This window comes from Stegostoma tigrinum, chromosome 7 (assembly GCF_030684315.1).
Source record: "Stegostoma tigrinum isolate sSteTig4 chromosome 7, sSteTig4.hap1, whole genome shotgun sequence".
In the NCBI taxonomy this organism is placed as follows: Eukaryota; Metazoa; Chordata; class Chondrichthyes; order Orectolobiformes; family Stegostomatidae; genus Stegostoma; species Stegostoma tigrinum.
This window is the reverse complement of record NC_081360.1, coordinates 41,180,149-41,324,327: the sequence shown is the minus strand read 5'-3', so window position 1 is coordinate 41,324,327 and position 144,179 is coordinate 41,180,149. Positions and strand designations below refer to the sequence as shown.

Here is a 144,179-nt window from a genome sequence, read left to right as displayed (position 1 = left end):
GCAAATCATTGAATTCCTACAGGGTAGAAGCAACTCATTCAACCCAAGTCCACACTGACTCTTCAAAGAGCATCCCACCAAAACTCACCGCCCTACCCTATCCCCTTAAACCTGCATCTCCTAAAGCTAATCCACCCAACCTACATATACCTGAACCCTACAGGCAATTTTGCATGGCCAATCCACCTGGCCTGCTTAGTTTTGGACAGTGGGAGGAAACCAGATCACCCAAAGGGAGGCCACACATCATGGGGAGAATGTGAAAACTCCACACAGTTAGTTGCCCAAGGGTGTAATCGAACCTGGGTTCCTGGCACTGTGAGGCAACAGTGCTAACCACGGAGCCACCGTCCCATTCAACACATGGAACAGATATTTTGGTCGTATTTTAAAACAGCTAGATAATTTTACAATGGTCATTTCCCAGTGTAGATGGGAGTTGTGGATGGAGGCGCTGTAGAGTCGCCACCACAGCAGACTCCAAAGGAATTGTCCGGGAAGTTGAAGATTCTGTTGGACAATCCCCCTCCCCTATATTTAACCCTCCAAGTCTCCAAACCCTTTTACTTCAGAGAACTTTCTGCTTAAATCAGAGAATTGAAAGGGTTCCACTGAAGTAAACAGTTACTCAGAAAAATGAAACTTAAATACTGAGGCTAACTACTAACCTTCAAATCCAGCTCTCATCCTCAGTTACCAAGCCTATTACCATCCCAAAACTCTGACATGACACTCACTGCTCCTATCCCACACAGGGCTTTCCAACTCCTATCCAGGACCTGACCACCTCCTTTCCATTCCGCTTTTGGCCCCACCCTATCCGATTCAGATTTGACACATGGTTTCTTTGCTGCTGGACCCGACATTCCCTCCCAGCTCAGGACCTGACACCAGTGTTCCCTCATTTCAGACCAAGTACTCACCTATTTCCCTACTGCCAGATCTGATAGCTGCCCAATCCGATACACCACTCCACATTCTGGGCCCAACACACCCATTCACTCAAGGCCTGACAGCTACCCTGGCGCCACAGTCCTGACACTTCCCACTTCAGCCTGGGCTGGAGCCAGTATGTGACACCCACGTCAACCTACCCTATACCTTCCCTCACTGGTCTGGATTTTTACCACCTTGTGCCCTGGCACTATACTTACAGGCACCCTATACGCCTGGTCCCTAACCTCACATGTGTTTTATGTACTGACCCTTTTACAGGAAGTGTCAAAGTGTCTGTGTGTTATGCTGCACCTTTTAATGTCATTTTATGGCAAACGAATGTTGTGACAGTTTGCCTTCATTGTGGAAGGCACAAATAACATCCCAGGAATAATTATAAATCAAGTGGTGAAAGGGAGAGAGAGGAAATACATTCAAATGCAAACAGCAGGGAAGGGTGCTAAGAAAATTAGCACTAATTAAAGTCTTGGTAAACTTTATCTTGTACTGTCTTTTATCTCCCTTTAAGTTTTTAGACTAGAAAATGGCAGTTGGGCTGCAATGTAGCTAAAAGCACCAGGACAATTTGAAACTTGAAGACCTAGTGGGATTCTGCTTTAAAACAAGATTATGTTACTTTTGGGATCAGTACAGTGAATACTTTATGAGACACAGTGACACAAGGGTCTTTATGTTAAGGAGAAACTGCCTAATGATGTCATTAAGATTAATCTAATTGCAGTTTGTTATAGACCTACAAATGCAGAAACACACTGAATGCCTACATGCCACATCATCACTTAGTGAAAATTTGAAGACCCTGTAAAGAAAGAATTCCAATCTAAGGCCTGGGTCCACTGATCAGCTAATAAATCACAGGTCAACCCTTGCTCTTAGAGAAGATTGTGTTACCATTGCTAAAAAAATTCTTTAGAACTGAAAGAAACACCTCATCCCACATCAGAATCTAGTTCTAGACTCAAAGTGTAGAATGTTTGTCCTATCTATATTTTTCCACCGTAATATTTCCATCAAACCATCAGTTTGTGCATCTTATTTGTGAATGAATGTGTGTTTGGTACTTTAAAGAGGTATAGTTCAAGTTGCATAAGGGGTCATGAGCTATCCATTTTTGTTTGCCATTTGTTAAAAAGGAGGGTGGCACAATGACTGTGTGGTTAGCACTGCTGCCTCACAGAACCAGGGACTTGGGTTTGATTCCACCCTCGGGTGACTGCGTGGAGTTTGCATGTTCTCCCTGTGTCTGCGTGGGTTTCCTCCGGGTGCTCTGCTTTTCTCTCACAGTCCAAAGATATGCATGTTAGGTGGGGTAGTCATGCTAATTTGGGTATAGTATCCAGAGATGTTCAGGCTAAGTGGATTAGTCATTGAAAATGCAGAGTTGTGGGGGTGGAGGGAAGGGGAGGTTGAGTCTTGGTGGAATGCTCTTTGAAGGGTCCATGTGGGCTCAATGGGCTGAATGGCCTGCTTTTGCACTGTAGACGTTCTACGATATGTTTTGAAAAATATACATAAAAAGTAATTTGCCGGGTATGGAAGGTTTGTGTTATAAAAACTGGCTGTTTAGGCTGGAACTTTTTCACTGGGGCATAGAAGATTGAGAGGCAACCTGACAGAAGCTTATAGAATAATGAAAGATATAGGTAGAGTTCATGATCATTGTCTTTTGTGCAGGAAGGGTGATTTCAAGACAAGCCCGCTCATTTTTAAGGTGAGAGGAGAGAGATTTAAAAAAGACATAAGAGGCAAAATTGTTACACAGAGGCCAGGTGCATTAGGAATGACCTTCCTGAGGAAGTGGTGGATACGGGAATAATTACAATGTTTCAAAGACATATGGACAGAAACATGAATAGGTAAGGTATGGAGGAATATGTACCGGGAGCAGGCAGGTGGGACTAGATTAGTTTGGGATTACGTTCAGCGTGGACTGGTTGGAGCAAAGGGTCTGTTTCTGCACTGTATGAGTATATAACTGGATGAAGATTGAAACCTGGTGTGAATAGCAGACCATCAAGTTATGTGCTTGGTTGTTACACACTTGTAATAAGCCTTACTATTTCACACTATTGCACTCTTCCCAATTGAGTCATGATAGCCTTAAAAGCAATGTATTCACGTTAATTTTTCAAAATTCCCTACATTTTGGAAAGGTCCCATCAGATGGGAAAACAGTGCATATAATTCCTCTATTCAAGAAAGGAAATAGAAAGTAGGCAACCACGGGTTAGCTAGCTTATCATCCCTCATAGGGAATGTTCGCAAAATCATTAAAGATAATCAAAGCATCATACTGAAAAACATGCAAGGAACACAGAATACAAGACCAGGGAGGATACAATGATCTTAAACAAGACTGTGAATAGAAGTTAGCATGAATATTGTTGATAACAAAGTGTGAAGCTGGATGAACACAGCAGGCCAAGCAGCATCTCAGGAGCTCAAAAGCTAACGTTTCTAGGCCCAAAACGTCAGCTTTTGTGCTCCTGAGATGCTGCTTGGCCTGCTGTGTTCATCCAGCTCCACACTTTGTTATCTTGGATTCTCCAGCATCTGCAGTTCCCATTATCTCTGATACAGCATGAATACTGTGTACAGTTCTGGGCACCATACTATAGGAAATGTGTGAATGCATTGCAGTGTGCAGAAGTTTATACAAGTATTTCCAAGGATAAGAAACTTCAGTTAAGAGGAAAGATTGGAGAAGTTGTGCCTATTTTGCCTTGGAGAGAATGTGCCTAAGAGGAGATATGACAGAAGTTTCCAAAATCATGAGGGGTCAAGACAGAGTGGAAATGGAGAAATCATTCTCACTCAAACAGATTGAGAACCAAAATGCATAGTTTTAAAGTATTTTGCAAAAGAAACAAACAGAAGGTAAGAAAAAACTTTGTCACGGAACAACGAGTAAGGTAGGGAATCTATTGCCTGGAAATGTATTGGAAATTGGTTCAATTCAAGACAACATTGGATGATTATTTAAGTACAAACAATTTGCTCGGTTGCAGACAAGATCAGGTGATTTGCACCTAGTCAAAATGCTGAAAGGGTCAGTACAGACATGGTAGGCTGAATGGCCTTTGTTTGCACTTTAACAATTCATTGATTATGTGACGATCAGGAAGATGGTTTTGTCTATTTGACTAATTGAGCTCTCCGAGGAATGACAACCAATGTGAGTAAAGATCAAACTTTAGAAATGGTGTACTTTAGTCTCTAGTTTGAATTCCTGATTCTCAAGTACTCTTTTCCTCAGTCAGCTGAAGGCTGATCCATTGAAGAGGATGATGAATTTCATCAGTTATGTCTACCAACATTTTTTAGGATCTTGTAACTGCTCTTAATTGACAGGGAAGTATTTTGCTGTGCAAGCTTTTTAGAAGAAATGTAGATTAGAAGTACTTTACAGATTGATTTGGTATATTGTCAAAAGCAAAGGTTACTAACCGAATTAAGAGCCCAAGGTATAATTGATAATATATTACCAGAATAGAGGATCAGTTAGATAACAGGAAAAAGGCAGTGAAGATAAAATGATCATTTTTTTATTCGGCAAGTTGTAATGAATGGAGGGGCACGGGAATGAGTGCTCAGACCTCAACCATTTACAAATATTCGTGGCTTAAATGGAGAGACTGAGTCAACAGTAGCTGTATTTACTGATATCATGAAGATAGGTAGTACAGCAAATTATGAAAAGGACGTGTGGAGTTTGCAAAGGGATATAAGTAAGTGAAGTGAGTGGCAAAAAATCAGGCAGATAGAATATAATGTTGGAAGATGTGAACTTGCGTACTTTGACAGGAAAGTAAAAACCATCATGTTACTTAAATGGAACAAGGTTGAAGAACTGTTAGAGGGATCTGTGTGAGGGATATATGAATCATAAAAGATTAGTGTGCAAGCACAGATTAGGAAGACAAATAAGATATTGTTGTTAATTGTAAGATGCATGGAATATAAAAGTAGGGATATTTCACTGCAATTGTACAGGGTGTTGGATTGAAGATGGAGGAGATGAACAGTTTCGCAGGAAACTAACATCTCTTCTAAAAAGCTTGCACAGCAAAATACTTCCCTGTCAATTAAGAGCAGTTACAAGATCCTAAAAAATGTTGGTAGACATAACTGATGAAATTCATCATCCTCTTCAATGGATCAGCCTTCAGCTGACTGAGGAAAAGAGTACTTGAGAATCAGGAATTCAAACTAGAGACTAAAGTCATTTGTTTCTTGGCAGTAGTAATCCTCACACTCCTTCAAGCTTCACAAACACCTCAAAGCACTGGAGAGGTGCCACCAGTGCCTTTGCTAGATCCTTCAAACCCTGTGGCATGAGCAGTGGTTCAACAGTGGCATCCTCTCCCATTGAACTTGTCAGCATTAATCACTCAAAACCAGCCCTGCTGGGCAGGATATGTCATTTGTACACCTGACAACGTTCCTCGAAGTGCAGCCCCACCATGTCTGAGCTTAAGAAACACTGTTGTTTGAATTTATAGCTTTATTTCTTTATTTTCTCCTTAAAACTATGAAAGTCTGCAGCGTGTACCTTTTAAACTTACGTCATATGTTTGACACTACAATTACTCAAGGTTTATCCTTTAGCTTTGTTCTTGCTTTCTGCCTTGTTTATAAGATTCCGTTCCTGGGTATTTAACTGAGATAGCACCTCGTGTGGCAACATTATGCAATTTTTACTGTACTCGTGTACTCAAGTATATGTTACACTAAAATCAAATCAAAACTAAATCATCTGCTCTACTCGCACTCGGTCACGGCGGACTCTCCCAGGCAGACTTTTGTAAGTTTACATATGTCCTTAAAACATCCTTGAAAGGTTTAAACATTCCTGCCAACCCACAGATGGCACTAACTTGTGACCCAGCAAAATGGCTTTTTCAGGAAGACACAAAGTACAAGCAGAGACTCCATGAGGAATGAGGAGAGGTGAGGGTGACCTGTGGGACTGATCCAACCGCACATGTCGCCAGCCCTTGTTGGCAGGGTCTGCTGATCGTACCAGCCATCTGAGAATTTATGGGCCAAGGGGTGGAAGTGATTCTATTCCCCATTCTGAAGGGGTGCCTCAGGACAAGACACTTTGACTATTCATCCAATTAGTCGAAACAAAATTGAATCCACTGAATTCAAAGTTTTGTTCCGATATTTTCCAGGCGATGCACCTCTTTTTAGAAATTAGACTTCCTTCACTTTGTCCAGAATGAATTTTGAGTGCCAAACGAAACTGCTTCGCGAGTAAAACTAAACCATGAAACAAAAGCCTAAATGTCGAATGAATCAATAAAGTTAAATAGTGACAAAGGGGTGATAAGAAGCGGTGGGAAGGGGACATCAGGTTTGTGCAGATCCACTAACCCTGAACAGGGGATTGCAAACACAACACACCGTTTAGCTGAGAACCAACCCAAACTTCTCTCTCTCTCTGTCTGGGGGCTCTGCGTGTTTCTGTCATCTCTGCATCAGATGCAACAACAGCGGTGAGGGGAGCTGTGCTGATGTCCTTACCTAGGGACTGCCTGCCTGCAGCTGGACGGCTCGGATCCGATTCCCGACAACTGGAACCTCTTCCCCTCCAGGCGTCCCCTCGGCTGTACCGACCCCGGCAACCTTTCACCTTCTGCGGCCTCTGGCGTTTCGAGGAGCCGCTTTCTCCACCTGGATCCGGTCTGAAGCGAATGGACGAGACGGTGCCCATGAGGAGGAGATAGACAGTGCCACCGTTTCAGTAATACACAGTCCGGGCATTTCCCACGTACTGTACAGCCAGCCTGCTCCTCTGGGAACTGAAACCGCAGTCAATTTTCTCCCATCATGGAACTAACCCTCCTTGGACTCGCACAAATGGTCCTCGTTCCATTCTCCGGCTGCACATTAGTGCTGAATTACAAAGAGAGAGAGAATGGATGAAAAGATTCTGTGACTTCCAGTGTTGTCATCGCTTGCAACTTCATTCCGGTCTAATGCAGACCGCGCTACGTAAGCTGCTTTTCTTCACTCACTGTTCAAACTTGCGAAAAGAACAGAGCCAGCTGAATAGATACTGCCAGGTAACCTGTTGATAAATGTCTCTCCGCGGTGTCCTACAGATCCAGGTAGCAACAATTGCATCATAAATCCACGGTAACATGGATCAGAGCAGGGAGACGTCTACATAATTTTGTTTCACGGCGCCCCACAGCTACTGAAGTATTTTTGTCGTGTAGTCACAGGGTTGTCTGTCTTTTCAACATTGGCCAGGACATTGAGGAAATAGTCCCCTGCACTGAAATAGATTTCTTTACATTCCAACGAAGAGGCAGTTGCAGTCGTACGCCAATGCATTGCTTATCTTTCTACTGTACCAAATGATCAAGTGACTGATATCTGCCATGAATGTAGCCCAGTTGTGGTGGAATGGAACATGTAGAGTTGACTTATGATGTTGGAGTGGAGCCACAAAGATGGCACCCTGACTGGAGAACTACATTGTGGGTATGTGAAAAAGAAGGCACCATGGGAACGAGATCAATACACAAACATGCTAACTTGAAGATTTAAGTCTGTGCTAGTGCCATGAAATAGAGAGGGTCCTCTTGTATGATTGTTTATGCTCTAAAAATCTCCTCCAGCATTGGAGACTAATGTGGGTGTTATCCAGAATGTGTAGCTCAGGAGAGAACTGCCCGGAGCATGGCCTTCTATGGGGCAGAGAGAGAGAGTACATCAGGCAGAGCTTCACACAGGAGAGTGATGCAATTAAATGAGGCAAACTACACATTACCATATATGGCACATCCCCATAGCAAGAAACAGAAATCAAGAAAGGCTTTGAAACAGACTTGTCACTGCCGTGGGTAGGGCAGTGTGGTTAGCTACCCTGCCGACATGCTCTCAGACCTGTGGATGGATTGACCTCCTGAGATGAATGCTAGCTTGCAGGACAACTAAACAAATCAAATTCACTGAGAGATAATGGGAACTGCAGATGCTGGAGGAACACAGCAGGCCAAGCAGCATCTCAGGAGCACAAAAGCTGACGTTTCGGGCCTAGACCCTTCATCAGAGAGTGTGTACTACTATTGAGAGTCATAGAGATATACAGCATGGAAACAGATCCTTCGGTCCAACTCATCCATGCCAACCAGATATCCTACATAAATCTAGTCCCATTTGCCAGCATTTGGCCCATATTCCTCTAAACCCTTCCTATTCATATACCCATCCAGATGCCTTTCAAATGTTGTAATCATACTAGCCTCCTCCAGTTCCTCTGGCAGCTCATTCCATACACACACCACCCTCTGAGTGTAAAGGGTGTCCCTTTGGTCCCATATTTATCTTTCCCTTCTCACCTTAAACCTATGCCCTCTTGTTTTGGACTCCCCCAACCCAGGAAAAAGACCTTGCTAAATCAGCCTATTCGTGCCCCTCATGATTTTATAAACTTCTATAAGGTCACTCAGTTTTCAACGCTCCAGGGAAAATAGCCCCAGCCTATTCAGCCTGTCCCAATCGTTCAAACTCTCCAACCCTGGCAACATCCGTGTGAATCTTTTCTGAAGCCTTTCAAGTTTCACAACATACTTCCTATAGGAGAGAGACCAGAATTGCACACAATACTCCAAAAGTGGTGGAAACAATGTACTGTACAACCGCAACATGACCTCCCAACTCCTCTACTCAATGCACTGATCTATAAAGGCAAGCATACCAAATGTCTTCTTCACTACACTCTCTGTCTGCAACTCTACTTTCAAGGAACTGCGAATCTGCACTCCAAGGTCTCTTGGTTTAACATCACTCCCCAGGACCTGACATTTCGCGGTTCAATAATAGTATACCATATTTAGTGGAACAGTATCCAAGTTGTTGTGTATCACTAATATGTTTCATAAATGATTGGGGTATATGCATAAGAATTAACATAGATACTTACAGAATTAAATGTTTACAATATACTCTATTATTATAATAGAGCAATTTGACATGGAGCAGGTACAAAATTGTTCTGTCAGAGTCAGTGATTCTGTTCAGTGATATGTATGAACTTAGTATGCAGTCAAAAACTCAGTTACAGTTTATTCTGTGGTACGACTAAAAGTATGAGAATGCACGTGTTTATTATTTCAGTGATTTATAACAAATACAATTAGGGAAATAAGTGCATTTCCTCTGAACTATAGAATTATTGACGAGAATATAAATTAATATGTTTAACTACACATAAATAGGAATCTGCAATTAAGAGTCTAATGATGACCATGAATCCATTGCTAATTGTTGGAAAAACTCACCTGATGCACTAATGTTAAGCAAAAATTTAAATTAAAAGTCTAATGTGACCCCAGACCCGAAGCAATGTGGTTGAGTCTTAATTGTCTTCTGAGTTAGTATTAATGGGCAATAAATGCTAACTTAGCCGGCATTGCCCTCATCCTGTGAATGAATGAAAAACAATGTATGCAGACTTCAAAAGTTTCTGTCTGGTCCAGAGGAATAATGACTGCAAATGCTGACAGGTCTGTCAGGTTTAGCCCTAGTTGTTTGAAAGGGGAAAACAGTAATATCGTTTTATTTCTCTATAAATTTATTGTTTAAAGATATTGTATGCATAGAGATTTGGTCTCATAGAAGAACAAATGACAGTTGCATCTATATTTGGTGTCAGAATTCCAACTTACAGTTGTTACTGTTGTGATGCAGGGTTACAACTTGTACATCATAAATCTCCACAAACAGTATTTAGATAACAATGAGATAGCAAGAACTGCAGACCCTGGAGTCAAGTCAACACAGTGTGGAGCTGGAGGAACACAAGAAGGGTCCGGACCCAAAACATCGACTTGCCTAAGTTTTGATGAAGGGTTGCACCCCAAAATGTCGACTTTCCCACTCCTCTGATGCTGTCTGACCTGCTGTGTTTCTCCAACTGTGTTGACTTTAGATAACAATAATTTTATTTTTACTGGTTCTTGTGAGTGAATAATGCTGAATAGAACCACGATGTTCTTTTTCAAATCATACATACAAGGCTAGCCATACCTCACACAGACAGCACCCTAGCTTAGTGTCTCATCCAGAAGATGGCCCTTCTAATAGCGCAAACTGTCAGTCAAATTTACACATTCAAGTCTCTAGAAGGGAGCTTGAATTCATAACTCTCTGACTAAGAGGTACAAGTGTTACCATTTAGTCAATGCCGATACCTTAGGAAGGTCTTCTATGCTGGTTTAATTATCTTCAGGATGTCCTGTGCATTCTAATTTGACAAACTGCACAATTTTAAAATGGGTGAAGGAACAGAAAGAACTGTGTGTACAAGTGCACAAATTGTTGAATGTGGCTAGGCAAGTTAACAAAGTGGTTAAAAAGACATATGGGATCCTGAGAGAGAGGCCTAGAAAAGCACAGTAAGGAAATTAATGAATCTTCAAAATACATCAATTTGACCTCAGCTAAACTACTGCTTCAAATTCTGGGCATCACACTTTGAGAAAGATGTGAAGACTTTAGAAAGGGTGCTGGGAAAAGAAAATACACAAATCAGTTCAAGGAATAATGGTTATAAAGATAGTAGGAACTGCCGATGCTGGAGAATCTGAGATAACACAGTGTGAAGCTGGATGAACACAGCAGGCCAAGCAGCATCAGAGGAGCAGGAAGTTTGACATTTTGGGTCGAGATCCTTCTTCAGAGGAATAATGGTTTCTGTTTATGTGCAGAGATTGATAAAGCTTGGTTATTCTTCATGAATAATTGAAGATTGAGAGGAGATTTGATGCAGGAGTTCAATGTCATATTAGGACTGAAAAGCATACAGGGAGAAACTGGTTTCTAGGTGGAAGAGTTGCAAACTAAACAACACCAGGGTAAAATCATTGGCAATGGGAATAAAGATGATATGAGCAAATGGTTTTAATGTTGTTAGATTAGATTAGGTTAGATTCCCTACAATGTGGAAACAAGCCCTTCGGCCCAACAAGTCCACACTGCCCCTTGGAGCATCCCACCCACGCCCATCCACCTATAACCCACACACCCCTGAACACTACAGGCAATTTAACATGGCCGATCCACCTAGCCTGCACATCTTTGGACTGTGGGAGGAAACTGGAGCACCCAGAGGAACCCCATGCAGAATGTGCAAACTCCACACAGACAGTTACCCAAGGCTGGAATCGAACCCAAGTCCCTGGCGCTGTGAGGCTGCAGTGCTAACCACTGAGCCACCATGCCGCCGTGTTGTGAGTGGTAATGACTTGGAATAGTCTGCCAGAACTGGTGGAGGCAGCAGATTCAATTAAGACTTTCAAAAGGGCATTGTATATATACCGAAAGGGAAAACAAAATGTCAGGCTTAGGTAAGAGTGAGGAATAAGGCTAGATAAATAGCTCCTGCAAAGAGCTGTCATGCCATGATAGACTAAATGGCTTCTTTCTTTACCATAACTGTTCTCTGATTCTGTGATTCTATATAAAGAGGTTTAAACATTGGAACTTTGAACATTTGTACAGTGCAGTGAAGAAGACATTTGGTATCTGAAGGTTAGCACTGAGTATGAAATATCCTCTGAAGCCTTACAGACATGTATAGCATGTAACGTAATATTTGCAAATTTTTAATTGAATTAAGTATTTTAAAACATTGTTGAGGAGTCTGAGCTACTGATAAATCTTCTATGTGCTGTATTATTAAAAATAGATTATTTGTTTAAGAAGAACTTAATGTACTCACAGTCCTGATACAGTTTCTTCTGTTTTATGAAATATCAGTTTGTATCCTTAGAGGGAAAAGAATAGAATTAATGTTAAAGAGAAAAGTTAAACTAATATGAAAGGGAAGATCAAATAAGAAACATTTTAAATGTTAAATTTGCTTTTGTAATTATTACTATTGATTTAACTTTGGTATTACAGCATTGAAGATATTCACTTCATTGGCTTATTTGGAGTTTGCTTCAGTATCAAATCTTGCAAAATCAAGGCCTTCATGTAAAAAAAGGCAGAAACTGTAACAGCGACTCCTGAAAACATACAAGTCCTATTAATCAAGAGCAAGGAATGGGTTGTTTAAACCCTCAAACCTGTTTCACCGTTTAGTAAGATCATGGCCAATCTAATTGTAACTTCAAATCCCTATCTTTGCCCAGCTCTGATAACCTTTCAAAATCCTGCTCAACAAGAATTTATCCACATCTGTCTTAAAAGTATTCAAATAAACATTCTGCTATAACGACCTTGCCAAAAACCAAGTCCTAAAGACTCAAGTCCCTCTGAGAATAATTTTGCCTCACCTTTTTAAATGGATGACACATGATTTTTAAATGGTGACTCCTATTTCTAGATTCTCCCGTGGAGAACCCCATCTGCCTTTATAAAAGAGGAGGATGCTCTCCAGGCAAGGAGACAGAAGAAAAAACTCTGTCACTAGAAAGATCGAAAATTAATAAGAAGTCTTGGATAGACTGTTGGCACTTAAAGTTGACAAGGCATTTGAATTGAAGTGTGGGGCTGGATGAACACAGCAGGCGAAGCAGCATCTTAGGAGCACAAAAGCTGACGTTTCGGGCCTAGACCCTTCATCAGAAAAAAAGTCAGCTTTTGTGCTCCTGAGATGCTGCTTGGCCTGCTGTGGTCATCCAGCCCCACACTTTGTTATCTTGGATTCTCCGGCATCTGCAGTTCCCATTATTTCTGAAGGCATTTGAATTGGTTTGGAAGAATACAAGGGTCTTTGAAGGAAATGGGGGTAGAAATTATAGGGGCATCTTTCTGTTTTCACTGGAATTGGAAGAGGTGCTAGATGACAGGAAAAATGCAAACGTTATAGTCCTTTTCAAGAAAGGATGTAAGGATAACCCAGCAATTGCAGACCCATCCGTTTAACTACAAGTGATGGGGAAGCTCTGGAGACAATTATTCATGATAGGATTATAGTCACATGGAAAATGTTGGGTTGATTAGGTAGAGTCAGTATTGATTTCTAAAGGGGAAGTAACATTCAAGGAATTTTCAGGAGCTTTTTTGAAGTGGTAATAATAAGACTCGATGAGGGTTAAGCTGATGTGGTGTACATGGATTTCCAGAAGGTGTTTGATACAGTGCCATAAAAAAATTTGAGTAAAGTTATAGTTCATGGTATTAAAGGGACAGTAGCATGTGGATGCAAAATTGGATGAGTGATAGTAAATAGTGAGGAATTTTCAATGAGTTATTTTGGGACTGGAGAAAAGTTTCCAGAGGAGTTCCCCAAGGTGCAATATTGGGACCCTTACTTCTCTTGATACTTATTGAGGATCTAGATTTTAGTATGCAGGAGGCAATTTCAAAATTTGCACAAAACTTAGATGAATTGTAAACTGAGGACAGGGTAGAACATCAGAGGGACCCAGACAAGTCGGTGGAGTGGGCAGAGAGGTAGTAGATGATGATCAATGCAGAAAAATGTGAGGTGATATGCTTTGAAATGAAAAGCATTAAAAAACAACATAATATAATGGGTACAATTCTAAACGGTGAGCAGAAGCAGAGAAATGTGAGTTTATATGTACACAGGTAATTGACCATGGCAGGACAGTTGGAGGGAGCAGTTAATAAAGCAGAGCATCCTCAACTCTATTAAGAGTGATGAGTACAAGAGCAAGAAGGTTATATTGAACTTGTTCAATCTCAACTGGAGTGTTGTGTATAACTTTGAATTCCACATAATAGGAAGCATGTGAATGCATTGGAGAAAGCACAGAAATGATTTATGACAATGGTTTCAGGAATGAGAAACTTCAGTTGTGATCATAAAGTGAAGAAGTTGGAACTGTTCTCCTTGGCCAGAAGGTGCTGAGAGAAGACTTGACAGAGGCTTTCAAAACCATTAGTAGTCTGGATACAGTAGATGGAAAGGAGCTGCTCCAGCTTGTAAATGGAACAAGAATGAGAGAGCAAAGTTTAAAGCGAATGTGCAAAAGAAGCAAGGGTGATATAATTTTTAGTTACAGGACTGTACCCCAAACACAAGGTGCCAGTTCTTAGTTCTGCAAACATACAAGGCAAATATCGTAACTAGGTAGAAAATTAACAAAAGGTGTTTTGAATTTTTCTTCATTCTTAGAGTGAATGTTCATTCAATTTATTTGTTCCACAGGTCAAATATTTCCTGAAGAGGTGCATGGCCACCTTCTCAAAAATGGTCAAGGTATATAGAATCCTCCTACAGTATCAGACATTGCATTCCAAATTATTGCAAAACTTTTCTGTCCTGCTCTGTGTTTTGCAACACTGTCCTGCCATCTTGGCAGTGGGAAATTTAGCAGTTAGTAAAAATTCTGCCTCTCCCTGGCTAACATGAGTAGTAATTCTAAGTGACTTAGTGGCACCCATAGTGATACTGTGTGTTCATCTCCCTTCAGTAGCCTCCAGAAGAACTTGGAGGTTTGAATTATTTTATTCTTCTTTTTTCACTGAATTCCATACCTTAGTGCTCCCACAATCATTGCATAATTCTTTACAGGTCTAGTCCAAAATAATATTTAATGAACACACTAGACAGTCAAAGTAGAGTTAAGAACCCATTTCATTTTACCTGCTTGTCCATTAGTCTGCTGCTAAATAGCAATGACTAAACTGTTGGTTAAAAACAATGCAACAGCTTCCTTCTAATTCAATTGCTTTTACATTGGCTTCACCTGAGTTTCTTGTTAATACCAATGCTGTACCAAAAGATATGAGAGTAAGCAGATCAAGAAAACACTTGTGCTCATCTCCCTCTGGAGGCCACTGGTGAACAAAACAGTCTTTTAAAGGGATTGTAAGAAATGCCAATGCTGGAGTCAGAGACAACACACTGCAGAGCTCGAGGAACACAGCAGGCCAGGCAGCATCAGAAGAGTAGGAAAGTTGATGTTTCGGGTCAGGAGCCTTCTAAATCCAATCAGACATTTTGAGCCTTTTGTACAATTGACATTTTAAAAGTATTCCAAAATTTAAAGGTGATAGAGGATTAAGAGCAAAAGCTGACAAACGTCATAGTTAGCAAGGTGTAGGGCTGGATGAACACAGCAGGCCAAGCAGCAATGGGGGACCCCATTTCTGAAGAAGGGTCCAGACCCGAAACGTCAGCTTTCCTGCTCCTCCGATGCTGCTTGGCCTGCTGTGTTCATCCAGCACCTTGTTATCTCGAATTCTCCAGCATCTGCAGTTCCTACTATTTCTGAAGCATCATTGTTCAATTAGATTCTTCTGTCAAAAGTGACAAGTAGTGTCCCAGGTGTATTGCTTCTGCTAAACTTTTTTATGAACTACACAGAAGGGATCTCGTGGACCAATGATAGCATTTAAGCCAGAAGCCCGGTTTCCAATACTATCTAGTTCAGAAGTGTGTAATAACATCCTTCTATAAGTCGATTAGAAAGTATTTATGACCGAAGTAGAAAATCACTTCAGGGTAGTTATAGGGATAATTATATAAATTAGATTGCAAGTGCTACATACCGAAAAGCAAATAGATAAATTTAATTAAATGTACATTTTTATGTAGTATGTGCCAGAGGCATATACATTTATTTTTCTTTAATTAACATACAATTGAATTGGAACAGGTTTGTCTACTGACTTGAAAAACTCCAACAGGTTCTTACAAAACAAGAAATATTTATTGCTAAGCTGGTTTTACAACCAGCCCTCAGGCATGTTTCCAATTAATAATGGCTCCAGACAGGACACCCCAAACTGTGAAGCTCCCAGGGTGAGGTGCAATGAACTGGGTCCCTTTCTTTATTCACATATCCTCTTGATTGGTCACAACAATATTGATTTAAAAAGGATCCCTTCCCTTATGCATGCCCTCCTCTCAGACCCAATCAACATATGTTTTAAACAAGGCAACTTAACCAGGCTTCAAGGCATTGAATTGAATTGAGATAACAAAGTGTGGAGCTGGATGAACACAGCAGGCCAAGCAGCATCTAAGGAGCACAAAAGCTGACGTTTTGGGCCAAGACCCTTGGGTCTAAACCCGAAACATCAGCTTTTGATGCTGCTTGGCCTGCTGTGTTCATCCAGCTCCACAGTTTGGTATCTCGGATTCTCCAGCGTCTGCAGTTCCCATTACCCTTGAATTGAATTGAATTAGCTTTATTGTCACGTACTCAAATGCGTACAAAGTCACCACTTACAACACCACCTCAGGTAGAAAGGTACCTAGGTACAGATACTTAGGATCAAATTCTGAGGAAACAAAAAATGTTAGAAAAGTAAAGGAATAAATGGTTAAGAAATAAATAAGTTAGGAATAGAATGTGATCAGAGATAATCCATCCCCTATTCCCAATTCCTTCGCCCACCGCCACTCTGCTCCCAGGATGAGGCATTACATTCCCGTACAACCCAGATGTCCACGTTCTTCAAGGACCACAACTCCCTCCCCCCCCCCACAGTGGTCGAGAACACCCTCAACCGTGTCTCCCACATTTCCCGCAACACATTCCTCACACCCGCCCCTGCAATAACCGCCCAAAGAGAATCCCCTAGTCCTCACATACCACCCCACCAACCTCTGGATACAATGCATCATCCTCTGACACTTCCGCCATCTACAATCCGAACCCACCACCCAAGACGTTTTTTCATCCCCACCCTTGTCTGCCTTCCGGAGAGACCACTCTCTCTGGGACTCACTTGTGCTCTCCACACTCCCCTCCAACCCCACCACACCCGGCACCTTCCCCTGAAACCACAGGAAGTGCTACACTTGCCCCCACACCTCCTCCCTCACCCCCATCCCAGGCCCCAAGAAGACTTTCCATATTAAGCATTTGTTCACCTGCACATCTGCCAATGTGATGTACTGTATCCACTGTACCCATTGTGGCTTCCTCTACATTGCGAAAACCAAGCAGAGGTTTGGGGACCGCTTTGCAGAACACCTCCACTCGGTTCGTAATAAACAACTGCACCTCCCAGTCGCGAACCATTTTAACACCCCTTCCCATTCATTAGACGACATGTCCATCATAGGCCTCCTGCAGTGCCACAATGATGCCACCCAAATATTGCAGGAACAGCAACTCATATTCCGCTTGGGAACCCTGCAGCCCAGTGGTATCAATGTGGACTTCACAAGCTTCAAAATCTCCACTTCCCCCACTGCATCCAAAACCAGACCAGCTCGTCCCCGCCTCCCTAACCTGTTCTTCCTCTCACCTATCCCCTCCTCCCACCTCAAGCTGCACCTCCATTTCACATCTGCTAACCTCATCCCACCTCCTTGACCTGTCCATCCTTCCTGGACTGACCTATCCCCTCCCTACCTCCCCACCTATAGTCTCCTCTCCACCTATCTTCTCCTCTATCCATCTTCGGTCCGCCTCCCCCTCTCCCTATTTATTCCAGTACCCTCACCCCATCCCCCTCTCTGATGACGTGTCTAGGCCCGGAATGTCAGCTTTTGTGCTCCTAAGATGCTGCTTGGCCTGCTGTGTTCATCCAGCTTCACACTTTGTTATCTAGGAATAGAATGTGTTTGCTCATGACAAAACAGAAGAGATAACAATGCAAGGTATGTACCTACTGAATAGAAATGAGATGTGAGCATAGAAATACAATCAAAGTAAAAGATCAGTCTCTGTGCTCTGTGGAGAGTGAACTGTGGGACCTAACAGCCATTATCTAGCTCGCTGAAATACCTGTTGTATTGACGTTGGTAGTAAAGCAATTGATTTTGGGATGCTTGGTGTTCCAGGTCAGCTGACACGCCTCTGTCTTGCTTCCTTTTCATTGCATCCCTACAGGTGTGGAAATAGGCCATTCAGCCCGAAGAGCATACCACCCATTATCCTATCCTTATAACCTTGCATTTCTCACGGCTAATCCAACTGGCCTGCACATCCCTAGACACTATGGGCAATTTAGCATGGCCAATCCACCGAACCTGCACATCGTTGGATAATGGGAGAAAACTGGAGCACCCCGAAAGAACCCATGCAGGCACGGGGAGAATATGCACAGTCCACACAGACAGTCAACCAGGGGATCGAACGCAGGTTCCTGGTGCTGTGAGGCAGCAGGCTAACTACTGAGCCATCATGCTGCCTTATGCAGTTTCACTTATTTTCTGGTTTACAGCAAAACATAAAAGACTTTCTTCCTTTAAAACTTCAGTGCAAAGCTGACACAAGGGTTTATTGATCAGTGACTCTCATAGCAGACACCATTCCCCATCAGATCACACAGACCAATGCTGAAACTACTTCTAACCAATGTTCTTGAATATTCTTGACAGGGAACCCACAAGCATATCTCTTGGCCAGACTGCTCTCTTTTTTTCCATTATGCCCACAGTTTAAGATAACTTTAAAAAATTCAGTTACTTCTCCCTTTTGAATTTCTTTCCCTTGAAATTTCCTTGCCACTTATCAGGTGTGACATTCTATGACCACCTTCAAGGCTGGGAAAATCCACACTGACATTACAGACATCCACTGAGATACAAATCAGAATCAAAAATCACGGGTTTTTTTTTAGCTGTAAGACCTCTTTCTTATATGTGACAGTAAGTTAAATTTGTTTGCAAGTAATCCAGGGTATATCATTCTGACACAAGCAATCCATGGAAAACATTCCAATCAAAATACGCAATTAGATTAAAAAGTACAGCTACTTAGATAAAAACATAATAAGATAGTATCTTTTTTCAATATATAAATACCTGAAATTGAAACATGTAATTTCCATTGCAAGAAGTGATGGCCTAATGTATTATCACAAAACTATTAATCCAGGTGATATTTTTACTTGAATAAAAGTCTGGAATTAAGAGTCTAATATTAACCATTATCAGGAAAAGTATGGCAGGTGGTGAGGCGCCAACAAGAGGGAAAAACATAGTTGATGTCATTATTAGCAATATGTTGGCTGCAGATGCGTCCATCCGTGACAGTGTCAATAAGAGTGACCACTGCACCGTCCTTTTGGAGACAAAGTCCCACCTTCACATTAAAAATAGTGTCCGTCATATTGTGTGGCACTATCACCGTGCTAAATGGGAAGACTTCAAACAGATCTAGCAGATCTCTCAAACAGATTGAGACTGGGCATCCATGAGGTGCTGTGGGCCATCAACAGCAGCAGAATTGCACTCCAGCACAATTTGTAACCTCAAGGCCCAGCATATCCCCCAGTGAACCATTACCATCAAACTAGGGATCGGCCCTGGTTCAGTTGAGAGTGCATGAGGGCATGCCAGGAGTAGGACCAGGCATACCTGAAAATGAGATGTCAATCTAATGCAACTCCCAAACAGGACTACTTGCACACCAGGTGATATCTTGAGATAAGCAATCCCACAAACAATGAATCAGAATTAAGCTCTGCAGTCAAGCTACGTCCAGTTGTGAATTGTGGTGGACAATTAAGCAACTCACTGGAAAAGGAGACTCCACAAATGTCCCCATTCTCTAGGAAGGAAAAGCCCAGCACATCATTACGAAAGATAAAGCTGAAACATTCAAAGGAATCTTCAGTCAGTGATGGTGAGTGGATGGTCTATCTCAGCCTCGTCCAGCAGTCCCTAGCATCACACATATCAGTCTTCAGCCAATTCAATTCACTCCAGGTGATGTCAAGAAAAGACTGGAGTCGCTGAATATTGCAAAGGCGACGGGCTCTGACATCATTCCGGCCATAGTACTGAAGACTTGTGCTCCAGAACTTGCCACACCTCCAGCCAAGCTCATTCAGTACAGTAACAATTCTGGAATCTACCTGACAATGTGGAAAGTTGCCCAGGTATGTCCTGTACATAAAAAAAAGGACACATCTGACACAGCCAATTACTGCCCCATCAGTCTCCTCTCGATCATCAGTAAAATGATGGAAGGTGTCATCAACAGTGCTATTAAGCAGCACCTGCTCAGCAATAACCTGCTCAGTGACGCTCAGTTTGCATTCTGCCAGGGCCACTCAGCTCCTGACCGCATTACAGCCTTGGTCCAAACACGGACAAAAGAGCTGAATTCCAGAGGTGAAGTGAGAGTGACAGCCCTTGACATCAAGGCTGCATTCAACAGAGTGTGGCATCAAGGAGCCCCAGGAAAAGTGGCTGTACAGGAAGTCAGTGGGGGAGGTGTGGAATGCGCTAATGTGTGCCATTATTTAAGAAAGGATGTAAGGAGAAGCCTGGAAAGTATAGACCTGTGAGTCTGCCATCGGTATTGGGAAATAGGACATTTGGAGAGGCAAGTACTGATTGGAGATCGTCAGCAGGGTTTTGTGCAAGGGAAATTGTGTCTCACTAACTGAATTGAGTTTTTTCAGGAAGTAACCAAAAAGATTGATGAGAGCAGAGCTGTGATGTTGTTCACTTGTACTTCAGTGAAGCCTTTAGTAAGTTTCCGCATGGTGGACCCCTTAGTAGAACCATAATACATAAGATTCAAGGTGAGTTTGCCAATTGGATACAAAATTGACTTAATGAGATGTTACAGAGGGTGGTGTTGGAAGGTTGTTTCTCAGACTGGAGGCCTGTGACCAGGGGTGTTCCACTTGGATCACTATTGGGTCCACTTCTGTTTGTCATTGTATAATTGATATGAATGGAAATATAGAAAGCATAGTTAGTAAGCTTGTGGATGACATCAAAATTGATGGCATGGTGGACAGTGAAGAAGGTTGTCTGAGGCTACAAAGAGATCTTGATCAATTGGCTCAAAGGGCTGAGGAATGACAATTGGTGTTTAATTTTGATAAATATGAGCTACTGCATTTTGATAAAACAAACAAGGGCAGCACTTACACAATTAATGGTAAGGCCCCGGTAGTGTTGTAGAACAGAGACACCTAGGGATTCAGGTACATAATTCTTTGAAATTTGCATCACAGTAGACAGGGTGGTTAAAAAGGTGTTTAGCACACATGCCTTCATTGCTCAGACCTTTTTAGATAGGGGTTGGGACACATGTTGAGGTTATACAAGAGTCGGTGAGGCCTCTTCAGGAATACTATGTGCAGTTCTGGTCGCCCTGTTATAGGAAGGATATTATTAAACTGGAGAGGATTCAGAAAAGATTTACCTGGAACTTTTCTCACTGGAGTGTAGGAGAATGAGGGGTGACCTTAGAAGGTTTATAAAATCATGAGAGGCATAGATAAGGTCAATAACAAGGGTCTTTTCCCTAGAGTGGGGGAGTTCAAAACTAAGCAGCATATTTTTAAGGTGAGAGGAGGAAGATTTAAAAAGGACATGAGGTGCAACATTTTTACACAGGGTGTGGTTAGTGTGTGGAATGAACTGCTGTGGAAGTGGTGGATGCAAGTACAGTTATAACGTTTGAAAGACACTTGGATAAGTACGTGAATAAGAAAAATTTGGAGGGATAGGGGCCAATGTGAGGAGGTGGGACTAGTTTAGTTTGAGAACATGGTTGGCGTTGACTAGTTGAACCAAAGTGTCTGTTTCCATATGTATGACTCTCTGGAATCAATGGGTAGCAGGAAACAAACTCTCAACTTCATTGTGTCATACCTGGCACGTGTGAAGATGGCTGTGGTCGTTGAAGGTCAGTCAACTCAGCTCCAGGATATCTCTGCAGGAGCTCCTCAGGGAACCATCCTCACCTGCTTCATTCATCTGAAGTGGGGATGTTCGCTGATGATTGCACAATGTTCAGCACCATTTGCGACTCTTCAGATACTGAAGCAGTCCAGGCTCAGGTGCCACATGACCTGGGCGATATCCAGAATTGAAAAATGGCTGGCAATATTTACACCACACAAATACCAAGCAATGACCACCTTCAGGACAGAATCTAACCATCACCCCTTTACATTCAATGGCATCAAAATTAGTGAATCACCTACTATCAACAACCTGCAGGTTACAATTGACCTGAAACTGAATTGGACAAACCTTTAAAGATGATTAAACCATAACTGCAAAAGTAGGTCAGAGTTTTGGAATCTTGGAGCAAGTGACTCACCTCCTGATTCCTCAAAGCATGTCCACCATCTACAAGGCACAAGTCAGGAGTGTGATGGAATACTCCCCACTTTCCTGGATGAGCACAGCTCTAACAACACTCAAGAAGCTTGACACTATCCAGGTCAAAGCAGTCCCCTTGATTGGCACCACAAACACCCACTCCTTCTACCATCAACCTGCAGTAGCAGCAGTGCATACCATCCACCAGATACGCTGCAGAGATTCACCAACGTTCTAAACCCACAACCATTCCATCTCGAACAAGGACACCTGGTAAATGGGAACATCACCATGTGTAAATTCTTGTCCAGGTCACTCACCATCCTGACCTGGAAATAAATCACCGTTACTTCAGTGTCACTGAGTCAAAACTGGAACTCCCTCCTGAATGGTATTTTGAGTCTACCTACAGCACATGAATTGCAGTGGCCGAAGTAGATAGCTCACCACCCTGTCTCAAGGGTAAATAGGGATGGGCAATAAGTGCTTGCCCAGCCAGCATTGCCCCACATCTTATGAATAAATAAAAAAGAACAAATTGTGAGTAGCCTGTATAGAATAGATGGAGAGGACTTAATTCTCTGAGCAGAGGTCAGGGATTAGAGGAGAGATTGATTGAAAGATTAAATGAGGAAAGACTGTTTGCTCAGATGGTGGAGGCATCTGGTACTTGCTGCCTGACAGTGTTGTAGAAGCAGAGACCTACAATCAGTGATAATAGGAACTGCAGATGCTGGAGAATCCGAGATAACAAGGTGTAGAGCTGGATGAACACAGCAGGCCCAGCAGCATCATAGGGTCAAGAGGCTGCCATTTCAGGCCTAGACCCTTCATCAGAAATGGGGGAGGAGAAGGGGGTTCTGAAATAAATCGGGAGACAGGGGGAGGCAGATAGATGATTAATAGAGGAGAAGATAGGTGGAGAGGAGACAGACAAGTCAAACAGGTGGGGATGGAGTCAGTAAAGGTGAATGTAGGTGGGGAGGTGGGGAGGAGATAGGTCAGTCCAGGGAGGACGGACAGGTCAAGGGGGCGGGATGAGATTAGTAGGTAGGAAATGGGGGTGCCGTTTGAGGTGAGAGGAGGGGATAGGAGAGGAAGTAAGGGTTAGGGAGGCGGGGACGAGCTGGGCTGGTTTTGGGATGCGGTGGGGGTGGGGAGATTTTGAAGCTTGTGAAATGGGTAGCGATGGTAAATGTGGGTTTACAGGGAAAGGGGAGGGATAAGTCTGGGTGGAATACTCCTTGGAAGGTCAGTGCAGACTCAAAGGTCCAAATGGCATCTTTCTACAGTGTAGGCATTCTATAATTCACTGAGCTACACATTTATTTAAAATGTACATTTATCTGTGTCTCAAGTGCATAACCTGCAGTGCCTTGGACCAAATACTGTTTGCGTAATTAGGCTGGATGGGACTTTTTTTTGACTGGTGCATAAGAAATAAATAATATAAAAGTGGCCTCTTTCTGCGCCATAAACTTTCTGTGATTCAGTTGGGGGCCCAGACTATTATTCCGTTACTGGACCTAGCAAAATCGCATGCAACAATCTTGTTAGTTTTCTGCACTGTGTAGGAATTCGGTGATGTCGTTAGATTTCACCTTAAAAAAAAACTTTCAGGTACTGCATGCAACGATTTACACCTTCGTTTTAGTGATGCACTAACGTTGCCTGACACGGACGCCTTTAATCTAAGATTGAGATGGATCATGAACTTTCCACACATCTTTCTGCAGCAAAGTGTGGCTTAGAGTCATTTGCCATCGATGGGAGCAATCTCTAGGTGCAAAATCAGAGATGTTAAATACACAGCGCCGGAGGATGTGGGTCTTGAAACCTGGCCTCCTAACCCAGTGGTGGGGACATTATCACTGTCCTACAACAATTCTTCTGTGAATTTAAAGCCTAAGGGTTTTAAGCTTCTTGGGCTCACTAAGTGTAACATTTCCTAATCACCCAGAGGGCTTCGCCCATTGTCTGAAAGTAACAAGCCTGGCCCTCTCCCATTGGCCACAGTCCCCCAGCCGGCCTCCACGTGGCGTGTACTGGGCACCTGACGTCATCGGCCCATTGTCTGCGCATCCTGGAAATGGGTCCGGCCGGGGGCGGGGCTATCTGGGGGTGTGCGGATTCTCCGGATCTAGGTGCGTCCGGCAGAGGAGTCCGGGGCGGGCGAGTGCCGGTTCAAACAGGATCCGAGGTGGAAGCGCACTGGCCGGTTGGTGAGTGAACTGGAACACGGCACGGCCGGCGAAAGAGCCGACCTCGCTGTCTTTCTTCCCGTGTCCCGTCGATCGCCGCCTGGCCGCTCTTTGCGGTTTCCGCCGGCATCGTACATTCGGGGGCGGGTGAAGGGGGCAGGCAGCCGCTTTTCGTGGGGGGGAGCTAACTGTCAAAACTGGAGAGTCAGTCACTGTGGCTGGAGGGAGAACGAGGGAACAAAAACAAGGGAATGGAGACTTCTAGAAAGTATAGCGTGTGAGGAATTACGATGGGGATTTCACTACTCGGCAACAGTTTGAGATTAGGAGGTATCAGGTGAACTTACAGAGAAATACCTTTGCCAGGCAGCGAGGAGGAAATTAACAATAGACGAAATTGGCGAAACGCAGCGTTTAAGAAGTTGTAATTTAAAAGTAGAGAAGTGAAATGATCGTTAGAAGTTTGCTGCCGCTGAATTCACTGTTTGGATCTGAAGTGCGACAGAGGAGCTCGTTCGACAATTCAATTCCGATTTCCTTGTTGCTATGGTTCCCAGCTGATCTGTTTACAAGTATTAATTCATTGGGTTTTGTTTTGAAAACCTCCCATACGTCTCATTTGAATCCCATGAAAGAGGTTGCCTTTCTTCCAAATTCATTTAAACATTGAATCTGTACGTGGAAGATTAACCCTTTGAGGCAAGATGTTTCATTTAAAAAAACTTGCTGCATTTTCATCAAAATTCATTTCTGATATAACAAACCTGTATAACACTAAGTGACTATATGCTCATTTCTGAAATGTCAGATAGTTAAGAAGAGTTAAACACATTTTGTTATTTATGTAATTTTACAGGGCGAGTCTTGATTTTTGAATTACTCATACTTTGAAGTTTCTTTTTGTTATAGTTGACTCAGAAAGCCAAAGGAAGAATAATCAGTTTCTTTCAGTTTAGAATCCTAAATCTTAAGTAATTTATCTCTAGACTTGTTTCAGGACTAATTTACAAATTCAACAAAATACATTTACAGCTGCCACACAAATTACCCACTCCAGCACTTTTGTGTCAACTATTTGCAAAGAGCAAAAATGTGCAATGTGTATGCTTGATTATGATTTATCTAAATCTGGGAGTTCTGGAAAATTTAGTTCAGATTATTTGTTTACTTTTTTTAAACCCTGTATAAAACTACCATAAAGCAGTTCTGTGCTGAAAGTGTACTATTTACCAGAGAATCCATAATCAGAAAGAAATCAATTTGATAACAACTTTTGATGCTGTTTTGGGCAAAGCCACCTGCTTTCAGCTTTCTTGCTTTCAAAGTCACATTCTTCAGCTGTAGTTCAAAAATCAATGAACAGTGAAGTCAAAACTGCTGTCACCAGATGTGGTAAATTAAGCATGGGATCTCCAAGTCTACAGAATGGCAGTTCTAATGTAAAATGCATGTAATCACAGAATATTATTCCAAAAATATTTGGATTGTTGTGTTGTTATCTTGTTTGTGTCTATGTTATGCACAGTTGTTTTCACAATGCCACCTTACTCACAACTGCATGACAGTCTAATGCTGAGTAACACATGGCATGATTTGTGAAATGACTTGGAATAAAATTCAAACTGAAAGACCTGTGGATGCTGTAAATCAGGAACAAAACAGAAATTGCTGGAAAAGCTCATCAGGTCTGGCAGCATCTGTGAAGAAAAATCAGTGTTAACATTTCGCGTCCGGTGATCCTTCCTCAGAAGTCAGAGTAGAATCATTTCGAACATCTATGCTGCGTAAGAAACTCTTGTGATCTGTGTACTAAAAAAGAATGGTGCCTTCGATGGAGATGTTGTCAACTAAAATGCTAGCATTCAAATAACACCTGGGAAACAACGTTTGATTGACGTAGTAAAATAAGAGCAAAATATTACATATCACATGGGAAGAATGGTTTACAAAAGCTGTGGAAGAATACAAGTTCACAGATACAAGTCAATGTCCTGTGTATAAATAAAAATGCAGAGTTTGTGGTGAGTCCAAAGATGGCTAGCCAATTGCTTGGAGAGCAACAGAGCAAATAAAAAGGAAGCGAAGCCAGGCTATCCATATCTGGGGAAAGGATGATGTGTTTGAAGATACAGTAGACCAAGGAACCATACACCTGCAAATTTTAAGAGAAGACATGAATAGAACTTTCCAGTTTGAAAGAAAATGAAAAATAAGCACCAATTGTGAAGCTGAAACTTTATCCTAGAAGCAGAGCTGAACCATCCTGCTCAGCCTCTATAAGAAGATTTTTCATGTAAACTCGAAAGAAGAATAACCAGAAACAGAGCAATGTTATGTCAACAACATGTTGGAAGAAATTTGATAACTGCTAACAACCCAAATCAGAGGGGCATGCAAAGGAAGTATGTTAGTGGCATGTTGTCTGTCTCGGAAACAGATGGCCCTGCATTCTCTGGGTGAGTAGTTGCAAAGTACTACAGCTGATTTTGGTAAACTATGAAATGGAGGAGCCGTGACTAAAGGTTGAAGGTAGTAAAACTGCTATCAGAAAAAGTCTGTGATCAAAAACCTGGTATCTGCCATAAATATACCTAGAATGTTTATGATGAGAATGTTGCATGCTTTAAGATTTTTCATAGCACGTCACTTGATCCAGAGGAGAAAACAGTGATTCGTCCACACACGCTTGACCCCACCCCCATGTAAATACCTGTACAAAAGGACAGTTTTAAAGAGGAATGGAAGAGACTGATACCCGAAAAAGAGAATTTGTAGATTTGTGTAATTCCATCATGGTGAGTGAGAAGCCATAATAGACCATTACCTTTTGGTCTGGATCCTAAAGATCTCATTTTTTTTTAAAAAAAGCAGTTACTACCATATTTTAAAAGGCTTTTGGAACTCGAAGTTTGACACAGAATCTTTGCTGTTGACAATATTTGACATACCTTTTTGGATGGCACCAAATCCCGCAGATTACCTTTCTTAACCTCAAAACTGAGCTACAATGTATTCCTGTAGAAAGTAGATGAAACAACGAGGAAGTGAAGATGCAGTTGTCGCAGCTGGTGATATCTATATGGAAAAAGATCATCGTGGCCATCTAAATGAAGTCATAGAGAGAATCAAGAAAGTTAGGATCAAGCTGCATACCAACAAATACATTGTGGAGGTGTCAGAATGCCTGGTGCAAACACCTGACTGAGGCAAGTCAAGTCCTGAAAATGTCCTATCTATCTTTGGGACATTTGCTCCAAGAGACAGCAAAGATCTGAGAAGTATGCTTTAGCTTGATCAAATGGGAGTTTCATAAGTCAGATTCAGAATATACACACAACAAACCTGCAAGAGTTGTTGAGAATCAATAGTCAGACAACATCAACTGAGCCTATGTGTATGAACATACAGATCTTATGACAATTTTGCACGGATGTAGGAAATGTTATGATCTTTCTCCCATAAGTGTATACAAAGTAGGGAGTGATCATTGTCCACTGGAATAGATCTACATGTAAAATCCATGTTGACACCAACAAGACTGTAGAGGTTACTCCTGAGGCTTCAGAGTTACAATTTACCTCGAAAATAAAACACAAGATGTGCTAGCAGGTTGTGTTGTCAGTGCAAGAGAATAAAGAGTATAAATAACATAAAGGTCCACCTTATATTGAAGCTTCACCAGGATATAGGCTTTTCCAGTTACAAATGTGTAAGCTCAGAGACAAATCAGTTGTGTGGTGGGTAGGCGTCAGCAAAAACGTCAATAGAACGTTATCTATGTTCAACATTTACCAGAAGTACAGAAATACACAGTAGAAAGAGGAAGTGATAGCGACCACAAAGTACCACCCAGACGATAGTGTACTGAGAGAGCATTCACCTGCAATCCAGGATGGCATCTCTTTAGCTTTTAATAGTATGTCTAATGTTAATGATTTGAACAATCCTTTTGTTATACACAGGCATTATCTTCTTAAAGAGGGATATTATTTAACCTATTGAAGAGTTAGGAACTATATTGTTATGCACACTTGTATCCAGAATCTTACTCACTACTGCTGTATAGTCAGGTGCTGAGCAATACTGTATTAGACTGTGGCACATGGTGTGACCTGTGAAATATATTTGAAGGATGCTGCAAAATTATGCACCCAGAAATGTGATTATTTGAAACTACTGGGAACCGCAGATTCGTAACAGGAATACTTTATAAAATAAACTGTACCTCCATGACATAGAATCCCTACAGTGTGGAAACAGGCCCTTTGGCCCAACAAGTCCACACCGAACCTCAGAGCATGCCACCTTGACCCATCCCCCTATAACCGACCTAATCTACACCTCCCTAAACAATGTGGGCAATTTAGCATGGCCAATCCACCTACCCTGCACATCTTTGGACTGTGGGAGGAAACCGGAGCACCTGGAGGAAACCCACGCAGACACGAGGAGAATGTGCAAACTCCACACAGATAGTTGCCCAAGGCTAGAATCAATCCCAGGCCCCTGGCACTGTGAGGCTGCAGTGTTAACCACTGTGCTACCGTGCCGCCCTGTACTTGCATAGTTACAAGAAGTAGCAGAGTTAGATATAAACTTTACTAGTTGAACTGCCTTGCAATTTGCATTGGGACCAAAACTAAAGGAAGAAACCCATACTGACAGTCTATAAGTTTGAATTCATGTAGAAGAGATCAAATGATACGTTAAACGGTGGTTTTTAATTGTAAAGCAGACTTTTTTTTTCAAAATTTATGTGATAGTTCAGACTCAGATCCTATCTACTGTTTTGTTAAAGTCTTGGATTCAAGCTTGAACCCCATGGTCATGGCAGGAGCACTGTACTAGAGTCAGTGCTTCAGTTCCTGTGCAAAATTTTAGGGAACATATTTGCAGGCACCTGAAAGCTAAACAGTCTAATGGTGCCAGATAGCGTAAAACCTTTCAATGGCAAGTCAATTCTTTATTGTACGCATATAGTACTTGATCTGCAGGCATCCAGAAAATGGTCAAAGCTACTGTTAACCTAGTGGGATTACCTCATTAAAATAGCATAATGTTTTCATTTTCTATTCATATTATGTAAATTCGTTCAGAGTGAACCTAAAGTTTAAATATTGCTGTACTCTCAGGATGTCGATCATTTGGTTGGGTGTGTCACGGTTGTTGCTGTAGTTAGGTAACTCAGCAAACAGGTGTTTTGAAATTCAATCCAACAACGTGGCAGCTTATCTAATGGTATTTGCAAGTGGGTAAAATTTTAGAATATATAACAAGAAACATATGCAGAGCAATGCATTAAGCACTGTATAAAGGCACATTAAATGGACTCTAGATTAACATTGATCACACACCTGAAGAAATTTGTTTCTAGTTTTCTACCAGATATCCAGTGGTGCCAGAAGATTTATTGAGCATCTGTCCAAATATTCAGAAAAGTAATTTAGCAATATGATTTAATATTATGCTAAATGTCATCAAATACTCAGTTCATTTCTTCAATTTAGTTCTATTAATAGTACTATTCCATAGGATCCTCAAAAGTAATTTCCCTGGATATAGCTTACATTTGAAAGGACAAAATCAAGCTCAGTAATTCCTTTGGATTCAGTGCACATATTGTGATTTGAAAATGATGAAACACTTGGCCTTGATTAACACAATTTGTCAAATTTGAGGCACACATGCAGACTGTAGGCAAGCAACTCATACTGCACTTGCATCAATGGTATGTGGAGAAAGGAACTTGAGTTTTGTGACAAATGATGAGCCCATGAAAGCTATCACCTTCAGACTACCCTGAAATGTTATGTTTTTCCTCTCCCCAAATAATCTTCACTTTATGGTACCTTTTTAACTTTTATTTCAAATTTCTAGCATCTACATCTTTAGCACTTTTTCTGGATATCCAGTACCATATGTGGTAGCATATGAACAGAGCTGATTTGCAATTGAAAAGTGTTATGCTACCTGGCATTCTTAAAACAATGTGAACCCATACTTCTGTGTGGGTTCAAGCATCATTGAAGGGTTAAAGCACATGATCTTGTCTGATAGTTCACTGTCATGTTGAGAGAGTGTTATAGAGTCAGACGTTTCACCTTCATTAAAAAAGATCCAGTTCCCTTGCTTAGGTGCTGTGAAAGACGCTGTGACACTTCGGAGAAGTGTACGTAAGTTGTTCCTGTGTCCTAATCAACCTTTTATTCCTTGGCCAGTGATACCAAAGCACGTCATCTGGTCAGTTCCGTGATTGTTATTTGTAGGCTTTTTCTGTGTGACAGTTGTTTGTACAAATTGCCTAAACTCAACAATTAATGTGTTTCAAAAGAAAGGCATTTTATGGGTATATGTTCTGTCTTTTATTTCACTTTATTTATTTGATTTTGTTCTCAAAAATAATAATGTATTGTAAGTGGTCACTCAAAAGTTGACCAACATTAATATAAAGAAATGTGCATGTGTTTTCCACCTGATTTAGTTGCATGTTTCCTTTTCCACTGACTTATGGCTCTGGCTAAAACCCTTTGTTTTTGACAAAAGCAAACAGTTGTGGATGTTAGAGATCTGAAATATAAGCAGAAAGTGTTGGAATTACTCAGCCCAGAGTTGAAGTTTCAAATCAGATCTGAGTCTTCTGAAGGAAAGCAGAAACCTTGGTTGTACAGGGAAAGGGAAGGAAGGACAAAAGGAAATGTCTGGGAGAGAGCAGAAGGCAGGAGAGATTAAATGACAAGGATGTTATGGAACAAAAGGAAACGAGAGTGTTAATCGTTGTAGTAATGCAACAAGGCATTTGCCTTGAATGTGAATGTCCAGAATAATAATACTATCTGTTTGAAAATAAAACATGTAAAACAAGATTGAGACTTTCACAACAATGGATCTTGAGCTTTACTAAACACCGCAACAGGTTATGGACTAAAATGTGAGTATGGGAGCAAAGTGGTGAATTAACATGTCAAGCATCTACCAGTGTGGAGTAATGCCTACTGAATGGTCAAAGCACTCACCCAATCTGCATTTGGTCTCCCCTGTGTAGAAAAGACCACATTCTAAGCAGCAAATATAGTGTACTTAATTGAAATAAGTACAAGTAAATTGCTCCTTTTCTATCAGGAATGTTTAGAACTTCGGATAGTGACGGAAGAGGAGGAAATGGGCCATGTATTACATCTCCTGCAGCTGGAAGGTGTTGTGAGACAGAGTCAAGGCGCAGTTGAGGAGTGAACCATTTTGTGGAGAGTGCAGTCCTTTCGGATTGCTAATGGAGGGAGAGATGCGTTTGGAAGTGACAGAAATGGCAGAGTACGTTGAGGCTGGTAGGGTGAAAAATGAGGACTAGGTACTGATACTAGTTAAGATAGCTGAAAGCTTAATTCTGAGGAACGGTCACTGGACCAGAAGCATTAACTCTGATTTTTTTTTTCTTCACAGATGCTACCAGATCTGCTGAGCTTTTCCAACCACTTCTGTTCTTGTTCCCAATTTACGCATCTGCAGTTCTTTCGGTTTTTATAACTGAAAGCTTATTCATCCCCCAGCAATCAGTCAGACAAGTTATTTTTTGAAAGCCAGAATTGCTTTGACAAATCACGAGAATAAAACCAAGAACTGAGGTTTCTTGAAATCTGAAATGAAAACAAAAATTGCCAGAGAAACTCAGCAGGTCTGGCAGCATCTGAAGAGAGAAAGCGGAGGCCTGATTATGCTGAGGTGAATTGATTTATTGTTGCATGTACCAAAATGCAGTGAAAAGCTTTGATTCCGAGCAGTACAAGTAGATTCTAGTAAGCAAGGATTATGGTTGGTTCTGATATAACAAGTGTTTCTTCAATGTGAATTACCTTTAACATGATTGAAGAATTTAGACTGCTATTTGTGGAACACAAACTTTTCTTTCATGTATTGGCTATAACACAATTCTGGCCTCGTTAGTTTAAATGGCACAGCTATTGCACGATTTTCTTATGACGCGAGCTTGCATAAGAATAGAACTATCATGTTATGTCAGAACTGACTGAACAGATCAAAACAACTTGGACAGGGGCACACAGGTTAGGCGAGGTCAACATTAGCAACATCAGCTTTGCTTGAGGCAAGAGAGTCCATACATCAGTCAAATAACGGCCAGGAAGAAGCTGTTACTGAATTTGCTCATGCATGTGTTCAGGTTTCTGTATTTTCTGTCTGACTGAAGAGATTATAGGAGATCTTTACCATGGTGGGAGGTCTTTGATGTTGGCAGCCTTTCTGTGACAGTGAGCCATGTAAATGGAATCCATGGATGGAAGGTTGGCTTCTATGATAGTCTGGGCTGAGCACACCACCTTCTGTAGTTTCTTACGGTCCTGGGCACAGCAGTTGCCATACTGAGCCATTGTGCACCTGGACAGTATGCTTTCAGTGGTGCATCTGTAGAAATTGGTGAGGGGTCCTTCTGGATGTGCCAAATTTCCTCAGCCTCCTGAGGAAGGCTAGGCATTGGTGTACCTTCACATCTACATAGGAAGTCCAGGACAGGTTGTCAGCTGTCATCACTCCGAGGAACTTGACTCTCTTCACTACATCAGCGTCAGTCCCATTGAAATTAAATGGGGAATTGATTCCTACATCTGTCCTAGTGTTCCACTGTCATGTATGACTTCTGAAGCTTTTATGAATAAGTAAAGCAATTTTTAGCTAACTTATTGCATAAGATTAAAGTGGATTTGCTTCTGTTTGTTCCTGTCATAAAAAGGAGCGAATGTAGTAACAGCTGAGTTTCTTTTGATTGCAGAGTCTAACTTGGAAGACAGCATGACAATCAATTATTGAAATAACCTCAAGAATAAGGATGCTGTTATAAACAAAGATCAAGAACCATGCCAGCAACTTAAATGAGAACACACGCCAGGCATATTCAGAATTGATTGAAATTCTGTTCTGCAAAATGGAACATTTCTGTCTTAATTTTCTTGCTTCAGAGAAGCGTAAACTGTCCTCAAACAAAATTATTTTATGTATTTTTGTTATAACATGCTTATCAGCTCTAGTTTATACTGATGAGGACTATTATAAATTGCTTGGATTATCAAAAAGCGCAACTAATCGCCAGATAAGGCAAGCATTTAAGAAACTTGCACTCACAATGCATCCTGACAAAAATCCGGTAAGTGGGATAATTTTGATTCATGACTTCAAATGTAGTATTAGATATACTATTTTTGTTAAAACGTGCAGTAAAGAAAGACCTGCAGCGCCCTTTTGACATGAATTCAAAATACAGCCTAATGCAGAATAAGAAGCTCCAAAATCAGTGAAGGTGTAGCAAATTCTACATTATAATGCTATTTAATAAATTTAGTGCTCAGCTATGTAAGGAAATTATTCTGGTCAGTGTTAAATGCCTTCTGACAGCACAGTTTTCAGAAATTCGAGGTTGATGGTTCACTTTTTATTATGCCTTTTGAATCTGGATGGTGTGAGTTAACTACATCTTTTAAATGAAAATACTACCTATCTTTTTGGTCCAAAATTGCACTTTCCAACGATGATGTACATTTAAGGGGTTGGGATTATATACAAATTATGAATTCATGTATGGCAAGGAAGAAGCATCCCTTGTTGCAAGACCTCTACAAAAAACTTGATGTGTAAGTGTCCTAACTGTTACGATGCTTTTATGACAAAATTTTGAATTGTGAGTGAGTGTGTGTGTGTGTTTTATTTAGATTAGCAGAATATTATACAACTGTTTGACACCTTTATCTGAATGTAAATCTAAAAGTCTCCTGGTCATTTCTGTGTTAAATTATCTTATTGAACTTGGTGAAAATGAACAATAACTAATGAGTGGAAACTTTGTCATGCTTAATGACCTGACTTGTGTTCCATCAAAGTACTTTTGGTGTGAAACATGACCTGAAAAATCTCCTGTCGAAATTTTATTTATTAGCTGTACGTGCAATGGATCACAGCTTTGCATTATGGAAAATAATTATGAATCTCTCTTTCTTGAGAGCATTTACTTGCCTTAGCAAGCTATTGCCATTTTTCCTTTGAGGTTTCCCTAAATATTTGTCCTTGGGCATTTGTTTTGAGTGGCAAACACAAGAAGTGAAAAAGTTTCAGACCTTTTCAGAGGACACTGATATGACTTGTTCTGCACAGTTATATTTTGGCATCTATTGGAAAGAGTCATTGTATTGAATAAGACGAGCACATGCTTCTAATTCCTAATTGCCCTTGGTGGTGATGAGATGCCTTCATGAACTGCTGCAATTTACGTACCAATGATAGACTCCTGATAATATTAGGAAGTGAGTTCCAGAATTTTGACTCTGACGGTGAAGAAATGGCAATATATTTCCAAGTCAAACTGGTGTGTGGCTTAGAGAGAAACTTGCAAGGAGTTGCACTCGAGTGCATTTGCTGTCAATGAATCTTTAGGTGGTAGAGGTTTGGAAAGTGCAGTTGAAGGAGTTGTGATGAGTTACTGTAGTGCATCTTGTAGGTAGTACATACTACTGCCACTATGTGTAGAGGATTAATAGGGCACCAGTCAAGTGCAATGCTTTGTCCTGGATGGTATAAAGCTTCTTGAGTGTTGCTGGTGTTGGATTCATCCAGGCAAGAGAACAGTACTGTATCAGGGATAACAAAGTGTAGAGCTGGATGAACACAGGCCAAGCAGCATCTTGGCAGCAGAAAACCTGTATCATACTTCTGATTTGATGTATGGTTTTTTTGGTGTAGAGAGGTGAGCTACTTACCAGAGAATCTGTAGCTTCTGACTTACTCTTGAAAATAGTAGCAGGGGAGGTGGTGGTCGAATGCTAATATTGTTGGACTGTTAATCCGGAGACCCAGGAATGTTCCAGGAACCTCTACTCAAATCCTGCCAGGAAAAGGCTATGATGGATTATCTACTCATCACTTTGGACTGAAAATGGTTACAAATGCTTCAGTCTTGTCTTTTGCATTGATGTGCTGGGCTTACCTTTTGCTGAGGATGGGAGTATTTGTGGACCTGCCTTTTTCTATTTGTTGAATCATCCACAGCCATTCACTCTAGTTGTAGTAGGATTGTGGAATTGAGAGCTGATCTATTAGTCGTGGGACTGCTTAGTTCTGTATGTTGTGAGCTGCTTATGCTGTTCCCTGTTGCAGGTAGTTTCTGTGTTTGTAGCTTCACTAGGTAGATGGCTTGTTGTTAGGTATGCCTGGTGCTGTTGCAGGTATGCACTCTTTCTTGAACCAAGATTGAACCCTTGACTTGATGTCGTGGTAATTTGGGGGATAAAGCAGAGCCATGATGTAACAGATTTGTGGCTCAATGTGTTCTTTTGCTGCTGATAGCACACAGTGCCTCATGGGTATCCAGTTGGAATTGCTAAATCTGTTTATCACTGTGCTAAACAAATTTCAGTGCCACACAATGCAAGGGGCGTAGGACCATGACACCTGGGAGCGGCAGTTGCCATTTGGCTCTTTGACCAGCTCCCCCATTCAGTAAGGTTATGATTAACTTAGTTATGCTCATATTTCATTTTCTTCCCTGCCTCCATTTACACTCAAATTCAACTCCCTTATCTATTAAAAATCTTTCTAACTCATCCTTGAATCAATTAAAGACTACTCTCCATTATTCCCTAGAGAAGAGCATTCCACACTCTTGAGTATGGAATTGTCTTTGCAATAAATGATAACGTTACATGTACCTTTGTAATCACTTGCTGTACCTGCTGCTGACTATATAATTAACTTAGAAGGAGACACAAATCCCTCTGTATTACCAAGTTTCTACAATCTTTCACAATTTTAAATCATACACTGATTTTCTAGCCAAAAAGCAAAGTCTGCCAGTCTTTGGCACATTCATTTAACCTTTGTAGTCCTATTGCAGTCTCCTCTTGTGAACTTGTTTCCCTCAATGTGAAGGCTTTGTCTGTACAAGGACTTTGGACTATTTACTTCTCTCAACACTTTTTCATGACTAGATGCATCTGCTGCAGGTAGATCAGTATGAAGAAAGTTGAATAGGTCTTATTTGTTAGTTCCCTCATTGTAGAACTTGCCCAGCTGGTGTTTTCTTTAAGACTGGGGAAGCTTGTTCAGTAGTGGTGCTACTGTGCTATTGTTATCTTGCTGTTGGACCTTCACAGGGTGCATTCTGTTATCTTGCGACATTCAAGTGCTTCATCCAATTGGTGTTTCATATGAAGGAGTATTGAATAATTCTCTGGAAAGGGTGGGTGTTGTGTGGTGTGCAAAGTTATAATCAGTGCCCCCATTGTCTCTGCAATCACATCTTTTGAAGACCCTATGTGCTGGTACAAGGGACTTGCTAGCCTTGTGCCCCATTAATCTCCCTGGTACTTTTTCTTGTGTTGGCAATTTGTTTTTAATTCACCCTACCTTTTGCTGCTGCTTCTGTGACAACAGATGCAAAATATTGTTCAGTGCCTCTGTCATTTCCTTGTTTCCCATTATTAATTACCCAGTCTCATTCTTAATGTCTGTTTTTATGTTTCTTGCTAGTTTAATGTACTTTAATTTCAATTTTCTATCTGAAATCTTTTGATTTCTAAAATGTTCCCAAACTTCTGACTACCACGAACATTAGTGGTTTTGTTTGCCATTTCTTTCAATTTGATACCATCCTTCCTTATTTATTCCAGGATGTGCATCCTTTTGTTTTTAAAGTCTTTTCTCAATGCAATGGATCTTTATTATGAATTATGAAATATTTCCTTAAAATATCTGCTACTATGTTTCTGCTGCCTTACCGCAGTCCCTATTTTCCTTGTCTATCATGTTTGCTTGATTCATTGTAATCATCTTTCTTTAAGATACTTTATTTCTAACTTGAACTTGCTATCCTCAAGTTGAATGTGAAATTCTACCATACTATTATCATTCTTGTGTGGCAGATCCTTTACTCTAGAATTGTTAATAAATCCTGTCTTGTTACACATTACCAGGCTTAAAGTAGCTTAAGTCCCATCTAGTTCAGAACATATTGTTCTAAGAAACTATCCAAATATACTGTGTGAACGCATCTTCAAGACTACCTTTGTCAATTTGGTTTGTCCAATTTAAATGAAGATTAAAATCACCCAAACCTTTTTCACTACCTATTCACAAATCATTGTTTTTTGATTTACATTGTGTCTTTCAATTCTATTGTGGCTGTTGGCACACTGTACCTCTTTGCCCTATTTTGAACTGTTACTGCTAATGATCCCTGGAGACATGTCTTTCTAAAAATTATTTCAATCCCAGTGATCAACTGAGATTTAGGCAACAAAATTTCAATGTTTTAAAGACTTCTGTAATAAACAGACTAAACGTAACATTGCCTAAACACTAGGTAGACAAGCTGTACCATAGACAACAGGAATGATCCACCTTAATGATCCAACTTAAAACATTAAAAAAAATCTCCCTGCGTGTATGCTTTACACAGTCCCATAAATAGACACTTCATTCTCCAGAAATCAGCCAAAGGCAGTTCTCAGCTTCCAATTGCTTGCTTCCTTTTTCTTTTGACAGCCATAAAACTTTTAATTTCCCAACTGACCTGCACAATGAGATTTACTCTGGAAATTCTTCATTAAGCCCAAAAGTAGTTGAATCCTCCAGCCTTGTTTCAATCCTCACAAACTCAGTAACTTTAACCTGAGTGTAAGCTCCACTCGCATTCTGTGTGGTGAGCAATTCAATTTGGTTATGCTTCCTGCTCCCTTTCCCAGATCCTTATGGACTGACCTGTCTGAGATATTTCGGGATTTTGTCTTCTATAAAAAGCCTTGTGATTCAACGCTATGTTGAATGCTACGAACTCTCCCACTGTCAAAGCCTGTCCCTCTAGCAATGTGTATTCCACAGACCCTATATCCAGACAGGAATGTTAATTAGCCATTAAATAGACCTTCAATGCCATTCTATCTTGAAACAAAATAATAGATTTTATATGCGGCCATTTCCAAAGCCTAACATTCCAATACCTGCCAGTGATTTGAGAGATTAACGATCAATCCAGGGCCATCACAGATACCCTGTCATCTTAGACCTTTTTCACAATATATAAAATGGGCCTCACTAACCCCATAGCAACTAAGTCACGCAGGCTTGTTGTCAAGCAGGATTTAAAGCAGGTCACATGACCTCTACCCTATTCTCTTTTACTTTAGACAGCCCTAAAACAAAAGACTGAAAAATCTTTATATCTGTAACAGTCTGTTATGACTCTGTTCTATTGACTACAATGATAGAATGTGACATACAGCATCTTGCATGTGAAGAGAGGCCTTTGTCTCCACATATGATGTCTGGTGGCTACTCCTACAATAACACTGCTTTAAACATGTGCATTTGGAACAGTTTGATTGGGAGAGCAGGGTCAGGTAGGTTTTTCACCTGTGTTCCCTCACCAACTGCATAGGCCTGATCTGACATATACATTTCAGGACCTGCCCACCTTGGTCTCCAATGGTGCTCCTGAGCCTCTCCCCTTCACCTTCCATTCATCCTCCATCTCATATTGGACACTGATTTATCAGTTAAGGGGGATGTTAAGTAACAATAAGGACATTTTCTTGTTCATGTTTGACCTCGTGTCATGAGATTACATAGGGCCCAGAGGCAATGTTGAGGATTCTCGACATGGTGACTCCTTGACTGAATACCAGTGTTGTCACTCTTGTGCTACTAAACTGGATGCACCCAGGGATGGTGATGGAGCCATCTGGGATATTATTTATAAAGTATGATTTAGTCAGTATAACCATATCAGGCTTTTCCTTGGCAAATCTGCAGGGCAACTCCCAATTTCAGCACAGGTCCCAAAATCTTCCTGAGCGAGACTTGTACGGTTGATTTGGGCAGGATGTGGTGCTGTACCTATGTTAATGCTGGGTCGTTCCTTATGATCTTATTCCTTTGCAGCTTTTTTGAAGGTGGAGAGAGGTAACAACAGTGGCATGTTTGTGAAAGAATTCAACTTAGAGCAAAGACTGTTAATATATTCCAAGTATCAGGGATGTTGCCCATCCACTCTTGCAAATTAGCAAACAACTTGTAATTCAAAATTTGTAAAGGAACTTGTATGTGCCTGGAAGGAACATCCATGTTTGTGGATATATCTGAATTGCTTTCATGCTTATGGAGGTTTTCTCAGTAGATTATACCATGCAGACAAACAGTGAATCTGTCAAGCTAGATAAATAGGAAAGCCCTACAGGTACTGTTCTCCTCTGTCTATGCACTTGCACTTTGCCAGAAGTTGTAATCCCTTGTACTAAATTCCCCAGTTAGCTGAGTTTATAGTGATCGAATTGAAAAGGCAGTTGTAAGCTGACTGGAAGGCACAGTTTTGAGCATTGTAATGGTAAATATAGTAGTGTTTGTGACTACTCCATTATGTTAGAAGCATCCAAGGCAAACTTTGCAAGAGTTTTCCATCTGAAATACATAAATATTCTGCACTGCTCACACGGGTTGCCAGGAAATATGCTAGCTGTTAGAGGGGGATGTGAAGTGAAGTGTGGTTTTAAAGTATGCAGTTTCAACATTGGACATTCGTGGAGAATAAAATTATATGAAGTTCATTGAAGCAGGGTTTGATGCATTTAAGAAACCAGGGAGATAATGCTGGGGAAGTGCGACAAAAGACCGTTGCCATTGTTGGGCTAGAGGAGCACCCCTTTCAGAAGATTACAGCTTTGGAATAGGTGTTGACTCAGGTGAACACTTGCCCATAAGAGGACCTCAACACAGATCAGAGAACGTTACGGGTGTTTGATTAATTCAGTGCATGGTGGGAGGGAGGAAATGTTCAAAGGAAGCTGATGACGGAAATCACCCAAAGACGGCATGCATTGCCCAAACCCATCAATGGAGAAAATAACATTCTAACCGTGCTGGTCGTTTGACAACAGTTAGATTTTCTGACAAACCAGCAAAAAAAGCACATATTTAACAACAGCTTCTAGAAAAGCAAGTACTACAAAGCTACTCCAGCAGTTTGAAAGTATCTGTGCTTAGAGAATCAAAATTAATGCTTCGTGTCCAATGTGGCTCCTCTTCAGTACTGCATTTATATAACACTTCAAACAACTTAAGACATCACAATGTGTTACACATGATCATTATCAAGCAAACTTTAACACCTAGCTGCATAGGGATACTGAATTATGTGACCACAGAAGGCCTTAATCTTGAGTTAAAAGGAGGCTGAAGAGATGGCGAAGAATCTGAATTTAGCACCTAGGCAGCTGAAAACCTGGCTACCACTGATCACTCGATCTAAACTAGTGAGGATGCGTGAGTTGAAGTTCAGAGATCTCAAGTTTTAAGCTAAAAGAAATTTAAGGAGAAAGGCAGGAACTTGAATACACTGATAAGGATTTTAAAGTTGAGGTATTACCATGCCTAAAGTGTCAGCGTAAGACAGCAAATACAAGGCTGAAGTATGAACAGGATCCTTTTAGTTTTGAGTTAATGTACCAGAGGCAGATTTTTAGATGGTCTCAAATTTATGGGGTTGCGAAATGGGCAGCTGATCATGACCATATCGAAACAGTCATTGGGAGGTGGCAAGATCAGATTTGAGGGCTTCAAAAGAAGGTCAGCTGACGAAGGGGTGGAGCAGGTTGATCTTAGAGGTGAAAATAGGCAGCCAAATGTGGATGTATGATTGGAAACTCATCCACAAGTCAAATAGCCCAATTCAGCTTCATGTGGCAGGGAATAAAAATAATAACATTGGCCTTTCCAATATGAATAGATCCTTGGAGATTTCAAACGTAACAGTGCAGGAGCAGGAAAGAAAGCCCTTGCAGGTGATTCTCTAGCTAGTAGTAATTGTCATAGAATTGCGATCCACCTCATCCATGCTGACCAGATATCCTAAATTAATCTAGCCCCATTTGCCAGAATTTGTCCCTTATCCCTCTAAACCTTTCTAATTCATGTACCCTCCAGATGCCCTTTAAATGTTGTAATTGTACTAGCCTCCACCATTTCCTCTGAAAGTTCATTCTTAAGTAATTTCTCAGAGAAGCCATTCACTGATGATGAGGCACATGCAAAAAATTTCCACCAACAATTTTCATGCTTATAAACCAACTGAACTTTTAAGAAAAAGAGGGACCAGTACAAAACAGTATGACCATTATTAAAATTACCTAACTTAAGAGGTATATGCATTGTTTATTCTGCATTTGCATATTACCATAATTGCCATATCTCATTCCTTGCTTATATCTGGATTTCAACCCAATGAAATGGTTGTGGGCACGCTGGGTTGGAGGCAGACGGAGGTGACTCCAGTTCTATTTTATAAGGTCCAGCAGGGCCGCCAAGACAAATAACAAATCACCTACCATAAAACACTAAATGAAGCAGTCAAATCAGAATCCCAGGTTAGTTTCGGTACTGGACACAGCCTGGTAACAGTAGGCAAGGTATTTACCAACCAAGAGGAAATCCAGCACCTAATCTTTCATGCTGAAATATATTCAGCCATGGTTAATCATAGCATTATATTGACTGTGTGTTGATATCATTGTGGCATTTATTTGTGGCTGCCGTATTCCAAAAATTGTCCATGAGGTGCCACCAGCTGCAGATGAGTGTCTCATCATATGTGCATACTAACCTGCAGTAACTAGCACACAAATAGTTATTCTGATGTGTGTAGTCTTTGCGTGGGTAGTAAGAATAGAAGCAGCAACAAAGCACATACAAGGTGCTCAGTTTAAAATAGACTACCATCCACCTTTGAGCACTCGCACTTCAAGAAACACTTTGCACAGATCTTATCAGCTATTAATGGAATCCATTAAATGTATTTGTATAGGGGTGTATTATAACTTCATAGAATTGCCTTGTACCTTATGCAGTTATTAACGTAGGATTATCTGCGGCTAAATCCACACAGTAGGTGCTTTTCTAGAAACTTTGGCATCCATTATCAATGAATCTACTGTCTCCCATTCAAGATGGAATTTGTAGACATTCAGATATGTTTTTTACAGCATTCAGCCCACATCCACATAGTTCACAGAATATACTGAGGGAATGCTCATCAGTAGGGGAAATCAATAATAGACACTGTTAAGGGACCTATCTATCATTGAACACACATCCACACCATCCATCTGTCTCATCCAAAGGCACTTCTTAGGCCAGTGTCAGTTCAGACCTAGGCAGCCAATGTAGCCTCAGATATCAAGCCAGCAGTTGCTGAGCCATAATACAACCTTGTCGGAGGAGCCAAAGAGCAACCTGCATTCTTGAACTCGCTGAGATTGCTCATCAATCAGCTCACTACTTTTGCTTCTTGGTTAACACCTTAAAGGAGCACTGAATTAGGCAGTAGGATACTTTCAACATACACTCTCAAAGCAGAAGTGCTGAAAGGAAAAATCACTTTATATTCTATATTCTCTTCCTACCTGCCAAATCTATAAAATGGTTATTTCCTTTTCTCCTCCTATCTATTAAATACATCAAGGAATCAAAAATGATAAGTGATTGCAATTACATTTGCACATAGTGTAGAACATTGATGTAGACTGGACTAACAACTGTTTCATGAATTGTTTGCTGCCCCAATCTCTTTGGAACATGTATGCTGAAACTCACATTAAATTTTGTAATGGTTGTTTTCAAATCTTGTTTAATTTATCGGTCTCATTGCTGCTGTGGCGTTGTTAGCAGCTCTTGAAGCTCAGCCTCCTTGCTGTCTTCAGGAAGTGCTGAGGCTACTGCACATGACTTTTCTAACTAAGCAGCATGTTTGGTGGTATAAGAAACTTCTGCTGTAAAGGACATTTAAAACCCAGACAGCAAACTTACTTGTTGATATCATGACTTTTGAATGAAGTGATTCATGGTGCTTTACAAATGGTAAAATAAGAAGTGGATTTAAGGTGGAAGTTAGAATAGTTGAAAAGGTAAGTTAAAGTATCTTCTAAAAATCTAGGGAGCAGTGAAAGGGTTCATGATGAAATTCACATGAGGAAGGCTGAGAAGTTTGAAAACTCCAGCATTTAATGGTGAGATGAAGGGAGAGGTATGCACAAAGCTTCAGTAGGAAGGCTGAATGATGCATTGGGGGATATAAGACTAGAGGAAATTGCAAATTTAAGATAGGGTGCCGCCATGGAAGGATTTGAAAATGATATTAAATTCAGTACACCCGGAGCACCCAAGCCTTTGTAATTTAATAAGGTTGGCAATAATGGGGTGAGTGAAATTTTGTGCAGGGAACCACATATGAGCAGCTGATATGTAGCTAATAGAGACAAAAGTAATTTGGAAGACATTGAATCTTTGTGATGGGTGGTGTGAAATTTTTAAAATACTGGTCAAATTGGGTGTACAGGTTTTGTATAACAAGGTTCAATTTAAGGAAATTGGCAGACAGAATGGGATTATCGATATAGGAGTGAAGTTAATGGCAGATGCTGATGCCACTGTCCTGGGAAAAAAAATTATTCTTTAAATAAGGAAGATCTGCCATTATTAAATTAATTTACAATCTTTTCTCAATTGTTAACTACAACTTCCTACAAAACCAGCAAGCCTAATGACACATCGTTTGCTTTTTTAAAAAAGAAGGCAGTATAATCCTAGCCTGCAAGAGGGATAGGATTTTCTAAGCCATGTCTGTTGCTAGGTGTGCACCCTCGCAACTGCAGCCATTAAAACAATTCTCTTGAGAGGTAATTTCATCTTTTATTTAAAAATGATTAAGTTAGTTAATGAAATGTTATGTTTCCATTTGTCTATAAATATTGATATTTGGAAATATGAATAAGACATAGAAATAATCCTAATATTACATAAATTTAATGGGCAGAATGTAACAGCATACTATATTCATTGCAGCACCACCCACCCCACCCCTAAAAAAAGGTTTTTTTCAGTCTGCCTACCAGAAAGCTGGTTGCTCTATAGCCATAATAAAGTGGTAGCAACCTTGATTATTTGACTTCCCATCCAAGAGAAAGCACTCCCTTGTCAGTCCCCGGCCAATCTGATTTGCCTGGCAGTTCTTTTGCCGCAACAGTGCCAGGATTAAGCATTAGCCGCCGCTGGGATCACAGGCAGTCCCTGAGGAATAAGACTGACAGATCAAGGGCTTAAAAGTAAGTTGGGTTTGTGCATTGGCCCAGTTAGGTACACCCAACAAGGGGGAGTGGGAGCCAACTTTCAAAGGTCAGTTTGGTGGGTTTGCCTCCAATAAGGAGAAGGAAAGGGTGATTACAACAACAACCACCACCACCCCTCACTTGCCCACCACTACAACAACAGCTCGCACAGTGAAAACTGACAGGCTGACCATCAAGCCTCTGCCTTCCCCTGCTGCACAGATCATAGTGGCAGATGCAGAATTAGACCACATTAACCGATCACTTGAGGGCCTGTATATGTTCAACAGTGGGTGCGTTGCCTACTTTCTTCCCTACACACCGTAATGTGGGAAGGCCAACTGTCATATTATGAGTGCTCATTCTTCATACTTGCTGACTGGGGCCAAATGTTTTGATTTGTTTCTACTTTGTGCTTATCGCAAGTGTAAGTTATCTGGTTATTTTGTTAAATGTGATGAATGATAAAAAATACTCCAATGCATGAACGTCTTAATTAACATCAATGGTTAACCTCTCCGAGGGAACATATTGAACAAACGAAATTCTGAACAGATTTCTCAAAATTAACCAACATGATTGACCAATTTGAATATTTGACTCCTTGTTTTAACAGAATAATCCAGAAGCACATGACAACTTTTTGAAAATTAATAGAGCTTACGAAGTTTTGAAAGATGAAGATCTTCGAAAAAAGTATGATAAATATGGTGAGAAAGGCCTTCAGGATCACCAGGGTGGACAGTACGAAAGTTGGAACTTCTATCGTTATGACTTTGGTAAGAGTATATGATGTTTGACTTTCTCTGCCTTTACAGTCTATACCATCTAAATGCATTTCATGTCACATAAGTCTAGTAAGTTTAAACTTTATTTGCTAACTAGAATCACTATTTGATTTAAATCTTTGTTGAACATATAAACACGTGAACATTGGCCCTATATCATTGAGGTCTGGGTAATAGAGCTTCTCCCTGTGCATCACACTTTATCGATGCCAATCTGGGATGAGTACTTCAGATTTGTAAAACTCTTAGATCTTTTATTTTTACTTCTCAAAAAATATTTGGAAACATTTTAGGAAAAGTACAGAAATTGCAGAAGAAATTGACACACTGTTTACCCTTAGACTTGTTCCTGATGCCTTTGAGTAAGCATACAGTAGTTTTTTTAATATTATTTATTCACTGATGAGATATCGCAGCCACTGGGGTAGCATTTACTTCCCTTTTTTGTTTGCCCTTGAGATGGTGTTAGTAAATTGCCTCCTTGATTCTACTGCAGTTCATTTGTTGTATGTAGACCCACAATGCAGTTAAAGTTTCAGGACCCAGAGATACAAAAGGAGCATAATATATTTCCAAGTCAGGGTGTGAGTGGCTTGGAGGGAACTTGCAGGCAATAGTCTCCTGTGGATCTGCTACTCTTATCCTTTTTGATGCTCAAATTGTTGGGTTTGGAAGATCATTTTCTGCAGTATGTTTTTAGATGGTATTCATTCCCGCTGTTGAGCGTTGGTGTTGAAGGGAGTGAATGCTGTGGAGGTGGTGCTAATCAAGAGGGCAGTTTCTCTGTCTGGATAGTGTCAGGCTTCTTGAGTGTTGTTGGAGCTGCGCTCACGAAGGCAAGTGGGGAGTGTTCCACCACACTTATGACTTGTGCCTTGTAGGTGGTGGATAAGCTTTGAGGGCTCAGTAGGTGAGTTACTCATGACAGAATTCTGATATTAGGACCTGCTTTTGTAGCCGCGTTATTTATGTGACTAGTCCAGTTAAATTTCTGATCAGTAGTAACCCCCCAGGATGCTGAGAGTGGAGATTCAGTGATGTATTACCACTGAATGTCAAGGGACAATGTTAAATTCTCTTTTTGGATATGGTTTTTGCACTTGTGTATCATTCTGATTGTGTACACAGTTCTGCTGTGAAAATATACGTATAGGGGCATTCTAGAGGTGCAAAAGTGATTTACAAGAATTATGCAAAATAGTGGAGATTTCAGCTGTCAGAAGAAACTAAACTGTGGAAATTCTTCTTTTTCACAAAAATGAAAACATAAGCATTCAGCTGCTACTTCCTGTAAAATTCTGGATAGGTTTGATAGGGTAATCCTGAGAAAATGTTTCTGCATTTCAGGAATTTGAAACAAGGGCACAATAAAGCATCTACTATCTCCTTTTGTCTTGTTTGTCATTTATATGTTAAACCTCTCCCACTATCCACAGTCATAAGCCTTTCCTTTAGTTCCCTTGTCACTCACTCACTTGCTGAAAACTTATGTCATGACTTCTTCCAATTCTGATGAAAGGGCATTGACCTGAAATATTAAGTTTGGTCATGTTTTACAAATACTTTCTAAACTGCTGAGAGTTTCTCACAATTTTGGTTTTTGCCTCAGATTTCCAGAATTCGCAATATTTTGTTTTTGTATAGTGATACTTGTTTATGATTTGAAAGGAATTCAAGAGAATCTTCTTTATCCAGCCTATGCATAGCATATGCGAATGATTACCACATGGTGTGTTTGAGTCAGTTAACAGTTGCATTTATAGGGAAGCTAGATAAGTACATCGTGGCAAAGGAGTGAAAGGATGTGATAATATGATTAGATGAAGTTGGCTGAGAGAATGATTGTGCGGAACGTAACCACCAGTCTAGACCAATTGGGTCTGATGACCCATACCCATGTTATAAGTTTGATAGGTATGACTTACCTTTCCCTGCCAATGGGATTTAAGGTGGGAACCTGCTAAATTTATGCCTCATCTGCTCATGCGCAATTTTACTAGCAGCAGGGTGCCACAAAGTGGATCTCCCACCTGACTTCACCAAAAGTAGAAGGCTATCAGCTTTTTGTAGCTAGAGTGATGGCAGGCATGGAAGGCCCTCCTTAAACCTCTGGGCTAGTTGGAAGACATTCCAAGGTGTAACCGTTTTTCTGTATTCCTCTCCCAGCTCCATGTCTTTCTTACCAGGCTCCACATGTCTCTTGCTGGCGCCTGTCAACTTATCCATGCCTCTACTCACCTATTATTCGATTACATCGTACTTCCTCGTGAGCCTTTCTGCAGTAAAAACAGTGATCACCATCTTGGTGCATTGCTGATACTGGAGAGTCGACAACTTCTATAGCTCTCTAAAGTGGAACCCCCTACTACTGAGGGACAAAAGTCTTGCCTCAACTGAATTGACGGCTGATCGGCTGTTTTAGTCCCTACACACACAGCAGGCATCAGGCTCATGGGTGAGCTTCAATCCTCAGCCTTCTAACTGGGATTAATGTTGACAACAATGTTTCATTAAATCCAGCTGTTTGTAATGTGAAGCTTTTCTTTTGATTTTGAATTTCTAACTTTATTTATGTTAAATATAACTAAAGGAATTTGAGTTACTATGCTGCACTTACCCAGAGCATTATCATAACAGCAAAAGTAAATTTGCTTCTCGGCAATATTAAACATTTATTGTATAAATTAGTCTCCAGGCCTGAAGCCGGTTAACTGGACTGAAACCCCTGTTTCCAGAGACTATCACTTTGTGTTACTGCACTGTCAGTTTAGACTTTGAGGATGGGTTCAAGCTGTAGTTGCACTGACCAGCAGTGTTGGTGCAAATGCAATAGCTTCTCAGTGATGCAGCATTTGTGGCATTATTGCACATTTAGTCAATACAGCCTTTAATTATTTGAAATCCTAATTGTAAAATTTGCCATAGTATGATCACCCATATAGCTGCAGAAATAGAACTTTCTATTTGTAAAAATGTTTTACTATATAATGTTTGAAAGTTACAATTTTAACAACTTTTTCATCATGTGGCTATCTTACTCTTGCAACAAATTATGTAGACATTTTATTTCCCTCAGTTGGATGTTGGCACTGAGTGTTTAATATTCACAATATAATGAAATATAATGGTTTTTAAATTACATGAAATTTGATGTAAGTGCAGAAATAAATAGTGAATTGATTTGATATATTGTAGTTCAGATCATACACTAATTTCTCTTTCCTACTCTCAGGCATTTATGATGATGATGTTGAAATAATAACATTGGATAAAGGAGACTTTGGTAAGTTTTTTTGGGGTTTAGTGATGAAAAGTTGTGTAGAACATTTGGGACTATACCAATTCAAATTAACTTAATTCCAGTATTTAAGTTATGACATCAGGAACTGTCATTTTTATTAACTTCTTATACTATTGCACTTCTTATACTATTGCGTAGGTAATGTGAATTGTTTAAAAATTGATTGAGCGTTTAAAATTGCTGCTGCAGATGAACAAAATGAACAAAGAGAGCAAAGTTCTTGCTTTACCTTCACGGTGAAATCAAAAAACATTACAAATACAGATCTGAAACAAAATTTGAAAAGTGCTGAAAACACAGCAGCTAATCAGTCAGTACCGATGAGGAGAGCATAGCCAAAAAATAATTTAAACTCCAGTTATTATGTTCAAACACTTACGTAATTTTTCCCTTCACAGATGCTGTCTGACCTTTTCCAGGTTTTGTAAGATTTTTCTGAATCTTATACCCAAATTCCTTTACTCATTAATATTAATTTTCTCCGCTCAGTAATTGCTGGAAAAACCTATCCCAACCCTCAACTAACATTGCATTCTAAATGCCCATTAAATGTTACATTATCAAGATCACTTGCCTATGAATTTATTCTCTCAGCACAAGAATCGCAGTATTATTTTTACAAATCGAACGAGACTTTTCTTCCAATGTTAGTGAATTATGAGCTGCAATAGAAATGTTATTCATTGTGGTCTCTGATTCCCACAAACCACAAGTTTCTTTTTACTGATGCTACTTTGTGCTGTGTTTTCAAATTCAGAAGTTACCTTCCTTTTTACCATGTGAAAAGATGAAAAGCATTTTCTTCTTTTTCACCACTTACCCAATGACCCACCAATCCATCCCAACAAACAAAAAATCTACCAAGAATGAATGACATCCAAAAGTTTATCCAGACCAAAATGATTAATCATCCTTCAGCTTTTCTAGTAGGAATTTGTGGTACTTGAGATTTAACAAATGTCACGGTTCACAGTCAATCTGTGATCATTTCCACACAGATGCATCCATTTGCTGCTGTTTTGTTTTTGTTAATAGATGCTGCTATTACCTCTGGAGAATTGTGGTTTGTAAACTTCTACTTCCCTCGTTGTTCGCACTGCCATGACCTAGCTCCTACGGTATGTTTATCGCTAATTGGCTTTCAGCTGTTAAAGCTAATGCTTTGAATCATCACCTGAAGGTAGTCTGTTCTTCACACTCAAAATAAGCATTTAAAACTTCTTTTTTTCTTCTTTCAAGTGGAGAGAATTTGCCAAAGAGATGGATGGAGTAATCCGTATAGGAGCAGTCAACTGTGGAGATAACCGAATGTTGTGTCGTTCCAAAGGCATCACCAGTTATCCAAGTCTTTACATCTTTAAACCAGGAGAGGTAGGTTTCACATAGGAGCCTAGACTTGTTTTTCCAAAGGTGATTGTATTCTGTCGGCATGTATGTGAAACAGCTGTGCTTGCCCAGTTTTAATATAATCGTGAAACCTACCGACCTCGAGATCTAGCAGGAAGAAAACACTTGTGAAGTAAATTGTTCTGGAAAATAAAACTTGATGCACGTTCTGTGGTATTGATTATGGACTGCATTTTATCTGAATTTGGAGCTCCGTAACTGTATAGACGTACCTATGTCAACTTAGTCCTTAAATAATCTAATTATTAAAATATTTTTGTTTTTCTAGGGCGCAGTGAAATATGTTGGAGATCGATCAAAGGAACAACTTATCCAATTTGCTATGAAGTATGTCACAACCCAGGTGACAGAATTATGGTCAGGTAACTACTGTGCTTTTAAGATTATGCACACTAAAGGTTTTTAAGCTTTCAAAAGTGTTTACATGTAGGATTTGTTTTCCTCCTAAACAATTGAGGCAAGTTGAAATCTATTGTGTGCAATTCTATTATTGCTCAGGTTGGTACATCAGAGACTAGAAACTGAATTGAATCTAAAGTTTTCCCAGTTGGTGCCTTAGGAATTTGTTGTTTTTGATAAAGCTGAAAAATTTTACTGTACTAGAAATAAGACTAATGAAGCCCCACTCAATGTTTTCAGAGTACGAGTCGTGTCTCAACTTGATACTAAATTCCCTCATGAGAATAATAACTGTTTGGACAACACATTAGAGAGTGTTGAACATTACTGAGCATTATCTCGCCAAGAAAGGAATAAGGATAATGTTGGTTAAGAAAATAATCAGGAAAACTGGAGCTGAGAAGTTTGAAAGGCATTTTAAGTGTTATGTGCAACCCAACAGATTACACTACTGGATTACTGCAGTAACAAAATGTCACTAAACTAACAATATAATGTAACCATGCAGGAAGATTACATGTTACATGAATATTAATTTTTTTTATTGCTAGGCAATTTTGCAAGTGCATTCAATACGGCATTCTCTTCTGGAGTTGGATGGCTGGTCACTTTTTGTGCTAAAACAGGAGGTAATAACTAACTTAGTTATGGTTGATGTTTCTGGTTAGAAAGAATATGATAGCTGTTAACCCTGAATAATAAAGTTAGAAATCTTCAGTTCCTTTCTCACTTTCAATTTTTCATTTTTCTGGACTCCCTTCAAGTCACACAAATATTTACCTCTGGCAACTAAGTTAGCTGCACTGCTCAGTAGATGAGATTGAATCAAACCTTGAAATGTAAACCAAATAGCACCACACTGATAGCGAATTTCAAATTAATTAATTAGTTTCACAAATAAGAGAAACCAAACCTGGTCCTGAATAATTGAAGAATTGGGAAGAAGAGCAGTTATATAACTAGCAGTTTTGGTGATGGACAAATAAAGAGGCACCTGATTAAGAACGGTTGGATGTAAGAATGCAACTGGTTTGAACAACTGATTTTCAAGAAAACAGTCCAGTGATGCATGATTACAGGATGTAAAATATTAAACTTGATACAGTAAATCCTTTGTATCTCAAGATCATGACTTGTGAATTTGCCATCTATACTAACTAGCTATCTGTGATTTTTGACCAGTATTTTATTATTCATAGGGAACTCAAGCACATATGACTGTGTTTACAACTCTTTTACTGCTGATTTCAGCATAAATTTTCTTTGTGACAAAGTTGCTTGGAGAAATACAGGCATTTTTCACACTGCTTTTGTTTTGCAGATTGCTTATCTTCACAGACACAACTAAAGTTAGCCGGAATGCTGGTAAGTCCAGTGTTTGTGAAATGAAAGCTTGATCCACTTGCCATCTAAAACAAAATAATCCGCATGTAGGTTCTATACTATTGTTTTGCTTTTCCATTGACTGGCCATCTATGATTAACTGATATGACTGAATTAATTCGATGTCACAAGTACTTGAAATCAATGTGTGCTCTAAAATCCTTGTTGGCTTAACTGCTCCTATCTGGACAGTAATAAATCAGCATTCATAGAATCATAGAATCCTTACCGTGTGGGAAAAGGCCATTTGGCCCAACAAGTCCACACCCACTCTCCAAAGTCCATCGCACCCAGACGCACCCTCCAACTTGTCCCTGTAACTCTTGTTTCCCATGCTAATCCCACCCACCCTACAGATCCCTGGACACTATGGGCAATTTAGCACTGCCAATTTACCTAGCCTGCACATCTTTGGACTGTAGGAGGAAACCAGACCACCCAGAGGAAACCCATGCAGACATGGGGAGAACATGCAAACTGCAGTCGCCCAAGGCTGTAATCAAAGTGGGGTCCCTGGCTCTGTGAGGCAGTAGTGTTAACCACCGAGCCACCATGCCCCACCATTCTTTCGGTTTGGCACATTGTGGCTCAGCATTCTTTAACTGAAGAAAATTGACAGTTCCCACTTAAGTCTTTGTGTATGGAGTTAGGTGAAAAAAGAACCTGATATTGCTGTATTGTGATCAGTGGTTGAACGTACCAGTATGTGATGCATATTGTGTGACATACTAAATCGCCTCTTAATAGCTGTCCAAGTATAGTCAATGGCAATTAATATAGCCAGAAAGAAACGTGAGATAATTAACAAAACAGGTTTGTAGAGAAATGGGCATCTATCTTGTATATTTGTTAGATTCAGTTTTCAGTGGAAATGTTGCCTCAACTATCAATTAATCTTATGTTTGATGCTCTGATGGGTATGATAATTCTATTTTCCATGGTTTGAAACTTCCGGCTCTACTTTATGAATGTACAGCACAAACAGGTTTCGATATTGCTGATCTTATATTTCATCTAAATATTTTAAAATCCAGAAGCGGTTGGTTGAATAGCTGGTGGAAGCATTGGGAATCTTTGGTAATTAATGGCAACCATTATTGGTAAACAGCTCTGTCAGTGAGCATGCTTATTCAGTTTCCTTGTCAGTATAATATGAAATCATAGAATTTTATATTGAAAATGGGAGATGCCATCTCAAAATGGAAACAGTGGCATGTTGGACAAAGTTACAGGAATCTTCCTGTCTTGATTATTATGTCAAAAGTAGTGAAGTACAGTCAATTTCTGATGCCTGTCACCTTGATGAGCATTGTAACTAAAGTATGTAATTCAGCCATGAAGCCTGTCCTGCCACTCCAGATCCCAGGTGAACATCTCTTCAATGCCACTTTTCTGCGGTACCTCCATATTTCTTAATTGTCATTAGTTTCCAGAAACCCATTGATTTTTATTTTTAATGATTGGTCAATGATTGAGTTTCCACAGCTCTCTGCGATAGAGGACTCCAAAGATTCAGCAGCTTTTAACATTGCTAAAAGGAGACTAGAAATTGAAGCTTTTCACTTTGTAGTCATCAGACTTCTGGGAGAAAGAGAGATCTGAACCAAGGTGCTGAGTGGTTGGGCCATCATTGGTGTGGAGATGCAGCAAGAACAGTTAATCATCAGTTTGAATTCTCAGACAAGGCAGACCGATTCTAATTAGCCAGGGCATTGCTGAAATATTAAGACATGCTCTTTCTTTTTTTCCCTTCAGAAATGAATAACTCTATTCTTATTTCCATTCTGATTCATCTGCCATGCCATAGCTTAGTCTGTCCAAATCCAGTTGAAGCCTACTTGCACCATCCTCATAACTTACATTGCCACCCAATTTTATGTCATCGGAAAATTTGGGATACTATTTATGTAGATTGTGAATAATTGTGGACCTATCTGATGAATAATAGAAAGCTACAAAATGTATATGTTCTCAATTTTAAAACCTGGTATTGATGGGCAGCATGTCAGTGCTAGTGGTAGTGTGATTTGGATTTGCATATTTGCTGCATTTTCAGATAATCAGAAGAATTAATTACTGAGATGAATATTGTTCCCTTGATGCTTTCACTTTGTTTCTTTCTGATAAAATGTTCCAGAAAATTTAATGATTAACATGTAATATTGAGAAACCTTCGAATTGGGAAGTAAACTGAGCTTCAAAATATCAGTTCTTTAATTTCTTTTCATAAAGTCAAATACGACATTCAGTGTGACCTTGGTTCATTCTTAGGAAGGACTTGTTGAAATTGGCTGGATGGATTGCACAACTCAGGTTCAACTTTGTACAGATTTAGAAATGACTTCTAGTACAACAGCTTATTTTCCACCTGGTTCGACCATAAAAGAGAAAGGCGGGATCTTGGTATGTATTTGTATATATGTGCCAAGGATACATACATGTCCATTTTTGAAAAAAAAATTGTTTTTTTGGCTAAGATTTTTATTGATCTTTTTTAAAAGCTGAATTTGCATAATGCGATAGTTCCAACCCACCCCCCGCCCCCCCCCCCCCCCCCGCCGCCTGTTCCATCCTCTTTACCCCTTACCACCCCTGTCTATTCCACGCCCTCCTCCCCACTGTCCGTTCCAAACTCAATCCCCCGCCTCCACCCACCATCCATTCCATTCCCCCCTTGAAAAAATTGTAAAATAGGAATTTTGTTTTAGAACCATAGACTCCCTGCAGTGCAGAAAAAAGCTACTTGACCCACCAAGTTTGCTCCAACTCTCCAAAGAGCATCTCACCCAGACCCAGGCCCTCACTCTATCCCTGTAACCCGCATTTACCATGGCCACCCTGCCTAACCTGCACATCCCCAGATACTACAGGCAATTCCTTGTGGCCAATCGACCTAACTAGCACATATTTGGATCCCACAGCATGTCTGTGGGAGGAAACTGGAGCACCCAAGGAAAACCACACGGGCACAGTGGGAATGTTTAACTTTCGTTCGCAAGATGAGGGTGTCGCTGGTTAGGCCAGCATTTATTGCCCATTTCTAATTGCCCAGACGGCATATAAGAGTCAACCGTGTTGCTGTGAGTCTGGAGTCACATGTAGGCCAGACCAAGTAAGGATGACATTAGTGAGTCAGATGTAGTTTCTCCGGACAACAGACAGTGGCTTCATGGTCGTCATTAAATTCTTAATTCCAGATATTTATTGAACTCAAATTCCATCAACTGCCATGGTGCGATTCAAACCCAGGTCTCCAGAATGTTTCTGAGTTCCTGGATTAACAATCCAGCAATAATACCATGAGGCCATTTCCTCCACCCACAGCTGGAATTGAACTCAGGTCCTGGTGCTATGAGGCAGCAGTGCTAAACACTGAGCCCCCGTGACACCCTTTGGACAAGTTCAATAGCATAAGAACCCAGTGCAAACTAGTGATTAAATTGGTCATGGCAAAACGTTTTCACTGATGCTGCCTGGGTATCTCTAAATTTGGTTTCAGTTGACATCACATTCAAAACTGTTTGGTGAAGCAGACCTCATATGGTTAACAAAAGTAACTATCCAGATTTGACCACTGACCACATCTTTGAGACAGTGGGCTTGATAACTGAGTTCCTTCCTGATTTTGTATGCTCCTGCAGTATGTTTGGATAATTTTAGATGAAAACTGATAAATGACAGAAGAATGAGAATGCTGTAGCAATAGTTGACTTTGTGCTGTTTGTCTATTGCAAAGTCATTTCAGCATTTTCACATATGTGCTCAGCATGTGGTTTCTTCAGAATTTGCTAAACTAGATAATGCGTCTGTATGTGATTTGAAGAACGCTGGAAACCCTAGCAAAGGGCCAGTCTGGGTCAGTTAGCTTGGTTAGATGTATATGATGCTAATAGTGCAAGTTCAGTCCCTCCTTGTACTGACATTGTAGTTTGTGCCCCCTTGCTGTGCCTCCTGTTTGCAGAGAATTTACCCCGCAGGCTACATTAACCACTTAACTGTTGTCTTAGATGGTCTGTGGCAAATTACAGTGATGAATAAATATTTTTCTATTTTGCATCTTGTGGGCAAACTGTTTTTAAAATCTCCTGTTGTAGTCTGTCTTTTTCTCCATAGTTCCTAAATAGCCTGGATGCCAGAGAAATTTATGTTGAGGTTATGCAGTACTTACCAGATCTGGAAAAGCTGACTGAACAATCATTCCAGGTATGGCCGGATGGAAATTGAAATAATAATGGAACAAAAATGTAATCAGTGTAGCAAAAAAACAACAAAAATAATTTCAACCACTTCTTTTCTAGAACAAGTTAACACACCATCGCTGGCTGATTTTCTTTAAGTTTGGTGGCACAGTAGAGCCTGGTGATTATGAATTCAAAAAAACCAAAGTTCTTTTACAAAGTGACAATATCCAGGTACAACTCCTTAAGTGTGTTAAATTATTAAATGTATGATCATACTGTCTCTGTTTGGTTGTGCTGTAAGTCAGTTTGTAGTTGAGCTGTATGGTAAAGTTGCACATTTAATTACCGATCTGCAGGTTTCTTGATTGCAGCTGACATGGCAGCTGGAGTATTACAATTGGCCTCAGCATTCCTGGGTTAGAGATGAGAAAATTATCTTGTGTTCTTATAATCATTTTGACATGACCCTTACATGGCCAGAGGCCAGGAGTATGTTTTTTTTATTACTTTGTTTGCAGTTCAAAAAGCTGCCAGTGCACACTGTCCAAGTTCATGAATGAAAAGCAGAAAAGTATTTACAGTAAGATAGTTTGAATTGTAGGGAGCCAGCCTCCAAAGCTGTGTTAAGCAAACCTTCGTGATTGCCGAAGAAGTGTCTATAACCTGATCCGCAATGGACTACAGTCTACATTCAAGCCTTCCCAATTTTGCCCCAGCTGTGACCACCTCTACACCCAGAGCATGCAGACCCTTCAGTGTTTCTCCCTGCGAGTCCTAAAACAGACACTCGCAGCCATGCGCCGGCATCTCCAGGCACTGCAATCCAGCCTGCCCCAGCTCAGACCCTCCCTCTCCCAGACCTGCAAAGGACCTCTCCTGTTTTTCTACCCTCCGCAGGATCCACAGACTGAACACCCAGTTCTACTCAGCTTTACTGGACACCAAAAATCGCAAGTACAATAAACTCACTGGCTCCTGACACCCACAAGAGGATTCCTGCACCTCCCATATCCTGAGCCTGTCCTTGCCGCTCCCTCACCATGTTTCCGCCGCCATTGACGATGAGGACACGGCTGGTGACCCCACTGATGACGTCACATCCGCCACCACGGGGCACACCACTTCCGGGACCACGAACGCGACCGCTGCTGCAGTCACCGCCTCCACTTCCAGAACCAACACCACACAAATCACCCTCACTGCTGCTGCTGCCGCCCACTCCGCTCCGTCCACAGCCGATGCTGACGGAACCCCGCCCACAGCTGATGCCGCCGACAGAACCCCGCCCACAGCCAACGCCGACAGAACCCTCTGCCCACAACCTCCACAGCCAGCAACCCCAGAGTAGACAGCCACACTGAGCCCTGCCGCATCTTCACCATCCCCACAGAACTCCCACTGACTGAAGATGAACGGTCAGTCCTAACCAAGGGGCTCACCTTTGTCCCCCTCCACCCACACATCAACAAATACTAGTGATGTTTGGACATCGAGCAGTTTTTCCGCCGCCTTCGCCTCCCAGCTTACTTCTTTAACCGGGACCCGAACCCTCCCTCCACTGACCCCTTCACATGCCTCCAACACAAGTCCTCTTCCTGGACACCACCCCCAGGCCTCCTACCCTCCCTTGAACTCTTCATCTCCAACTGCCGTCAAGACATTAACCACCTCAACCTCTCCACCCCTCTCACCCACTCCAACCTCTCCCCCGCAGAACGGGCAGCCCTCCGCTCCAACCCCAACCTCCCCATCAAACCCGCAGACAAGGGTAGAGCAGTGGTAGTATGGCGCACTGACCTCTACATCACCGAGGCCAAACGCCAACTCTCCGACGCCTCCTCAATCATGACCCCACCCCCGAGCACCAAACCATCATCTCCAACACCATCCATGACCTCATCACCTCAGGGGACCTCCCACCCACAGCCTCCAACCTCATTGTACCCCAACCCTGCATGGCCCGTTTCTATCTCCTTCTTCCCAAAATCCACAAACCTGCCTGCCCTGGTCGACCCGTTGTCTCAGCCTGTTCCTGCCCCACCGAACTCATCTCCACCTATCTGGATTCCATTTTCTCCCCTTTGGTCCAGGAACTCCCCACCTACGTCCGTGACACCACCCACGCCTTCCACCTCCTCCAGGACTTACAATTCCCTGACCCCCAACACCTCATTTTTACCATGGACGTCCAGTCCCTATACACCTGTGTTCCTCATGCAGATGGCTTCAAGGCCCTCCGCTTCTTCCTGTCCCGCAGGCCCGACCAATCCCCCTCAACCGACACCCTCATCCGCCTAGCCGAACTCGTCCTCACCCTCAACAACTTCTCTTTCGATTCCTCCCACTTCCTACAGACAAAGCGGGTGGCCACGGGTACCCGCATGGGCCCAAGCTATGCCTGCCTCTTTGTAGGTTACATGGAACAGTCCCTCTTCTGCACCTACACAGGCCCCAAACCCGACCTCTTCCTCCGTTACATTGATGACTGCATCGGCACCGCCTCTTGCTCCCCAGAGGAGCTCGAACAGTTCATCCACTTTACCAACACCTTCCACCCCAACCTCAAGTTCATCTGGGCCATCTCCAACACATCCCTCGCCTTCCTGGACCTCTCGGTCTCCATCTCAGGTAACCAGCTAGAAACTGATGTCCATTTTAAGCCCACTGACTCCCACAGCTGCCTAGAATACACCCCCTGCAACCCACCCTCCTGCAAAAATTCAATCCCCTATTCCCAATTCCTGCGCCTCTGCCGCATCTGCTTCCAGGATGAGGCATTCCTCTCCCGCACATCCCAGATGTCTACGTTCTTCAAGGACTGCAACTTTTCCCCCCCCGCAGTGGTCGAGAACGCCCTTGACCGCGTCTCCCGCATTTCCCGCAACACATCCCTCACAAACACCCCAGAGGATCCCCCTCGTTCTCACATACCACCCTACCAACCTCCGGATACAACGTATCATCCTCTGACACTTGCGCCATCTACAATCCGACCCCACCACCCAAGCTATTTTTCCATCCCCACCCTTATATGCCTTCCGGAGAGACCCCTCTCTCCACGACTCCCTTGTCCGCTCCACACTCCCCTCCAACTGCACGACACCCGGCACCTTCCCCTGCAACCGCAGGAAGTGCTACACTTGCCCCCACGCCTCCTCCCTCACCTCTATCCCAGGCCCCAAGATGACCTTCCATATCAAGCAGATGTTCACCTGCACATCTGCCAATGTGGTACATTGTATCCATTGCACCCGGTGTGGCTTCCTCAACATTGGGGAAACCAAGCGGAGGCTTGGGGACCGCTTTGCAGAACACCTCCGCTCGGTTCGCAACAAACAACTGCACCTCCCAGTCGCAAACCATTTCCACTCCCCCTCCCATTCCTCAGACGACATGTCCATCATGGGCCTCCTGCCGTGCCACAGTGATGCCACCCGAAGGTTGCAGAAACGGCAACTCCTATTCCGCTTGGGAACCCTGCAGCCCAATGGTATCAACGTGGACTTCACAAGCTTCCAAATCTCCCCTTCCCCCACTGCATCCCAAAACCAGCCCAGCTCGTCCCCTCCTCCGACTGCATCCCAAAACCAGCCCAGCCTGTCTCTGCTTCCCTAACCTGTTCTTCCTCCAACCTCAAGTCGCACCTCCATTTTCCACCTACCACCTCACCCCACCTCCTTAACCTGTCCATCTTCCCTGGACAGACCTATCCCCTCCCTACTTCCCCACCTATACTCTCCTCTCTACCTATCTTGTTTTCTCTCCATCTTCGGTCTGCCTCCCCCTCTCTCCCTATTTATTCCAGAATCCTCACCCCATCCCCCTCTCTGATGAAGGGTCTAGGCCCGAAACATCAGCTTTTGTGCGCCTGAGATGCTGCTTGGCCTGCTGTGTTCATCCAGCTCCACACTTTGTTATCTTGTCTGTAACCTGATTTTGTTTTTAAATACATTCATGGAATATTGACATCACATTTTGCGTGCCATTTATTACCCATCCCTCATTGCTAGTGGGCAGTAAAGACTGAACCACATTTATGTGGGTCTGGAATCACATGAAGACCAGACCAGGTAAAGACAGCAGTTTGCTTCCCTTAAGGACATGAGTGAACCAAACCAGTTTTTTCAATAATCAAAGATAACAAAGCGTGAAGCTGGATGAACACAGCAGGCCAAGCAGCATGTCAGGAGCACAAAAGCTGACGTTTCAGGCCTACACCCTTCATCAGAGAGGGTGTGCTCCTGAGATGCTGCTTGGCCTGCTGTGTTCATCCAGCTTCTCACTTTGTTATCTTGGATTCTCCAGCATCTGCAGTCCCCATTATCTCTTTTCAATAATCAACACAGTTTCATGTCTTCAATAGACTCTTAATCCAGATTTTTATTGAATTCAAAATCCATAGATTCACACATGTCCTCAAAATTTACTAGGATCTCTGGAGCAATAATCTAGCTAATACCGCGAGGCATCATCTCCCCATAGATTTACCTCCAAGTACGCTCTGTCAAAAAATGAAAACACTGATGCAGTAAATATGTGAAAAATCTCTTTTTAAATTTGTTCACACACATTAGTGGTTTGACCTTGAACAGTAAAAGACATTTTAAAATGTTCGGATTTAGCTTTGGAAAAACTCAAATCTTTTCCTACAGAGTGTGCTATCTTTTGATGAGTGTGATATGGTCCAGGGTATTGTCAATGCAGTTTAAAATGCAAAATCTTAGATCACCTCAATGTCTTTTGTGACTTCACCAAGGGAAACGTGGGTGATTGGGTGGGAATTCATCAGACTTTCAGTCATTGAGCTCCCCAATTGAAGAATGTATTTATGACTTTTCTGTCAGCTCTGTTGTCGATTGTTTTCCACCTCAGCATAAGTTTTTATGAATGTTTCTGATGGAATTTCTATGCTGGCCTGCCACAGGTATGTAAAATGAGCTGGTTTGTCTCACCCAACCCCTCCACGTATATTGCATCTTCTGCAGTTGTAGCCTGTTTGAACTCAGCATGGTGGCAGTATTCGGCAATTGTGGCTTCCTTCACCATATCCACACTTCCTTCATCATGAACATGATCTTTGGAACAATTATCCTGCTTCAAATCATTGGTCTTGATAACCTGAGAGGCTATCTGCCATGGGTAATGGTTTTTAGTTTCCTGATCATCGTCTGTTCATTTGCTAGAGTTTGTCTATAATTGACTACAAAAATGGCATCAGTCATTTGTCATAGCTGTTACAGCTATTGCATCTTCACTGAGTGAAAGATGATGCTGTGCCTTGTTTTGAATTGCTCCAGTCATCAATCTGCAAGTCAGCACGTTTCATCCCAGCCTCCTTGCTTGAGCTGACTTCATCCACATTAGTGAAACGTCTTCAATGTTTGGATAGGTAGCTTCTCATTCACTTCCTTGTTGAAGTGAATGCCTGCTTGTCACACTGCTCCAAGACGTCAGTCAGAATGGTTGACAATGATGGTGGAATCTCTGACTCTTTAACAATGACTGACTGACTGCTTTTTCGCTTACCCTGTCAACTTTACTTTGTCTCCAACTGACAACAGTTTTAGCTTTCTCACAGAGTTTGAGTGTCCTTTCAGAAATTTTGATGTTAAATGATGATTTGCTTGTGATTGAGAAGCAAGGCCCTCTAGGATATTGCTGCTCCACATGGAGGAATATAATGTCAGGCATTGTTTCTATGATTGTATCTGGTGACTCTAAAGGAAGCCTATTAGTTAAGAATAGAATTAAACTTGTCAAATATGCCTGCAGACAAAGAGCAACCAACAGTTATGACCGTGCAGAACCAGATGACAATCAGCTGCTGAATCTTACCCCAGCAAAGAGTTGACACGTTCGTGAAAGGAGAAAAATAATGCCAGGAGAGAGAGATTAATATTGTTAAGCTTAACTACACGCTTGTGGAGTTGATGTTGCCACAGCTATACTTTCAGCTGCCCCATTGCCTGAAAAGCGAACACTTAAAAACCCATTAATACTCTTAATTTGTTAATTTTTAATTTAATATAAGACATATAAATATGATTTTTTTCAAATGACATCAGCCAAGCTCGGTAATATCCCTAAAATTGCCACTTACAGGTAAAGTACTTTAACATAAATGCTAATATTTTTCCAGGTTGGAACATTTGACTGCCATGAAGGATCACGTATCTGCAAGAGCCTCTATATCCACCAACCTTCTGTTGTAATATTCAAAGGCGGTGGAACACGAGCCTTTGAAATACATCATGGTAAGAACTGTTATCTCGAGTTACTATAGCATTATGAAAGCAAACCGTTTTTGACATTTTGACTATTCCTGTTGTTTTTGTTCTGGACACATTACTTGTAGAAGATAATTTCCGGAGTTTTGACTGGCAACAGGAAGAGATTACCAAATGTGCTGTTCGTTGATCTGCATTTTGTCAGATTGGCATAGTGTTACTGCATCTACTCTTATAGATATAAGTTGTGAATTGAAGCCCCAGTCCAAGGCCTCAATATAATACAGACTGACAAATCAGTTCCATGCTGCCAGTGGTGTTGTCTTTCAGGTCAGAAATTAAGCTAAGACCCAGTCATTGTTTCACAATGATGTCAAAGGTAGATGCCAAAGAATCCCTGCCACATTTTGAAGGTGGTTTAGCATTCTGTAGTTATGCTGTCCAACAATTCTGTTAACAAATTCCACCAAAGAAAAACCTGCAGAATAACATTAACTAAACTTGGAGTTTCTCATTGGTTGCAGTTTTTTAAATGCCCTGATGCCCTTCATGTCCTTAGTAAGTAAATTTCTTCATTTGATGTTATGTAGCACGTGGATCTCCTACAAATAAATCCTTTGCCTAGAATGCCCTATCTCTCTCGATTGGATATGCAGTGTGAAATTGTATTACAGTTTATATTCCATTCCTTTTCATGATCTATTCTTTCCTTAAAGGTAAAAAGGTTCTCTATGACATTGTGTCCTTTGCAAGAGAGAGCATCAATGCACCTGTTATCACACTTAGTCCGAAAAATTTTCCAAAGAACGACAGGGAACCTTGGCTTGTGGATTTCTTTGCACCAGTAAGTTCGTTCTTGAAGCTTTTAAAGATGCAGAAAATAAAGTTATTTAATAATGCTGGACTAGCATGTCCTTTTCCTGATGCTTTGTACTGTTACAGTGCAATCTAATTTTCCCATGTACTTATTAAAAGAACTCCTAACAGTAGTCTGATTTTTGACTGATTTTCCATAATTTGTAGCTCTGTACTAACGCTAACAATGTCATATCTTTAACTGGTGCACCAGTCCACATTAGAACTAAGCAACATAAGGGTTGGGTGGGTGTGCAGGCAGTATGAGGTGAACGCACCAAATAGCATAAGTACAAAGTTATACTCAGAACAATAGTGTAATAAGGCTCATTTTTGCACAAATGCACCTTTCTTGGCATTTAAGACGTGATTTCAATTTTCCCAGCTTCTGAACAATGTAAGCAAAAGCAAAACAGGTGGGAAATTGAGTGAGAATGGAAAAATGGCTTGTGGATATCAGGAGTGGCAACTTCAAGCTGGTTGGCAGGGTCTCTACTGGCAGTCCTATATTTTATAGATAGATTGTTAGTTAGATTATAGTTAATTAGATTCACTTTAATCTCCTTTTGCTATCAATTTACAGTAAACACTTCTGTGACATTGCCAGGGGTAAATGCATTAGACAGTGATGTTAATCAAACCTTGTGAATATGTCCATTTATCATAATAGGTATGTTTATGCATTATATTTCAACACCAGATTTTGAAGGAAATTAACAGATGATGTGACTGTCCTGTCATCCCATAAACCTGAATTTGAGGCCAATCCAAACTAAACACACAGAATAGAATAAGTTCTACCATGGACATCAAGTCTGGACTGTCCCAACCTTCCTATTTTTTAGATGTATAACTGCTGGATTAATTTTTTTGGAGATGGCCATTTAATAAGTTATCACTGTGTTTGCAAATCAGTTAAGAATGGTGGATTCACTGTTGGGTTGGGAAAGATGGCTAGTGTGCCAACTGAGAATGGATGCCAGCAGCTCCACTGTGAAAGCTTATATTGCTGATCTGAATGACCCAAGAGAGGGCAGCACCAGATGAAAGTGCAGTAATAATGATACAGTTGTTATGACTGAATCATGTGATGGGATCCTGGTGATTTTTGACAGCATTGTGGCCTATACAAGAAAATGGTACTTGTTACAGTAATGCTTGCCTCAACTATATGACCAATGCTGCCACATTCATTGCTATTAGCCTTTGTGCTGCTGCCTCCAGGAAATGTATTGAGAACATGCAAGGGAACATGCTGCACAATTTGTAGATTTCCCACCTCCCCAACTCTAAAGTTGTCTCTGTGAGGCTGGAAAAATGATGCCCATATCAGTGTAATATTCAGTAAGTATCCCATTAAAATGAACTTAGGCTATCAGAGTTTACATCTATTTTACTTTGAAAAACCAATACATACCCCCTCTGTCAGGTATTTGCATGAGACAAACTTTCACATTTGCCTACAATGATTTCACTGAAGAAATTCCTTAAAGATTCACTAGAGATATAATGACAAATCACAAAGATCAATAAATCTTAATGGGTTCCTTCTATATCAGTTGTTTGTAAAATATTGTAATAAGTTATGCAGCAAAATAAGATACTTATCATTGCATATTAATGTTATCGGTGATTGAAAACTAGAATGTGTCTTCATAATTTTCAGTGGTGTCCTCCCTGTCGTGCCCTTTTGCCTGAACTGCGTAAAGCTTCTAAACAATTAGTTGGTCAGCTTAAGTTTGGAACATTGGATTGTACAGTCCATGACAGTTTATGCAATACAGTGAGTATGAACTTTATTCATAGTATTGTTTAATTATAAAGTAAATTTAAACAATGCATTTGATAAAGAAAATGCCCAAAACATGTTTCAGAATGAAGAACTTTAAAATATTCAGCTGGATCCATGTTTGTGGATGATATTGCCAAGGTAGCAAGGAAAAAAGGTCAGATCCTTGACAGGGCCTTAAAATAACTGTGCAGGAGGGAAGTATCATTGCTGGAGTTGGTTTCACTCTTCGTTTGATTTTAGAACAACTGAGGGGAATTTCATTGAACTAGGTAATGTTAAGGTAGGGATTAAAAGGGGATGATGTCAAGTATTCAAAGAGAATGAGGAGCGATAATACACAAGATTGTCAGAGAGTGTCATTCTTGATTTTTGATTAGAATTGCCTGTCGGCAGTCAGAAAATCTCGAAGCTGATTTGAGACATTCATAAATGTTGTTGCGGGAATGCTGGATATAGATCATGGGAATATATATTTTAGGGTTTTGGAAAGGAAAGACAGATTAGAGAAGGTGAATTTATTTAAAGAAAGAGTGGACAGGGATGAGGCTTTTTGTTGGAGAGAATGCTAGAGACTTTCAAAAAAGTGAAATCATTGGAACCGGGTAAAGAAGTTAAATATTCAGTAGTACAATGAGAATGGAGATGGGTCTTATGGACAATATGAGCTTGGAGATGGTGATGGGACAATATGGAAGGAGCCTTTTTTAAATCTAATGAGATGAGGTTTCGAGGGGAGGTTTGGTAGATGCTGAGTATAACGTTAAAAGATTAATAATTCTCCTATTGTTGTTCAAGCATGGTATCCAAGCTTATCCAACAACATTAATATTCAATCAATCCAATGTTCATGAATATGAAGGCCATCATACAGCTGATGAACTTCTGGAGTTTATTCAGGTAAAACATTTTTATACAACAGTGATTTGCTTTAATGATTATTTTAATTTTGCTGTTGATTTAATTCATTATTTTATTTACCATTTGACCAGGAGCTTATAAGTCCCTCAGTAATAGCACTAACGCCAGAGAATTTTGAAGGATTAGTTAGAAGGAGAGCACAAGATGAAATTTGGATGGTCGATTTTTATGCTCCATGGTGTGGCCCATGCCAAGCTTTAATGCCAGAATGGAAGAGAATGGCCAGGGTAACAAAAATACTTTCTCTTTGCAACTGACAAAAAAATTACTTCATAATGTTATGATCTGATTTTCTATTCAGCTGAGGAACACTGTATAAAGTTTTCACTTCAAGCTATGTTTTTCCCCAATACCAAAGTAAATTGATTATTAAAAGAAAACACAGAATTGTAGATGTTGGAGATCTGAAATAAAAATAAAAACTGAAATTGCGGGGAAAACTCAGTAGATCTGGCAGCATCTATGGGAAGAAAGCAGAGTTAACATTTCACTCCAGTAATTCTTCATTAGAAAACAATAAATTAATTATTACTTGCACTTGAATTGAAAAATGTTATAAAATCATCTTCTAATCAATTGAGAACTGATTTGAATGTTATTGCATGCTCACACTCAAATTATATTGTACACAATGGGCATGGTAGAATGCAGTATCATGGTGAAACACCAATTTAACCTGGATATGTTTATTTGCACTGCATGGAGTACTCCTTCAGTCAAGAAAAGCTATAGTCAAGTCAGGTCAACTTGGAGGCCCTTTAATAAACGGAAAACAGGACCTGATTCCAGGAGAGTGGCAGCCATTCCTACTTCTGCTGGATTTCCAGTTTGGGATGTGGATGTGGGTTGACCACTTCCATACTTGCCTGTTCCATTGTGGGGATGGACAGTTCAACATGGGTGGAGTTAGACTCCCTTCAGTTACATGTGGAACACAGCATCTTGGTGGAAGTGGTTTGAATCATTTGGGTGCCCAGTCTCAAATGGACAACTGAAACAAAACCAGTCACCTTCTCCTAAAATTCTTTCTTTGACAAGATTTGAAATATAAGAAAATGTCTTTCATTTTCAATGCTTAGGTGCTGTTATTGTTAATTTGATTTGTTTTTAAGTGCAATTATTGATTATCAAACTTCTACTGACAACCATACGTTAACAACCATATCAGCATTGTTTGCACTAAAGTTATTTTTTTATGAAAATACATCAACTTCTATTTAGAGGAAAAAAAGAGACACCTGCTCCAACATTACATGACTGAAAGAAAATCTGGTGTAGTGTGGAAAGAGAAATCTAGCCGACTATATTTTCAGTTTTGGTAGCCTCCTCTGAGTCAGTGTAGAAGGGTTTGTTTTGGTAGCTGGGGTTTTTATGAATGCATGGCCAGGTTTCAAAAGCTACATAAACATTTACCTCAATAGAGGGTAGCAAACATTTTGACAGGCTCACCGGTCTATAGTACCCTGGCTTTTCCTTACCACCACCGCTCTTAAATAGTGGCACCGCATGACTCCGATCTTCTGGCACTTCACCCATAGCTGTCAATTATACACATATCTCAGCAAGCGGCCCAGCAGTCTCTTTCCTAGCTTCCCCCAAAGTTCTGGGAAACACCAGATCAGGTCCCAGGGATTTATCTATCTTTATGCGTTTTAAGAGCTCCAGCACCTGCTTTTCTATAATACAGCACTTTTCAAGACATCACTATTTATTTCCCCAAGTTCCCGAGGTTCCATGTCCTTTTCCACAGTAAATACTGATACAAAATATTCGTTTAGTATCTTACCCATCTCCTGTGTCCACACATAGGTGGTCTTGCTGATCTGCAAGGGACTCTATTTATTTCCTAATTATTCTTTTGCCCTCAATGCATTTGTAGAATCGCTTTGGATTCTCCTTAATGCTGCAACATTAGATAATTGTGAGGTGTTGCTTTTAGTAAAGCAAAACAGGGTAGGACTTATATTGTTAACGGTAAGGCCCTGGGGAGTGTGGCTGAGCAAAGAGACTTAGAGATGCAGTTCCTTGAAGATGGAGTTGCAAGTAGACAGGGTGGTGAAGAAGGCATTAGGCACGCTTGCCGTCATTGTCAGTGCATTGAGTGTAAGAGTTGAGATGTCATGCTGTGGCTGTACATGACGTTGGCAAGGCCATTTTAGAATACTGCCCATTCTGGTCCCCCTGCTGTAGGAAAGGTGTTAATCTTTTCTGAGCCCTTTCAAGTTTTTCAATGAGTTTGCCGGAATTGGAGGGTTTGAGTTATACAGAGAGGCTGAATAGGCTGGGGCTATTCTTCCCTGGAGCATTGGAGGCTGAGAGGTGACATTATAGAGGTTTATAAAATCATGAGGGACATGGATAGGGTGAATAACCAAGGTCTTTTCCTCAGCATAGGTGAGTCCAACACTAGAGGGTATGGGTTTAAGGTGAGAGGGGAAGGATATAAAAGAAACTTGAGGGGCAACTTGTATCACACAGAGGGTGGTGCATGTGTGGAACGAGCTGCCAGAAGAGGTGGTAGAGCCAAGTACAGTTACAACGTTTAAAAGGCATCAGGATGGGTATATGAATAGGAAGGGTTTAGAGGGACATGGGCCAAATTCTGGAAAGTTGTACAAGATGACTTTAGAGTAGCTGGTTAGCATGGACAAGTTGGCCCAAAGTGTCTGTTTCCATGCTGTATAACTTTGACTCAGACAGTTGCATTTAAAAGGATTTTTCATGTGGTTAGTGAAAAGTGATTCTTACTACACTCAAGGGTATTTTTAACTACTTTTGAAAGGGTTCTTTTGAATTAAAATTTTTCAGATTGAAGTGTGATAATTTTTCATTCTTTCATGAGCGTGCGTACTACAGGCAAGACTAACAGTTGGTGCTGCCCCAAACCATTTTCAACTGATTGGCATGTTGAGGCAGTTAAGAAGTAATCACATTGCTGTGCGGTCACGTGTAGGCCTGACAAGGTAGGGGATGGGAGATTAGAAATCCAGATGGTTTTTGTTTTACGGAAATCATGATTGAGTTGACCTAAGACTACAAGATTTGTGAATTAAATTTAAATTCACCAGCTGAAATTGTGGGACTTGAATCCATGTCCATTAGCCTGGATCACTGAATTACTAATCCAATGAGATTAGCTCTACTCCACCAGGGAGACATCTATTAGGCTTTCAGAAATGTCTTGTTTATCACGTCATTTTCAAAGAAATGGCTCCTACTATCTGCCTGCAGTGGATCCTCGATGAGTGAGAGTGGAAAATATCAGGGGGACATCAAAAAAATCAATTTTAATTGTTAATAGAGTTTATGTATTTTGGTAAATATTTGATAACTTTTGATAAATGCAACCATCTAAAACTCATACATGAAGATTGTGCTAGAACTTTTCAATACTAACACAGATTTTCTTTGTAGAGGCTGAATGGAACAGTCAACGTAGGCAGTATGGACTGTCAGAAGTTCTATTCTATGTGTCAGAAGGAAAATGTGCAGGCCTATCCAGAGATCCGACTGTACCCATTGAATGCTAAAAATATGTACAAGTACTAGTACGTACAATAAAAATTTCTTCGTCTATTTTTAAAAACTAATCATAATTCATGGTTAATTTCTTTTTTTACAGAGGTCCTTATTTTTAATTAATGGGCTACATAAGAGTTGCAATCTATGATCCTCCCTTAATTCCAGTTTTCCCTAATTTTAGACTGTAAACTTTGAGGCATATATTGAACATATCTTTTACACATCTACTTACCAACACAAAATAACGATCATGTAATGAGCACAGGGTGGTAAAGTAAATTAACACATTATCTTTCTCTTCTGGAAAATTTAATTACATCCATATTGGACCAGTGGGGTAAACATGTGTTCATGGTGATAGTTATGAGGGGTCTTAGTGCATTCAATTCAGATCACCCTGAATTTCTGTTTTGATGGATGCAAGTCCACAATACACAATTACCATAATTCAGCCAAAAAAATCGTATTCCCATCTGGAGATGTAGGGTTGGTTGCTGTTAGTAATAGTGATGGAGCAGTGTTACAACTCATTTCGGTCTTCTAAGATTAAAGCAGAGAAACCACTATTGTGGCCATTAACATGTTTCAAAACTTGTCTGACCAGTTATTAGAGAAGAAGGTAGCCAGGCAGAATTGCATAGAGCTTTCTGGTAGTTTGGAGCCATTGGAGCTTAAAGAAAGTGAAATGCTGGGTGTAAAGAACTCGATGTACATGAAGAGAAAAGCATTTTAGATAAATTGAACATTTTAAACGGTTCCTGTGGGAGACCAACTAGCGAGATATTGGAAAAATCAAGCCCTGGCATAATTGAGGTATAAACTAGGCTTCTGTCCATAAATTAAAGAATTTGAACAGTCAGGGGAATATTTTAAAGTCACCTGTACATTTTTTTAAAAACATGATTTAATTATTTTTGGGCAAGAAAGGTGAACTTAGCTTTGAACAAGGCCCCATATTAAACTTGGCTTGAGATGATTGTTCAGACCAGCTGATAGCAAATGCTTAGAAATACTGAAAGAAGCTAAAACACAAAACTGATTTTTGTGAACTTTCTAACTAGAGAAGATTGAGACAACAAGGTGAAGAGCTGGATGAACACAGCAGGCCAAGCAGTATCAGAGAAGCAGGAAGGCTGATGTTTCAGGCCTAGACCCTACTTCAGAGCAGAACTAGAGAAGGTTATTGCTTTTCTGAGTCCAGATATTAGAGGCAATTTCAGACTGCTAATCAGACTTTAAAACTACATCCTGTACAACAGCAGTGTTCTAATTACATCATGTTTCTTGACCCCATCCCATCCCACCCCACCCCACCTTCTGCAACTTTTGGCATGGTTGACCACATCATTCTGTTCCTAAACTCCTCCACTGCCTAGCTGAGTGGTCTATCTTTTGCTTTGTTTCACCTCTACCTAAGCAGTTACACCCAGACTATTTCCTGCAATGAATTCTGTTCTCCATCACCAATGGAATCCAAAAAAATTGATATTAGGCCACCTTTTAAAGACAATGTGCTAACTTGCCCATTTACACAATCCAGTGCTTATCACCACCTTCCTGAACTCTTCCATTGCCTCCGTATTCTCAGCTTGGTCCTCAAAAACTCATCCTTGGGTGAGTCTCAATTTTTTGTTTTTTTAATTCTGAGCAGAATTTCTGACTCCACATCCTATGCATCATAAACCTGTCAGCTATCACTTTCATGGCAATATCCATCACAATCTCCTGCCATAGCCAGCATCCTGCTGAAGCCATTGTACATAGATTTTCTGTCTTCAGATCTGATTTTACAGATTGTTTAGATCTGCATTGAGGTCTTGACTTTTAAGAGATTCAAGTTTCCATTTGATAGCTGAAAAAATGATGTCACGTTTTAAAACTTCCAATGTAACAAGGGACTAAAAGCCGTATTGGTTAAACAGCATTTTAGTTTTGTCAACTACTTTAAACCTCAAAGACAAACATTCCCCTTTTTATTTTATCATATTTTGCACTCTCCATGAAGTTACAGTTCTTACAACAAACAGTTTGCAGTTATTGCCAATATGTAATGAGCCCTGATTTCTCACTTTGCTAAGTACTTCAACTGACCATTTTCAAACGCTTTCTTCTGTTTTTGGAGAACTCCTTAAATTCTCCACCAGCAGTATAGTCAATCTGATGCTTCTCCCTCCTCCACTCATACCAAGATGAATCTTCTGGAAACCATAGGTGGTAGCAGGATGCATGTCCTCAGCTAGAGCTCTCACTTCTGCATCACCTTAGTAGTTCATGAAGCCAATCAGCCCCATTTTCTCTCCTGACCACGTTGAACTAGCGTCTGACTATGATTTTCAGTAAATTGTCAAGAAACATAATCTGATCACAAAAATGGCTGCCTCTACCCTCCTCTGCATGGCAATGAGAATCAAGTTGATCTTGCATTTATGTAAAAATGTTGACTTTAGAAATAAATGGAAACTTTATAGCACAACTATTTAAAACCAGTGCCTTCCTCCCCTTTCCGAGACTTTGGGAGATTCTGCCTAAAAACTGTAAACTCAGAAACTGCTACTCATTCTCTGAAGTCTAAAAAAGGTTGCACCACCTTCTCATAATTATGACAAAGTATTTATTTTCTTGTCCTGCCTCCTACTTTCATCCCTGGATAAAAGTAAACACAAACTAAACTCTGCCTGTACCCTAATTTACACCAAGTTCCACGCTCTCTCAACCCAATGCCAATCGACCTGCAATGCCTATTTGCTGATGACACAAAGCTAGGTGGCAGTGTGAAATGTGAGGAGGATGTTATGAGAATACAGGGTGATTTGGACAGGCTAGGTGAGTGGACGGATGCATGGCAGATGCAGTTTAATGCGGATAAATGTGTGGTTATCCACTTTGGTGGCAAGAACAGGAAGGCAGATTACTATCTAAATGGAGTCAAGTTAGGTAAAGGGGAAGTACAACGAGATCTAGGTGTTCTTGTGCATCAGTCATTGAAAGCAAGCATGCAGGCACAGCAGGCAGTGAAGAAAGCTAATAGCATGCTGGCCTTCGTAGCAAGAGGAATTGAGTGTAGGAGCAAAGAGGTCCTTCTGCAGCTGTACAGGGCCCTGGTGAGACCGCACCTGGATTATTGTGTGCAGTTTTGGTCTCCAAATTTTGAGGAAGGACATTCTTGCTATTGCAGGAGTACAGCATAGGTTCACAAGGTCAATTCCTGGATTGGCGGGACTATCATATGTTGAAAGATTGGAGCAACTGGTCTTGTATACACTTGAGTGTGGAAGGATGAGAGGGGATCTGATTGAGATGTATAAGATTATTAAGGGATTGGACACTCTGGAGGCAGGAAGCATGTTTCTGCTGATGGGCGAGTCCAGAACCAGAGGACACAGTTTAAAAATAAGGGGTAGGCCATTTAGAACAGAGTTGAGGAAAAACTTCTTCACCCAGAAAGTGGTGGATATAGGAAATGCTCTGCCCCAGAAGGCAGTGGAGGCCAACTCTCTGGATACTTTCAAGAAAGAGATGGATAGAGCTCTTAAAGATAGTGGAATCAAGGGTTATGGGGATAAAGCAGGAACAGGATACTGATTGTGGATGATCAGCCATGATCGTAATGAATGGTGGTGCTGGCTCGAAGGGCCGAATAGCCTACTCCAGCACCTATTGTCTATTGCCTACTTATAATTAATTTAAGTTTTTAAAATATTCTTATCCATCTTTTCAAATTTGTCTCAGACCTTGCACCCTTCCATTTTCTGTTACTAAATGTAGACACACAATTCCCTGAGAATTTACCAATTATGGCTTTTTAGTCCTATTTCCTATGTCCCCCCAATAATTACCTTGCTTTCAGTCATGTGAGCCCCTACACTTATTCTTTTTAAGCTGATTTTTCACTTCTCCCTCTTTTAAATCTGGCTTGTATGCATTTGAAAGCTGACTCCATGTTTCCAAGCTATTGGGCAAAAGACAGCACCCATGCTTACTTGCCCTTTCCTAGGAAAATTTCTCCCCTGTTATGAACTTTTAGAATTAAAACCAAAAGCACTGTGTGCTCTCTATATTAGAGCTGGGTAGCCACCAGATTAGTGAGAATTGAATAAAGAGAAATAGAGCTGACAGTATAATTTTAAGAGTGACTACTTCAGAAGCTTGGAGAGAATCACAAAGATTTGAGCTAGAACAGGGGCGAAAGACCTTATTAGAATGGGTTTCTTAAGGGTTGAGACCAGTGCCACCAGTTTAATAGTGCTCATCCAATGGATGAGTGGACATCAGAAAACATTGGGACAAGGAGAATAAAAATTGGGAGGTCAAGAGTTGGGGGATCATGGGAGTAAGTGTCAGCTTTATTGCTTTGGACTACATGAGCTGAAAGGAAGAAATGACAAATAGCAGGAGAGGGAAGACACAGTTATATGAGAGTACACAGGCCTTTAATGTTTTCTGAATTGAAGGGAGTCAAGAAGAACTGTAGCCATGATGCAGACAGAGATTCTTGCATTTTGAGTCTGAGTTGTATTTGTGAGTGGTAGAAATGGAGAAAAGAAAGCTTAATAATTTGTGCTTTCTGTGAAACTTTTGGAGTATTAAATGGCTTTGGTAAAAAAAAGACTTAAAAGCTTGGAGTAGTACAGCAATGACCTATCGTAGTCAGGTGAACATTAAATCAGCATGCACAGGACCTTATTGATTTTTAATTATGTGCAGTTACCTGTCTATGAGGTGAATAGTAACTTTACAAAACTCAATAAGATATAAGTAAATGAACCTACGACTAGATGGTGGTGGCAAGACAGTTGAGGTGAAAAAAGGTGAGAATTCACTGCTGCTAACAAGTTAGAGGTCAAGGAAATCAGAGTTCAAGAATGTGTAAGAGGTTTACAGAAGTGCTTACAAAGTACATAGTCAGCAACACTCTCTGTGACCATATCTGTTGGTATGAAAGGGTCATCTGGGAAAATGAATGAGTATTAACGTGGTTTGTGAAATTGAGAAGTGACCGATTAGGAAAACTATCAAAGGAAGGGAAAAGTGAATTTGAATGGATTCAGTCCATGCACTGAACAAAAAGGATACTTTCCTGAGAGGGGTATCTTGAAATCTCTGAAAGGACCAAAATAGACAATTGAGCCATGAAGGATAGAAAGGCTGATGGAACAAAACGTTTAAAATTTAAGAAAATAAGTTAGAGAATGAGGAAAGGAAGCCGCTGTGACACTAACAGTTTATTTGGTAATGTGGTGTGACAAAAATTCAGGCATCAATCCTGGGTTGGGGAAAAGAAATCAGAAGTAGTCAGCTAGTTTCAGCCCAAGCCAGGATATCAAAATGTTCCACTACGAAGAATTTTTTTTATGTGAAGACTTATTTATGTGCTGACAGACATTTTGCAAGGGATTATGATGAGTGAATCATTAAGTGGATCACAAAATTGAAAAGATTAGGTGGGTCCTTGAAGAATTCTAGTGCGTGAATTTGGGAATAAATTTAGGAAATTAGACAATGTGGAACAAGATTGTGGATAGAGAAGGTATCACAAGCGATGTAGAATGAGCATTTAGAGTGATGACTCGATAAAGGTGGTGAAAACTGCTCAGCAAGCAATGATGAGGACTGAAGAACATGATCTGCAGAGTAAGGGAAAGAAATTGAGACACAAGGGATGTGAGGATAAAGCCTGTAGATCTTGGGAAGGGATGCTATGTTGCCCAGATTTAGGACAGTCACCAAAGCTGTAGGAATATGGTTGCTTATGGTAAGGCAACAAATGCAACAACTATCAATGAAAATACATTTGAAATAACTGAAGGAGGTTGATGGAATGTATTAATTGTAATGTCAGATGATAAACTTGTCACAAATCAGTCCGTTTCAGGTAGCTGTATGGCCTGATATGTCAATGGATATCAGGAGTCAGCTAGCTCAGGAGCATTTCAGATCTTGATTTAAGAGCCAAGTGAGTAACAGGCCTTAAGGGTAGGGGAAGCATCTTCTCAGAAGTCATAGTCCGAAAGGAACATGCCCAGAGCCTGAGTCTGGAATGTGACTGAATGAGATCTGCCTTGAGGGAATCTTAGAAACGGAGTAATCCTGCCAAAGACTAAATTTGGAAAGAGGAAATTCAAAGTTTTTTTAAAACTTTTTTTAAGGTAAAGGTGACTCTGTCAGGCACAAATTGTTCTGAACTGAATAGCAAAACAATTTCTGGTACTTGAATACTAAAAGCTGTGTAAACCCCTGTGAATGTACACTTTTGTTTCTGACTTCCTGTTTAAGTTACAATTTGTTACAATTTCCTGTTTCTTCCAACAGTAGCTATTCTGGTTGGTCCAGGAATGCAGAGTCACTTGGGTCATGGGCATTGGGGTAAGTTTCCACATTTTGCGTGAATATGAGAAGATTTTATGTAAACTTTGCCAGGAGTTAAAACATTCAAATGCTTACATGTATCACACTACATAGCACATTTCTCTGCTTTTTGAGGCTTCAGCTAGAGAAACAGGCGGTGAGTCAGTGGTCATTCTTTGGAATCTTCACGATCATCAGAGTGATTATGCATCAGTTGATGGGGAAAGTTTTGTCTTCTTTCTAGATGCATGCTTCACATGCCAGAGGTCATCCAGTTGCTTTTTAGGCTTATTATGTGTGGTTAGTTTCTTGAAATTTGCAAAGCAACATGGCTTCTTGGGCTTTCCACTCCAAACAAAGAACAGTACAACACAGGAAGACGCCCTTTGGCCCTCCAAGCCTGCGCCAACACATTTTGCCCTTCCATTATAAAAACTGTCTTCCCTATAGGATCCATAACTCTCTACTTCCATCCTCTTCATATATTCATCCAGATTCTTCTTGAATGCTGTTATTCAGTCTGTTCCCACCACCTCTGGTAACGCGTTCCAGGCACTTGGCACCTTTGTGTGAAAAATTTGCCTTACACATTTCTCTTAAACTACAGCCCCATACCTTGAAGCTGTGTTCAGTAGTAATTGACCCCACCACCTCAGGGGAGAAAGCCTCATCCTTTCCGCTCTATCCATGCCATTCAAAAATCTTTTAAACTTCTATCAGCTTGCCTTTCAGCCTCCCGTGTTCCAGTGAAAACAAACTCAGTCTGTCCAACTTTTCTTAGTAGTTAAAATCCCCCATACCAGGCAAAATCCTGGTAAACATTTCCTGTAGCCTCTCCAGAATATCCACATTCTTCTAGTAACGTGGTGACCAGAACTATATGCAATATTCCAAGTGAGGCCTAACTAAAGTTCTTTAAGGCTGCAGCATTACTCCTCTATCCTTATAGTCACTGCACTTTCCAATAAAGGCAAGCATGCTGTAGAGCTTTTTTTTTTAAACTTACCTATCTGCACTGTTACCTTCAGTGATCTGTGGACCGGCACACCCAGATCCCTCTGCTATCAGAACTCCTAAGGGTTCTGCTATTCACTCTATAATTTCCACCTGTGCTTGACCTTCCAAAATGTATCACCTTGCATTTGTCTGGATTAAACTCCATCTGCCATCATTCTGCCCATGCCTGCAACTTATGTAGATCCTGCCGTATACTCTGACAATCCTCCTCACTATCCTTAACTCCAATCCATAAATCCCAACACCAATCTTTGTATCATCTGCACACTTGCTAATTAGACCTGTTACATTTTCCCCCAAATCATTTGTGTACACCATGAACAGTAGAGGTTCCTGCATTGATCCCTGTGGAACACCACTAATCACAACCCTCCATCCCAAAAAGCATCCTTTCACTACTACCCCGTGTCTCATGTGACTAAGTCGATTCTGTATCCATCTTGTCAGCTCACCCAGTACCATGTGATTTCACCTTTTGTACCACTCTCCATGAGGGTCATTGTTGAGGGCTTTACTGAAGTCCATGTAGACAACATCAATCGTTTTTCCCTCATTGATCATCTTCGTCACCGCCTGAAAAAACTTGAACATGTTAGTGAGGCACGACTTCCCTGCACAAAACCATGTTATCACTAATAAGTCCATTTACTTCTAAATCTTGTCGCTAAGAATCTTTTCCAATAATTTCCCTACCTCAGACGTGAGACTCACAGGCCTGTAATTTTCTGGATTATTCCTGCTGCCCTTAGTGGAACAATATTATCCATTCTCCAATCCTCTGGGACCTCACCAATGGCCAAAGTGGATAGAAAGATATCTGTCAATGCTTCACCAAATTGTTCTCTTGCCTCCCTCAGTATTCTGGGATAGATCCCATCAAGACCTGGGAACTTATGTATGTTAATACTTGTTAAGATGCACAACAACCCTTCCTTTTTAATAATTAGCTCAGGAGGTTCGACATTCCCTTCCCTAAGATCAACATCCATCAACATCCATCAATTTATTTTCTTTGGTGAATACCGACGCAAAGTATTCCTTTAGGACTTCACCTACCTCTTCTGGCTCCACCCATAGACTCCCTCCTTTGCCCTTGAGTGAGCCAACCCTTTCCCTGGTTACCCTCTTGCTTTTTATATAAGTATGAAAAGCCTTAAGATACCCCTTAATCCAGTTTCCTAATGACTTTTCGTGACCCCGTTTAACTGTCCTAATTAAAATCCTTCTTACTTTCCTCATATACTTCAATGACTTCATCAGTTTCCATTCTCCTAGACCTTACAAATGCTTCCTTTTTATTTTAGACCAAGATCGTAACATCCCTGGTAATCCAGGGTACACGTTACTTGCCGTACCTATCTTTCGTTCTCACAGGAACATACTAGTCTAGAACTCTTATCAACTACCATTTGAAAGACTCCCATCTGTCTGATGTGGATATACCCTCAAACAGCCGCATCCAAGCAAAATTCTCCATTTTCTGCTTCATATTATTGCAGTTCGCCCTCTCCCAATTGAGGTTATACAGGACATTGGTGAGGCCTCTTCTAGAATTCTGTGTCTAGTTCTGGTCGCCCAGTTATAGGAAAGATATTATCAAGCTGGAGAGCATTCAGAAGAGATTTACTAGGATGTTGCCGGGTATGAAAGATTTAAGTTATAAGGAAAGGCTAGATAGGCTGGGATTGTAGGAGGTTGAGAGGTGACTGATAAAAGTTTATAAAATAATGAGAGGTAGAGATAGAATTGATGGTAGTTGACATTTCCCTAAGCTAGGGAATTTCAAGACTAGGGGGCACATTTTTAGGGTGAGAAGAGAGAGATTTATAAAAGACATAAAGCAAATTTTTTACACAGAGGGTGATTCACGTGGAATGAATGTCCTAATGAAGTGGTGTATGCAGCCACAATTACAATGTTTAAAAGACATTTGAATGGGTATAAGAATAGGAAAGGTATACAGGGATATGGGCCAGGAGCAGGTAGATAGGACTAGTTTAGTTTGGGATTATGTTTAGCATGGACTGGTAGGATCAAAGGGTCTGTTTCTGTGCTGTATGACTCTATAACACCCTCACGTGAGGAACTGCTATTTTCCCTATCCATGAGTATCTTAAAACTCACAGTATTGTAGTCACTACTGCCAAAATGCTCCCCCACTGAAACTTCATGTACCTGGCTGTGTTCATTTCCCAAAACCAGGCCTAGTGTAACACCTTGGTAACAAAGTGTGGAGCTGGATGAACACAGCAGGCCAAGCAGCATGTCAGGAGCACAAAAGCTGACGTTTCGGGCCTAGACCCTTCATCAGAGAGGGGGATGGGGTGACGGTTCTGGAATGAATAGGGAGAGAGGGGGAGGCGGACCGAAGATGGAGAGAAAAGAAGATAGGTGGAGAGGAGAGTATAGGTGGGGAGGTAGGGAGGGGATAGGTCAGTCCAGGGAAGACGGACAGGTCAAGGAGGCGGGATGAGGTTAGTAGGTAGGAAATGGAGGTGCGGCTTGAGGTGGGAGGAAGGGATGGGTGAGAGGAAGAACAGGTTAGGGAGGCAGAGACAGGCTGGGCTGGTTTTGGGATGTAGTGGGTGGAGGGGAAGAGCTGCGCTGGTTGTGTGATGCAGTGGGGGGAGGAGACAAACTGGGCTGGTTTTGGGATGCGGGGGGGGAAGGGGAGATTTTGAAGCTTGTGAAGTCCATGTTGATACCATTGGGCTGCAGGGTTCCCAAGCGGAATATGAGGTGCTGTTCTTGTGACCTTGGGGTGGCATCATTGTGGCACTGCAGGAGGCCCATGATAGACATGTTGTCTAAGGAATGGGAGGGGGAGTTAAAATGGTTCATGACTGGGAGGTGCAGTTGTTTATTGTGAACCAAGTGGAGGTGTTCCCTACGTTGGGGAAACCAAGCGGAGGCTTGGGGACCACTTTGCAGAACATCTCTGCTCGGTTCGCAATAAACTACTGCTCCTCCCAGTCGCGAACCATTTTAACTCCCCCTCCCATTCCTCAGACGACATGTCCATCATGGGCCTCCTGCAGTGCCACAATGATGCCACCCGAAGGTTGCAGGATCAGCAACTCATATTCCGCTTGGGAACTCTGCAGCCCAATGATATCAATGTGGACTTCACCAGCTTCAATATCTCCCCTTCCCCCGCCGCATCCCAAAACCAGCCCAGCCAGTCTCGGCTTCCCTAAGCTGTTCTTCCTCTCACCCGTCCCTTCCTCCCACCTCAAGCCGCACCTCCATTTCCTATCTACTACCTCATTTTACCTCCTTGACCTGTCCGTCTTCCCTGGACTGACCTATCCCCTCTCTACCTCCCCACCTATACTCTCCTCTCCACCTATCTTCTTTTCTCTCCATCTTCGGTCCGCCTCCCCCTCTCTCCCTATTTATTCCAGAACCCTCTCCCCATCCCCCTCTCTGATGAAGGGTCTAGGCCCGAAACATCATCTTTTGTGCTCCTGAGATGCTGCTTGGCCTGCTGTGTTCATCCAGCTTCACACTTTGTTATCTTGGATTCTCCAGCATCTGCTATTCCCATTATCACCAGTATAACACCTTCCCTAGTTGGACTGTTTACACAAGCAGCTGCTTTTTGGTGCCCTCCGTGTTGGCACAGACCATAGCAGTGACAAGTTTCCACCTTTACACACTTCATGTTTAAACATTAAAGAGTAATCTGGTAAAAGACAGTAAAACAGTCCAGTTTCACCCACATTAAAAATGTCCTTTGGTGCAAACTCCTTCAGTTAATAGCGAGACTAATTTGCAGCCTTAATCACACATTTTCCCATGATTCTACAATCTGGCATGGCCTCATTGCACCTCTAGTTGACACAATTCTTTTTGTGCACAATTTCAGCTGATCCAGAGTTACCAGTTTGGCACTACACTGTCCTTGATCAGTTGTAGGATTAGTTATTCCGTTGGTGGGAATGGCTGACAACTTTGCCATAGCTCGAGTTTCGGTTGTCTAAATTTGACCCAATTAAATTTCATTGGATTTGAAATGTTTGCATTTTCTTGAGTTTAAAAGGTTGAGATGGGGCATTTGAAAAGGTTGAGAGATGATTCAATCAAAATGTTTAAATGATTCGGATTCAAGACAGAAGGGGATGGAAAACTGTACTTTGGTGATTCTGGCAGAAGAAGCACTGGTTTTAAAATTTGATCTAATCAAATGGAACAACAGGGGGCTGAATGGAATGGCTGACTAGTTTCAATGTAACTCTTCGTGCAATTGAATGTCGTTCCTTTGTTTAACCCTTATTACATATTGATTGGCCAACAACTTTAAGGAAACTTTTTTTTCCCTCTTTGCTCAGATTTCTTCCTCAAATCTCCGTAGAATTAACACCAGAAGATTTTACAAGACAAGTATTAAAAGGAAAGGAGCATTGGGTAGTTGATTTCTATGCTCCGTGGTGTGGTCCTTGTCAGAACTTTGCTCCAGAATTTGAACTTCTTGCTAAGGTAAGAATCATATAGTAGACATTTATAAAAGTTTGTTTCCTGTAGTTTAAATATTTTTGACAAACACTTATTGCCAGTGAAGCTTTTGGCCTTTCTACGCCATCCTTTTCAATAAAATGAGGGGATTGTCTGAAAACTGCTGCACAGACAACAGGCAACAGATATTTTCTGCTGGATGGGAGGTTTTGTTTAGGTTTCTGAATCTACTGAATTATTTTAAAGTTAATAAACAAAATTAAACTGTTTACAAATTTACATCACATCCATTTTTGAAAATAACTCACTGTACAATAAAAGACATATTTTAAAATGCGTTTTTGATAATGGAAACATAGAAGCATCAAAAATAGGAGCAGAATTAGGCTATTCAGCAGCTGAGAAATGTGATGTGTTGTGTATTTAGCCTGAATTTTCTATTAGATGAAGCGCAGGCGATGGCCTTTTGATATTATCGCTGGATTGTTAACCCAGAAACCCTGATAATAATTTAGGAAAACAAATTTGGAATCCCACAATAGCAGATGGTGGGATTTGAATTCAAGAGTTTAATGGTAATCATAAATCCATTGTCAATTGATCAAAAAATTCATCTGGCTCACTAAAGTCCTTTAGAGAAGAAAACTGCCATCTTTACCTGGTCTGGCCTACGTATGACTCCAGACCCACAGTAATGTGGTTAATTCTTAAATGCCCTCAGGCCAGTTATGGACAGGCAAACAATGCAGGCCTAACCAGTGACACCCCCATCACATGAATGAATTTTTAAAAAATTAAACTTGCAACTACCTTGTTTTTCATTGTTTGCAACAAATGACACAAAGCAAACTCGGATTCCAGAAACTAGCAGCATTATAAATCGCAGCAGATCAGAATTTTTAACTCTGCCTTTTGAAATGGGAGCTAGTTTCAGTTCTACAGCTAACAGGAAGTTGCATCTGCATGCATTCATTGCAGAATCCATCATTTTAGTCCAAAAGTGAAAAAAACTAAGGTTATTGTCCTCAACGTAAGCTGTCTCTAAAAGAATTATAAAAGCATTTAAGAACTTTTTATCCACCCATTAACCTATGCACTTCATCCCAGTGATGTAGGTGAAGGATGAAAAAAGTGCATCACAAACTTTTCATTTAAGATTTCATTTAAAATGCAAATATGTGTTGTTCTGCAATTGTTCTTTTTCTTATAATTTAGGTTGCGTATGTTGCATGCATCATTAATTTCCTCATTACTGGATTCTGTGCATTTTTATAGCCAATTAACTTTACCCTTCTTGCCTAGGGAGCTTTGTGAACAGTACAAATATATAAAATGGTGAGCAGGGCAGTATTGGTTGCTGCTAGATATTAACCTCTCTCCGATGAAATTATAATTATGCAACTTTCATTACCAGTGAAATTTGACCACTGTGAGTTTTCATGGGTGTGATTTTCTTTTTGCATATAAATAGGCTATCAATTACATAAATACACGACCGTAAGATATAGGAGCAGATTTAGGCCCTTGGGTCTATCGAATTTGCTGCACCATTTGATTGTGACTGAATATTTCTCAACTCCATTCTCCTGATTTGTCCCCAACACATTTGATCCCCTTATTATCAAGAACCTCTCTCTAGTCTTAAATACAGTCAGTGACTTAGCCACCAGAAGCCTGTGGAGGCCATGAGTTACATAGATTCACCATCCAATGTCTGAAGAAATGCCTCCTCATTTCAGTTCTGAAGGGCTATGTATTCACTCTCAGGCTGTACCCTCGAGATTTGGCACCACTTACTAGTGGAAACATTTTCTCCACATCCCAGTCTATCCAGTCCTCTCAGTATTATGTAATTTTCAATGAGAGCCTCTCTCATCCTTCTAAACTCCATTGAGTACAGACCCAGAGTCCTCAACCGCTTCTAATATGACAAACCTTCATTCCTGGGATTTTTCTTGTCAATCTGCTCTGGACCCCTCCAGTGCATCATATCTGTCCCTTACCCCCGCACTCTGTCTGCTGCCAATCAGCCAATCCTGGAGTACCAAATGGCTTTTCATCTCTATTTACTTCATTCTTAATTTCTCCTACTAACCTTCAATCTGGAAGTAATCAAGATTGGGAAGTCAAATTAGTGGCTATTACCAACCAAAGAACTTGCACTTTTCCTGCAATGTCACTCTTCTGATGCTGGGCCTCCGATCCTGGGCTTCAGTGTTTCCTATTATTAAAAAGAAATTTACAACCTATGACCCAAAAAAAGCGAAAAAATCACTTCTTCACCCTCTACTGAATTCCTACACTCTTCCAAATTCCCCAAACTACATATTCACTCAGGCTGCCTCACTCTGGGGTGTGATCTCTCCTTCCTAACTGCACAGTTTACTGATGTGTTAAATTATCTGTTTACACATCTTCACTTAGGTTTTGGAGTATATTTGTAGCTCGGGTTGTGGGCGTTGAGGTTGTTGAAGTTGGTTGGCTCGCTGAGCTGGTTTCTGGTTTCGCAGACGTTTCATTACTGTGCTGGGTAACATGCTCAGTGCAGCCTCCAATGAGGTATTGGTGTTCATGTACTCTTGTTGTTAGTTTCCTTCCTGTTGGTCCGATGTAGCGTTTCTCACTTTTCACTTCCCGGTTTCCTTTGTGAGAAACACTATATTGGAGAAACAGGAAGGAAACTAACAACAAGAGTACATAAACAACACCTGGCTACAAAAAGACACGACCAGTTCTCACTCATCTCAATCCACATGGACAACTACCACTTCGACTGGAACAACACCAAATTCCTGGGACAGGCTAGGCAGGGACAGGCACGAGAATTCCTAGAAGCATGGCACTCTATGAAGCATGCTATTAATAAACACATTGAACTCGACCCCATATACATTCCACTACGAAGGAAACCCAGAAGTGAGGCAATCCATCTCAATGGACCCCAGAGCTTTTAAACCAGGTAGGGAAACACACCGATGCTTCATCGGAGGCTGCACCGAGGACGTTGCCAAGCACGGTAACGAAACGTCTGTGAGCCAGCTTGGCAAGCCAACCAACTTCAACATCTTCACTTATTGAATGTCTGTTGGTACTTTGACAATACAATTGGAAGGTACACAAGGGTGTATAGAGTGCAGGGTTTCCTTTGAAATTTGTGCATAACCTTTTTTGTTTTTGTCGCATGCCTAATTACAAAGCCAGCTTTGTTACTTTCAGGATAATTAACTTTGGTGACAAAGTAACTGTTTTCTTTGCCATGAAAGCTGCCCGCCCTGCTGAAATGTTCAGCTTTTTATATTCCTATTTCATATTCAAAGTATTTGTATTATTTGAACATTGAATACATTTTTCAACTTTTTTTAACAGTCAATCAAAGGTGAAATTAAAGCAGGAAAGGTGGACTGTCAGAGTAACCCACTCACTTGTCAAACAGCTGGTATCAGAGCTTATCCTACTGTTAAATTCTATCCATTCCAAGGAGAAAAGAAGGTAAACAATTGTGATATATCTTTGTTAGAACCAGCCATCACACATTGCACACTGGTAGATAGACTTTTCTCTGTATTCTCTACTCAAAAATTATTTTGCACTGTATCTTGCTGGAAGTGAAAATTGATAATGAGGTGGTGAGAACAACCAGACTGGGACTGACATTTATCAGCATTTATCATTTATCAGCACCCCATCCATCACTCTAAATACTCATTCCCTATGTGCACCATGTGAAGATTCAATGCAACAACTCACTAAGCTTCCTTCATCAGCACCTTCCGAACCAAAGCCCTTCACTTCAAAGAAAATTAGTATTCGTGTAGAAACACTCCTTCCTTCCAAGTTACATGCCGGAGCAATAACAATATTCCGTCACTGTCAGTGGGTTAAAATTCTTCAATGCAAGAAGTATCAGAATTAAAGCAGATGAACTCAGAGCATGGGTCGGTACTGGGAACTATGATGTCCAGCTCCTTGAAAACCGCGTTAGGGAACTGGAGCTGGAGCTGGATGAACTTTGGATCATTTGGGAGGCAGAGGGGGTTGTTGAAAGGAGTTACAGGGAGGTAGTCACTCCTCAGGTACAAGAAAAAGGCAGATGGGTTACGGTCAGGGGACGGAAAGGGAACCGGCAGGCAGTGCAGGGATCCCCTGTGGCCATTCTCCTCAACAATAAGTATACCGTTTTGGATACTGTTGTGGGAGGGGACTTAGCAGGGGAAAGCAGTGGGGCACAAGTCTCTGGCACAGAGTCTGTCCCTGCTGTTCAGAAGGGAAGGGGAAAGAGGAACAGAGCAGTAGTCATTGGGGACTCCATAGTTAGGGGGACAGATAAGAGGTTCTGTGGGGACGAGAGACACTCACGGTTGGTGTGTTGCCTCCCAGCTGCCAGGGTGTGTGATGTCTCTGATCGTGTTTTTGGGATCCTTAAGGGGGAGGGGGAGCAGCCCCAAGTCGTGGTCCACATTGGCACCAACGACATAGGTAGGAAGAGAGATGGGGATTTAAGGCAGAAATTCAGGGAGCTCGGATGGAAGCTGAGAGCTAGGACGAACAGAGTTGTTGTCTCTGGTTTGTTGCCTGTACCACATGCTAGTGAGGTGAGGAATAGGGAGAGAGAGGAGTTGAACACGTGGCTACAGGGATGGTGCAGGAGGGAGGGTTTTGGATTCTTGGATAATTGGGCTCTTTCTGGGGTAGGTGGGACCTCTACAAGCAAGATGGTCTTCACCTGAACCAGAGGGGTACCGATATCCTGGGGGGGAAATATGCTAAGGCTATTCGGGTGGGTTTAAACTAATTCAGCAGGGGGATGGGAACCAAAATTGTAGTTCGACAATAGAAAAGGTTGAGAGTAGGGTGGTCTGAAATAAAGTTTCAGGGACGCAAGATGACACCGGCAAGCAAGAAGTTGGTTTGAAGTGTGTCTACTTCAATGCCAGGAGCGTCCGGAATAAGGTGGGTGAACTTGCAGCATGGGTTAGTACCTGGGACTTCGATGTTGTGGCCATTTCAGAGACATGGATAGAGCAGGGACAGGAATGGTTGTTGCAGGTTCCGGGATTTAGATGTTTCAGTAAGAACAGAGAAGATGGTAAAAGGCGGGGAGGTGTGCCATTGTTGGTCAAGGACAGTATTACAGTTGCAGAAAGGATGTTTGGGGACTCGTCAACTGAGGTAGTATGGGCTGAGGTTAGAAGCAGGAAAGGAGAGGTTATCCTGGTAGGAGTTTTCTATAGGCCTCCGAATAGTTCCAGAGATATAGAGGAAAGGATAGCAAAGATGATTCTCGATAGGAGTGAGAGAGACAGGGTAGTTGTCATGGGGGCTTCAACTTTCCAAATATTGACTGGGAACACTAAAGTTCGATTACTATAGATAGGTCAGTTTTTGTCCAGTGTGTGCAGGAGGGCTTCCTGAAACAGTATGTACAGAGGCCAACAAGGGGCGAAGGCACATTAGATTTGGCACTGGGCCATGAGCCCAGCCAGGTGTTAGATTTGGAAGTAAGTGAGCACTTTGGTGATAGCGATCACAATTCTGTTATGTTTACTTTAGTGATGGAAAGGGATAGGTGTATACCACTGGGCAAGAGTTATAGCTAGGGGGAAGGCAATTACGATGAGATTAGGCAAGATTTAGGGAGCATAGGATGGGGAAGGAAACTGCAGGGCATGGGCACATTAGAAATGTGGAGCTTATTCAAGGAAAAGCTCCTGTGTGTCCTAGATAAGTATGTACCTGTCAGGCAGGGAGGAAGCTGTAGAGCGCGGGAGCCGTGGTTTACGAAAGAGGTGGAATCTCTGGTCAAGAGAAAGAAGAACACTTATGTTAGGATGAGATGTGAAGGCTCAGTTAGGGCGCTTGAGGGCTACGAGGTAGCCAGGAAAGACCAAAAGACAAAGCTCAAGAGCCAGGAGGAGACGTGAGAAGTTATTGGTGGATAGGATCAGGGTAAACCCTAAGGCTTTCTATAGGTATTTAAGGAATAATAGAATGACGAAAGTAAGATTAGGCCCAGTTAAGGATAGTAGTGGTAAGTTGTGTGTGGAGTCAGAGGAGATAGGGGAAGCACTAAATGAATATTTTTCGACAGTATTCACTCTAGAAAACGACAATGTTGTCGAGAAGAATACTGAGATACAGGCTACTAGAGTGGTGGGATTGAGGTTCACAAGGAAGAGGTATTAGAAATCCTACAGAGGGTGAAGATAGATAAGTCCCCTGGGCCGGATGGGATTTATCCTAGGATCCTCTGGGAAGCCAGGGAGAAGATTGCCGAGCCTTTGGCATTGATCTTTAACTCATCATTGTCTACAGGAATAGTGCCAGACGACTGGAGGATAGCAAATGTGGTTCCCCTGTTCAAGAAGGGGAGTAGAGACAACCCTGGTAATTATAGACCAGTGAGCCTTACCTCAGTTGTTGGTAAAGTGTTTGAAAAGGTTCTAAGGGATAGGATTTATACTCATCTAGAAAAGAATAAATTGATCAGGGATAGTCAACACGGCTTTGTGAAGGGTGGGTCGTGCCTCACAAACCTTATTGAGTTCTTTGAGAAGGTGACCAAACAGGTAGATGAGAGTAAACCGGTTGATGTGGTGTATATGGATTTCAGCAAGGCGTTCGATAAGGTTCCCCACAATAGGCTATTGTACAAAATGCGGAGTAATGGGATTGTAGGAGATATAGCAGTTTGGATCAGAAATTGGCTTGCTGAAAGAAGGCAGAGGGTGGTAGTTGATGGGAAATGTTCATCCTGGAGACCAGTTACTAGTGGTGTATCACAAGGGTCAGTGTTGGGTCCACTGCTGTTTGTCATTTTTATAAATGACCTGGATGAGGGCATAGAAGCTTTGCAGAACACCTCTGCTCAGTTCGCAACAAACAACTGCACCTCCCAGTCGCAAACCATTTCCACTCCCCCTCCCATTCTTTAGATGACATGTCCATCATGGGCCTCCTGCATTGCCACAATGATGCCACCCGAAGGTTGCAGGAACAGCAACTCATATTCCGCCTGGGAACCCTGCAGCCCAATGGTATCAATGTGGACTTCACCAGTTTCAAAATCTCCCCTTCCCCCACCGCATCCCTAAACCAGCCCAGTTCGTCCCCTCCCCCCACTGCACCACACAACCAGCCCAGCTCTTCCCCTCCACCCACTGCATCCCAAAACCAGTCCAACCTGTCTCTGCCTCCCTAACCTGTTCTTCCTCTCACCCATCCCTTCCTCCCTCCCCCAAGCCGCACCTCCATCTACCTACTAACCTCATCCCACCTCCTTGACCTGTCCGTCTTCCCTGGACTGACCTATCCACTCCCTACCTCCTCATCTATACTCTCTCCACCTATCCTCTTTTCTCTCCATCTTCGGTCCGCCTCCCCCTCTCCCTATTTATTCCAGTTCCCTCACCCCATCCCCCTCTCTGATGAAGGGTCTAGGCCCGAAACGTCAGCTTTTGTGCTCCTGAGATGCTGCTTGGCCTGCTGTGTTCATCCAGCCTCACATTGTATCATCTGAGGGCGTAGAAGGATGGGTTAATAAATTTGCAGACGACACTAAGGTCATTGGAGTTGTGGATAGTGATGAAGGATGCTGTAGGTTGCAGAGAGACATAGATAAGCTGCAGAGCTGGGCTGAGAGGTGGCAAATGGAGTTTAATGCAGACAAGTGTGAGGTGATGCACTTTGGTAGGAGTAACCGGAAGGCAAAGTACAGGGCTAATGGTAAGATTCTTAGTAGTGTAGATGAGCAGAGAGATCTCGGTGTCCATGTATGCAGATCCTTGAAAGTTGCCACCGAGGTTGACAGGGCTGTTAAGAAGGCATACAGTGTTTTAGCTTTTATTAATAGAGGGATCGAGTTCCGGAACCAAGAGGTTATGGTGAAGCTGTACAAAACTCTGGTGCGGCCGCACTTGGAGTATTGCGTACAGTTCTGGTCACCGCATTATGAGAAGGATGTGGAAGCTTTGGAAAGGGTGCAGAGAAGATTTACTAGGATGTTGCCTGGTATGGAGGGAAGGTCTTACGAGGAAAGGCTGAGGGACTTGAGGCTGTTTTCATTAGAGAGAAGAAGGTTGAGAGGTGACTTAATTGAAACATATAAAATAATCAGAGGGTTAGATAGGGTGGATCAGGAGAGCTTTTTCCCTAGGATGGTGACGGCGAGCACGAGGGGGCATAGCTTTAAATTGAGGGGTGAAAGATATAGGACAGATGTCAGAGGTAGTTTCTTTACTGAGTAGTAAGGGAATGGAACGCTTTGCCTGCAACGGTAGTAGATTCGCCAACTTTAAGTACATTTAAGTCGTCATTGGATGAGCATATAGACGTACATGGAATAGTGTAGGTTAGATGGGCTTCAGATTGTTGTGCCGACCTGTCATACCATCGAGGGCCGAAGGACCTGTACTGTGCTGTAATGTTCTATGTTCTATGTTGTGGCCATTACGGAAACTTGGGTAACTCAGGGAGAAGAATGGATGTTGGAAGTTCTGGGATTTAGATGCTTTAGAAGAAATAGGGAGGGTGGAAAAAGAGCTGGGGGAGTGGCATTGCTAGTCAGGGTGAGTATAGCAGCTACTGAAAGGCAGTTCGAGAATGATATGTCTACAGAGCCAGTTTGGATTGAGGTCGGGACAAGAAAGGAGCAGTCTCTTTGGGGCTTTTTTTACAAACCCCCTAATAGTTACAGAGAAGTAGAGGAATGGATTGGGAGGCAGATACTGGAAAGGTGCAGAAGTCACAGGGTTGTAGTCATGGGTGACTTCAACTTTCCAAATATTGATTGGAAACATTTTAGTTGTAATAGTTTAGATAGAGCAGATATTGTCTATTGCGTTCAGGAAGGATTCCTGATACAGTGTGTAAATAGACCCAACATGAGGAAAGGCCACTTTGGATTTGGTGCTTGGCAATGAACCGGGCCAAGTGTTAGACCTGTTGGTAGGAGAGCATTTTGGCGGAACTGTTCATAACTCTGTTGCTTTCACAATAGCCATGAATAAGGATAGGTACGCACAGCAGGGTAAGGTTTATAATTGGGGGAAGGTAATTGCAACTCAGTTAGGCAAGAACTTGACAACATAAATTGGGAGCAGATGCTGTCAAGGAAGAGCACCACAGAAATGTGGAGATTGTTTCAGGAATGTATACTGCGTGTGCTCGATATGTTTGTCCCTAGCAGATAGGGAAGATGCGGTCGAGTGAGGGAGCCATGGCTCTCGAGAGAGACCAAACGACTGGTTAAGAGGAAGAAGGAGGCACATGTAAGGTTTAGGAAAAGAGGAACGGAAAAGGCTCTAGCGGGATACAAGTTAGCCAGGAAGGAGCTGAAGGAAGGGCTTAGGAGAGCTGTAAGGGGGCATGAGAAAACTTTGGCAGATAGGATCAAGGAAAACCCCAAGGCTTTTTACAGGTATGTGCAGAACAAGAGAACGGCCAGAGAAAGGGTAGGGCCGATCAAGGATTGTAAACGGAATTTGTGCACAGAGCCTAAAGAGATAGCAGAGGTCCTTAATGAATACTTTTCTTCAGTATTCACAACTGAGAGGGATCTTGTTGTAGAAGAGCACAGTGTGAAACAGGCTGGTAGGCTAGAGGAGGTTGATGTTAGTAAAAAAGATGTGCTAGGAATTCTGAGGAAGTTGAAGATAGATAAATCACCCGGGTCTGATGGGATGTATTCACGGATTCTGTGGGAAGTGAGGGACGAGATCGCAGTGCCTTTGGCAACGATCTTTTCGTCCTCACTGTTCATGGGTATAGTGCCTGAAGACTGGAAAGAGGCAAACGTCATTCCCTAATTCAAAAAAGGGAACAGGGATAACCCTGGAAATTACAGACCAGTTAGTCTTACGTCAGCGATGGGCAAATTATTGGAAAGGCCTCTGAGAGACGGGATTTATCATCACTTGGAAAGGCACAATTTGATTTGTGATAGTATGGATTTGTGAGGGGTCGATCATGCGTCACAAACCTTATTTAATTCTTTGAAGAGGTGACCAAACATGTGGATGAAGGTAGAGCAGTGGATGTGGTATACATGGATTTAAGTGATTTAAGACATACAAGATGATCAGAGGATTAGATAGGGTGGACAGTGAGAGTCTTTTTCCTAGGTTAATGACGTCGGCTTGTACGAGGGGACATAGCTGCAAGTTGAGGGATGATAGATTTAAGACAGATGTCAGAGGCAGGTTCTTCACTCAGAGAATGGTAAGGACGTGGAATGCCCTGCCTGCCAATGTAGTTAACCCGCCCACATTAGGAGCATTTAAACTGTCCTTGGATAAGCGTATGGATGATGATGGGATAGTGTAGGGGGATGGGCTTAGATTAGTTCATAGGTCGGCGTAACATCGAGGGCCGAAGGGCCTGTCTGAGCTGTATTGTTCTATGCTCTATGTTCTAAGTAAGGCGTTTGGTAAGATTCTCCATGGTAGGCTCGTGCAGAACGTAAGGAGGCATGGAATAGGGGGAAATGTGGCAGATTGGATTCAGAATTGGCTGACCCTTAGAAGACAAAGGGTGGTAGTGGACAGAAAATATTCAACGTGGTGCTCAGTTACAAGTGGTGTACCACAAGGTTCTGTTCTGGGTCCTCTTCTATTTTTGATTTTTTTAAATGATTTGGATGAAGGAGTGGAAGGATGGAATAGCAAGTTCGCGGATGATTCGAAGGTGGGTCACATTGTGGACAGTGCGGAGGACTGTTCTAGGTTACAAAGAGACATTAATAGAATGCAGAGCTTGGCTAAAAAGTGGCAGATGGAGTTTAACCTTGAAAAGTGTGAGGTGATTCATTTTGGAAGGACAGATTTGAAAGCAGAATACAGCGTTAACGGAAAGATTCTTGGCAGTGCAGAGGAGCAGAGGAATCTTTGGGTTCATGTTCACAGTTCCCTGAAAGCTGCCACCCAGGTGGGGGTACAGTTGTTAAGATAGTGTGTTAGCTTTCATTGATAGAGGGATTGAGTTCAAGAGCCGTGAAATTATGCTCCATCTATACAAAAGCCTGGCCTGGCCACATCTGGAGTATTGTCCTGTTCTGGTCACCTTACAGGAAAGATGTAAAAGCGTTGGAAAATGTGCAGAGGAGATTTACCAGGATGTTGCCTGGAATGGAGGGAAGGTCTTAGGAGGAAAGGTTGAGAGAGCTAGGGCTTTTCTGTTTAGAACGATGAAGGATGAGAGATGACTTGATAGAGGTGTACAAAATGATCAGAGGTATGGATAGACTGGACAGCCAGAGACGTTTTTCTAGGGTAGAGGTAGCTTTTATGATGGGACATAGTTTTAAAGTGAAAGGAGGTAGATATAGGGGAGTTGTCAGAGGTAGGTTCTTTACCTCAGAAAGTGGTAGGGGTGTGGAATGCATTGCTGGAGAGGGTAGTGGAGTTGGCTTTATTAGGGGTATTTAAGCAGCTATTAGATTGGCATATGGATGATAGGATAAGGTAGCGGTGGAGGCTAGATAGACCTTAGGTTTTGTGTAAAAGTTCAGCACAACATTCTGGGCTGAAGGGCCTGTACTGTGCTGTACTGTTCCATGTTCTAACTGTAAGCATACCGACACCACAGACTGCAACAGTTCAAGATGGTGACCACACACCACCACTACCTCAAGAGCATTAAGGGATGAAAAATAAATGCTGGCCTTGTTAGTAACACTTGCGTTGCAAGAATGAATTATAAAAAAAAACCCTGAACTTTCTGTGGCAAATTTAAGTGTAAATTGGCATACTAAAAAGTTCTAAAAATTAATAGGGAGGGTGAGAGTGACGTGTCTTGTTGTGCGAAGCAAGCAGCATAAATTCGCCAGCAAGTTCTGAAAATTCACAACAAGCATCTTATTCCTGAATCCAGTGGGGCTGTTTTGCCAGTCTGTTATTACTATGTAAGGTATTTTTCTAACAACCAGCTCATTAATCAGAAATTAGTTTTTATGTTTTCTTTATTGCTCAATACCGGCCCTTGTCAACATTCCTAGCTAGATGGATCAGTAAGTATGATATTGACCCTTTTTTTTCAACTACCTTGCACCTCCAACGCTATTGTACACCACATAAACACACAACTTATTAAAGGGAGTCTACCAGTGCTTCATGTGAGCCAGAAGGGCAGCATCTTGTTTTAGTTGTTTTTTAATAACATAATTCCCATCCTGTTCGTTCATGTAGACAAATACGTAGCTTCTGTAAGTGCCTATTCTTCAGGGCTCAGTGAACATAAAGTTTTGCATGATAGGGAATCATGACAAGGTTTTCCCTTTCTGTCCTCACATGTCACAGTGCTTACAAACATCATATGTGCAGCTTTTATTTTTCTCTATTTATTGTTTCAACTTGCAAAATATTTAATATTTTTGACTTTCAGAAAAATGCCGCAGGAGAATATATAAACAGTAGAGAAGCAAAAATGATATCACAGTTGCTGAGGAAGCGATTGGAAGAGCTTCAACCAAAGTCAAAAGATGCATTTTCAGCTAAAAAGGTGACTAAGATTTTGTCTGTTTTTGTCTAAAAAGTGTAGATCAGTTTGTAACAAGCAAACAGCATAGAATTCTTTGTTTTATTGGAAAGTTAGTATTCGTGTGGAAACAAATTTACAAAAATATTGATTTCTTTCCATTACCTTCTAAATAATAGCAAATGAAACAAACCAAATTGTGATGCAACAATCAATTTATTTTTATAAGAAAGTCAGTTTTTTAATGTAGTCTTTGGTCACTTACCCACATTCATATTCGCAATAGAAACCAATTTTAATGGAAGCAACTGCACCTTGTTCTAAACATATGCAAATGTGATTAGAAGGTCAGAAGTGGGGATATTCGCAGTCCATGTTCAAATGCAACAAGATTTGAACAATATCCAGGCTTGGGCTAACAAGTGGCAAGTAACATTCGTACCGCACAAATGCCAGGCTATCACCCACTCCTGTAAGAAATAATTTAACCTCCACTCCTTGACATTCAATGTTATTTTCATCCCTGAATTCCCCCACTATCAACATCCTTGGGTTACCATTGACCAGAAATTCAACTGGACTTGCCGCATGAACATAGTGGCTACCATAACTGGTCAGAGGCTGGGAATACTGTGGCAAGTAACTCACCTGACTCCCCAAAGTCTGTTCACAATCTGCAAGGTGCAAGTCAGGAAGATGGTGGAATACACCCCACTTGCCTGGATGAGTGCAGCTCCAACAACACTGAAGAAGCTTGATACCATCCAAGGCAAAGCAGCTCATTGACTGGTACCATATCTCAAACATCCGCTCCCTCCATCATCGATGCTGAGTGACAGCAGTGTGTACTGTCTACAAGATGCACAGCAGAAATTTGCCAAAGATCTGTAGACAGCATCTCCAAAACTCTCGACCACTTCCATGTACAAGGTCAAGGGCAGCAGGTACGTGTGAATACAACTTCCTGCAAGTCCCTCCATGTCCCAGACCATCCCGATTTGAAAATATATCGCCATTCTTCCACTGTCACTGGGTCAAAATCCTGGAATTCCCTCCCTAAGGGCACTGTAGCTCAACCCACAGCACGTGAACTGCAGCAGTTCAGAAGACAGCTCACCACTACTTTCTCAAGGGCAAGTAAGGGCAGACAATAAAAATGCTGTCTGGCCAGCTACTCCCCATGTGCTACAAATGATTTTTTTTTTACAATGTCTATGCTTATAGTAAATGACAGAAGTTTGTGTTTAGCCAAGAAAATTTGGAATAAGTTTAGGGAACTTAGATCACTGTTTTATTTCAACAAGCCGCATGACATTTGGACTTCCACAATTATTTTTCAATCTATTTTCTTTCCTAAGGAAGGTGAAAACCAAAAGCAAGGAAGATTTTCAAGATCAAGATTTTGACATTTCACTCTGAGGCATGAAGTGACTTGAATTGTTCAAGACAAAGTCACATTGTTATATTTGGTCATCTAACATGTCTAATGGGGTGATTGAGCAGTCTAGGCCTATTGTAGCTAGAGTTTTGGAGAATGAAAAGAGATATAATTGAAGATGTAAAATGCTAAAGGAGAATGACAATGTAGACTTAGAGTGGATGTTTCTCCTTGTGGACCAATCTAGAACGAGAGATCATAGTTTTAGGCTAAAGGGTGGCAGATATAAAACAAAATGGGGAGAAATTACACCTGTCAAAGGGCTGTGAATCTGGAATTCTGACCCTGAAGATATCAGGACTATGAATAAATTTAATGAGGAGCGAGATTTTTAATTGAAAAGAGTAATGGGGAGCAGGAAAGAAAGTGCGTTTGAGGCAGACATGAGCTCAGCCGTGATCATATTAAATGGCAGAGCAGGCTCAACAGGCTGGAATAATCTACTCCTGCTGCTAGTTCTTATATGATGTAAAAATTAATTGAATTATAAGTATACATTGTAGAAAAGTGCTGCATTCCTGCTGCCATTCCTGTTGTTTGCTTCAAATTATCGATGTTAATATAATTGGTTGAAATGAAAGATTAATGATAATATCACATTTAATACTGTTTTCTGCATTTCTCCAACTACTACCTCTTTTTCCTCTCAAGAAGACAATGATTTATGAAGGATTTACATCCTTTTTGCTTTAAAACCCCAGTACCTTGTTCCTATAACAATTCCTGGGGTGTAGGTTTGTCAGTGTTGAAAATTTCTGATCCTGCATTGAATCAAAAGCAACAAAGTGTGTGTGTGTGTGTATTTATATGTATGCATTCCAACATGGGTAATTCAAGAACGACGATCGCTGACTTTTCTTATTTTTGTTGCTTCTTACCGAGGAGATACTGATGCATGATTGGCTGTTTAGGTGACAATAATCCACTTGATGCAGAGATTGAATAAAAGCTTGCATTTATATAGCATCTTTAAGGAAGAAAAATGCTTATAAAATGTTTTTTTAAACTTGGCACAGCTCAATGTCACTGATGTGTCGAGGGGACACTGATCTGTCAGTAGCCCATATTATAATTTTCCATTTAAGAGCACCAGAGATGAAATCGTGACCATGATCCAGATGGCTACAGTTGTATTCCAGCACTGTCCACCTTGATTACTAATTGGTTGTTTCTGTACTTAAATGGGAAAATTGCCGTGACTTTCAAGAAGTAAAAGCCACTGAAAGTTAAATATTTCACCTGCTTCTGACAGAGAATAATTCCCTATTTTCAACTGATCACAGAAGTTCCTGTTTATGTTACACCAACCCAATGTGAATTTTCTAAACAGAAGTTTATTCTCATGTCTACTTGTCTGCTCAGCAGAACAATGTTGCTGAAAAGTGGATTGGCCAGACGTTAATTCTACTCCATTCATGAGTTCATGCCAATTGTTTTTATAAATTATTTACTGTCCATTTATTTGAAAAGTTGGCAAGGCCACTCCTATTGGCCATACCTGGTTACCTTGAGAAAGTAATGATGGCGCCTTCTTGAATTGCTGTAGGCTTTGTGCCAGTTGTACTCCTGCAATTCTGTAATGAATTCCAAATGTTTGTTCTAGCACTATATTTGCGTTACTTGCAAATGATTAGATTTGTTATACTGTGATTTCAACAATAGCTATTTAGACTTGTCCAGTTATTTTTTCAACTTTGGATTCCAAGATTGGTAAATCACCTATACAGTCATTCTGATTTAATTCTTCCAGATATCTGAATGCTATCAAGAATAGAACCGAGGTCAAAGTGACTATGATTTTGAATTAGCCATTTCTAAAATATTTTTATTCCAGCAGATTTGTTTTTCAGCTCAGGTGTCACTAGTTCTGAGTGAAAACCTGTTTGTGTCTGTCAATTTCTGAAGCTGGCTCTCTTCAGTTTTAACTTTTGAGTGCAAGAAACCTTTCAGCTTCTGTTTCAAGATAAAGCTAGTAAATGTTAACTATGTTAAAGAACAAGCACTCTCTTTATTGATTGCATTTGATGTATTAATTATTTTATGTCTTTAGATAATATTGTTTTCCTTGCATTGTTACAGTTCTTCATTCCTCTTTCAGGATGAACTATAAACTTGTGATCTCTGGAAAGGCTGAGGAACAATGTCAACTGGAAATCTGCAGCAAAAGAAATCTGAAATGTGAAGCAAATAAATTTTAACATAACATAATTCAATTTGCTTGTGGAATATGAGATAAAACTCATTCTATGGACTAAAGTTATTCACCTGATTTTAAACCGAGATGAACAATTGTGGAATGATGCACCCAAGCAAGTTCGTCATTGGCAAGCTGATCAAAGTTCCTTATTCACTACATATTTTCCCACATTTTACCATGTTGAAATTTATATGGTAATATTTTTGACATCCATTGTCCAGCTATCCCGCAATATTTCTGAAAGTTTGCTTTGAGTGTTTAATGTTTCCACTCCAAGAAGCATCACTCCATTCATCTAGTACGGTATATGAATTGAGAAACTGAAACTTCTTACTACCAGCCATCTCTGCTGTAATGTGTTTTGCTATCGGTTGCAAGTTGAAGGGATCACTGGTATTATTATGCACTGATGATATAAATTATGTGGAAAAGATAGTTTTCTTTTGGAGAATACTAGATATTTGATTTTTTTTGTAGAATGCTTCAATAAAGTAGTTGGGAGTAATGCACATTAGTGCACGATTATGCTGATGCTGGTGAACCCAATTAAATTTGTATTCATTTCCTTTTATGTACTGTTGGTTTTGTTGGATTATATTCCTTTTATGGTTTCCTTGTTTGTGGAATTGTTTTGTTTTAAGGACTAAGCACAATTAGTGAACATTCCTTTTATAAATTGAAAATCAATGCATTTGTAGCTGTGGCTACTTGCAATAAATTCTAGGATTTTAGTTGAAGTCTGTTGCATGGGCATCGTTCAATTTAATATGACCCAATATTTAAAAGTCAACCAGTTCAGAATGTTTTATAATGTGAATTCTAAGTGTAAGTTACTTCAGCATTGAACTTTCTGACATGGTTTTGAGATCTGTAATGAAAGAACAGTTATTTTTCAATTGAACGCTCGTGCTGTGCAGGAAGATCTCCTAGCAATGAAGTGGCTGCCCTTGGTTTACATAGTACTTGATTTCTGCTAAGAAAAATCTAGATTTTAGGAATATGGCACGTTTGGAAATAAGATGTTGTCAGTTTTTGGAAGTTTGGAACATTTTACTAACTAACTGCTGAATCAGTTCAAAAAACAAGCCTGGGTGTTTATTTTGATATATTGCAGTTGTACTTCAGGGAAAAATCACTGACACTTCATATTGGACAAACACTGACCAGAATGAACTTTTAACTATTTTGTAAGTTACATTTTGAGTGTCCAATGCATTGTGTCTCAAAGTTGTTCTTGGCTAGTTGACATTCTTTGAACATATTTCATATAAACATATTTCTTTCCTAATTGAACATTTCACACATGCCTTAAATCACTTCAGAGTAGTGTTAATTAGTCTTCAAAGCTTTGAAGTCAACCAAAGTAAATTTTAACTTTTTAGTTTTTAAAACTGCACTCTTGTCACAACTGCTCAGAAAAATAACTGGACAAACAACCAAAAGGAAAATCCAGTGAAAATTCTACTTTTTAAAAAATTCTGGGATTTATAAACTATCTGTTCACATGTAAGTTCTGAAAGGATAATATTAGAACAATTGCACTTTTTAGTCATTGTTGCATTTACAGTAATTTTATATAGTTTAATAAAATAAGAATACAGTTCATACAAGTTGTTGACTCTTTAGTCAATATTCTACTTCATGTATTACTTGACCGTCGCCAAATTGCTGATAATTAGATTAATTAGAAATAACAATCACCGAAGAATATTTTAACAGTGAAGTGGCCTTACTCCCCTGAATGGAAACTGTGCTAAAGGAATGTTTCGTTTTGGTGTTGTACTTGATTCATTGCTGAACAGTCAACTTTTTGTGGTTGGGTGTCAGTAGATCAATTTTCTTTATACAAGCTTGGTAGTCCATCTTGTTCAGAAATTAGTTTTTTTTTGCAATTTTTTTGTATTTGGAAATTAAGGCATGGTTTGTGTAATAGTTTATAGCTAGCAAGGACAACACCAAAAATAAACTATATCAAAGGCTGTCAGGATGTAGCTTAATTAATATTTAAACATCAAAACTGCACATCATAAATGGCTGTCTGCTAGGCTTTGAAGGTATTTTGCAGATACAAGTTACTAAAGTTACAGAAGTTGTGACAGGAAACATCTAACAGAATCAATTACCCTCTCTATGTATTACGTCATGCATTTCCTTGACACTTGCTAATTGTAAGGACTTGAGCTATTGCTCCTGGCCCCTAATGTTGCACCACAGTTATGCCTGACTTTTAACACAATGCTGTGCTTTCTGGGTGACAGAGTGCAAGTCATCTGGTTTCATTTATGTTATTTTAATCCATACATCATCAAAGTAGATCTTTCTTTTCTCTGCTACTTTTACAGGCTAGTGCTAGAAAACAATCATTATAAGATATATTAAGAGAAAGATTACTTATTTGAAGTGAAACAAATCTTTGATACCTTTGCAGATGCTGCTGGCTGATGTCAAATCCAACTTTAGGTTCCTGACTTCTATACTGCTGTACCTTGCCTCTGGCATCTCTGTCGCCTGACCTGAGATCCAAATAAGATTTTGCTGAAAAGTAGGAAGGAAAGCAAGATTTTGACCCTGAAATAAAAGGAAACTGCAGAAAATTAGCAGGTCTGGCAGCATCTGTCAGAGAGGAACAATGTTAACTATTTGTATCAAATATGATTTTTCTCCAGAATTTGTGATTTTACTTCAGATATCTAGTGTCTGCAGCACTGCTTTTATTTGAAGATTTTTTTAACCCTAATATTTGCAGCTTGGAGGGAGTGTAGCAACAGCAGAGTTAATAACAGTGATCTATAAGTAGGCTGACTCTGGAGCGAGTTCCAGCATTCCCACTCATATTCCAGACATTGTCAATTTTCACCAAAACAAGATATCGGTGTAAGTAATGAGCCCATATCTACACTCCTGCCTAACCAGCCTCTTTTTAATCTTGAGCCCCCACAGTTGCCATGGAGTCAGTCCAACTGCTTGATGACTCATACTTCACAACCCTTTAGTGCTCTCAGTAATCTGGATCTGGTAACCTTTTGAAAGATAAATTTTAAAAGATTTTACCCATTGCTACCTTGCCCTTCCCCACCCCCACACTGACCCAAGCCATTACAGTTGTGTTTGAGGGAGGATGCTGGGGCTTGAACAAACTGGATCCTACATTGCTAACTTCACCTGCTACTGCAGTACACACAGATTACAGTACTATTTAAACCTGTATAACCAGATCAGCATCAAAAGCATTCTGGCTTTTAAGTATAACGTGAATGTTTGTTAAAAGAAATGCAAAGACTGCAATAAACTAAAAATAAAGAAGTGCTGAGATTGTTTGCTTTCCCATGTGATGGCCTGAAGTTTTGTTTTTCAAAATATACCGGTAATGGTAATGTTGAATCAGTTTTGCTAGAGCTCGCATTAGCAATGACAAGGAACTTAGAGGGGACTTGTTGATAGCTCGCAACAATGTTGCTCAACTAAGTATTCACTCCTCTTAACCAGCCTGGAAAAAGGCTGAAGCAGCTAGCCTTACTGCAGTTTCTTTTCTGCACTGTTATGCACAAAAAAAGCAAAAATACACAAAATGACCCTGACATTTAAGTATGGTGAGCTAAAACATGATGTTCCAGCAGGTGGCAGTCGACTCACACCTAGACTTTCTGATGAGCGCCTTTGTTGTTTAGTGGAGATATTTCTGATACACTGAACATATTAGTCAATCCTATATAGTCATGTTGATTCTCCTTTCTTATTTATACCTTAGCTGGGTGAATCAGCTCTAATCTTCTGGTTTGCAGATAAATGGGGCCATGTTCAAGTGAGTTAGAATCGGAAACATCAGAGGGTTCCAAATTACCTTTATGAAAGATTAGTAAGTAAAAAACCCAGAAAATTAAAACCTAATGTAACCCGTGGCTGGTCATCAACCGGCTCCCCAATCATTCATGTTTCAAGTCCCTATTTATGGATAGCTTCCCACTGTACCAGCTCTCTATCTGTCCTGCACCCCACCCAACACCCACATCATTACAAAATGACCTGACGCTGCCCTGCTCTGTATCCAAGCCAATTGCTTGCTCAACTTGGAAAGTTTCTTGGAATTTATGGATTGTGTATGTTGTGGTTCTATGTTTGCTTAAACTAATTTATCAATATCTCAGAAGAATGGTGAAGTAGATGTGGCTTCTGTTCATTTTGAAGGTATGTTACAGGATTGCTCAGACAGAGTCACTCTAAAGGTTCAGTAGCTATTGCATCAGGAAAGCACAGCTACACCCCCTCACAATCAATGCTGTTAATGACTATTGCTCATAACTGCTCCAGCCTTGTTATTTGCTCTTCAGCATATTTCTGCTTGAAATGATGTCATGACAGTGTAATTTCAAGCCCTCCTTGTCTTGGCCACTTGTTAGTTATGATTTGACCTGATTTTAGAGAACTTATTTATTTAATAGTTAATTTTATGTAATCCAACCACATTGGGCTTATTTGTCAAGATAGTGCAACTACCTGATCTAAATGACAGACTAATATTGAATTCTGATTGCATTTATGATGTAGTCCCTCCGTTGATGGAAAACAAAGCCACTTTGTATTGACATTAAAAGAATAAAGTATTGCAGAATGCTGGAGCTTTTGAAATAATATCAGAAGGTGTTGCAAAAACTCAGCCAATCTGGCAACACCTGTGAGGAAAAAAAGCAGAGTCAATTTCCAAATACTTCTGGGTGGACTCAAAACATTAAGTCTATTCCTCTCTCCACTGATGCTGCCAGACCTGCTGAGTTTCTGCAGCACTTTGTGTTTTTATTGCATTGACACCACATTTGTCTTGTGAATTCACATAAATGTCAATAGCTGTTTTGGGTATTTCAGGATTTCTTTCACCTCCATCAAATTAAAGAGAGCCTTAGTTCATTATAACAGTGGCCCATTCACCAGTGTAAAGTGTTTACGTAGTTTCCTACCTCTGACAGTACTTTTATGTACTTTAGAACACTTTGGAATTTCAATATTAAATATTTACAGAAACATATTTCTCAGCAGGAAAAATATATTTTCGATGCTGTAAGGAGTCCTTGTTAAATATTACAAAGAGTTAAAAGGAAGTGAGTATTTTCCTGAAGTCAGCAATAACCAATTAAAACTAACTGGATGACATACGCATAGTTGTAAAATAATGATGAAAAACTTGCACTTTTAGAATACCATTCCCATCTTCAGGACATCCCAGAGTGCACCACAGCCACTAAACTACTTTTGATTTTTAGCAAGTTGTTTTATTTATTCTTTTAAAGAACATGAGTGTTGCTGACAAGGACACATGGTACCAGATCTTGATCACCCTTGGGAAGATGGTGGAAGTCATCTTCCTGAACCATTGCAATACATGTGGTGCATGCATAGACCCATAGTCCAGAGTTCCAGGATTTTGATCCAGCAGCAATGAAGGAACAGTGACATATTTCCAAGTCAGGATGGCGCATGGCTTGGAGACAGCTTGCAGGTGCTGGTATTCCCATGTGCCTGTTGTCCTCATAGATGGTAGAAGACATGAGTTCGGATGGTGCTGTCGAAAAAGTGGTAGTGAGTTGCTGTATTGCATTTTGCAGATGATGCATTTTGCCACCAATGTTTTGATGATGGACGAAGTGAGTTGCTCTGTAGCAGGTAAATATGACAAGGAATTTGTGAACAGCAAAGACACAGAAATAAGAATAAACAAACAATTCATTGTATTTTAGAAGCATCGATATAGCTAAATTAGGTAATATTGAGAAAATAAGTATCATCTCTGATGTGTTATTAATGAGGATGCATACTTTGACTAGATAGTTACAGGACAGTTGTAGAAGCAGACATTATTCATTTTTTGAGTTTATTGTTAAATACAGTTGTGCCATAAAGACTTTTGTTACTACTCATAAAAATGACTCAAATGTTAGTGATTTGGAACTAAATTCTATGTTATTCTATGTTACATCTGTGTTCTTTTTTGCCTCATAATTATTAAATCAAGTTGTTTACAGTGTTAAGACTTGGCCAAAGCCTTTTTATTTATATACCTTCTTAACAGTGGTACTGTAAGTTTCTTCTTGTTTTAATTGTAATGCATGAAAAACACAACCTTTAAAAAGTAGACCCTTTTAAGACTGTTTAAGAAATTCAATAGTAATGCTTATCAGAAATTTGAACAAAGAATGCTCGAGAGATTGCAGACACCCAAGTTAATAAGTTGCAGACAGAGGAGATGATGAGCAACATTGAGAATCCAGGCCAATCTGAACTTGAAAATTTGGGTTAAATTATATTAAAATTTTGTTCATGTTCTGGTTCCATAGGAACAAAAGGATATGGAGGGCAGTAATACTTACAATAATAACGTCAGAACTGAGAGGAAAATAAATATCTGGAAAAACTGAACAGGCTCAGGATCTTTGCTCCAGAAAAAAAAAGGATAAGGAGTGAAATATTCACTGTTAAAGTTTTAGATAGATTTGATAGAACAAAAATAGAAAAGACATCTCCACTTGAGAGTTGCCCAAACCTAGGGATCATGAAAATGAGTCAATAATAAATTTATTGAAGCAATTTGGAAGAAATATTTTACATAAGTGTGGTTAGACTGTTGAACTTGTTCCCTCACAGTACAGTTGAAGTGAATAGCATCATTATATTTAAGGCAAAACTGGGTACATAAAAATTCCTGCCTTCCAGTTCTGAGGAAGGGTCCTCAGACGCGAAATGTTAACTCTGATTTTCTCTTCACAGATGCTGCCCGACCTGCTTAGCTTTTCCAGCAACTTCTGTTCTTGTTGTTGAAGACTGACTATTTGCTTGAGAATAAAGAATCGAAGGTGATAAAAATAGGACTAAATGATGTAGTGTGTGAGGACATTCATGTAGAGCATAAACATCAATGTAGACCAACTGGACTGAATGCCTGATTATAGTCTCTGTAATGTAAATGACTGAATTTTCAATTAAAGCAAAGTAATGCCAACTTGCTTGTGAAAGTATGAAGTTACTCTGAAGCAAATCAGAATGAGATGCTTTGTTAGAGCTCCCAATGCTGTTTCACTCTGTTGTTAGTTTCTGTTTTAACTACAGATTGTGGCTGCACTTTTAAATATTAATAACAAGCTGTCATTTATATAGCAACTTTTGTGATCTCAGTTCATCACAAAATGCTAACATTTTACTTAAATGTAATTTTCTGGTAAATCTATGCTTAACTCCCTCCAAGACCTATATATTCTTGCAAAGGTATATTGCCCAATACTCCAAATATTGTCTAACGCGGGCTTTGTATAGCTGTAGCCCGATTTCTAACCCCTTTGTCATAATCCTCTGGATAATGAATCATTCTTTTTGTAAGTATTCTTTATGCTGAAGGCCTGAATTCTGTGAAAATGGTAACATTGTACCATTGAGGTGCACAGAGAGATCCAAGAGTTAAGCCCAAGGTGGCAGCGTTGAATTCTGCCCAGCAACAGGATTCGAGCTTATTGCAAGTGTTTGTTTATGTCACTCGGGAAAGTGTGAGGTCACTGAAAAGCAGATTTGGGGACACAGATTTGGAGAAAGAGATGGTCAGATTCCATGTTAGGAGTGGAGATTTTTTAGGAGTTAAGAGTGATTAGACGGCTCTCTACTGTTAGAATCAACTCAGGAATTAGAAAACAGCGAAGAGTTGGAGTCAGGACTCAGAGGAGGTTCAGGGAGCTGTAAAACAAAAGGCTGGGGGTGGCTGTTGATGGTCCTGTTTTGGACAAGGTGTGAAGGACTTTGAAGAAATCTGACAGCATGAGTACTTCTGTGCAGCTCAGAGTGGGGCTTAGCTCAGAAGTGATATTTATGTCGTACAATTGAGCAAGACTGCAGCTCAAGCGAACATAGGGACAGATCTAGCTTGGTGGTTAACTATTGGTGAAAAAGGTGGGATGCAGTTTTCAGAATCCAGTGAGAGCATATCAGAGCAGTAGCAATTGTCATAGCATTCCATTCTGAAATGGCTCTTGACAGAAAGGTTTAAGACCAGATCGATGAAAGTGAAGAATTGTAATCACTTGTGATGTTTACTAAGTTTTCATGACCCACTGTGCTATTAACACCCTGGGTTAGTTACTGAGAAATTTGGGTCTGTCTCAATTGCATTTGCTTTTTGTGTGTGTTAAATCGCAATATATCACTCATGTTTACCATATGTTAATTTTGGGTGTTAGAGATAAGTTGTATATGTATTGTATATCGTATTATTGTTCTAATCATACAGAAAAGTGTGCTGTGTGTTAAATCTATAAAATCTGTTGCTTTATTCTCTGAGTATGAAGTTTTCTGTCTGGTGTAGATTGAATAAAGAGCACACTTCTACACAATTAGAACAGCCATACAATGTACGATACACATACAACTTATTGCTAACACTCAATGATAGACGTGGGTGATATATCGTAATTTAACACCCACATACAGATCAAAAGGTAAATGCCATAACAGTATACAGACCAGCATTCCATTTCCTTTTCAATTATTTTTCATACCTGTTTACATTACCTTTAATTACCTTCTGTACATAGAACCCAAGTGGCTTCTGTATTCGGAAAGTATGTTTTTTATCTTTTTTGTATTCAGAGGAAATTACCTCAGACTTGCAGATATTGAAATCCATTTGACATAGTTTTTTTTTCATTCACTTAATAATATCAATTTATAATGTTTGTTTCCCTCTACACTGTATACAATGTCACCAATGTTTAGGGTTTAGAAGATGTGGCTGTCTATCCTATTATCTAAGTTGCCAATAAATAGTTAAATAGTTAGGACTATGATACAGCATCTTGCAGGATGCCACAAGAAACATATCACCAGTTAGATTAGAGACGGCAAGAACTGCAGTTGCTAGAGTCTGAGGTAATAGAGTGTGGAGCTAGAGGAACACAGCATCAGAGGAACAGGAAAGCTGACGTTTTGAGTTGGGACGCTTCTTCAGGTTTCTCTGTTCCTCTGATGCTGCCTGGCCTGCTGTATTCCTCCAGCTCCACACTAATTCGATTACCTGCCTTTTATCTTTACTTTCTGACTCCTGTCATTCAGCCAATTTCCTAATCAAGTCAATGAATTGCTTCCAATTCCTTGAGCTTCAGTTTTAGAAACACTCTCTCATAAGGAACTTTATCAAACGTCTTTTACAAAACCACTTAAATATCATCCACCTATATTCCCCACCATCTATTATTTTAGTCAGACCTTCAAAAAATTGAATTTGGCTCGTCAGGCATGACATTTCCATTTCAAATGCTACTTTTTGCTGTCATCAGCTTTCAAGGTTTTCGGTCTTTCCAACTTTAATTACATGTTGCTTGGCTTCTTTCACTTATCTTTTTAAAATAGTTGAAAGACGTGCACCTTTCCAATCTAAAGAAATGGGTTGAGAGAATTTTGGAATATCTAGTGTGATGAAGATATGTAATAGGTGTTCCTCTAATTGTAGGAGATATAGTTCAGAAAAATCCGATGAATAGCAATAAAACAAAAAAAATGGGAATTTCCCATAAGAATCAATGCGTTTGGATGGGGCTGTGGGATATGTCCGAACCCCTTTCAGTCACTTTTGTTGTGACAATCCATTATTTACCATTATTTATGCATCTTCATATACTGTACACAAAACAGATTTTAAACCATTTGAACAGTTTTACACAATTCTATTTTAATTCTTACCTTGGAAATGTCATTGGTTTGGTTTACTAGGGTTGAGTGGAGAAGGTCTTGGGTTCTTCATTTCACCTGGTTCATTTCTGCTTTCTTTGCCCATGGGCCTGAGGGCCCTGGATTTTCCACGACATGTTTGGGTTCAATGGGCTCAGAAGTTGTTGGTCTTTTGAAGAAAACATCCATTGTTGGCTGTTTTCTTTCACACATCTTGGCATAGTAAACTGCTTCCCAACATGACACCATGTCAGTTATGAGCCTTGCCACTTTGGCTGAACAATCTGACAAATGATCATGACGCTTGAGAATGTTCAGGGCCTTGTTAAAATATCTGAAGACATTTTGCAGGCCCTTTTCATCTAAAGTCTCTTCATTGAATTCTTCAGCATCCATCTCTGCCAGATCCTCTACAGACACAGGCTTGAAATGGGACCTGAGTAACTGTGTGGTAGCATCTTCTGCAAACCCCTAAGAACGCACTTACTCTGCCAAATTCACTGACCCCTTGTGAATGGCGGTCAGTTTGAAGACAACAAAGTTGTCCGCTGCCTCTGCGAACGATTTCTTTTTCCATGCACTGCTCGTGCAACAAACTGGACTTCATCCTATGCAGCACTAATGATGTTGACAGCATCCATGCTGTTGAATTGATTTGTGGATAAATGGCTTCCCTTTTCTATCTGGTTTCCTGATCAGAGTCCAGAAAGTCTCCCAGCTGCTTTAAATGTCACTCTGCTGCTATGGGTGATCGGCTCTATGTGATGGATATCATTCTCAAGGGCAGGAAAATAACTGACATTTGGGCAAAGAACTTCATCATGCGCATTGGTGCTGTCCAAAATGAGAGGAATCTTAAAAATGTAAAATTTTCTTCATCTCAGGCATAAAGTAGTTAATGAACCAGTCAGAAAAAGACTATCTAATAAACCATGCCTCCCAGTGTGACTTCCAGGTGACAGGGAGATGAGATTTGGAATAATTTTTCATTGCCTGTGGGCTCTAGCTTAGATAAACATGCACAGGTTTCAACTTAATGTCACCTAGCAACTGAGTAAGGGGGTCTTTTGAAGACTGAAAGCCAGGAACACTTTGTTAATGATGGAGAAATATGTTCTTGATGGCATTAGTTTCCATTACAGACCTGTGTCATCTGAAATGAAAACTTGGCAAAGATTAGAGCCACCAACCTCAATGGTCTGCCAAAATGTCTCCTGGAATACATAAGCAGTATCAGTGCCAGCACTTACAGCTTCCATCTGCACACACACATTCCTAAAGTTGTACCGTGGTTGGAAATGAATTAAAAAACCATGCCTTGCACTGAAGGTTTCTTGCTTCTCCCTGGGGTTTTTGGTAGAGCTTCCTTCCCCCAACTTTTTTTAGTGTTTTCATAAAGATTGATAGCCTTCTGCTGGATAAGGGCCAGTCTGATGGTTGTGCTCTTGTTATCAAACCATGTCACCAGCCTATGTAAATATGTGCATTGCTTCTCTGCACTGCTCTGTTACCATTTGCATTGAGTGCAGCACACAACATGTTTGGTTTTCGTGACAACCAGGATGCAATGATTGCTCAGTGGTTGCAATCCAAGATGCTGAGACATATTGACAGTTCAGTTGCCACTTCTTCTAAGCTTAATTATGTCTAATTTCACATCAAGAGTTGCATTTTTATGCTGTTGCTAATTTTGGGATGATTCAACATTTGCATTAGCAATATTTTGTTGGTAAAGTGTTGGAAAAGGTTATAAGGGATAGGATTTATAATCATCTAGAAAAGAATAAATTGATTAGGGATAGTCAGCACGGTCTTGTGAAGGGAAGGTCATGCCTCACGAACCTTATTGAGTTCTTTGAGAAGGTGACCAAACAGGTAGATGAGAGTAAACTGGTTGATGTGGTGTATATGGATTTCAGCAAGGCGTTCGATAAGGTTCCCCACAGTAGGCTATTGTACAAAATGCGGAGGAATGGGATTGTGGGAGATATAGCAGTTTGGATCGGAAATTGGCTTGCTGAAAGAAGGCAGAGGGTGGTAGTTGATGGGAAATGTTCATCCTGGAGACCAGTTACTATTGGTGTACCACAAGGGTCAGTGTTGGGTCCACTGCTGTTTGTCATTTTTATAAATGACCTGGATGAGGGCGTAGAAGGATGGGTTAGTAAATTTGCAGACGACACTAAGGTCATTGGAGTTGTGGATAGTGACGAATGATGCTGTAGATTGCAGAGAGACATAGATAAGCTGCAGAGCTGGGCTGAGAGGTGGCAAATGGAGTTTAATGCAGACAAGTGTGAGGTGATGCACTTTGTTAGGAGTAACCGGAAGGCAAAGTACAGGGCTAATGGTAAGATTCTTAGTACTGTAGATGAGCAGAGAGATCTTGGTGTCCATGTACACAGATCTTTGAAAGCTGCCACTCAGGTTGACAGGGCTGTTAAGAAAGCATACAGTGTTTTAGCTTTTATTAATAGAGGGATCGAGTTCCTGAACCAAGAGGTTATGGTGAAGCTGTACAAAACTCTGGTGCGGCTGCACTTGGAGTATTGTGTACAGTTCTGGTCACTGCATTATAAGAAGGATGTGGAATCTTTGGAAAAGGTGCAGAGGAGATTTACTAAGATGTTGCCTGGTATGGAGGGAAGGTCTTATGAGGAAAGGCTGAGGGACTTGAGGCTGTTTTCATTAGAGGGAAGAAGGTTGAGAGGTGACTTAATTGAAACATATAAAATAATCAGAGGTTTAGATAGGGGATAGGGAGAGACTTTTTCCTAGGATGCTAACGGCGAGCATGAGGGGGCAGAGCTTTAAATTGAGGGGTGAAAGATATAGGACAGATGTCAGAGGTAGTTTCTTTACTCAGAGAGTAGTAAGGGAATGGAACGCTTTGCCTGCAACAGTTGTAGATTCGCCAACTTTAGGTACATTTAAGTTGTCATTGGATAAGCATGTGGATGTACATGGAATAGTGTAGGTTAGATGGGCTTGAGATCGGTATGACGGGTCGGCACAACATCGAGGGCCGAAGGGCCTGTAGTGTACTGTAATATTCTATGTTCTATAATATACTTTCCACTCATGGTGGTATGAATCCAACATGAATAAAATTGACAGTAATCTTACAGTGCACTTCCAGTATGAGAGTTCTGCATACAAAGAGAGTCAAGAGGGAACACTGCACAGAGGATGCTGGGTAGGAGTTGTCATGATGTCATATTGCTGCATTAGAGCTGCTGGGAGCCATTGGCAACACGCCACGATAAAAACTAAGAACAAAATGGCTGAACAATGACCACAAATTGTTTCCTAATGAATTAAGGATGTTAATGTGAAACAACAAACGTCAGTGCAACAAATAGGGGGATGACCCTCCCCCACCACACCACCCCTCCTCCCAGCACCACCCTAAATGTTTTTATTATTTGGAGACTTGGGTTCTAAGGTGAGGAAAGATTTATTTTAGTTTTCAGTTCTGTGAAGGCCTGATCTATTCTTCCAAAACAAAAGTGGGTCAGAAAGTCATTTTGAATATTAAGTTAAAGATGAAATTTCTAAGAAATCATGTAATTTTAATTAAATCACTAACATTGAGTGAACAGGGAACTTTACCAAAAAGAAACCAATTACAACCATGCCAACAGAACAAGGAGCTTTAGCATGCGGATAAGGATGATACTTCACCAAAGTGTAGGTCTCGGTAAGTTCATTGATATGGTAGAAGTGTTGAATCATTCTTGCTGATATTTGTAATAAATTCTTTTAATTCAGTTCATGTGTCTTCATTTTTGTGCCTAACCTTTTGTGTTCTTCTAATAAAAGTATGTTGAACATATTCACAGGAGTCTGCCAAAGACTGATCACCATGGTAATCAAAAGTTTAAAAAAATGATCTGTCAAGCCAGGTTTCTCTCTGGAATCTGAGTTGAATGTAAGAGGGTTCTGTGAACCTTTAAAGAGGTGAGTATGTGGAAACACTGGATAATGAAAAGCACAGGAGTGTTGTTGTGAAATATATTACATAGGGTGGACTTTCAAAATGGCTTTGACAATTACTAAGAATTTTCAAGGAGTAGAAAATCTGCATCATTTCAAATCTTTGAATAAAGCTGCATTGAAGAAGCTAGATCGACAGAAAGTAAAGGTAAAGGTGTGTTCTTGTGAGAAGTGATTGTACGTTTTTTACAATTAAAGGGAGCGGAAGCTAAAGTTAATGTCTCCCCTGCTAGGCCTGGCTAAGATTATTTCTTTTCAAACTGAGCTTGAATTAGGACAAAAAGAAATTCAGAGAAAAGAGAAAAGATGAGAAAGAAAAACAACTGAAATGGGTTAAGTAGAGAAAGAGAACTGGAATTAATACTTAAATTAGAAAGAGAAGAGAATGGAAAAGCAAGAGGAAATGAATTAAAAACTTGAACTCCAAGGAGAGAGAGAGAAATCTCAGACATCATGCCTTAAAAGAGAGAAAAGCTTAGAATAAGTGAAGACAAAAGAAACAATAATTCAGATGATAATTCTGATTTTGAGGGCTTTGATTTAACTAGAAATTGCATCTGGTACCTAAATTTACAAAGGTTGGAGTTGAAAGATATTTCACTTCATTTAAAAGATAGCTTCGAATTTGAAATGACTAAAAGATGTTAGTGTTACAGAGGGTCCTGATAGGTACAGCTATGAGCGTGTACACAAGTTTTTCAGAAGAAAAGTCTGTAGACTGTGAAATTGTTGAGATAGCAATACTCAATGTTTTGGACTTGTCCCTGAAGTTTAACGATTAAAATTTAGGACCATAAAAAGGAAACTTAATCAGACATCGGTAGAATTAGAACGGGGAAAAGAAATGTTGTAGGATCAATGGTTAGAATCATTGAAGTTGGACATAAAATTTGAGAAGATGAAAAAGCCCTGACTATGGAAGAATTTCAAAATACTATTCCTGAATTGGTTTAAGACTTGTCTAGATGAACTCCGAGTATCAAAAGATCCAAGAAGCTGTAGTTATGGTGATATCTGTGCAATGCACACAGAGGCAACTACATGGGGAATTATGAAAAGGGTATCAGCAAGGAAACTGGAGGAATAGAAAATCTGGGAGCAGAAAGTGCATTTTTTTTGAGGGAACAAAGAGAAAGGCATTAAACTAATAAAGGAGAATGGCTATAATCTAACATAATATGAACACAATAAGCGCACGTACCTTGTAATAAAATTGGAATTATAATGCAAATTTCTGGAAAATAATTGCAAAACCTACTGCAGGCTAGCAGTAGTGAAACATTTTAAATTAACTAGTATTACATAAGGATGCAGTGAAATTACGTCAGATGCCATACTGCACCCTTACTTCAATGTAAATTTCAAAGAATCATTTAAGAGATTGTGTAGAGCAGAAGTGAAATTCAGTATCATTTAACAATAATGGATGTTTCAATAAGATTTCCTGAGGTAGTCCTTTTGGGGATGTTGTGACAAAAATGGTGGTAATAATGTTTTGTCACCTGCTTCCTAAGATGAAAGCAATGAGGAGATTTGTTGTAATTTATTATTGCCCTTACTATGTTATCACTTAACATGTTTGCATTATCATAGATTGGAGCAAGTGAGGGCAATATGGTAGCTCGGTGGTTAGCACTGCTCCTATACAGTGCCTGGGACCTAGGTTTGATTCCACCCTTGGCCAACTACCTGTGTGGAGTTTGCACGTTGTCCCAGTGTCCACATGTTTCTTCCGGGTGCTCCGGTTTCCTTCCACAATCCAAACGTATGCAGGTTAAGTGGATTGGCCATGCTATATTGCTCATGGTGTCTAGGGATGTGCAAGCTAGGTGGGTTAAGCATGGGAAATGCAGGGTTGCAGGAATTCGGTAGAGGATGTCTGGGTCAGATGCTGTTCCGATATTGGACTCATTGAGCCGAATGGTCTGCTTCCATGCTGTAGGGATTCTATAAAGGTGACTTTTTGAAGCTACAAAAGCCTCCAGAAAATCAGTCAATTTATATGCAAATATGGCATGTTTAATCAACATTTAAATTAACCAGTTCTTTTCATGAAATGAAGTAATTTCATACGCATACTTTGATTGTAATCATAATATTTTAAAAACTATTAAATTATTTGTCCTCAGCATTCAACACAAAGAGTTCATCAAATTCACCCTGAGCTAGTTTAGCAACGTCATCATTGTAAGGACACTATTCTGATAAAATGTTGTGCCTTTGGTTTCATAATGTCTCCACAACAAATCATCCTCCTCTCCAGCCAAATCCAATTGGGTATTCATGGTGCTGGAGATATCTGAATGCATGGCTGTTGGGCATATTGTAATTCACGAGCGTTTGATTCATATTACTGATGTGGCACACAACATACTTGTGTTTTCCTGCTGCCTGATGAATCACTAGGTACTGGTAATTTTGACATCACGATCTTGCTAGACTCTGGGTGACCTTTGTCTCCTGCTGAAACACAGGCCTTTTTTTTGGTAAAATGGCATAAAATCTGACTGCTGCCTTAAAATATATGCTGGTTTGGCACTTAAGTATGTATATATTCATTGAACTTTTGTCATCTCTTTTGTCATCCCCCATTGCTGTCAATCCTGTTCCTTAATACCATTCATCAACATTTTCAACCACCCTCAACCTGACTGCCACTGATGAAGGTATTGCCTACAGCTGTTATGAAGCCTTCCAGACCCTACATCATCCACTAATTTGCTCTCCGCTCCAATCTACAATGTCTATGGGTTGGTAATATATTTAGATAATGTGCCCGTTTGCTTGGCTGGCTAGACAAATGTCAATATAAAACTTAAGGGTATTTATTGAGGAGGAAATGTCATACTATATTAACACTTTTCTTGTTCAATTCAATGCTTAATATTAGATATTATTTGTATCGCTTCCCCATTGACTATGACCTCAGTTACAGTGTTAAGCATAAGTTGTAACCATGTTAAGTAGCCACTTGAAGTGCAATTATTAGTATACATGTTTTGTAAATGTGCAGTTAAACAGGCTGGTATGTGATTTCTCATAATACCTTCACTAATGGCCTGGCTATCTTGTAGAAACGTAGAAAATAGGAGCAGGAGTCAGCCATTTGGATCTTCAAACTACTCTGCCAACAATTACAAACATGGCTGATCATCCAACTCAATAGCCTGTTTCTCCTTTTTCCTCATATCTTTTGAACCACTTAGCCCCAAGTGCTTTATCCAACTCATTCTTGAAATACATACAATATTTTGGTATCAATTGCTTTCTATATCTACTATAGTAATGAATTCCAAAGACTCCTACTACCCATTGAGCCTGATCCACCAATCAACATGATAAATACTGACCCTCTAACATAATACCACACTCATGCACTTCCCCTTACTCCTTTATGCCTTTAATATCTAGGATTCTACCTCTTTTTTAAAAGATATGTTTAGTGAGTTGGCATCATATCCTGCTGAGGTGCAGAATTCCACTGGTTCAACACCATTTGAGTGAAAAAATGTCTCCTCATCCCAGTCCCAAATGACATTCCTGAGACTGTGACTCCATGTTCCATACCCTGTAGACAGGAGAAACACTATCCCTGCACCCAAACCATCCACAATATCAGAACTTTATATGTTTCAAAGAGATCTCGTTGAACTCTAAGATCTAAGGAACATAAGCCTTGTTGACCAATTTCTTATCACTACCATTCCAGGAATCTCACTGAAGCCCACACTTACACCACACAGCAGCATTTCCACCAAACAGCAGCCCCCCTCAAAATGTTTTCTTGATAATTTCAAATTACCTGGCTACTTAAATTACAATGCAATCTTTATAAACAGATGAAGTATCTTCTGGACTACAACAAATTTTCTAACAACCTCTCTCAATCTATCTGTCTTCTACCATCCCTCGACACTGGGTTCTTCCACGATCCGCTGCTCAGTTGTGGTAACAGAGCCAACTTCATCCAGAATAGTCCTCAGAGATGTCTCTCTTCTGCCTGTTAGATTAAGTCTGGTGAACCATTACTAAACCCCCTTCACGGCAGTATATCCTACCTAAGATAAGTAGACCAAAACTGCATACAGTTGGAGACCTGTGACTAGTGGTGTGCCTCAGGATTTGGTACTATGCCCATTGCTGTTTGTTATCTATATCAATGATTTGGATGAGAATGTACAAGGCATGATCAGTAAGTTTGGAGATAACACTAAAATAGGCAGTATCGTGGACATTGAGTAAGGTTATCCAATCAAGCAGGATCTTGATCAGATGGGGAAGTGGGCTGAGAAACAGCAAATGGAGTTTCATGTAGATAAGTGTGAGGAGTTGCATTTTGCAAAGTCAAATCATGGTAGGAGTTTCATGGTGAATGGTAAGGCCTTAAGGAGTGTAGTGGAACAGAGAGACCTCGGAGTTCAGGTGCACAGTTCTCTGAATTTAGAATCACAGGTAGACAGGGCAGTAAAGAAACCTTTTAGCACACTGGCCTTCATCAGTCAGGGCGTTGTGTATAGAAGTTGTGAAGTTATGTTGCAGTTGTTCAGACTGTTGGTGAGGCAATAGAGTATTGTGTTCAGTTTTGGTCACCTTGCTATAAGAAAGCTGTTATTAAACTGGAAAGAGTGCAGAAGTAATTTACAAGGATATTGTTAGGACTCAAGTACAGGGAGAGGCAAGTTAGTACTGTTTTCTTTAGAGGGTGGGAGACTATGGGGAGATCTTATAAAAGTGTATAAGATCATGAGAGGCATGAATGCACTCAGTCTTTTTCCCAGAATTGGGGAATTGAGAATTAAAAGGCATCAGTTTAAGGTAAGAGGGGAAAGAATACATGGGAATCTGAGGAGCAACTTTTTACACTGCGGGTGGTACGCATATGGAATGAGTTGCCAGTGGAAGTGGTTGAGGAGGGTACATAAACAACATGTAAAAGGCATTTGGACAAATACACAGATCGGAAAGGTTTAGAAGGATATGAGCCAAGTACCAGGAAATGGGATTAGCATAGATAGACATTTTGGTCGGCATGAACCAGTTTGAGCCAAAGTGCCTTTTCCCTTGCTGTAGGATTCTATGACTCTATTGTGGATGTGGTCTCAACAAGACCCTGTAAAATTAGAGTGAAACATTCTTGCTCCTGTACTCAAATCCTCTTGCAATGAAGGCCAATGTATTATCTGCATCCCCAACTGTTCGCTGCACCCTTTCAGTAACCGGTATGCCGAGGAGTATGAAAGTAACTTTGTGGAGTCATAAATTATGAGATGGAAGCTGCTGAATCTACAATTCGCCAAACATAAAAGAGAGATTCTTGGTTTAGAAAACAATTTACAGAGTATTGAGTTGAAAGCTTAATGTGCAAGACAGACTTAGCAATTAGCACATTCCTTTGCCAATTATTCTAATAAAGATAGTAAACTACTTAAATGGATTAATGGATTCACTAAAGAGAATTTGACTTTCGCATGCGTTGTTGAAGCATTTATCAATATTAGCATTCCACTTCTGTAGTCCTTCAGGATTAAGAATGACATTTCTACTGTGGTTCAATAAGTACTGAGATGAGTCAAATATGTGATACGTGGACTCAGCAATAAATTGGGCAGGTAGGGTCAGAGGGTTGAGTAGGTGTATTGTTTGGAGGTTTATGTTCTCCACATCCCTCGATCTCACCCGACTTTATTGGTTATGATTTCTAAATGAGCACACAAAGATTGAGGGGAAGCCTTACAGGTTTAAGATTGTTGAATTCCAATATTATCAATGAATATTTTGCTTTAACTAAAATACACAGATTCTCACCTTTTAGAGTTAGGGGTTAACTCCTGAACATGTACAGAGGCAGCAATGTGAAAGTTGACTTAATGATTACATAGTGATGTAGCTCTCTAGGAAAGCAACAACATCTTGCTGAGTTGTAATGTGTATTGTAGCAAAGTGTAAATAAACAGCTACTTCAAAAACAAGTTTAGGTACCTCACTATCTTACAGTAGTGTACCTCAAAACATTATCTGGAACTCCATCCAATAGAGGAGGCACAGTGGTTAGCGCTGCTGCATCACAGCACCAGGGACCCAGGTTCAATTCCAACCTGGGCAACTGTCCATGTGGAATTTGCATGTTTTCCCCTTGTCTGTGTGTGTTCCCATCAGCTGCTCCGACTTCCTTTCACAGCCCAAAGATATACAAGTTAGGTGGATTGGCCATGCTAAATTGACCATAGTGTTGTGGGATGTGGAGGATAGATGGGTTAGCCATAGGAAATGCAGGGTTACAGGGATAGAGCAGGAGTTGAACCTGGGTAGGATGGCTTTTGTAGGGTCAGTGTGGACCCATTGGGCCTAATGGCCTGTTTCCACACTGTAGGGATTCTATGATGAAAAAGAAGGGCTTTTGATAAATTCCTTCATACTGTGATAAAACTATGGCTTTACAAGACGTATTTTGTTCTGGTGTTTTCCTGAAAAGAGGTTGAAACAGAAGTGCAGAGCAATCTGCTCAGAGCCAATAAAGTAAACAGCTTGTAAGGTGTTCAGTTTCTTGTAAGTTGGAGCAACAGAAGCAGACTGAGTGGGTGGGATCAAGTTCCCACACAACCAGGATTTTTGGTTTCGGTATCAGTATCAGTAGCTGGGGTCTTACAGCTGAATGTAGAAGCTCTTGCACCTCTCTTGGTTACAGCTATAAGCTGGAGTTCTCTTCCTACTGCCAGAATTGCATGTGAAACAATCTATTTTATTGACTTTGCCTTTTCCAAGGGTATATTTATGGGATATTAATTTATTGCAATAGTATTTTTTAAGTATTTCAATAGAGTTACAGATAAGCCAATTCTCTTATTATTTTGCCTGTATTTTGACTATAGCGTGTGAATAAAGTATGTTTTGCTTCAAGCCCAGTAGTTTGACCAATTGACTTGCATCCGTAATGCAATACCTAGCAGTTGCCTTGAAAATAAGAAAATGGTAGGGACTAGACCCTATCTCCTTGATGTGTTTTGAGTGAGTTTGTTTTGATTCATTACAATATGAGACTGTTGTCTCAGGTAGTAGCCCATGGAATTGAGGGCAAATTATTGGCATGGCTGGGAAATTTGTTCAGTGGCAAGTGACAGAAAGTAGGGATAATGGGTAGGTTCTCAAATTGGCAAGATGTAACCTATGGTATCCCTCAAGGATCTGTGCCAAAGTCTCAATTATTCACATTATTTATTAATGACTTGAATGATGACATAAAAATTCATAGTTCCAAATTTATGCATAATGCAAAGTTAGGCAGCGCTGTAGATAATGTAGATGATAGCATAAAATTACAAAGGGAATATTAATAGACCAAGTAAATGGGCAAAATTGTGGCAGATGGAGTTCAATGTAAGCAAATATGAGGTTATCCATTTTGGACTGAGAAAGGATAGTTACGTATAGTTTCTAGCTAGCTTGATGTTAAACACAGTGAATATTCAAAGACGCTTTGGGGTTTCAAGGGCTTTGATCTTTAAAAAAATCACAACCAGATGCAGAAAATAATTAAGGAAGCTAATAGAATGTTGGCCTCTACATATAAGGGACTGGAGTGTAATAATGCAGAAGTTATACAAAACCCAAGACAGACCCCATTTGGAATACTGTGAGCAGATCTGAGCATCACACCTTTGGAAGGGAGTACAATGGAGATTTGCAAGAATGATACCTGGACTTGAGAAGTCAAGTTATGAGGAGAGATTATACAATTGGACCTGTTTTCCCTCGAATTTAGAAGGTTAAGGGGTGATCTGATTGAAGCCTTCGTGATAATAACAGGAAAAGATAGGATAAATGAAGATAAACCATTTCCACTGGTTGGGGATTCTAGGGCTAGGGGATATAAGTCTAAAAATTATGGTCAGAAAATTCAGCAAAGATGTGAGGAAGCATTTCTTCACACAAAGGCTTGTAAATGTTTAGAGCACTCTTTCACAAATGGCAATGGATGCTGGGTCAGTTGTTATTCTTAAATTTGGGATAGATAAATTGTCGTTAAGCAATGGTATTAAGGGATATGGGCCAAAGGCACATACGTGGATTTAAGCTAGAGATCAGCCATGATCTCATGGAATGACAGATAGGCTTGAGGGAGTGGACGGTATGGTCCAGTTGCTATGTTGCAATATTCCTAATGGATAGTGACAGTGGTGAAGAGATCTGAAGACGTATCCAGCAGTAGAGTTGGTATCACAGGCGAAAACTTGTGATGATCACCTAATGATCCCATGGCACAAGTGAAAACCCAAAAGATAAACAGCCCAGAGACTAGCATGTTAGCAATGGGGTGAGTCAAATTGGACAAAGGTGAAGAAATAGATTTGATTAAAATTTACCAGAAAGAAATGAAGGGCAAGGGAATGCATGAACACTTTATTAACAACCATTGCAACTTGGCAGAAGAATTGTGATTATGTAGAACCGATGGATAATTTGATCAGAGGTAGAAATTAGCAGTCAGATTTTTAGACCAAGCAAGTTCAGATTTTTTACAGCCCATAGAGGAATAGATCAGCTGGCTTGTTAGGCTGAGACATGAAACAGGATAAAGTCTTCACTAGGAGAGGAAGAAATCTCTTGGAAGAAACAATTTAGGCCCATTCAAAGTATATGGTGTAAAACTGAAAATGCAGTGTGGCAGATGGGCAAGTGTGGGGAAAGATTCCCAGGAAACATCTTGTCATGTTCCTGTTATGGTGGGAAAAAGATCAAAAGATGCAAAGAGTGCACACCAGAGCCACAGACTGCCAATTCATGCAAGAGGATTGGCCATTTTAGATCGGTATGTTGTTCTAAGAAATTTCTATCCTCAAACACAAGGAGCGGCATCCAAAGAAGAGAACCATACAAGAGATCAAAGAATCAGAATGTCAAGTCACCTTCCTTGGGGATATTAAAGAATTAGAACGCAAATGCTGGAGTAAGAAAAAGCAGTCAATGAACACCCTATCAATTTTAAACTAGACAGTGAAGCAGCAGTCTCAACAATTCTGATCAAGTGGAATGTCTCAAATGAATAACTTTCGTCAATTCGTCTACAAGGTCCAGGAAGTATCAAGCTAAGGATCAAAGGCCAGCTAACCGCAAAGCTACAAAAGACAGATGAAGTTTCAAAACACTATGTATTATCCACAGCCAAGAATGCTCATTATGAAACAAAGCCCTATATGGATCTGTGATTAGTTTATAAAGGGACAAACTCATTGAAAGGTTACAAGACAATTAATTCAGAAATAAATTCCTGAAATTACTCAAAGATTTGGACGAACCGAAAACTGCACAGCACATCACAGTCAGAACAGATGTAAAACCCATTTGTCAGGTTACACATCAAGAGATCTCACACACACTTCGGAAAAAAGTGTGAACTGAAATGGAGACAATGCTTCAGTAACAGCTTATTTTGCTAGTAAATGGACCTATGACATAGGTGAATAATTTGATATGCTACCTGTTCAAAAACCAAATGTTTCTATCATAATTTATCTCCACCAATTGAACAAACCTGTCAAACATGAAATACATCCCATGGCATCAGTAGGTAAAAACTTGGTAAAACTTGTAAAGAACATCATGTTTGCAAACTGGATACAAACAGTGGATTTTAGCATTTACCAATAAATTAAGAATCAAAGCTTTTAACAATCCACCATTCTTCTATTTGTAATTCCAGCTTTAACGGCCTATCATTGAGGGTCATGTCTGCACTGGAAGTATTCCAGAGGACAAATATGTTGGAAGGAATGGAATGCACTATATGGACAACATCTTGATTCACGGTTTGGCAAAAACAACATAACCAGAGAGTCATACCTTATAAAGGGTTAGATTAACAGTAAATGAAAAGTATACATTCTCAAAACCTACAAAAAAGCTTTTAGGGCACATTATGCAAGCAACAATATTCATGGTAAACACACAGAAAACAAAAGCCATAAAAGATTTTCCACCACCCAGGAATGTGACGGAATTACAGAAACTCATGGAAATGGTCAACTAACTGAGCAAGTTCCTGCACACAAAGCTCACATCAATGGACATTTAAAGCAAGAGCAGGCATGGTGTTGGTATCAGCATCAACAACACTCTTTTAGAAGATAAAAAGAGATAGAAATATCTTCTGAGGCTTTAGCTCTGTATGATCTTGAAAAGCCAAACATTTTAGCAGCAGATGCACCATCAGACTTGGTACACTGCAGTTCATAAAAATGGCATTAGAGGACCAGTCTATTATGTATTATGGCCTGTAACAGAAATGGAATAAAAATGTGTAGTCATAGAAGAAGCTCTTACACTCACATGGGAAGTAATCTTTGTTCTCAGATTACATTTTCAGATCAAAAGTGATCAAAAGCCATTCATTAAATAAATCACTAAGATGCCATATAGGATAAAACAATTCAGAGGTTTGCAATTCTGTATGGTCCCATTGCTGAACACGTTCAGAGGAAAGAGTTAATGGGAACTGTAGATGCTGGAGAATCCAAGATAACAAAGTGTGAAGCTGGATGAACACAGCAGGCCAAGCAGCATCTCAGGAGCACAAAAGCTGACCTTTCAGGCCTAGACCCTTCTGGTGTCCCTTCAGAGGAAATATCAGCCTCTTTTTCAAGAACACTGATTGATTATCCATGACAGGAAGACACAGACTTCATTGAAGAACTTGAAGCTTTTATAGCCTTCCCCATTAACTATTTCAAAATAATAGCAAGAACGTGGGGAAAACATGAACTCCAAACAGTACAAACAATCAATCCCAACTGTGCGAGAATAGAGAAAGCAAAAGATAAATGGAAAGGGGTATCTTTGCATTCAGTAGAAGGAAATGAATTCAAGGCTATTGTCAAGTGCTGAAAAATGTGATGAGAATAGTTAGATCATTGAGTCTGTGTCAGACAGAAACAATGGGCCGAAAGGCCTGTTACTGTGCTATACATGTCTTTGACACTATAATTCTAATGTAGATCCTCAACAGCTGCAAACAGAACTCTGATTCAGAGCATAATATTTAGAGAAACTGTCAAAAAAACTGTTCCTGTAAAATAGAAATTTTGGAGGAGATGTAGGAGATTGTACAAAGGCAAGGACCTTATAGCTAAGGACTTCGGGGAGATGTTGGGTAAAGTTTCAATTCCTAAGCATGTAAATAGGAAGCGATGCAATTAAAAGGAGAAGAGCAGCAACTGCTTGGATCTCATGCAGAATTGGAACAGAATTTAGTTGCCATGATATAAATAAACAATTGCTTCAAAATAAAACAAGAGCCTACGTATTCCTCTAGATAGGGTAATGCAAATATCATCTAGGGCAGCAGCGATGACAACAGCAAAAATATTAGTGGACATTTCAAGATATAGTTAAAAGGGGAAAAGACTATATAATGCAATTCCACTTTTAAGGGGGTGAAAAACACAGCTCAACCAAGCAATTTAGTGCTGTGCACTGATACTGCATATTCTTTTTGCTTTATGCATCTAATTGAGCTCCAAACTGAGCCCAAATTCAGAAAGAGGGCATAAAGCTTTCTAGATACCTGTAAGAATTTCAGTACATGCTTCAACATTCTAAGTCCTCAGAACTTTAGTCCTTAACTTTTAAACATTTCTTGTATTGTTAAAATCCACACTGGTTCTCTGTGAAATTAAGCTAAAGTGATCTCTGGAAGAGAGAATGCATTTGTGGGCATGAATCAAAGCAACAGTTATATTTGAGATAATGGAGAGGGCTGTGGGTGGATGAGGGAAGTAGGTAAGAGATTAGAGTGGATGGTGGTTGGTTAAAGTCCAGTAGTAGGGTCTGGTAAGGTCATGATGGAGCATCAGAATAAGTTAGGGATCTGGGAAAATCAGAGGGTAGGGAGGGGTGTTGGAGGATTGGGAGGAGACAGAGGACATTAATTCTTTTGTTACCTCAGGGTTAGACATGACTTTCATCTGTCCGACGTACCCTGGGTATGTACAGGTAAGTTAATCAGACATCAGAAGTTCAGGCTTCCCAGGTAATTCTCGCAGATTCAGTGTATCAGGACTTCCAAAGAGACATGACATATATCTTGGGGAGTATGTCCGGTGCCAGACAACCCAGAGACTGGAAGATCGGGGCCAAGATTTTAAGTATCTAAAGCAGTGCAAGATCTTGAACTACTTGCAATTGAGAAGTAACTAATTGGGAAGCCTTCAAAAAATCCCCTGTTATCAGTTTATTTTGGCTGCTTATAATTGAGAAGAAACGTCTTGGGAAAATTTAGAAAGTTTGCATTGTTTTGTCGATTTTAATCAAAATGAAAAGTAAGTTGGTCTTGGATAATTTCCCATATATGAATAATCTTTGGTTGCATGTGGTGAGTAATCATTAATCATAAATGAAACTTCCATTAACCCTTGCTGAGTGCAAGTTTACGTCAAATTCAATGGTTACTGAAACAAATATGTCTGGCCTACTTAGAAACATAGTTTCTGTTATTCTATCCTTAACACATGAGCATCATGTGAGTATCTTAGCTATTTTGGCCATCATTTTATTTCTTCAATATCTATTAAAAGTTTGTTTGCAGAGTAGCCTTCAGCCTTCCATATAAATTCACTAGCCTTTGTTCCTTCCCGCTACCTGGGACAAAAAAACTTACTGTGGGGCTTTTCAGAACTAGCAACGTACAGCTACAGCCCAGTTCCTGGTTTGGAATTGTCAAAGTGACCATCAGTTTGCCCGCGTCAATGAAATGTAAGTCTTTCAATCAATATGTTATTATCATGTGAGTAGAGTTTGAATTAATGGCACTGTTCCGTGGCATAAAATTTACAAGTTATTCCCTGAGAGTTCACCTCCAGTTCATCAAAAGCCAGAGTACAGTTTTTGAAGGAAAGCATCTGTTTCTTGACCATGTCTGTGGAGCTAGCAGTGCTGGAGGGAACTAACAGTGTCGGTCAACAAAACGGGCTCATAAAGAGGTGGAATACCCCAGGAGGTACTCATCTGTTAAGGTCTGTCATGTGAAAATTGTCCTTAGAATAAGCTGTCTATGAACACTGGGCCAATTTGAGGAGAAGTATATCAGTAGGGATCATTTAAATTGTGGTGGGGTATAAGGGTACTTCTAGGGGTCATTATTGGGGCAGCTGACCACAGAAAAAGATAATTGCTAAATAAAAGATTAAGCTGCTCAGAGATGGGGATCAACATCCACAGGAGCAAATGCAGAGCCCTGGCGTAAAAAGGCAGAGCTGAGGAACGCAGAGCAGAGTGGCCGAAGCCACTGCTGGAGAAGCCAATGAATTTGTGCAGCAGAAGACTAAGTTTATCTGGGCCAATGGGTTCTGATCTCATATTCGGATCAGTCCTATGCCTGTCCATTTTCCCACATATACCTTTTACATTGCTCCCTTTTCAGCTCATTTAATGCTGAAACAATCAGTGTTGCCTTTCTGCCTCTACTCGAATATTCCAACATATTTCCAACATATCTTCCCATATTCTGCACTCTGTAAATTTAAGCCATTCAAAGCTATACTGCATGTGTTGGAAGGCAATAGCACAGTGGCAATATGAGTAAGCTAGCAATCCAGAACCTCAGGCTAATGTTCTAATGGAATGAGATCAAACCCATGGTGAAATTTGAATTCAATGAACATCTGAAATAATTTGCTAGTCTAGTGACAACTTTGTCAATTATCATTAAAACTCCATTTGGTTCAGTGCTGTTCACTAGAGAAGAAAAATCTACCATCCTTACCTGGTCTACCCTGCAGGTAACTCCAGACCCATAGCAATGTGATTAACTCTTAACTAGATTAGGACTGGGCAAGAAATACTGACGTAGCCAGCAATGCCTATATCCTATGAATGATTTAAAAAGAACTTCCATCAAGTTCCATTCCGTCTATCACCACTCCGCTAACTGAATTTAACTGGCAAAATCTTGATTTTAAAAAATTTTCGTTTTAACTTTCAAATGCAAAAATAGTCTTTCCTTAGCTTGGTAATCTCATCCAATCCTACAACCTTGTGAGAAATGTGAGCTCCTAGAATACAGATTTCTTGTGCCTTCCCAATTTTAATCTGTCCATCCTGACTGGCCAAGCCGTCATATTCCAACCCTTGTATGCTAGCTGCCTTCTGAACACCTTTCACCACATCCATCTCATTTTTTCTTTTAAGACATTACTTCATAGCTACTTATTTGATCAAGCTTTTGGTTATCTGACCTAATTTCTCCTAATGTGGCTTGGTATCATACTTTGTTTTATAAAGCATCACTCAATCTGTTTCTGTTAGTGGCACCACTGAGATTTCCTGGGTGACTTCCCCTGGACGAGGGACACCCCTTGAAGAGAAGGTTAATGATACTTAGTGTTACCCTGTCTCAAGAAAAATCTTCCATTCATAAGGGCCGCAAGATTGAGCAAGCCATTGAGATTCTGAAAATATGGTCGCAATGTCTTGACTTATCAAGTGGCACTATATAATACAAACTTGAAAGCATATTTTGCATTGTAGTGCTCTGCTGCATTCTCATAACACAGCCCTTCAGAGAGGTGTGCAGCTTGAAGTAGGTGAAGCCCTGGAGCAACACAGTCTTCTTCAGAGGAGGAAGTTGATGAACGAGACAAGGGTCCGCACTGTGTAGTGATGTTGCCAGAACCCAAGAGCAGAAATGTCAACTCGTGACAATCTGATTTAGATACATTTCACCTGAATGTGACTCACTCAGTGGGGCTGAGTTCTCTGGTTCTCATTTTGTTCAGAATGTGAAACCACGACCACAAGCAAATACACACAACTTTGATTAGTTCCATTCTTACATTAAATTCATGAAAATTAACTCTCTTCAGGCTGCGGTGTCCATCCTTGGAGGCCACTGCATCACATGTTCACTTCCTTTTACATCCTTTCATGAGATGGAGCCTTGGTGGTAAAGCCAACTTTTGAAGCCCATCTTTAACTGTCCTTGCCAAAATGGTAGTGAGCCGCAAGCATGAACCAATGCATCTTTTGGGTGTAGGGGTGGCCACTGCTCTGTTAGGAAGAGACTTTTAGGAGTTGATGCAGTGAAGGATTGGCAATATAGTTCAAAGTCAGGATGATGTACATCTCAGAGGCAAACTTGTAGGTGATGGTATGTTCATGGATTTGTTGTCTTTGTCCTTCTAGGTAGCAAAGATCTGGTTTTGGACAGTGCTACCAAAGGAGACTTGGTGAGTTTTTGCAGCATTTCTTGTATGTAGTATATACTGACACTCATGGAGGAACTGAAAGTTTAAGTTGCTGGATGAGATGCTGTTCAAATGGATTGCTTTGATCCTGGATGGTGTCTAGCCTCTGGAGTGTTCAGACTTAGCAGCATAGAACCTGAATATTGTCGAAGCATTTTACAAGGATGCTGAATTTCTAACAATTGGAAGAATTTGTACTACAAAAGTGAAAGATGTTCATTAAATGAAAAGTTGTCTCTGATTAGCTATGGGAAAGCAACGAGGAACTGTAGGCTCCCAGGCTATTAAAAAAAAGCACAAGTCCTCCCTCCGGATTTAACCTCACAAGTCTTGAACATGTTTGTTTTGCTGGCAGAAAAATAGGTACCCTGTGCATGAATGTAACTTCTAGTAAGTGTAAATGATTTATGTTAAGAACTTAATTAGTTATCTTAAATTGATGTTAGTCTACCATTTAGAAGACTCAGGATCGTTCAGCAAGTATTGCCTATTTGCAGAATCTCATTAGACAGTAAGTGCTTTACTTTAGATTTTGCAAACATAGACTGTTTGATCACAGTTGGTACCTTGCCTGGCATGAACAATGAAAGAAACATGTTGTTTGATTTGATCAGCTACCACATATCAGGGACTGCACTGGGTACTGACATTCATATTGGATGCTGATTACTCATGCATAGTCTCTAACATTCTTTGCTTTAACTAAAAAAAATAAACTCAGACTCTAAAACCTGCAATATGTTAACTTTTCCACATTTAACTATTTTCATTTGTGCCATTAGGAAAGATGAGCATTTTACTATATTAAAGGTGAGAGGAATTATTTTGAAAATGGACTGAAGATTTAGAAGTCACACTAAAAATATGCAGATAGCAGTAAACCAATACTGTTTAAAATACACAAACTTAATCATTATTGATACAGTATTTATAAAATGCTTAACAAATGATGTACTGTGCCTAATTGTAGTTATCAGGTTGCAAAATGCCTCCAGGGATAGAAATTAATTGGTTGCAGATGGTAGACAGTCTGAACCATTTCAGTGTTAAGGATTACGTCTGTGATTTATTTAGGTATAATAACATTGCAAATGTAACCGGTGTTTAAAGGAATTAGAATGAAACAATGCTGGTCTTCAAATATTGTTTACCTCATAACAAATATCTGGCTCAAGTGGAAGCCTTTTTCCAAACAAAAATTCTAATGAAACAAATATCTTTTCATTATATTACAAAAAAATCTAGAAATAACATAGCACAAATGCATGATTGTGACCCAATGGTAAATGTAAACAAGAATTAATATAGTCCAAATCCAAGCTCACTGGCAAATGTTCCTTTGCAATATGTTTGCATGAGTATGATTCACATAGCTGAGTAATCTGTTAGCATTAAGTGTTCTGAATGGATAAACATTCAATACCCTACTTGTGGTGTTTCTCAAGGAGTATTATTTCAATTAGGGCAGCAGTTGGGTGATACAATTTGCTCTAATGACAGTGGGCTCAGAAGAGAACCTGGCAGTTTCTCCTCTTGTTGCCGATTGCACTCTTGCAATAATATGCATTTATGGATGTCAGACTATGGCAAGGCCAACATCAGGACAATCCCGCCAAATAAATCATTGTTTAAATCCAGATTTAACGAACATTTGCAAGGTCGGGCTATATTAGAACTGTGAGAATCTACAGTGTCTTGCCTTCTGTAATAGACAACAATTTATGAGAAGGTGGGAGAAGAAAATATATATTTTGAATGTTGACATAATTTTTAAAATGAAAAGGCAGTGTTCATCACTATTTTTGATCAGGATTTACTGCAGTGAAGAAAATGCAAACTGCATCTTTATTCCCTATGGTCAGGATTTCTATTTAGACAGTATGAGTTTCTACACCTAGGATCACAATGTCAACTGGGCTTAATCTATACCTCTGCATAAGTAGAGTTGACAGTCAGAATCTTTTTTCCTGGAGTTGAAATGTCTTATAAGAGAGACATGCATTTAAAGGTGAGAGGAGAAAGTTTAAAGGAGATGTGAGGGACAAATTTTTTACACAGAGCGGTAGGATTCTGGGATGTGCTACCAGGTCTGGTGGTGGAGGCAGATACGATAGGGGTGTTTAAGGGACTTTTAGATAAGCATATGAATATGCAACGTTTGGAGGGATATGGACCAAGAGCAGGTAAAAGGGATTCGTTTTATTTGGCATCGTGTTCAGCACAACATTGTGGGCCAAAAGGCCTGTTCCTATGCTATACTTTCTATGTTCACTGTGGGTTATAAATTGACACCAAACCCACTTCATTGTTCAAGGTGCCATCTTTTGGGTAATACATCAATCATCATAGCTCTTTCTGTCTCTTTTGATTACTGAAGAAAATTTCTGCAGTCCTTCTTTAAGAATGGAAACCTTTTCCAGTGTTACATCTAATTTCACACAACCCCCATCAAAATCAGATTAACTAGTCACTCATCCCACATACTGTTAGTAGGATCTTGCTGTGAGCAGATTTACCATTGTATTTGCTGCAAAGCATTAGATAGTCTTCCTTTATAAGTCATTAATTAGGAACGAAGTCCTGAGGGAAATCTTGAGGATACGGTGTAGTAAAACAGAGTTCTTTGAGTTGCAAATTTCCAATCACATTGGATTACCACCTACCTAGTGTGTTTGAGAGTCAAGACATTCATTACCTGCTACCGACTACTTGTGGAATCTTGGTTCAGATTGTGGGAACAAAATTCAACAGACCCAAAATGGTTGGCGTTCATTTCAAGTGGGCTAGAATACGAAAGCAGACCTGTACTGCTGAGACTGTATAAGACTGTGGTCAGACTGCATTTGGAACATCTGGACCAGTTTTAGGCCCCATATCTACGGAAGGATGTGGTGGCATTGGAGACAGTCCGCAGGAGATTTACCAGAATGATCTTGGGATGAAAGGCTAATCATATGAGGAGCAGTTAAGGGTTTTGGCTCTGTACTTGGCAATCAATGTTAGGAATGCAGTGCTACAAAACTTCAAGGACCGCATACCACTTCGAATGGTCAAGGTCAGTGAGGGTACTTTCTAACAACACGTCTTTCCAACGACAGTCTTAGCCTTGCACCCTGCTTAATGCATCACACTCTCATCCACAATACACTATTTGCCTATCAATACTTCCTGTGATGCAGGACTCAGACTTAATGTTTGTAGTTTCGTCCAACCCAAACACAGTTAGTACTATAATAAATCCCTGTTTTCTGTTTCACCATTTTTAGTTGTTCTACTTTCAAATTTGTCAGTTAATGAGGCATGTTTTCATGTTTAGCATTGGGAGTTTGGTTTCAAAGTCATTTCATACCAGGTTTCATGTGAGGTTACATGACCTGATTAGCATCAGTTTCTAGGCATCATTCCCAAACGCTAACCTTCCACAAATGTTTAGCTCATGACCTCTCCCATCCCCGATCCTTCCACTTTGACCATCCTCTTACCAATGCTTTGGTTTATGGTCACTCCTGCTCCTTGACCCTCTCTCTCATGCCAGCCCTCCCAATGCCTGACCCTCCCATTCCCTAACCCTCTCTCTCATACCAACCCTCCCATTCCCTGACCCTCTCGCTCCCTAACCCGCTCTCTCATACCATCCCTCGCAATCCCTGACCCTCCTGCTCACTGGCCCTCTGTCTCATACCAATCATCCCATTCCCTGACCCACTGGCTCACTGACCCTCTCTGTCACAACAACCTTCTTGCTCCCTGACTCTCCTGCTCCCCTTGCCACCACTCCTGCTCCCTGACCTTCCCAGTCACCAACCTTCCTGGTTGTTTGTGATCCCACTCACCAACTCTGCAGCTGGTCGATTATTTCCTGCTAGTCGAAGCTACTATTCCTGTCTTCCACCACTCCTCATCACAGCATTCAAAGACAGAGAGGCCTTGGGGATGGGGAAGAGGACCAGGTCTAGCATGAAGGAGGATCAGGAAGCAGGGTGTGAGGGAGTGAGAGGAATAACAAAAGGTGTTGGTGGTGACTATAAAGGTCAGGAGTAAAATATTTTGTTTGCATTTTATCATTTATTTTTATTTATTCTAAAACGTTCAATTCAGCAATATACGAATTAGTAAAGCAAGCCAATTCAATTTATAGAGTACAATGTTTAATTTTTTGATAAGAACGGTCCTTCAGAACTTAAATATGAATTTCTACATTGGTTTAACGGGAACATCAAATTTGCTAAAGTTATTTAAATTAATGTTTTCAGGAACACAAATGGAATTTTCAGTGAAAGCTAACTGCATCCCACATCTTCAAGCTTACACACATTCCCTGCCAATGATTCAACCATGACTGCCAAATGACTAATACACAATCATCAACACACTCCCCTCTCCTTGTCCATCAAGAGAAGGTGGCGAATAATCAAAAGCAGCAGGAGCTGTTGGCCAGACATTTGCTCGCCCTGATGGAGGAGACAATGGTCAACAGCATTGGAATAGCCATCACTGAGACTATGACCAGTGGTGGAGTTGAAACTATCAAAACTAACTGTATCTTGATACCTAATCCTCCTTCACTTGCCCCACAGTCGTTCCTGGTTTACAAATTGCTGATGGTGGAAACATGAACCTCTTGCCTTCTGTATCTCTTCACCATAAATCTATCAGGTACCTTTCTTTTTTCAGTGACTCAAAAACTGCATCCTAGCATAAACTGATAAATTGGAAGGGACACTGGGTTTCGCACTTAGTTACTAGATGTGGACTCTATGAGAGAAAATGTTAGAGGTGGGATCTGCATTCGTTGAGATAACAGCCATAAGTGGCCTGCAGCAAAGACAGTTTGTAAAAGGATAGCTCTCTTGCATTTCAGTGAGATAATCTGCAAAATAATGTTGATAGATATGTACATTGAACTGGTTGCTGCTTTAAGGCTTGCCAGAAAGTGTGTGTTCAAAGTAAAGAGCATAGAGTAGTTTCACACAGGGCTTTCTACTGTGTAAGTTCTAACCTCTGTCAACAAGGTCAACCTCTGCAATGAAATTTCAAACTGTTCTCAACTTTCTGCTGCTTTCTGCCGTATGTGTTGACACTGCTCCCATCGAGACTGCAAATGCCAATCTTCAAAATGTCTTAGAGCAGCTCCTCAGCTAGGGTTGCTGAGCAGCTTTCTCAAGTGAGTCGCAGTGGCACCAGAGTGCAGAAACTTGCTGTCCTCTCTCAGAAGGGCAGCATTTATCCCTGCCTTTCAGTTAGTGTCTTTTCTGCTACCTGTCAGCAAAACAAGCCAGCCTGCTGATACACGAACCAAGATGGTGTGGCCTGAAGCTGAGCCCTTTTAAGCCCAGCACTGCAACAGTTCATACTCCAAGGTCACCTGCATGCTCCTGCACAGAAAGCCATCGTCCTCCACCAGCCATACTGCTACCACTAGGCTGGTACACTGTAGGACAAACAGGATAGGCAGGACTCTGTAGAAGATAGATATAAGGGAAATGCACAAAGATGATTAGCTGATGTTTGAATCCTGTATGACACAATTTGACTCATCAATGTATCTGAAATGTTTATTTTGTGCTGGCTTTTGTTATTTTTGTGGTGCAAATAAACATTCTTCTCCTCAGCTGGTTTGAACATTGTTGTTGGCAAGGCATGAGCCCTCATGATTGAGAGATTGTGGAGTGCATAGCAGACCACCAGAAATCTTGGCACTTTGTTGATTACAACTCAGGAATTCGTTATTGGAAAACCTCAGGTCCAAGTGTCTTTTGGATAAAGAATATTTTTAGTTTTCAGAAATGTTTATAGGTCTGCTTGGGTATGTTTGGGCCCTTTGGGAAAAATACTTTGCTTCGCCTGAATGGACCCAAAAGCAAAGGTTTTTTTTATTTCTAACGAGCCCAAACAGACCTGAACAGACCTGTGGACACTCTGAGTTTGGGTCCTTTAGAAGTAAACTTCACTTTTAGGTCCATTCATGCCATGCAAATTTTTTTTTCTAAAGAGCCCGACCTCAGCATTTCTACAGGCCCAATCAGGTGTGTTCAGGTCTGCTTTCATAGAATCAGAGAAACTGTAGAAAGAAAGGAACAAGAGTGTGCCATTTGACTGTACAAACCTGCTCCACCCTTAATATGATCATTGACTGATCAATAGAACTCAATACCCTAATCCTATCCTCAATCCCATTTACCCCTCCACCTTTCACAACCCGCCCCATATTCCTTTTGCCACAAAAGTTACAGCTATGTCCTTCTCAAAAACACGAAACGTTTTGGCCTCAAACTCTTTCCGCGGTAATGAATTCCACAGCCTCACCACGCTCTGGGTTTAAAAAAATTCTTCTCATCTTATCCCTTATCCATAAACTATGACTCCTGGTTCTGGACTCCCGAAACCATTGGGAACATCCTTCCTGCATCTAACTTGTCTAGTCCTGGCAGAATTTTACAGTTTTCTACGAGATCCCCCCACCTCATCCCTCTGAACTCCAGTGAATACAATCCTAACCGACTCAGTCTCTCCTCATCCATCAATCCTGTCAACTCAGGAATCAATTTGATACACCTTCACTGCATTCCCTCTATAGTAAGAACACTGAAAATACCTTTGGTTTCTCCGTCTTCTTGGTGTTCAGATACACGTTAAAGTCATCAAAGAATAAGCTTTGTTGCTTAGTGGCCACCCTCTGATTTGTTGTTTGGCTCAAGTGCAGTTGGCACAGTTTTACTGCAGAATGGAGATCTCATTGATGTTGCCAGGATACCAGGCATTGACCTACTGATATATTGTATATGGTTTCACATCTGAAATTTGCAAGCGTGTAATACATTTGGGTTAAGGCACATCTTAAACAATACATGCCTGTACATGGACATGCATGCAGTGAATTGGCATCCTATAGCCTGCAATCCTCTCAAAGCTTAACCCATCAACTTCTCTCTTTGAAGAGAGCATTAAAAGTATTTAGCTTTCAGGGAATATAAATCTTAGTAATCTCCCCTATTAAGGCATAACAAATTTGACGATATTGTGTACATTCCCTTTTCCAGCTGTTAAAGTGACAGATCAGAATTTCAAAGTGGATATTGTTAACTTGTATTTCCAAAATGTGTTTTTTTTTTAGAAAAAGAAAGAGTGCTGATCCAACAGATGCAGATGTAAATTAAGTGGCTGTCAGGGCAAGAAACCCAAGGAATGTCACATCCACAGATGTGAAGCAAAGTCCAAACAACAGCTTTTCAAGGTGGGTGGGGAAGAGGTAAATTAAAACAGACTGGACTGTGATCTCTTGTGATTATGAAGATAATGTGGGGCTCATGACCTCCTGAGGATCACGTCCCAACTACAGTTGCATGTATGTTTTTAGCTTTGAAGATTACACAAGGACAGGGGTTTAAAAGCCCATAACAACTCTACTGGAGTGTACTAATGGGACTGAATATTCTCATATGGACCAGCCTGGATTTTGGCGTTAGTATTCTGTGAAGGTCACACTCAAACATCCAACCCTTAGTCACCACTGTGTTGCTGATAAAGGAAGACCTTCCCTACCTGCTGCAAACTAGACAGAAAAAAAAAGGACAACAAAGGTCTCTCTCTCTCTTTCTCTCTCAAACACACACTCTGAACAGTGCAATTCAATCCTGGTTGAAAAAGTATCAGAACTACAGAATCTGCAAAATTAACGATTGTGAAACTGTCTGTCCAACTCTCAACATCAACTCAGTTGGTAACTGCAATGGCCAACATGTTCAACTATCCACTCTTCATGAGCATTTCAGAGATTGATCTTTTATTTGCATCTTTTTGGACTCACTATTATTTCTAATCTGTGTTTATGTGTGTTGCTTTAGCATTTCTTCTCACATGTAGTAATTAGGAAGGCCATAAGAGCATCAGATATAGGCCATTTGGCCCATTGAATCTACACTGACATTCAATCTTGGCTGATATGTTTGAATCTCCTGCCTTCTTCCTGTAACCTTTGATCCCCTTATTAATCAAGAAACTATCCAACCTGTCTGTCTTAAATACACTCAATGACTTGACCTCCATAGCTGTTAACAATGAATGCCATAAGTTACCACTTGCTAGCTAAAGAAATTCCTCCTCATCTCATTCTAAAGTGTCCTCCCTTTGCTCTGAAGCTGTGCTCTCAAGTCCTAGTCTCTCTTACAATTGGAAACACCTTCTCCATATCCATTCTATCCAGGCCTCTCAGTGTAAGTTTCAATGAGTTCCCCACCTTCATCCTTTTGAATTCCATTGAGTATAGATCCAAGGTCCTCAATCTCTCCTCATTTGACAAGCCCTTCATCCCAGGATCATCCTTGTAAACCTCCTCTGGACCTCCTTACTCTCTACCATCTGCCAACCAGCTGATTCTCTGTCCATGCCTGTACCTTGCCCTTAAAACCGTAGCTTATTTATTAGCGTCCTATACAGCACCTTGTCAAAGGCTTTTTGGGAATCCAAATTTAGCATATTTACTGGCTCTCCTTGTTCTGATTTGCTTGTTACCTCCTCAAAGAATTCTAACTGATTTGTCAGGGCATGACCTCCCCTTGATTTAGCCATGCAAATCAAGCCTGTTTTACATTGCACTTGCAAGTACTTTGCAATCTCATCCTTCATAATGGACTCTAAAATCATACCAACAACTGAGGTCATCCTAACTTGCCTATAATTTCCTGTGTTTTGGCTCTCTCCCTTCTTAAACAGGGATGTTATATTAACTATTTTCCAGTCCTCTGGCACCCTCTTTGACTCTAGTAATCCTTGAACAATCACCACCAATGCCTCTACAATCTCCTAAGCTAGCTCCCTCAGAACTCCCAGGACTAGTCCATCTGGTCTGGGTGATTTATTCACCTTCAGACCTTTCTGCTTCCACAGCACTTCCTCCTTCGCGATGGCTACTACACTCACCCCCGACTCTTGAAGTTCTGGTATGCCACTGGTGCCTTCCACCTTGAAAACTGATACAAAGTACCTATTCAGCTCTTCTGCCATTTCTTTGTTCTCCATTACCACTTCTCCAGCCTCATTTTCCAATACTCCAATGTCCACTCTTGCCTCACTTTTAATCACCTTTAATGTACCTAATAAAACTTTTGCAAATTTATTTTACTGGCTATCTTGCTTTCAACTTTCATCATCTTCCCCTTTATTGCCTTTTTAGCTATCCCCTGTCGTCTCAAAGGCTTCCCAATACTCTGGCTTGCCACTTACCTTCAACATATTGTGTCATTTTTCTTTTGCTTTTACATTGCCCATAGTCAGCTACATTTGCCTCATCCTCCTCTTATCATGGTTTTTCTTCTCTGGGATTCATTTCTGTTATGCCTCCTGAACTACCCCCAGTAACTCCTAGCATTGCTGCTCCACCGTCATCCCTTCTAGGTTCACCTTCCAATCAACTTGGGCCAGCTCCTCCTTCAATTGTAATACTACTACATCCAATTCCAACTTCTCCATCACAAACTGCAAAAAGAATTGTATCATATTGTAGTCACTCTTTCCAAGGGATTCCATCACCTTCAGCTCCCTAATCAAGGCTGCCACATTACCAAATCCAGAACTGCCTGTTCCTTATTGGGCACTATTATACGCTGCTACAAAAAATTGTCACATAGGCATTCCATGAATTCTTCTCCTTGAGACCCTCTATGAAACTGAATTACCCAGTCCACCTACATATTACCTTTCTTACATTTCTTTTCTGTCTCCTGATTTATTTTCTTCCTTGCATCCTGGCTACTGTTTGGAAGCCTGTACACAAATCCCATCAGGGTCTTTTTTCCTTTGTAGCTTCTCAACTCTACCCACACAGATCCTACACCTTCTGGCTCTATATCACTTGTAGATAACAACTTAATTTAGTTCCTTATGAACAAGGCAACCCTTCCCCCTCTGGTCCATCTACCTGTCCTTTCAATAAAATGAGTGCACTTATTTAATCGCCTGTCTTGATCCCCTTGCAGCCATGTCTCTGTAATACCATCATATGGTACCTGCCAATTTCAATCTGTACTACAAGCTCATTTATCTTGTTTTGTGTACTGCATGCATTTAGGTACAACATCCCCAGACTTGTAACCCCCTCCCCCCACCAAAGTTGTCCCCTTATCTACCTGAATATAGATTCCTGAACTTTTCCATACTCTCCATCCTATTACTTGTCCTGAAAACTTTAATAACCTCTGCTGAAAATTCCCTATTAACTTCTTCCATAATTTTGCATGTGCCTGACCCCCACCCTCCTCACTCCATATTTAGTTTAAAGCCCTATCCACAACTCTAGTTATGCAATTTACCAGGGCTGTAATCCCAGAATGAATAATAAACTCCCTTATTTTTGTTAGCTCAAGAAAGCCATGTTAACTTGGTTTCATTGAAAAAGAAGTTCACTTGGTTGGGGGAAAGGTACCCACAAGAGAAGAGATTCTGTTTGCATTAAACTTGTTGCCACCGGTCATGGGGATCGGTGAATAATGAAGTGGAGCCAGTTAATCCGCTGCCCTTCACCCACGACCTTAATGATTCGGGGTTTCCTGCTTGGAGTGGAACAAACTAGGATAAACTTGGCTGAGGACTGGTCATGATAAATATTCGAATGGCAATACAATCAAAAGAAGGGGAACTATGGAGCATCCCATCTAGAGGCATAGTCTGAGATGACAAGGCGTAGAGCTGGGTGAACACAGCAGGCCAAGCAGCATCAGAGGAGCAGGAAGGCTGACGTTTCAGGCCGAGACTCTTCTTCAGAAACATAGCCTTATGTTTCTAGTCATAATAGAGCCAGTGCATAAGTCATCTTCACAGACATTGCCAATGCCACCCTGCACTCATAGTTGCAGCAGGTGACAAATTTCAGTGAGGACACAATGAAGAACAAAGTACTGACACCTCAATGATATTTGTGTTACCAAAGTGGTCTCCAAATACTTTGGCTAAATATGGCCTCCTGCTGGGTGACTGTTTGCTTTAGAAGGACTGTAATGCTGAACTTTTAACTTTATTTCTTTACTTTTCTAATTTATACCTGAAATGTTATACCTAGGCACCTTTGTATCTAGCTGGCACCAGAAATGGTTACTTTGTACACTTTTCTCTGTACTCATATATCCCCAATGTGACAATAAAACCTGATTCTAATTCTAATACCTCCTCCCTCTTCTAACGGATTTCCTACTCTGCATTACATTTTGTTATTTTCTCTGTCATGTATTTCAAAAAGAATACATGCTGCTGCAAGTAATTTCAGAGACACAATTTTCTTCAGCTTACACTACACAAGTCTCTTTAAAGTTTAGTAACTTTACAAAACTTAATACCAAACACAGAGAGTACTCTGATGAAGGGTCTAGGCCCGAAACGTCAGCTTTTGTGCTCCTGAGATGCTGCTTGGCCTGCTGTGTTCATCCAGCCTCACATTTTATTATCTTGGATTCTCCAGCATCTGCAGTTCCCATTATCACCGTGCCCCTGACAGCTATATATAAAGCACCGTTGATGATCTGAATTGCTAAATTCATTCGTATGGTTTAGAGCTCAGACGAACCTTCCTCATGGGATTTCATTGCATAGCTGTATAAGCAAAGTCTCTAGAAGGAAATAAAAATTTTGAAGGCATTGAAAGAGCTCAGCCATCTGTTCACATTTTAGTGCAGGGAAACAGATGTTTGATCAGTCATTCAATTAAAATGCTGAACCAGGATAATTGACACATTTCTACTCCCATGTTGGTGGTCAAGCTAGTGTTCAGTCACCTTGTAAGAACAAAAGCTATCACCAATTATTTAAAATCCTAGTGTATTAGGTTATGGCACATGAAACTGATGACAACTTTGAACTTACTGTCAAAAGGCTCCTAACCCCATACCAGGAATTCACATGGCTCTTCATAAGTGTTGGTATGATGTGAACAATGTCATCTTTTGAAGTCACCCCAACTCCATAAAAATAGTGTGTTATAAAATGCACCACTCACAATTAAGCCAGCAAGGTCAAGCATGCTGTATTTTGCTCAAGATACAACCTTTCTCCAATGCCAATTGAAGTAACAAGAAATGAGAATAGGGAAAGCCATGAGTTAACAAGCAGCACTTCAACTTATTGGCTCAATTCCAGATGTGGTCATTTTATTTCACTGAGCGAATCTAGCACCAACTTGCACAGCAGTGTGGGGATATCAGTTACAACCATCAGCATAATTGATAGCACTTTTGCTTCTATGTCACACACTCCATTCCGGGCCTTGGACACAAAAATAAAAGGTAAAACTCTTACGAAAACCCAACATTGTTCGAGGCAGGAGCTGGAAGGGTGAGGACAGAAGTATGGAGAATTGCTTGGAGATGGCTGGAAACCCTGTCACCCACAGTGGAGGGTCATGGATTCCTTGGTTGAGGAAAACGGGACACTTGTCAGAAGCACCTCTGTACAAGGTGGCACCACTAGAACCAATGTGACAGAGATGGAGAAACTAGGAAAATGGAGTGAAGACTTTACAAGAAGCAGGGTATGAGGAAGTGTACGCTAGGAAATGGTGGGAGTCCATGGGTTGAAAATAGGTATAACTGGACAGTCTAATCCTAGATATGGTGACAGCAGAGTCAAGAAGGGAAAGGTGGAGTCAAAGATGGACAAGATGAAGGAAAGAAGGGTGGAAATTATAAATAAAATTGATTAATTTCTCCAATTCCAGATGAGAGCATGAAGTAGAACCAATGTTGTCTCTAAGGCCTGAGTACTCATCCACCTTGTGTGCGATCAGGAAATCACAGAATTTCTTTCTTTTTAATAAATCTCTGCTACTGATGCAAGTGATCCCTGTCTCTGAATAGTGCAAACAGTACTGTTCCAAGAACAGGAGCTTTTAAATTGCAGTATGTCAATCACTGAATGGCAACTCTCAAATCCCATCCAATATCAGCGGTATGATGAGAGGTGTGTGATATATCATTTCTAAAGTTTGGATTTCAAACTAGTGGCACTTGGTATTTGTCACTGAGAAGGACTTTGTTTAAAAGTCAGAGTCCTGCTGAAGCCAAAACCTAATAAGATATGTGTTAGACAGTAGAAAACTGCAAACTCTCTGCACTGTTAATGGAAGGTTGTTTGATTATTCTGCAGGATTTATGCCAGAAGGTAAACAATGAACCAAAAGCAAGCTAATGTCTTTCAGTATTGATTCTCAGCAATGAAAACCCAGAAATTAAAATCTTTTAGCACAGCTTTGGAGGGGACCTGACTGGGTCCAGAAGCAAATATAACTTTCCTCTTAGAAAAGAGAATAAGAAGTTCAGAGAAAGCTCGGTTATTTTAACATAAAGGTTTAGCTTGTAAGACTTCCAAACCAGGGCTACTTGGTTAGGAATCACCAATTATTAAAAGGCTGAGAAAGTGTGAGCTTTCCATTTCATGTGTGTTTATGTAAGAGAACTTCACCACACACAGGACAGACCATGGAGAAACAATTCAGTCTGAACTAAAGACCAAAAGGTACAGAAGAGCGATTTTTTTCTGGATGTGAAATGCTGTAAGGTGATGGCGCTGGGGAAAAGCTGAAACATTTTTACAATGTATTTTATGAGAAGGTGAAGGTAGAAGATAATGATGGGAAACAGGGAGGAAGAAATAATCACAAAGGAGGTTTGAAGGAAATAGCCAGAAACTGGCAAGTAGCGCATTGTGTTTAAATTTTGAGAAAGTGTATGAAATTCTCTGGTGGGAAAAGAAAGAGCAGGTGAGTATTATTCAAGACAGAGGCTGCTTTCATTAACTGAGAAGTTAGAAAGGTAAAAGATTATCAGCTTAAAGAAGCACAGCGTTATTAGTGTGAAATGAAGAAGAAGACAGGGTACTAGTTTAAATTAGCATAGGGAGAGGAAACTGCCAAAATGAATTTTTTTGAGCAAAGTGGCAGATGAATACCAGGCTTTATTAAAAGGAAACAATTATGTCAGAATGAATCAAGTGATCAGAAATATCTCATCCTTGTTACCAAATCACTCAAAACGTTGCCCTTGCTCACCTTTGCAACCTTCTGAGGTCTGCTGTCACCAAGTTCAATCACCAATTTTAAACTATTTAAATGCATCTATCTGTTTGAGAGCTCCAAACGTAGCTGGTACTTATGTTATCAAGATATTTCATCTGACTAGACGTATACTTTTCCATACCATTAATTAAATATAAAAACAACAGCCTCACACTAGATTCACTAATCACTACCCTCAGATAGAAAACTTTGCCCACTTACAAGGAGTTATATTACTCTGCTTCCTATTTTTTTAAAAAGTGGCCATTTCAGATAGTTTACTTGTTCACACTGTAACAAAGTCAGCTCTTGCGCTCCTAAGATGCTGCTTGGCCTGCTATGTTCATCCAGCTCTACACTTTGTTAAATTCAGGATATATGCTGGGTTTTGCCAGCTGAACACCATTCACAATTGGCACAGTTACATTCTCAATTTAGAATTACTATGTGTCAGTAGTTAAGAGTTGGATGGAAACTGTAAACAGTTCGTGAGATCAAGATTGAACTTTTCAGGAGATGTGTATTAAAGGTTAATCGTACCGATACTCTGACAATAGCTACAATATTGAGAGAATTGTGATCAGTCAGCTTATTCCAATACAAAATCCAAATTTTATTGCAGCCTGGAATTGATGTGCATAAGGAGCTATGACATCATGATGTCAGATTACATGGGATAGACACCTAATGAAATAAAGTGCTAATCAAACCATTCTCTACTGATTATATACCTAGTTTTAGGCAGCAAATATTAACATATTTTACCAGCCTTGAGCTCAGTCCTTAGCTATATAGTGTTCCTAATAATACCACTCAAATCTCAAAGTCAGAAGCTCATTCTCTATTCCAGAAACTTTAGCACTTTAGTCTATTCTAATGCTTCAGTGCAGTACTGAGAACATGCTGTACTGCTGAAAGTATCACCTTTGTATTAAAATGTTAAAATGAGGCCCAGTCTGCTTCTTCATGTGGAAATAAAACTTGTGGTAGAACTTTTTAAAGAAGAGCTGTGATAGTCTCCTGAAATCTTGGCCAATATTGATCCCCTTGAGGCACCGCAGGCTCCTTAGACAGCACCTTCCAAACCCATGTCCACTTCTATGTAAAAGGACAAGGGCAGTAGATACATGGGAACACCACCAGTTGCAAGTCCCCACCACAAACCACTCCCCATCCTGATTTGGGAATATCATTTCTGCAGTGTCACTTGTTCAAAATCCTGGAACTCCCTCCCTAATAGCACAGTGGGGGGGGGGCCTACATACACCCAATGAATTGCAGCTGTTTTCAGAAAAGCAGCTTCTCATCCCTTCTCATGTGCACTCAAGGATGGGTAATAAAAATAGTCCTACTCAATCTCACCCACATCCTGTGAGTGAATAAAAACAAAAAATGGTACCAAAAGCTAGATAACAGAGTTTGCTGCAATAGCTGAAGATAGTGGTTTCAAATTTCCCAAAATTTAATTGGAGAGCATTTCTGCTCATCCATTAATGGATGTGAGTTGACAACTAGCAACAGAGGAAAAGTTGTCAAAAGTGGTTGTGTGAGTCAATGTTCAGCATAATCAATGTACATGTTAAACTAATGCTGTGCTTTTAAATGGTGTGGTTAAGGGCAAATGGTAGATGAGAATGAGAGGCCCATGGATAGGTCCTTGCAGGTTTTTAGAGACAACAAGAGCAGGACAAAAACCAAAGTTTATAGGGAAAGTGGATGTGTGGAATGTCAGATCAACCATAACCCTATTGAATGGTAGAGCAGCAGTCTACTGCTGTTCCTATTACTTATAGTCTTATAGTCTGATTGTCTAAATCATTGGATTTGATTAGCAGGGTATGATAGATAGATAAAGAACTGAACTATGCAATTTCACACAGAGTGAAGAAGTGTTGAAGGAGCATGGCAAGATAAACCAAATCAAAGAGTGCAGATAGGTTAAGAAGTTTGAGAAATGATAGTTTATCTTGTCACAGTCACATAGGATATAATTTGTGATTTTGACAAGAGCTGTTTTAGTACAGTAACAGGAAAAAAATCCTGACTGATATGATTAGGAATTGAAGTTCTAGGAAAAATGAGCACAGGCGACAACATTTTCAAGTATTTTGAAGAAGGAAAGTTTGGAGATTGGGCAGTAGTTTGCAAGGAACAGTTTACACTGCACAAAGAAGTGAATGTTATCTGTGCTTTCCAGATCATTAAGTAATAAGCTGGTTTAACAGATGAGATCAGGAGCCAATAATGTTTCATACATTTCAGTCAGATCTGATAGTAAATGGCTAAAGAAGCTGATCACCATATCCATCCATGTCTGCTTTCTTGGACTTGCAGTTGGAAAAATGTGAATTATAGCAAAGAGAACATTCAAGGTAACCAATTGTCATGGCTTGGTTTGGGATCAGGGCATCAAAGGTGAAAATGAGTGTGCAGTTGAGTGTTTGATGAAAATACATGAAAGATAGACCAAGGAATGGACAGTCATTTACAAAGGCAGGAGAATCTAGAGTAACAGTGGTTACAGGAAAACTGACCCCCATGTACAGACTCTGTATTTGACTTTCCTTCATGAAATTGTCTTCTAAATCTGAATAATGCTTTCCTCTGCATGTCGCTAAAAATTTCCTAACCCTTGTTATTTGCATGGTGGTGTTTAAATGGAATCATCAACCAGAAGTGGTGAATCATGGAATGTTATATTAGAGAAACAGACAATTTGTCCCATTTCGTTTGTGCCAACAATTTTCTCTAAATGAAATGTACGATTGAACTGTACTTCTGCTTCCCTATACATGTTAATATTTCCCTTTTACAAGCAACCATTTAACTGATCTTTTCAGAACCTTATAGAGTTCTGTAACATTTTGGCAGTTAATTTCACGTTTTCATCACTCTGTTTCTCAATACATTTGTCTTTTTTTAAAGTGATTACTTACATTTATGCCCTCTCACTGACATCTTACTAATCAGTGAAAACAATCAAGTATGATGTATCTTATCTTGACTCTTCATAATGTTAGAGTCTTGAAGCAGGACGGCCTTTTGAGACAGAATGTTGACAATCCAACCAGAGAGGAGGTCAGACTAGACTTGGTATGAGGGAAAGAGTCAGAACAGGTGATCAACGTTTTAGTAGGAGAGCATTTTGGGATTAGTGACAACAACTCCATAAGAACTGAAAGAACTGTGGATGCTGTAAATCAGGAACAAAAACAAAATTGCTGGAAAAACCCAGGAGGTCTGGCGGCATCTGTGAAGAAAAAGACAGAGTTGACGTTTTAGGTCTGGTAACCCTGGTTCTGGAAGGGTCACCGGACCCGAAACGTTAACTCTGTGTTTTCCTTCACAGATGCTGCCAGACCTACTGGGCTCTTCCAGCAACTTTGTTTTTATAACTCCATAAGATTTCAAGTAGTCATGGACAAAGACAAAAGTGGCCCTTGGGTGAGGGTATTTAATGGGGTAATGGCCAATTACATGCACATTAGACAACAACTGGGGAATATGGATTGTGAGCAGTTATGCGAGAGCAAATCAACCTCTGTTATGTGGAGGCTTTTAAAGACCAGTTGATTAACGTGTGGAACATGCATGCCTCTGCAAAACTGATGGATAGGAACGTCAGGATCCAGGAACCATGGATGATATGGGAAGTGTAAACTTAGCCTAAAGGAAAAAGGAAGCATACAATAGGTCTAGGCAGTTACAAACTTACAAAGCCCTTGAAGAATATAGAGAGATTAGGAAGCAACTTATGTATAGAATTAGGAAGGCTAAAAGGGGCCAATAAAAGTCTTTAGCAAACAGGGTCAAGGAGAATCCCAGGCTTTTTATGCATATATTAAAAGAAAGAGGGAACAAGGGAAAGAGTAGGCCCCCCTCAAGAACAAAGCAAGGAAGTTACGCACAGAGCCATAGGAAATGGGAGAGATCCTTCAAAAGTACTTTGTATCTGTATTCACCAAGGAAAGGTTCATGACTGATGTTGAGGTCAGGGATAAGTGCGTGATACTCCAGAGAATGTCAATTTATTAAAGGAGGAACTTTTGCCTATCCTAAATTGCATCAATTTAGACATGTCCCCAGGGCCAGATGTGATCTATCGCAGGTTTCTGCGAGAAGCAAGGGAAGTAAAGCTGGAGCATTTGCAGATATCTTCACATCCTCCTTGACCACAGGCAAGGTTCCAGAGGAAAGGAGATTATCCAATGTTGCTCACTTGCTTAAGAAAGGAAGCAGAGAAATCCAGGCTG

General features: G+C 40.5%; 1 protein-coding gene across 3 annotated transcripts; it reads left to right on the top strand.

Annotated features, from left to right (window-relative positions):
- The first annotated feature begins 24,043 nt into the window (after positions 1 to 24,043).
- On the top strand, positions 24,044 to 100,269 carry dnajc10 (DnaJ (Hsp40) homolog, subfamily C, member 10). 3 transcript variants are annotated; one of them, XM_048534321.2, is made up of 23 exons: positions 24,044 to 24,150; positions 32,909 to 33,280; positions 44,890 to 45,052; positions 48,294 to 48,344; positions 49,398 to 49,480; positions 49,602 to 49,733; positions 50,038 to 50,131; positions 50,720 to 50,797; positions 51,490 to 51,533; positions 53,823 to 53,954; positions 55,665 to 55,754; positions 55,850 to 55,963; positions 61,872 to 61,986; positions 62,676 to 62,803; positions 64,481 to 64,597; positions 65,402 to 65,503; positions 65,596 to 65,751; positions 68,939 to 69,072; positions 75,356 to 75,409; positions 80,740 to 80,887; positions 84,230 to 84,352; positions 93,239 to 93,355; positions 96,868 to 100,269. In XM_048534321.2, exons 2-23 carry the CDS (start codon positions 33,062 to 33,064, stop codon positions 96,877 to 96,879), a joined length of 2,406 nt encoding a protein of 801 aa, XP_048390278.1. In that variant the 5' UTR covers positions 24,044 to 24,150; positions 32,909 to 33,061; the 3' UTR covers positions 96,880 to 100,269. The 3 variants fall into 3 exon arrangements, with proteins under 3 accessions (XP_048390278.1, XP_048390277.1, XP_048390279.1); XM_048534320.2 differs by lacking the exon at positions 96,868 to 100,269 and adding an exon at positions 94,690 to 95,245; XM_048534322.2 differs by lacking the exons at positions 65,596 to 65,751; positions 96,868 to 100,269 and adding an exon at positions 94,690 to 95,274.
- Positions 100,270 to 144,179: the final 43,910 nt, after the last annotated feature.

Bases quoted from the DNA above. Each gene is read 5' to 3' on its own strand.
- dnajc10 (XM_048534320.2), top strand. From the start codon at position 33,062: ATGGAACATTTCTGTCTTAATTTTCTTGCTTCAGAGAAGCGTAAACTG. The intron at 45,053-48,293 runs GTAAGAGTATAT...TCCTACTCTCAG, and splicing joins CTTCTATCGTTATGACTTTG to GCATTTATGATGATGATGTT. The intron at 51,534-53,822 runs GTAAGTCCAGTG...GTTCATTCTTAG, and splicing joins TAAAGTTAGCCGGAATGCTG to GAAGGACTTGTTGAAATTGG.